The 131626-nt window shown below is 59.5% G+C and overlaps 2 protein-coding genes across 4 annotated transcripts; one reads left to right on the top strand and one right to left on the bottom strand.

Moving 5' to 3' along the window:
• The first annotated feature begins 13014 nt into the window (after positions 1-13014).
• PRKCZ (protein kinase C zeta) lies at positions 13015-112185 on the top strand. Its single transcript, XM_047085498.1, has 18 exons — positions 13015-13091; positions 15929-16050; positions 16840-16929; positions 18259-18309; positions 79474-79559; positions 84286-84417; positions 85383-85461; positions 87098-87150; positions 90042-90230; positions 92184-92281; positions 102213-102299; positions 104044-104179; positions 104381-104468; positions 106082-106201; positions 106871-106950; positions 107359-107448; positions 111272-111387; positions 111716-112185. Exons 1-18 carry the CDS (start codon positions 13021-13023, stop codon positions 111801-111803), a joined length of 1776 nt encoding a protein of 591 aa, XP_046941454.1. The 5' UTR covers positions 13015-13020; the 3' UTR covers positions 111804-112185.
• Positions 112186-113519: 1334 nt separating this feature from the next.
• On the bottom strand, positions 113520-120028 carry FAAP20 (FA core complex associated protein 20). 3 transcript variants are annotated; one of them, XR_006962913.1, is made up of 5 exons: positions 119951-120028; positions 119522-119651; positions 119135-119421; positions 115481-118685; positions 115162-115247 (listed from the first exon to the last, which is right to left on the bottom strand). XR_006962913.1 is itself a non-coding variant. In XM_047084924.1 (4 exons), exons 1-4 carry the CDS (start codon positions 120010-120012, stop codon positions 115175-115177), a joined length of 552 nt encoding a protein of 183 aa, XP_046940880.1. In that variant the 5' UTR covers positions 120013-120028; the 3' UTR covers positions 113520-115174. The 3 variants fall into 3 exon arrangements, 1 of the variants encoding a protein (XP_046940880.1); XR_006962914.1 differs by having other exon boundaries at positions 115165-115247; positions 116966-118685; XM_047084924.1 differs by lacking the exon at positions 115481-118685 and having other exon boundaries at positions 113520-115247.
• Positions 120029-131626: the final 11598 nt, after the last annotated feature.

Genomic DNA, 131626 nt, shown 5'->3' with positions numbered 1-131626 from the left:
CTCTTTCCGCTGCACTTACCCACAGGGAGCTATTTAAAGCCGGCCTTTGTGACTGCCTCGGGCACCCACGCGCGAGGCCCACCCGGGCAGGAGCCTGCGCCTGGTTCCGCAACCAGCAATCACTCCCTCCAGCCTGCAGGCTGCTATTTCTGCCCACATATTTACAGGGCCAGAAAAAAGGGACGGGAAGGGCTGGCGCTTTTGAAACGCCGAGTTCTATTCCGGTGGTGATGACACGGGCAGATTGAAGGCCCGGGCGGATCAAGGTTTGCAGCTGAGAGGGGCCAGCTTGGGAAAGGGGTGTCGGCAGTTCCCGTGACAGAGGCATCTGGGCCCGGTGTGGGGCGGGGAGGCTGCCTCCAGATGCGCCTCGTTGCAGCACCGACAGTTTTCGGGGGCCGGCGGCTTCCTGGTCTGTTGTCTCTGGCGGAGGCCGGAAAGTGTGTTGGCGACACAGACCCTGAGATGCTTCCCTGAGGGCCGGGACGGCTCTTTCCTGCGGGGCCCGAGGGGCAGGGGCAGGGGCAGGGCCCAGCTCCGCTCTCCCGCCTGTGGCGGGGGCAGGGCGAGCCTGACGATGCAAAAGCAGAGCCTGGGACAAGGACTTCGGTACAGGGCGTTTATTCTGGGGAGGTTACTTTCCCGGGGCCGCCGCAGACCGAGGGCTCGAAACAACAGAAATCTACCTTCTCACAGACTGGAGGCCAGACATCGGAGACCAAGGAGTCGGCAGGATTCGTCTCCTCCAGACGCTGTGGGGGGATGTGTCCCAGCCTCCTCCAGGCTCCTGGTGCTGCCGGAGGCCCTCGGCGTCTCTTATCTAAAGAGGCAGCACCCCAGTCTCTGCCTGACGACACCGGCGTTTTCTCTGTGTGTCCTCTTCTTATAAAGGCACCTGTCATGGGATTTAGGGACCCTCAATGCAGTATGACTTCATCCTACCTCATTATGGCTGCAAAGACCTTATTTCCAAATAAGGACTGGGGAGACATGAGGTGGGGCGGGGGGCACTGTTTAAGCCTGTGGGGGGGGGGGGTGATGTCCCAGAGGCCGGAAAGGAGGAAGCAGGAAAGCTGGCCAGGTGCTCCAGCCCGAAGCGCTCAGGTCCCTGCCCCACTGGGAGCCCCCGCCCAACATGCGCAATGTTCTGTGAATTGTCCTTCTGAAGCATGAGGGCCACCTCCTGCCCCAGGGCCGCAGGCCTGCAAGCCCAGGCCCGCCCTGCCCCCTCCCCCGGAAAGCGCTAGAAGGACTGCCGCTTGCGGTCGCTGCAGGGCAGGGGCTGACGCACAGCAGTGGGGACTCACGTCTGCTCAGGGCACCTCCGGCTCTTCAGGGTGGTGGCTGTCACAGCAGCAACAGCAGTGAGCGGCGACCCAGCTAAGCGGAAGGAGCCATCGTCCGCGCCCGTGGCTACAGGTGTTCCTGAGGCTGGAACTGAGGGTCATCCCCTCCCCTGCCGGGTCCCTGTAGTATTTCTGTCTTCTGGCAAGCAGGCGTCTCAGTAGGACACACACAGTCCTGGCCACTTCCTGGGCACCAGGTCCGACGAACAGAATATCCTCGGTAAGGTGGACCCCGGAGAAGGTGCTCAGATGTGCGCTGTTCGAGACCCCCGTGCACCATATTGTAACAGTGCGGGAGAGCTAGCGTAGCCGGAGAGCGGGACGGTGGCTGTGGACGGCTGCCCGGCCTGCGCAAGGGCCACAATGTTCGGTCCTCATCGGCGGAGGCGGAGAAGACCCTCGGCAGCTCAATCTGCGCACCAGCGGCGGGGGACGCGCTGGGCAGACACCGTCCCCAGCACCACGGCAGCTGAGCCGCTGCTGCCCTCCTCCTGGTCTGTTCAGAGCCGACACCGGTGAACTGAATGGGAGTACGGGGGGGGGGGGTGTCTTTGAGGTTGGCTTTGACAGCCGTACCTTCTACCTGGACGGGGTTTGTGAAGTCCTCCCCCCGGTACCTGTGAGTGTGATGCTATTTGGAAGTAGGGTCTCTGAAGATGTAACCAGGATGCAGGTAAAGAGGAGGTCAAACTGGGTTGGGGGGGTCCTAAATCCAACCACTGGTGTCCTTATATGGGAGACACAGAGACACGCAGAGAGGAGGGCTGTGTGAAGACAGGGGCAGAGGTTGGACTGACGTGTCTATAAGCCAAGGGTCACTGAGGCCTGACGGCCACACGGGAAGCTGGGGGAGGGGCAAGGCACAGCCCCCGCCCCCTCCCCCAGGAGCCTCCAGGAAGACCAGTCTACTGGCGCCTTGCTCTCAGGCTTCTGGCCTCCAGACTGCGAGACGGTGAAGTTCAAGCCCCACGGTCTATGGTCTCTTGTTAGAGCAGCGTCGGGGAACTAATGCAAGCATCACTTTGCCAGGTATCCCCCTGAGATGAGGTGTTCTCTGGGACCCCTCCAACAAGCGGGACGTGAGACAGGGACACAGGGTTCCCAGGTGGGTTCGCTCGTCACGACCGCAAACCCGCCTCAGGTCCTACGCCTTCCCATCAGGGCCCTGATCTTGGCATAGGAGATCGGCGAGGCCCCTTGTCATTCTTCTCTGGGGTCTGTCACCCTTATGATTGCATCTTGGGCCCAGTTTTCTGCACCATCTGCCCTCTGGCTGGAGGCAGCAGGGCTCCTTGAGATGCGTGGGCCTCCTGGCTTTCACGGCTCGCCGCAGTCGGCTCGGAACCCATAACGGTGAGGGCTCTGCGGCCGGTGATCACCACCCCACACCCCACCGGCGGGCGCCCTCTCGGTCACCACACTAGGGAGTGGCCCGGCCGCACGCCCGTGGCCAGTACCTGACGGCGGAGTCGGCTACAGGAGCTCCCGTGCACGTGGCCGCCCGACAGGGGATCCGGGAGGTGGCCGGGAGCCGGCGGGGAGAGGTGGAGAGGAGGAAAAAAGCGGGTGGGGTCCGTGTTCCTGAGCTGGCTGCTTACGGGGCAGCTCACGTGCAAGGGCGCGCGGTCCGCACCTCCCTGGAGACCCTCTGAGGAGCCACATGGAACCATCGTTCAAGGATCAGCCGATTCTCATGCCCCAGTGGTTGACAATTGCCCCCAAGGGCGGTAACTTCCCACCCTTTCGGGCTGACCGTGTCTGAGAAAGTCCTGGGGCAGCACAGTGGGTGGCAAGGAGAGCACTGGGGACAGGACCCTGCCGGTGTGCTTGAGGACCGTCTACCCCCGCTGCTCTGAAATTAGAGGTGAGCCCAGGGCACCAAAGGCACCTACGACCAAGGAGTTAGGGATTTTCAGGGTAACAGATGTAGCCTTTGCTGGGGGGAGGGCAGGTAAATGTGCATCTCTCTCTCTCCTGGCTTTCTGAGTACGACTTCCCCTTGGTCGAGAAGTCCTAGTTGTTAGGAGTGTGGGCTCGGGGCGACCTGATAGCACTTCCTGTCTGCGTAACCTTGGGCAAGTTATTTAACATCCCAGGGCCTCAACATCCTCATCTGTAAAATGGGATAATGACGGTACAGGACTGTCGTGAGGAGTAACTGGTATCATCATAAATAAAAAGCACTTAGGGCGCCCGGGTGGCTCAGTCTGTTAAACGTTGGGCTTCAGCTCAGGTCATGATCTCACAGCTCATGAGTTCGAGCCCCGCGTCAGGCTCTGTGCTGACGGCTCGGAGCCTGGAGCTGCTTCGGATTCTGTGTCTCCCTCTCTCTCTGCCCCTCCCCCACTGGCATTCTGTCTCTCTCTCTGTCTCAAAAATAAACATTAAAATAAAAAAAAACACATTATAAATAAACAAATAAATAAATACAAATAAAAAGCACTTAGAACACTGCCTGATACTTTGTACCATTTAGTAAATGCGATTATTTTTTATTGGTTGGTCCCAGGCACCCACCCTGCCTGGTTTTGGGGGGCGTGATTCGTTTTGCTAAAGGAGAAATGCAAAGAGAAGGGCAGAGTTAGTATTTGGGTTTCGATATTCAAAATAGGATTTGCAGCAAGAAAATAGCCTCGCAATCCAGCTGTGCCTCGGAAATTTCCCTCTTTAAGCTCCCATTTGGCACAGGAAGGGCAGTTCTAGGAGACTCAGATTTACTCCTCAGCGTGGCGTAGCACAGGCTCCAAGGTCCGCCGTCCTGGGTGTGTGTGTGTGTGTGTGTGCGGTGGGGGCGGGGGGGGGGGGGCGGTAAGGACTGATCCGGAGAAATGGGGAAAGCCTGGGGGGCTGTAGGAAGGAGGCATCCAGAGGCTGGAGGAGGAAGGGGGCTCCCACAGGCTCACAGAAGCTGACTGCACATCCAACTCCAAGTTCAGTGACTTCACGCCGTGGAATTTAGTAAACACTGTAATCAGGGCTCTGGTTTTCAGACAGCTGGTCTACCAGAATGGCACGTGATGTGTGGCGCGCAAGGGGAAGAGACATCCATCAAGGGCATGGCTGCTCCCTCTCTAAACTCAACACAGCTAAGAGGGGGGCATGGAGGGGTCAGACAGCTTGTCCAGCCTGCTCTCCTGAGCCTCTGCGGTACCCGTCCAGGCCGCACTGAGGTTGGGTGGCATGACCCCTGGGCCAGAGGCTCAGGGGCTCCGCCTGGGCCACCCGTGTTCTCCTGTGGGACAGGGGCACAAGCAGACCGATGCCAAGTCACTGACGCCCGTGCCACTCTCTGTGCCGTGAGTAATAAGGTCCTTTGTCTCTGAACCAGGACTCTCATGTCTTCTGACGGCCTCTGTGCCGCTGAGGGCTCACAGTCCAGAAGATCCCTCAACTGTGGTTGCAGACAGGATGCCCAGCGGGGAGCTGACTGCTCTCACTCTGCAGGCCCCGGGCCAGTCACTGCACAGCAGGCCCAGCCAGGGTCTCGGGGCCCTTCAGGCCACTGCCGTGAGCGAGCATCGGCCCTTCCCGCCACACGCAGACGCATCTCTGTGGGGGGAGGCGAGTGTGTAGAGAGGAGGGACACTGGGCAGGACTGCAGAGGCTGAACGCATCAACGGTTCCCATGAAAGCTTCAGGTGTTTTTTCCTGCTGCCGAGTGGACGGGGCTCTCGAGGAAGGCGGGACGGGGGTAAAAGTCCCGAGGCAACGTGCTCTTCCCCGCCAGGTTGTTGAACGCGCTCTGCGAAGTCTCCGGAAGGGGCTGGGAGCTGCACCAGGCCGCCAGAGCAGAGGGGGCGCCCCTGGGGCTGCCCGGGACCCCGCGGCACCAGCTGTGCCCCTTGGGCGCCGAGACGTCCTCGGGGGAACAGAACCACGGTGACGGCCTGCCGTTTCCCGAGAGCTGAGCCAGGAGCCAGTGCTGTGCCTTCCGTGCTCGTCCCCTCCCACCTACAGAGTCCCCGCGTCCCAGGAGAAGAACCCGAGGCCCAGCCAGGCAAGAAAGCGCTCCAGACCACGTGGTGGGAAGGATCCCAGCTGCTGGGGGCATCCGTGTCCCCGTGTCCTGAGAGTCTCCCAGGCCGGTGCCTCCTGCCCTCCCGAGCCAGGTCACCCGGCTCCACCCTAGAAGGGCCTCCCCCCTGCATGTACCACTCCATTTGGAAACACCTGATGGCCGGTCCTCCCAGGGCCCTCTCGGGTGGCCCCTCCCAGGGGGTCCCGGACGCACAAGCATCTGGATGGGGCGGCCGCGGGCTTCACGTCCTTAGCCTGGGATGCCCCACTTTTCCCCAGGTGCCAAGGACACCGACGCCCCCAGCACAGCCCTGGGGCAGCTTGAAGACCTAGCTGCAGACCCAGGAACCGTCAGGCACATGGGCTGGCTTCATCTGGGGGCTGGTGCCCTCAGTCAGCCTTGAAGACACGTCTCTCGGGGCTCCCCTGAGGCACTGGGACGAGGAGGTAGACAGATGTGCTCAGAGGCACCGGGGACCTTCTGCGGACGCCTGCCAGGTGCCGCAGCCCTCAAAGCCTTAGCCCTTCCCCAGGCGGCCGTTGCAGGAATTCAGTGGGGTCCTGTCCTGAGAGCAGTTTGTCAACTCTCCAGCTGTCCTGCCGGGGAGGGGTCGCTGGGGGGTGACGGGAATCGTCAGGGGTCAGCGAGGGCTGTGCGTTGCCTCTGGGGATGGCAGCCCCGGCCCGGCCCATGGGAAGCTGCTGACCCCGGGTGACAAGGTCCCAGGGAGTCTTTTCCCCGCACGGGGACGCTGGGGTGCTTTCCTATGAGGGTGGCACCTGCACACAGCCATCTGGGGCCACGGGCAGGGGTCCTGCCTCCTCCTGTCCTGGCAAAGCCACCCTGCCTGCGTGAGCGTGAGCCACACACAGGAGCGTGTGCAGCGTTAGATCTCAAAGGTCACGCGGGGCCTGCGGTGGGGCCTGTGGTGGACTTTGCCTCGGCTCCACAGCGGGCCACGTCACCTGTCACCCTCGACCCTGCAACCATCAGACTGTACCTGCAGTTCCCTCTTTACAGTGCATTTCCAGAAGCGGAGCGTTGACACCCAAAGACGCAGACACCTTTAAGGCCCCGGATGCATATCGTCACCTTGCCTTCTAGAAGGCGGTCCCAGCTGCACCTCCCTGGGTCGGGGTGCGTGAGGACCTCCTCCCAATCCCTTCCCAGGACGGGGTTACCGGATGCCTGACCGCGGAGCGGTCTGTAAACAATGTAGGCTTTGGGGCCCGCCTGGGGGGCCACCAGCTCAGGCTCTGAATAAAAGGCAAAGAAAGCCGGGGAGGGCGAGCTCAGCAAGGTGGAGGCACCAGGGCGCAGTGGGTCCCCTGACACCTGGCCGGACGCGGACAGGCCCCCGCCCGGGCGAGCTCAGCTCCCCACACAAAGACACGCAGGGGCTCAGCCAAGCAGCTGGGGACCTGTCTCACTCTGCCACTGTGTCTCCCTGTGATGCTTCTAGTTAACTATGGTTTTCTCGTGGCTGAAATAGCACCCGCTGGCAGCCCCCACGGAGTGGCATTGCCATGGTGACCGCGGGTTTTGCGTGCTGCCTCCTCAGATGCGTGTCAGGCTTGTTTTGGGTGTTAAATATAATCCCAGGCAGCTGAGGGGATCGAAAGCGGGACAGACTCCATCTCCCAGGCTGGGAAGTAGCTCTCCCTCGTGATGCCCTGGCCCCGCTTGTCTGGGGCGCCAAGGAGAGGGGCTCCACTCTGTGGACACATCCAGCTGGAAGACAGAGATGTGCAGGGCGTCCCCACCGGCCCCGGCAATCCCGGCCCTGCAACCCTGGACAAAGCGCCGGGCCACCCAGACCCTCGGTGTCCTCGTTCAGAAAACGGGCCTACGAAACCCACAGCCTAGGGGGCCTCCAGGGGGCAGGGTGCAGACCCTGCAGGTGCCGGTGCCTCACTGTCCTCGCTTGTACGATGGGACGACAACTGCAGGGCTCGTGACAGTTGCTGAATGCGGGAAGCCGCTGGCACAGCAGGATCCAACCCTCCCGGGCCGTCGGTGCCCCGGTGGCGGTTCGGCCCTGCAGCCCCCCACCCAGCAAGCCACCCTTCCTTGCTGTCCTGCCTCTGCCGGAGGTGGGCTCTTCCGGCACCCGCTCCAGGGCGTGCACGCAGGAACACCCGTGGCGCACAAAGGCGCACGTGCAGCACGCACAGGGACCCCACGCGGAACACACCGACACGCGCACGTGCACAGGCAGGCCGTATCCACCGGGGTCCGGTCGGTGGTTTCCAACAGAGACCAGTTAACATAACGGGCCATTAAGCTTGGCCAGTGACCGCAGGCAGGAGGCAGGACTGGTACCCGTGGGCTGAGGGGCCGCCTCTCCCCAGGCCGGCGTCGGGCCGCGTCCCCGGCGGGGGGCGGGGGGCCCAGGAGGCGCGCCGCCCACGCGGCCACCCACCCGGCCCGAGCGGCGCGCGCGCGCGCGCGGGGCCCCGCCTCCGGCCGCGTCCCTCCGGCGCCCTCTGCTGGGAGAGAGGGAGGACGGCGGCTCCCGGAGCCAGGCACCTGCCGCGCACAGGCTGGCCCCGCTGTGATGAACGACCCCGCCCAAATGTCAGCAGTGCCCAGGGCGACGGACCCTCACCCTTGTCCTGAAGGAATGGCATCTAGGCCCCCAAGTAGGGAAGGGGGAATTTGGAGCAGAGAGGCAACCAATTGGCCACCGGCACATAGATGCACACGGATGCCCACAGACACAGATGTACGGGAAGCATCTGTACGGACACGCACGCGATGCGGACGCCGAACGTGAATGGTCGCACAATACACACGGACACACACCCGGGCCGAGAAGCCCACGGAGACCAAGGCATCCCTCTCCCTCTCCCTCTGGGCAGGGCCTTGCCCAGTGAATGGAGCAGCCTTTTCTGGAAGCTCCCAGGGCCCTGTCGCTGGCTCCCCACCCTCCTTGATGTGGCCCTCGAGGCCCCTCAGGGTCTGCTCCAGCAGCTTCTGCAGCCGCGCCTCCACAGCGTCCGGCCCACCCTGCTCCCTGGGGCCACAGAGCCTTTGCACAGGCTGCCCGACCTGCCTCTCCTGCGATCCTTCTCCACCCCACACATGGTCATCCCGGTGACAGGCTTTCTTCCAGGGATCTGGTCAGACCTGCCTCTCTCCAACAGACTGCCACGTCTGTGTGACCAGTGACCGTGGCCGGTCTCCCCACCGGCATGCAGGTTCACGGGGAGCAGCCACGTCTGGCTGAATCCCCACCGTATCCAGGCACCCAGCGGGCCCTCGGCCAACATCCGTTGAACAAATTAATGAGCGAGTGGAGCGAATGTTGTCTCTTGAGCCAGTTTTTCCAAATCCCATGATCCATGACAAAGGAAGGAAACACCTGCTGTCCATTCCTCCCTCAGCCATGCGCCCAGCAAACGTCCTGTCCCTCCCGCAGCCCTGTGTGTGAGCAAACGTCCTGTCCCTCCCGCAGCCCTGTGTGTGAGCAAACGTCCTGTCCCTCCCGCAGCAGGAGTCTCACCGAGCACAAGCTCCACCTGCTTCCACCCTTCCCCTGAGGCATCCCCGAGGCGTTTGGGAGTCCTCATAGAGAGCTTGCATTGGAGATCTGAGGGCGCCCTCGGTGGGGCCTGGCTGGGAGGAGCCTTGACCCAAGGCCTCGCAGCCCTGCTCTGCCCTCCGCCGGGCCTGGTCACCCTGCTCGCCCACCAGCCCCACACTTACTCTGGGGGCCCGGGAGGCCAAGACAGGGACACCCTCCCAGCTGGGTCTGCTGGGGGAGGAGGGGGCAGGGGACCAGGGCTCGCCTCCCCTGACACCTTTCTGTGTTGTTGGGGTTGTGTGGCAAACCTCCATCACCTTTGTAATCCGCGTAAAAAGCCCGCACCTTTGTGCGTTTTCATTTTGGAAATAACGTGTTTGTCATCACGAAGGTACGTGAGGTGTTTGCCGGGAGACTTGGGAAACGCAGAAGCTGCTGATAGGCAGCCCCAGGGCCTGTGGCAAGTCTGTCCTTGGGCGTCCACGGCCACCGCCCTGCCCACCCTCCCAAGCTCCCTCGCTTGGCGGGCCAGAGAGGCGGGAACCCTGCCCGGTGACACTCGGAGCAGGACCTGAGGGGCTGGGAGGTCGGCCTGGTGCCGGTGGCTCTGAGGGGTCTGCACCTGTTCATTCATTCACTCGCTCACTCGTTCCCGGATGTGCCAGAGACACCGTGGGGGTGCGGCAGCGGCCTCTGCTGACCGGGTCCAACCCCCGCCACGTGTGGAGTGGGGACTGGTTGGGAAATCTGGGAACAAACACCTCGTGCCCGTTGCCAGGGCCCAGGGCCTGCGGCACCACCCGCCTGCTTGGTCAGGGCCACGCACTCTGTCCTTGAGGCCCTAACTGTCGGGCGGGGGGCGGGGGGCACCCTCTGGGGGCTGTCCACTGGCGGGGGGGCAGGTGGGGCCCAATGTTTTGAGAAGCTGTTTGCCGGGAAGGACGCCAAAGCCCCGCACGCTCGGGGGAGGCCCTCAGGGAGGTTTTCCGGGCCCTGCAGATGACCCGTGTGCCCTCACCCCGGCCTGGGGCAGGAGGTGGCGAGACCCAGGGGTGGAAACCTCCCCAGCCCTCCTCCTGGAGTAGGGCTCTCCTCCTCCCCCAGCCCTGCTGGAGACCAGAGACCCCACCTTCCAACACCCCCCGACCTGGCCCCCAAGCTCCGAAGCTTCAGGCCCTCCTCCGGACTTCCCTCCCCGAGATTGAGGCCCCGGGGGTGCTGCAGTGACCTGGGTGCCAGCCTCCAGGAGAGAGGTTCACATGTCAGCTGAGATCTGTAGGGAAGGGCAGGGCACACAGGGGCACCAGGACCCTCAAGGCTTCTACCCCAGCAAGGGCTTCCTGGTTACAAAGGGCTGTAGAGCCACACTTGGGCTGCTGGTGTGCACTGGGACGGACATCTGCTGGCCCGTCCTGCCCGCAGTGGGGGTGGGGATCAAGGCCTGGGTTCGCTGCCTCCTTCTCTGCCTTTGAGGGAGGCAATCAGAGCGCCAGGGAGGTGCGGCGGGGTCTCGGGGGACCCCCTCCGCCAGAGACGGCCCGTGCCCACCGAGATGCAACCTCGCTCTTCTCCACTGCCCGAGGTCATGTCCAGCTGGGCTCTGGACGGCTGCCCAGGGGCTGACCGAGGGGCCCGACTCAGGGACAGCTGCGTCCCACACACTCGTCTCCTGGGTGCTGCTCATGTGGCAGATTCCCGCTCGTCCCCATGAGCACCATGCTGCTCCCTGACATGACAAACCCTTGTACCCCATTCCCCTTCATGTGTGGCGGACCGCCACAGACCTCTGTGTGCCCGTGCTGGGGCCGTGGAGGAACCACCCCATCGGGCTGGGGCGGGGGGAGTAATACAGGCATCAGGGATATTAGGTGGAGACTCAAAGGAAGTGTGGGTCTGGGCGAAGGTGCTTCTGGGAGACGGAACAGCAGGTGCAAAGGCCCTGAGGCAAGAGGCAGTAAAGTGACCAGGTATTGGAGGGGATGAAGTTGGCGGGAGACGAAGACAGAAAAGAATGGGGTCCCAGATCCTGGAGGGCCTGGAGGGCCTATGGTCTTTTCCTGAGAACAGTGGGAATCCTGGGGGTTTTGAACACCAGCTAGGTGGACACGGACTGACTTATGTTTTAAGGAAACTGGAGGCTGCTGCAAAAATTCCTGCACAGAGGATGTGGCTTGGACCAGGTGGTAGCAGTGGAGGTGATGGGCTGTGGTAGGAATCTGCAACCACGTTGAAGGTCAGGCCTCCAGGGTTTGCAGATGGAGGGGTGCGGCTATAAGAGGGAAAGGAGGTTTTTGAGCTGAGCACCTGGAGAGATGGGGCCGACACTGACTGGACGAGGGAGGTTGGCTGGAAATGAGAAGCGGGCGGGGAGCCTTTAAGAGACCAGGAGGAAGCAGCAGGGGAGAAGGCAGAGGGCAGCATCCTAGGGTAAGAGCTTCTCAGAGGGGCCAGACCACGTATTTAAAACACAGGAGGTGGTAAGGACACTGGGGGGTTGGGGGGGGCGACCGGACGCTGAAGAGAAAGTGACAAGAGAGAAAGTGGAGCTGAGGGCTGCGGGCCTCCTGGAAGTTATGCTGTAAAGGGAAATGGGCAGGGGCAGGTGCCCCAACCTTTTGTTTTTCCAGAAGGGAGAGTTCACAGCAGCTTAGGTACGTGAGAGGTGAGCCTCCAACAGGTTTCTCTGAGTCCACGTCTAGGCAGAATATGGGGTCCATGACCATAAAGACTGTTCACCTGGTTCTCCAGGCTCACCCGCGAGCAGGGTACCAAGAACGTGTCAGCGCGTGTCTGAGGAATGAGCCCGAGCAAGAGAAGCCCTTACAATTGTCCGAGTGGGGAGTGAAGGCTTGGGGGTCAGGGGTTGCCAGCGGGGGTGGGGCTGGGGTGGGGGAGGAAGGCAACAGGGGGGTGGCTCAGAGAGGAGGGGGTTTGGCAGGGGTGAGGGGACAGCAGACCTGAGTCTGGGGTGCCCACCTGGTGCCCGGGTGAGTTTCTACAAACAGCAGATTTAGGCCCTGTGGATGCGACCGGTAAGGGATGGGGCCCGGGAGGCCGCCCCTGAGGGGCGTGGGCCGCGCCCAGCGCAGGCTCTCCAGACCAAACGCCACGGGGTTATTAAGACCCAGAGAGGTCGTGGATTCAGACAGGAAGGTCATGGGCGACGTGGCCAAATGCAGTGTCCCTGTCCTGGGCGGAGGCGTGAGCTGGAACCGAGGGAATCGCCAGCTAGTGTAGACGAGACTCCTGGCAATAGGGTCACGGACCCGCAAGGGGAGGAGGGCAGCCGGGGCCGGGAGAGCCAGCCGAGCCGGACCCTCCCCGTGACGCTGGCCGGGGCCTCTGCTCCCGCCCCTCAAGTCACCGGCGGCTCCTTCCCACCGTCCCCTGGCCCAGCGGCTCTCGGACTCGCGCTCGCCTCCGAATTACCCGGGGCTTGTCCGCACAGACTGCAGGAGTTTCGATTCTGCGAGTCTGGGCGGGGGCACCCAAGACAGCTTGCGTTTCCAACAGGTCCCCGGGGCGCTGCAGCGCAGGGGCCCCGCCTGGGCAGCGCGGCCCCTGGAGCCCACTTCGCGGAGGGGCCGGCGCTCGGGGCCCGCGGGGCGCCGCCTCCGGTTGCCGGGCAGAGCCGGGCCGCGCGCGCCTCCATTGGCCGCAGGTGGGCCGCGCCCCGCCCGACAGGTAGTCCGCCCCGCGCGGAGCCATTGGGTCGCGGCCGCCGGGACCCCCGGGGATTGGCCCAGGTGGCGGCCCCGCCTCGCCCTCATTGGCCGCAGGTGCCACCGCCCCCGCCCCGGGACCGCCCGTCCCGCCGATTGGCCGCCCGCCGGGCCTCGGGTCGGCCATGTTCCGACCCCCCCTCCTCCCCCCGCCCCGGGCCTGACGCCGGGACTCCGTGCGCACACCTCGCGCGCCCCCGCTGGCCGTGCCCCCGTCCCGCCCAGCCCGCCCCCCAAGTTCCGCGGAGTTGGCCGGACCCGCGCCCCGGGAACCCGGCGCCGCGCGCGCGCGCGCGCCCTTCCGCGTTCCACCGCGGGCCCCACCTGGCGCCCCGGCCGGCCGCTGGGTCCCCGCGCCATGGCCCGAGCGCCCGGGGCGCGGCGCTGACGGCGGCCGGGGAGCGCGCCATGCCCAGCAGGACCGGCCCCAAGATGGACGGGAGCGGCTGCCGAGTCCGCCTGAAGGCGCACTCCAGCGGGTGAGTGCGCGACGCCCGACGGCGGGGACCGGCCCGGACCGGGGGGCAGAGCCAGGCGCGGGGACAGGAGGGCAGAGCCAGGCGCGGGGACAGGGGGGCAGAGCCAGGCGCGGGGACAGGCCCGCACCGCGCCCGCCGTCGGGGGCCGTGTCGCTGCGGCGCGGGAGGGAAGGGACGGCGAGGGCCCTCGGGGCGCAGGGGCGCCGGGGAGGTCCTGACGCGCCCTCGGCGAGAGACAGCCGTGGACGGGGCGGGCGCTCCGGGCGCCCTTGGACGTCGCTCGCGGGAAAGGTCGCGGGGTCCTCTGGCGCCGAGGCTGGGGCGCTGCGGGCTCCGGCGGCCGCGCGCGTCCCTCCTTCGCTCGCACTCGCCCCGAGGACTTTGCGGCGCGGGAGGCGGCCCGGGCACCGCACTGACACATTCCCGCCTCGGCTGGTTGGACATCAAGGCCACAAACCTGTAAAGACTAAAGTTTTCGTCAAGTTGTGAAAACTCCTGGTTGAGTTGTAAGAATCAGGGTTTCCTAAACTTTCCCCAATTTAGCCGGCCGGAGTTCTAAGAAAAGTTTAATGACCCAGGTCCTGGGTGCAAGACGCAGGTTAGGGGCAGTGAGCAGCCCGTGGTTGCGCGAATTGGGGCGTGGTGGGGGTTCCCTTAAGTCTCCGGGAGCGGTTCTGTCGGGACCGGATCTTTCGGCCACCGATCAGCTCTGCGTCCGCGCGCGTCGCCCTGGGCTCCACCTGCTCGCTGTAAAACGGGGCGAACGGGCTCCTCACAGAGGTCAGAGGCCGGGAGCGCCCGGTACGGCCCGGGTAGCGCCCCACACCCAGCAGCCGCGGGGCAGGACTGCGTGGGGGGGGGGTGGCGGGGACGGTGCCCAGAGGCCAGATCCTGCCTCTGGCCCCGGGCGCGCGCTGTAGACGAGGCTGGCGGGAGAGCTTCCTTGCATCCGTGTTGGTCTCCAGGGGCCCTGAAATCGGACCCAGCGGCTGTCCGAGGGTCACCGGTACCGGCGCTGGGAGGGGAGCGCATCGCTCTCCTGGCGCGTGAATTTGGCCGTCTTGGCCATAGTGGCTTGCCACGGGGGCATCTCAAAGGTTAGGGTTAGAGTTAGGGTGCATCGTCCCAGCTGAGGAGGGGCTTGCGGCTCTTGAGCTCGTGAGGGCACCTTGTTTGGGGTGCGGGGTCAGACCTCTCCTGGCCTTTCTGCCATCCTCAGCTGGGTTGCCTGGGAGCAGGGTATGTGTGGGACAGTTGGTGACAAGGCTCCAGGGAGGAATGATTTCTGGGGAAGGATGGCCAGTCCGCCTGAAGAGGTCCAGGAATGCTGTTTCTGGCCTGGAAGGGTGGTCTGCCCATTAAAACTAGTTCTGAGGCTGCAACATCCTGGCTTGCTGGTTAGTAAACTGTGGAAGGCCTGTCACAACACAGACGCCCTCTTCCCAGCCAGGAATTGTGGGATTGGTCGACAGCCACTTTGTGAAAACTCAGAGTGGATCCGCAGGGAAAGGAAGTCCATACCCCAGCAGCCTGGGTGGGTGGGGCGCTGAGGGCAGGGATGGAGGCCCTCGAGGAGGGTCCTGGGCAAAGTTGACTGGAGCTCTTGGGGGTTCTGGACTGAGCCACCACTGCCCCCACCCTGCCCCTGACTTTGGCCCCTGGAGAGCGCTTTGGTTACCGCCAGTAATGTGACCTGTTGAGTCTTTCTCTGGGCTGATGTGGCCCTCTCGTTCCTCCCATTCCCTACCTCAGCTCCCTCCCCTCCCCCCCTCCCCTCCCCTCCCCTCCCCTCCCCTCCCTTCCTCCCCTCCCCTCCCCTCCTCCCCTCCTCCCCTCCCCTCCCCTCCTCCCCTCCCCTCCCCTCCTCCCCTCCCCTCCCCTCCCCTCTTCCTTTCCCTCCCCTCCTCCCCCACCTCTCCCCTCCCCGGCCTTCCCCACCCTCTTCCCCTCTTCCTCCCCCTCCCACACTCTTCCTTTCTCCCTCTGTGGTGCTCCAGGCTGTGCAGACAGTTCCTGCCTAGCCCAGCTCCTCACCCCCACCTGCGCCTGCCCCGTGTGTCTCCCAGGGCACTTGGGAGGCATAGTCCTCAGAATGCAGCGAGGATGCATTCTGGAAAGCACCCACCGAGGTCAGCGCTCACTTATCCAAACGGCAAGGGTCCAAGTGGAGCTCTGTCCCCAGTGGGACTGTGCTGCCACCTTGCTGGCAGATTGTTTGGGGCAGAGGTCAGCAGACACATCGAAGGCGCCATTCTTAAAAATAGGGGGCCCCCAGCTTGGCCTTGAAGTTGTGCTGTGACTGGGGTGTCAGCAGGGTCCGGCAGCACCTGTGTCATGAGGAGATTTCCAGGTGATGTGGACCCGAGTCGGACGCTATGCTGGGTGGCCTCTCAGCGCCCACTTTCCTGAGGTCACAGGAACAGCCTTGTGGGTCTTCCCTTTCTCCAGCTCAAGCCTGGGCTGCTGTCCCTGCCGTCAGCTTTGGGGGAAGGTCTGATGAAGCCCGTGGGCTTGAGCTGAACGCACTGGGCACACCCCCCACCCCCTCCTTTGATGGGCAAATAACCTGGTCCCTGAGCAGGTGCTTGCCTGGCTCTTCCCGACGCCCCTGCCTCGTTCTTTCCCCCCAGTTAGGCAGGTCCCGGTGCAGAATAGATCTTGGTGTGCAAAGGCATTCATGGTAGTAATTAAAAAATAAAACTGGACAGTGGTTCTGTTGGGGGTCCTGTAATATTTTGTTTGGGAAATTTTTCATTTAATCAACTCAGTTATTAATAAATCAATAGTATTTGATTTAAATGTGCTCCTTGGTGAAACGTGTGCATCCTCTGCCCCAGGGACATCCTGATCACCAGCCTAGACGCAGCGATGACCTTCGAGGAGCTCTGTGAGGAAGTGAGAGAGATGTGCAGTCTCCACCAGGGGCACCCGCTCACCCTCAAGTGGGTCGACAACGAAGGTAGCCCTTGGTCTGGCAACAGACCGTAAATCTCCACACGTGTGCTTGTGGGAAGTTAGGTCAGCCCTGCCTCGGGGAGGTTTAAAACTATGGAATTAAGCTGGTTAACAGCCAGCTTCCCTGGGGGGATGCTGGAAGTCATTTCCGGGAAGAGGCTGCCTTCAGGGAAGCTTGGTTTGGGGGCTGGGAAGGGAGGAGAGCCCCCAGGGCAGCGGGGAGAGGGCTGCAGGGGTCTCGCTGCCCCGCCTGGGCCAGCCCTTGCCCTCCTCCCTGTTCTTCCTCTCTCGTGTTCTGGGTTTTCCAGTAGGTGATTTGGAAAGGTGAGCTCTCTTCTGATTTTCCTTTTCTCGGGGAAAGCAGGAGGGTGAGTAGCTAGGGCCCCGCGGTGCACACATCCGAGAAAGCTGGGGGGTGGGGGGCAGCTCCCGGGGTGTGGGTTCTGTGCATCTCTGTGTTCCCACCCAGGATGGGGGGAGGGAGTCTCTGCTTTCGTCCAGGACTGAGCCAAGAAGAATGTCCTTTATCTTGCCCAACCGAGAGTTAGCACGGTTTTGCTCTCCAGGTGGCCTTCTCGGGGCTCAGGGTGAACTCACTTCCCTTTGGGGGAATCCACCGGTTCTGATGTGGGGCCCTGGTCGGAGCGGATTCCTGGTCTGGCTGGTTCTTGGACTTCTCAGCTTTCTGTGGGCGGCTGGTCCCGAGCAGAGAGACGTGGCCTTTCCAGACTCGAGTTGGACCCCTTTGCCGTAGGCCTGCGGTGACCTCAGCGATGTCTCTTGCCCCGCCTAGGTGACCCCTGCACTGTGTCCTCCCAGATGGAGCTGGAGGAGGCCTTCCGCCTGGCCTGTCAGCACAGGGATGAAGGGCTCACCATTCACGGTTAGTGGCAGCTGGAGGGGTGGGGTGGTTCCACTGTGGTCTGGGGAGATGGGAGCCCAGCGTCCCCCAGACAGCCTGGGGGACTAGAGGCCACGTGGAGGATCATGGTTTAAAATGTCGGGATTCCAGAGAGAATTTAAGGATGTCGGATACAGTGCAGCTTGGGTTTTTTTTTTTTTCTCTTATGTTTTATTAACCCAAATAAAAACTGCTGTGGCTGATAGAAAAGCTCCTTCTCACTGGACACAGGAGCCTGGGTTCTGGTTGCTGGTCCTCATCGTCCCCATTCCCTGGAGGCCAGCATCTCTGGGCACATCAGAGGCCTGGGCTCGCTCACTGGCCTCCATCTGTCCCCGTCCCCAGCGAGGAGGGCGGGGGGAGCCCGGACGGTGCACAGCACCACTGTCTGGGGACAAGAACTTCCCTGTGCCTCTCTCCTGGCTCCCAGCGCTCCTCAGCCCAGTAAGCTCAGAGCTGGGTTACACGTTGAGTCACGTAAATGTGAGCTGTTATCATTGCAGTATAGCCTCTGTAAATTGGGGGTGTCAGGCTGCCCCCCAGCACTTTCGGGGTTCTGTAGGGTGTCTGAGCGTGGTTCTGGCACCTGTGGCCGACCAGCCACGTCTGCATTCCCTTCTACGCGGGGCGAGCGGGCAGCGACCAGAGCTCAGGACCAGGGTTTCTGTGGGACCATCATTGTCCCCGCTATTGGGGTAGTGGGTGGGTACAGGATCGGTTGAGGCTCTTTATGCAAATGTGGTTTATAAACTGGAGGTCTCGCCCCGCCCACTTCCTGGCGGTAAACTCGCTTAAGTTGCTGCCGGGACGCCGTCGGCTAAGGTGCTTTAAAAAGCCACTTCTATTTTCTAGATTAAGGGAAGGGTTGTTGTTTCAGCTAGGGTTTAATACTTTGTAAGCTTCTGTTTTGATAATCTATTATGGAAGCCCAGGGTATATTTTAAGATACTTCATTTTGATTCCACTTGGGTACGAAGTGGAATCTAACGTGCTTTCCAAAGTCCCTCTGTGAAGGAGGTGTGTGTCCTCCCCTGTCCGTGCTGGCTTACTGCTGCGCACCGGCCGGCTTCCTTGGGCCGCTCTGTCTGAGTCCCCCGACGGCTTTTCGCCCCGAAGTTTTCAGTGGACTTTGAATTCCCGTGACAGGGGGTTTGACGTCGGTGTGGTTGGGCTTCCCCGGTTGCGCCCCGTGAGCATCTCCTCAGAGGGGGCTTGTCAGCCACGTGGCCTTTGTGCCGAGTGTGCCGACTCGGAGCAGGACCTTCCGCAAAGTGCGCCGAATGACAGACTGCTCTCTCTCCCTCTGTCCAGTGTTCCCCAGCATCCCCGAGCAGCCAGGCATGCCTTGTCCGGGAGAACACAGTGAGTACATTTTCCTGTGACTCGTGTTGCGTGTTCTGGCTCGAATTCGTGGCCCATCGTGTCGGGAATGTGGAGATGGGTGCCTTGTGTGGCCCGTGGCTGAGGAACACGTATCCTCCTGCAGCGACCGGGGGCAGAGCGCGTGGCTGATGCGGCCTCACGTGGTTGCCGTTGCCCTTGTGCGTGGCTAGCGAGTGCTGCCCTCCCGGCGCTGGCCTGTCCATCGGTGCCGTAAGGAAAAGTCCAGGAAAGCCCTGATCTCCCTGAGGAGGGAGGGGCCGGGCTGGGAGGGGATGGAGTCCCAGGAGCAGTGGGGCCGGAGGAGAGCTTCTGACCTCGGCCCCTGCAGGCAGAGCACTTCCGTCCCGCCCTGTCCTTGAAGACAGGGCACTCATGTGGGGCGTGAATCACCCACCAGCCACCCAGACCCTCCCCCGGCCCGGTGTCCTGCCCTCTGTGTTGTGAGCACTGACCTCCGGGCCGGCCTGGGTGCCTGCGCGTTGGGCTCCCCTCAGCCCCTTCCCAACAGGGGACCCAGGGGCGGGCTCTGGGTCAGCCTCTTGTCGGGTCCCTTGGTCTGTGCTGAGTTCCTGCGGCCCCCCGGACCCGGTGGAGGTATTGAGTGGGTTGTGTGCGTGAGCGTTGGGCTTAAAGCACTGGGGCTGAAGATGGACTCGGGGACCCTTCGTGTCGAGGAGAGAGTGGCTGGTGATTGGGGAGTGGCCTTGGGGTTCCAGAGAGAACTGGGGACCCTGGAAGAGCAGACAGCAAGGCTGTGGAATCCTGGCAGCAGTGGAGCAGGGTGGTCTGACGGGGCCAGAACTCGCGGGGCTGGCTGGGCGCGCTGCCCTGGTGGGTGGGCGGGTGCTGGACGTGGGGACGGTTTCGGGGAGAGCGGAAGAAGCTATAGGGGCACGTTCCTTCGTTCAGTCGTGCCTGTGCCTCGGCGCCCGGCGCTGCCAGGCTGGGTGCGGGCAGCAGGAGCCCCGGGACCTCCCAGCTGGGAGGCAGGCGACGGCCAGATAAACACCTAAACGCCCAGAGGGGGAGCAGGGGGCAGGGCGGGCCGGGTGAGCCTGCAGCTTGAGAGTTGGAGGCCAGGAAAGGCACTGAGGAGGGGGTGGGAGAGGGGCTGGCCCGGGAGCCGTGGAGGCCAGAGGGCCGACCTGCCAGCCGGGGGCGGGCCCTCCCGCAGGAGCGCCCCCCCCCCCCCCAGAGGGGCACCCAGCTGTCGATGGGAGTTGACCTGGCCTTGTGTGGGCTCAGCCTCTGGAGTGCAGGAGGGTGCGGGGTTTCTGTCCCCAGTGCGGTAGACGTGGGAGTGCCGGGCAGTGGCTGTGTCGCTGTGCAGGAATGCAGAGAATGTAGGGAGCTTCTAGAAAGCACTGTCCTTGAGATGCTTCGAGGGTGGCTCTGGAGCTTTGATGGCCACTCGGCCTTGCTGATCATACCGCCGGCACCTGGAGGCACCTGGAGGCAGCCGGTCCCAGGGAGGGGCTGAGGCCGGCTGACAGGTGCTGTCTCCCCCTGTGCACGGATCCCGGCCGCACACACCCACATCCCTGCACCGGGCACACAGGACCAGGGCTGCCTCACCTGCTGGCCAGGGGTGTGTGAGCAGAACGCCTTCCTCACGCGGGTCCCCTGGGCCCTGGGCTCTTTGAGTGTTGGACTTCTCCCCAATATTTTGCTCTTCTGGCTTGATTTTAATGCCAAGAAAAAATCCGTTCTGGTCACCGATGGCCATGGTGTGCGGTGAGATTTTGGTGCCTGTGTGGGCACTCACATCCAGTGTTATTGGTCAGCACGCCTGATGCCTGGGGAGCGAGAAGGGTCGGACGGGTGCCAGGTGAGTGGCGCCCCGGAGCCGTGTCGGGACCACGAGAGGAGGGCTGGACGGACTGATGGACGGACGGGCGGCAGAAGTGCAGTCCCGCGGTGGCACCTGGGCGCACGTCCAGCTGGAAGGGCCACCCTGCACCATCTGGCCTGTGTCCACTTTCAGCAAAACACCGTCCAGCACATTCTATTCGGGTTGTTAATCTGAACTTAGTCGTTCTTATAGAGGTTCACAAGATCGTGTAAAGTACACATGACATAAAATGCACCGTTTTGGCCACTGTGGAGCGAGTGACTCTGTGGCAGTTAGGACATCCAGTGTTGTGCCACCTCTCCCTCCCGCCCGTCGGCGGCCGCTCCCCATTCCCTGCTCCCCCCAGCCCCCCACGGCCACGGCTTGGCGCTCCGGCTCTGGATTTACCTGCTTTGGACATTTCCTGTAAATGGAGTCAAGGGAGGTGCACTTTGTCACTGACCTCTGCCCCTTAGCATGACATTTTCCACCTTCATCCCTGTTATGGTGCATGTCAAAACCACGTTGCTTCTTTTCCCGGTTTTTTACTGTGGTAAATTACATACAGCGTAAGACTTGCCGTCTTGACCATTTTTTTAAGGTTATTTATTTTGAGAGGGAGTGCATGGGTGTGAGCAGGGGAGGGACAAAGGGAGAGAGAGAATCCCAAGCAGACTCCACGCTGTCAGCACAGAGCCCGACGTGGGGCTCGATCCCATGAACCATGAGATCATGACCTGAACCCAAATCAGGAGTTGGATGCCCCCCAGGTGCCCCTTGACCATTTCTAAGTGGCTGGTTCGTTGATATTAATCACATTCACCCTGTTACGCAACAGTCAGCACCATCCATCTCCCGGGCTCTGGACTCTGGATCTCAGCTCAGGTAGTGATTTCGCGGTTCGTGAGTTCGAGCCCCACGTCTGGCTCTGCACTGACAGCAGGGAACCTGCTTGGGATTCTCTCTCTCTCCTTCTCTCTCTGCCCCTCCTCTGCTCGTGCTTATTCTCTCTGTCTTTCAAAATAAATACACAGGGGCGCCTGGGTGGCGCAGTCGGTTAAGCGTCCGACTTCAGCCAGGTCACAATCTCGCGGTCCGTGAGTTCGAGCCCCGCGTCGGGCTCTGGGCTGATGGCTCAGAGCCTGGAGCCTGTTTCCCATTCTGTGTCTCCCTCTCTCTCTCTGCCCCTCCCCCGTTCATGCTCTGTCTCTCTCTGTCACAAAAATAAATAAACGTTGAAAAAAAAAATAAAAAATAAAAAAATAAATACACAAACATTAAAAAAAAAAAAAATTGAAGCTCTGTTCCCACCGGCACCTCCCCCAGCCCCTGCCTCTCTCTGTTCTATGACTTTGACTAGTCGAAGTACCTCACGTAAGTGGAGTCAAACAGGATTTGTCTTTTTGTGACTGGTTTATTTTACGTAGCAGAACGTCCTCAGGGTTCATCCACGTAGCGTATGACCTGTAGCATCACAGGATTTCCTTGTGTTTCTAAGGCTGAATGATATTCCATCGTATCTATGGACCACATTTGGTTTATCAGCCACAGGGGGACACTGGGTCGCTTCCTTGCTGCAGCTCTTGTGAATCATGCTGCTGCGAACACAGATGTACAAATATCTCTTCGATCTTGCTTTCAATTTTGGGGGGGTGATATATACTCAGAAGTGGAGCTGCTGGGTCATGTGGTGTTTCTGTTGCCGCACTGGTTTCCACACTGTTCCCACCAGCTGTGCACAGGGTCCCAAACTCCCCACATCCTCACCAGCACTTACCAGTTTCCAATTCCCTTTTTATTTTATTTTTTTTTTTAATTTTAGTGAGTGAGCGAGTGGGGGAGAGGGGCAGAGGAAGAGAGAGAGAGAATCTTAAGCAGACTCCACACTCAGCACAGAGCCCCACACGGGGCTCCATCCCACGACCCTGGGATCGGAACCTGAGCCGAAATCAAGAGTCAGATGCTCACCCGACTGAGAAGCCCAGCTGCCCCTCCGTTTTCTGAAGCATCCCCATGGGTGTCAGGGGGCCTCTCGTAGTGCTGACCCGCATTTCCCTGAGGGTGAGTGACGCTGAGCATCATTTCCTGGGCTTCTTGGCCACGCGGTGTGTTCTTTGGAGAATGTCCGTTTGTGTCCTTGGTCCGTTTTTGAGTGCGGTTGTTAATGTTCCTGCTGCTGGGTTTGGGGAGTCCTTTTACATTCTGGGTTTTAATCCTTCATCAGCTGTATGGTTGCACATACTTTCTGCCACTCTGTGGGTCGTCTTTCCGCTCTGGGTCGTGTCTCTCGATGCACAAAACTGTTAACTTTTCATGAAGTCCAGTTTGTCCGTTTTTGTTGTTTTTGCCTCTGCTTTTGGTATCCCATCCAAGAAACTGTCGACTACAATGTGGTCAAGTTTTATCCTACGTTTTCTTCTAAGAGTTTTATTATTTCAGGCATTACATTGAGGTCTCTGATGCATTTGGGGTTAATTTTCGTATATGGCGTGAGGTGTAGGGGTCCAGCTTCATTCTTTGGCATGGGGACGTCCAGTGTTCCCAGTGCCTGTTTGTTGAAAAGACCAACCTCTCCCCATTGAACGGCCCTTCTCAAGAGTCACCTGACCGGCGTGGGAGGGTTGGCCTCTGGACTGTCTGTTCTCTTGGACGTCGAAAGTCTGTTTTTATGCCAACATCACGCCGTTTTGGTTACTGTAGTACGTCTTGAAATCGGGGAGTGTGAGGGCTCCGGCTTTGTTCCTTTGCAAGATGGTTTGGCTGTTCTGGGTCCCTGGAGATGATTTTTAGGATGAGGATTTCTGTTTCGGCAAAAACATGTCGTTGGGCTCTTGCTAGGGGTTGCATGGAATCTTTGGTTGGTTCGGGTGGTATTAACGTGACGAAGACGTGAACCCTTCCCGCCCGTACACGCGGGATGTTTACTTTTATTGTCTTTCAGCACGATGTTGTAGTTTTCAGTGTGCAAGTCTTTGACCTCCTTCGTGGGTTTAGTAAGTACTTTATTCTTCATGCTATTGTAAGATGGAAGCGCTTTCTGAATTTCTTTTTTTGGGTTGCTCGTTGCTTGTGTATAAAAATGCAGCTGATTCTGGTGTTGGCTTTGCATCCTGCTGTTTTGCTGAATTTGTGTATTAGTTCCGACGACTTTTTTGTGGAACCGTTAGTGTTTTCTGTATCATCTGTGAACAGAGATCATTTTACTCTTCCCTCTCCAATGGATGTGCTTTTATTTATTCCTTTTTCTTGCCTGACTGCTCCCGTTAGAACTTCTAGTGTGTGGAAGAGGGAGCAGGCATCCTTGCCTTGTTCCTGATCTTGGAGGAAATGCTTTCAGTCTTTGAGCACTCAGGGAGATGCTTGCGGGGATGTTCATATATGGCTTTTACCATGTCGAGGTGCGTAGTTTCCTTTGTGGCCATAATGAGACTTGTATATGGTCTTTGTCCCCAATTTCTGGCTGAGCTTCTAAGTCCCTGGGAATCTCCTGGGCAAGGCGAGTGTCTTTTGTCATTCTTTGTCATGGGAGTGTCATTCTTTAAGAGTACCTTTTGAACACATTAGAATTTATGATAATGAGGGGGTTTGGGGTGGGGCCTCTAGATAGCCTCAGGATGGGGCGGTGACCAGAAAGACCTAGTGACTAGAGCAGTTTATAGTCTTACCCCCCCCCCCCCACCTCTTGGGAGGAGAGAAGGGCTGGAGGTTGAATCCATCCTGCCTCCGTAAAACCCCGTGAGGAGGGTGGGTGGGGGCGACCCAGGGAGATGTGGGGACAGCGGCTTGTGTAGAGTGTGGAAGCCCCACGCCCTTCCCCCACACCTTGCCCTGTGGATCTCTTCCGTCCGTCTGTTGCCGAGTTAATCCAGTCACTCCAGCAAATTAATCCCACCTGGGAGGGGTTGAGGGAATGCGTCATCTGTAGCCATTCGGTCAACAGCACACAGTTGACAGCCTGGATTGGTGACTGGCCTCTGAAGTGGGGAGGCAGCGGTCTCGTAGACTGAACCCTTCACCTGTGGGATCTGGTGTGACTTCAGGTAGAGAGCATCAGAATTGAGTTCACTGCTTGGCGCTGGGGGGAGAAAACATGCGTGGTGCCTTCTGTTCCTTGTTTGCCGAGGATTTTGTTGTTGTTTTAAAGGTGAAGTCACTTGGGGGCCTGGGTGGCTCAGTAGGTTAAGCGGTTAAGCGTCTTGGTTTCAGCTCAGGTCATGATGTCACGGGTTCGTGAGTTCGTGCCCCGTGGGGCCTCTGTGCTGGCGGCATGGAGCCTGCTTGGGATTCTCTCTCTCCCTCTCTCTCTCTCTGCCCCTACCCAGCTCATGCTGTCTCTGTCTCTCTCAAAAATAGCTAAACTTAAAAAAATAAGTAAATAAAAGAAGTAATTTTTGTCAAGAGGATATGGAACTACGTTCCATGGAGTTGGGAACTCTAACATGCAGAAATTCAGCAGCTTCAGCCTGAGGTCTTCTAGCATCTCTAGGCCTAAATAAAAACTGCCTATTTAGATTGGAAACATTTATAGTGTCCATGTCTACAACGTGAATCTGTCTAAAACCAGACAACGCCAGACTTTCCAGGAGCTCCCATCCTAAGCCACCACCTCCAGTGACTAGAACTTTGCGTGAATCTAACAAAGACTGGAGAGATTTGGTGCTCGGCTGGAAATCAGGGTGTGTGAAGGGTCCGGATTGCTCTAGGAACTTCCTTACATGGTTCCTGAGACCTTCCCAGTCCCCAGTGTCCCCACACCCACCATCGACAGCCATCTCTCAGCCAGCAGCTCCCCTCTTCTCCTCCTCTCCGCCTCCCCATCTGCCATATTGTTCTCTCCCTTGTTTGTTGAGTATTTTTACCATGAAAGGATTTTTATCTTCATGAAATGCCCTTTCTTTGTCAGTGGAGCTGACCGTGTGGTTGTGTGGCTTTCCCCTCCATTCTGTTCATGTGTGTCGCACTGATTGGTCGTTCCCATGTGGAGCCATTGCTGCGTTCTGGGGCAAATCCCACTTGGTCACGCGCTATGGTGCTGAGTTCTGTTTCCTTTTGCATCAGTGATCATAAGAATACTGGTCTGTAGTTTTCTCTTCCTGTAGTGTCTCTACCTGGCTTGGTATCGGGTTACACCGGCCTCCTAGAATGAGTTCACGGATTTCCCTCCTCTTCGGCATTTTGGAAAAGTTTGAGAAGGATAGATGTTAGTTCTTTAAATGTTCTGTAGAATTCACCAGTGAAGCTGTCTGGGCCAGGGCCTTCTTTGTCGGGAGATCTTTGATTATTGATTCAATCTCTTTACTGATTGTAGGTCTGTTTATATTTCCTATTTCTTTTTTTTTTTTAATGTTTGTTTATTTTAAAGAGAAATCCTTTTTAAAATTTTATTTATTCATTTATTTATAGAAGCCATGTTTTATTTTATTTTTTAGTTTTAATGTTTATTCTTGAGAGAGAGGGAGAGAGAGAGAGAGAATGAGTGGGGGAGGGGCAGAGTGAGAGAGAGAGAGAGAGAGAGAGAGAGAGAGAGAGAGAGAGAGAGAATCTGAAGCAGGCTCCAGGCTCTGAGCTGTCAGCACAGAGTCTGATGCGGGGCTTGAACTCATGAGCCGTGAGATAGTGACCTGAGCCAAAGTTGGACGCTTAACCGACTGAGCCACCCAGGCGCCCCTTGAGAAATCCTTTTTTTTTTAATGTTTCTTATTTATTTTTGAGAGACAGAAGACAGAGTTTGAGTGGGGAGGGGCAGAGAGAGAGGGAGACACAGAATCCGAAGCAGGCTCCAGGCTCTGAGCTGTCAGCACAGAGCCTGACGCGGGGCTGGAACCCACGAACTGCGAGATTGTGACCTGAGCCAAAGTTGGACGCTCAACCGACTGAGCCACCCAGGAGCCCCAAAAGTTTGTCAATTCTGTTGATCTTTTCAAAGAACCAACTCTTGTTTTCATTGATTTTTTTTTTTTTTTCTATTTCTGTATTTTCCATTTTGTTGATCTCTGCTCTAATCCTTGTTATTTCCTCCTTCCTGCTAGCTTCGGGTTAGTTTCATCTTCTTCTTCCAGTCCGTAAGTCGAGAATTTAGCTGGCTGGCGGGCGACCGTCCTTGGTTTCCGGTGTTGGTGTTGGCTCCACAGAGGCAGGGCCCCCCGCTCCCCACGCCTCTGGTTTCATCCGTCTCTAAGTTTGTTTTATTTCCCTTGTGATTTCTCTTTTGATCCATCCGCTGTCTCATCGGTGGACAGGGCGACTTTTCCAGTTCTCCTTCTGTGATTTGCTTCTGACTCCGTCCTGCTGTGGTCGGAGAAGACACTTTGTGTGACCTTTGTCTTTTAAAATCCACTGAGACTCCCGGAGGCTGTCGCCTGAGAACGTGGGTGCGGCTGTTGAGCGGAGCGTTGTGCGGGTCTGTGAGGTCGCCTTGGGTTGTTGTGTGAAGACCTCTGTGTCCTTATTACCTTCTGTCTGGATCTCCCGCAGTGTGTTTATCCGTTCGCGTGCTGGTGGGCACTTGGCTGTTTCCCCAGCGGCTCTTTCTGGAGAGCCCTGCTGTGAACATTCTCCCGCCGGCTCCAGGCTTCAAAAGTCCCGAACGGGTAGCTTGGTTTTGGCCACACCGTACAGTTTGTACCTGCTGAGGCATCATCGGGGTGAACTGTCAGCAGGGTCCCCTGAGCGTCCCCCCTTTAGAGGCGGCCTGACTTCCGTCCAGCCCCGGGTCCCGTGCGAGCTGACCTCAGTTGCCTGTCGGGTGCAAGTGATGGGGTGAATGTGCTCTGGGGGTTCGGCTGCGAGGCCAGGCTCCCTGCCGTCAGCAACGAGGGCCCCGCAGGAGCCGAGTGACCCAGGAGGGTCCCTCCCACCAAGTGGCAGCACGTTTCCGGGGCTTTCTGGGACGAGGCCTGTGGCACAATAAGGAATTAAGAATCCTGGCAGTTCGGGCGGCCAGGGCTCTGTGGGAGAGGTGAGCAGGCCACCCGTGGCCCTGAGGGGACCCGCAGTGAGGCAGGCCTGGGGTGGCCCTAGCAGTTTGTTGAGGCCCGGAAACAGTGTGGGACGCCCACCTGCCATTCCAGGCCACCCGAGGCCGAGAGGAAGGTGGTGGCTGCACAGAGGGGCTCTGTGGCCTCGCGAGTGGCTGGGCCTCACTCCCTGTGCGCAGCTCCGTTCACAGCCACACCCGCCGGTTCTCATTCGGGCGGCTCTTCCCGGCACTGGTGTGCAAGGCAGACTGTCAAGCCGCTCCTCTGTCTCGTGCCTTTTTGTACCTCCGGTCACGCAGAAATGTTGTTGTTGTGAGTTTTGCGTGTTCAAATCTGTTAATATTTTCCTTTCTGGCTACCCCAAAGGGCAGACTTTTGTTTTTTGCGTTTAGGTCTTTGATCCGTCTGGAATGTGCATGCGTCTCGAGTGGCCCCAGCTCTTGGGCCCGAGATGCAGCACACCTGGCTCTGGTTTGTAGCTGGGGCTCAGGGAACCTGGGCTTTTTTACCCGCAAGATGCAGCAACTGTCTCACTTGGGAGTGGGGGGACGTTACTAACGCATCACACACGCCTGGGCCATGGCTCCCTGGAAGCAGACGGTCACTGTGACAGACAGCAGAACAGTGCTCTTAACTGGGGGTGTCACCAGGTGAAGGGGGTGGGGCCGGCCCGGTGAGGGTGAGGGCGAGACAGCCGAGGCTGCGTGGGCTTGATGGTGGGCGGGGTCCGAGGTCCCTTCCTGGGAGGGGCCGCCCCTCTCTGACTCCCCAGCCCCAGGGCTGCTGCAGCCAAGGGCCACCAGCGCAGCACAGCGTTGCCCTGCCTGGGTCTGAGGCCTGAAGTCTGAGCAGGGGGCTCCAAGAGGGCGCCTTCCGACTCGTGGCTCCTGGTGGTGGCCGCTGGTGGGCGCTGCCTCTTCCCTCCAGCTCCTCCCCCTGAGTGTCTGTGACTCCGCCTCTGTCTGTAAAACAACGCGAGTGATGGGATTGTATGTGCTCAGTAAGTGCTTATTCAGCATGTCCGTAGAGGACTGAGGCCCAGGTGGTGGACTTCAATGCCGTTAACAAGAGGGGCCCGTCCTGACAGTGAGAGAGGCTCCCAGGGCCTCTGTGATGTCCCAAGGGGGCTTCCTGGAGGAGGAGGAGTCTCGCCTGATTTAGAGCTGGACTGGGCCCTGTAGACACGCTCCCTTCTTGGGCAGGGGCAGCAGAAGTGGCTTCTGGGCCTGAGCCTGGCCCCCCGGGGCAAGGCCTCTGTGGTTGAAGGGAGGTTGTATCTGGGTCAGGACCCTGAGAGGTCAGACCCACCCCCCAGCGTGACCCTGTGGGTCTGGGGTTGGCCAGGACGATGATGTGAGCTTGCCTTTATCTGCCCTTTGTCTGCTGCCCTGTGGGCTGGGACAGGCTTCCTCACCTGTCGGGAGCCCCAGGCGTTCGGGAGCTTTTGAAGTCCTCCTCCTACCAGCTGCTGTGGGGCGGGTGGTAACAGGCCCGGCCCCAGGCCATTTCCACTTCCACTCCCGGGAAGGAAGGTTTCCACAGCCTGAGACTGAGATGTTAAAGGCGGGTGTCCTGACACAGGCTGACAAATGTTGCTGACCTGTGTGGGGGGACGCTGGGCTCACCTGGACACATCTGTCCAGAGGCTCAGAGGAGCAGTGGCCCCAAAAGAGGGGCTGGGTTGGGGCTGGTGGGGGAGAGCCGTGGTGACGGGAAGGGGGTGGCAGAGAACCTCCTGCTGGGCCGTGGCAGGACCCCCGGGCCAGGCCCAGCCTCACTCCCCTGGCCCTGCTCTCTGGCTCCTGCCTGCCCCGCCCATGGCCCAGGGCACAGTCTGGCTAGAAGCTTCCCTGAGGCTGGACGGCTGCCTGGAGGCAGGGTTACTCAGGGAGGGGGACTTGGCTGGGCGTGACCCACACGGCCACACTGGCTGGAAGCCGGGTGTACGGTCTGTGGTGTGAGAAGTGTGTTCCTGAGACCGGAGAAGGTGGTGGGTGTAACACGCGGGTGCTCACAGTGCTGCTGGTCCGACCCTCAGCTCCGAGGTGAGCCCGCTGTGTGGCTTCAGGCAGGTGGGCGTGCCTCCCTGGGCTTCCTTTCCCCGGAAAGGGGTCTGTACTAGTGGCCACCTCGCGGGGCTGCGTGGGGGCTCCAGGAACGAGCTGAGTCTGCGGTGAGCCCAGCTTGCCCCCACCCCCAGCCCGCCCAGCTGGTCAGGCGTATTAGGGCCCTGCGGGGTTGTCGGCAGTACTGGGAGGAGGGAAGAGCCCCGGGGGTGAGGGGCTCTAGGTTGGACCAGTTGGTGGAGCAGGGACTTGGGGGCTGAAGCCCTTGGGCGCATAGTCCTTCTGGAATATGCCCATTCCCTGCTATTTATAGGTGTGTCTATTGTTTTCATGAAAATGGTGTTTCATTCACCTTTGTCTCAAATTACTTGCAACAAACTCAAAGCTAGTCATCCAACTAGTACGGGCTTCGGGCTTCCGTTAGATAGAATTAGCAGTCGGCCAGTTGAGCCTGGGTTTTCTGAGATCTTCGAAACTGGATGTTCTGGTCCGGATTGAAGTGTACGCTTGGCTGGAACACAGGGGCTGTGCCCTAAAGCTCAAGGCTTTGCTTGCGGTGGACTTGGGCTACGTTGGGGTTTCCCGCTGAGCCCTGTGTAGACGTGGTGGTTCACTTACTTTACGACTTTGTAGTCTCAGCCAGGGGTCTGCACACTTTCTGGAAAGGCCAGGTAGTAATCAAGCGGTCTGTACCCCAGCGCCTCAGCTGCCTTAGACAGATGAGCCACAGGGGCTGAAATTTCTCAAATGCGTGTTTTGTGTAAATTCCACGTTCTTGAGAAATTACAAGCCATTCTTAACTTGATGCTTGGAGCCCCGAGCCTGTGTCCCCCAGCCCTCGCTCCCTGTGGTGGAGACTCGGGGGCCCTGGGCCTCGGGGGGAGCCTCAGTGTTACCTTCACGGCTCGCGGTGTGTGAAATGCCTTCCCGTGGCCACTCAGCGGCAGGGTGATTGGATCCCCCAAGTGACTTCAGGCCCCACTGTGAGTGACTGACAGGGCTGGAATTTGAACCCAGAGCTTTGGCCCTGAGTCTGTTCGTGTGCAGGAGCGAGCACAGATATGGGAGCCCCGGCGCCTGCTTGTAAGTGGTGGGTGGGGGTGTTCGAACCAGGCGTGTGCAGGTCCCGGGCAGGGTGTGTTTTGGTACTCGGTAGGGGAGAGGTGCCCCCTGAGCCCCCAGCCCCCAGCGTGAATCCCGGCCATGGAGGGTCATTGCAAGTCCAATGACTCCAGGCAGGCTGGACGAGCTCCCCGGCCTAGGCTGACAGTGTCTTTTTCCTGGGGTTTTTGGGAATTGGAGGGAATTGGGGGTGGGCTCCCCTGTAGCCACAATGGCCAGGACCATGGCTTCTGTCCCCCTTCCCTTCTGGGGCCACGGCACCCAGGCCTCGGGACGCGTTCTGAGTCTCTGGACCCGGTGGGGGGGGTCACTCGCACTCAAAAGGCCCCTGCTTTCCCGCACCCTGCCCAGGGGCCTGACCTGGGGGGGGGGGCACAGCCGCCTGGGCCCTGTCCCCACGGACACTGCACTCCAAAGGCTCTGAGGCCGAGCTGCCCTCCTTGTGGCCGCTGCCCCGCGTCCTCTTTCAGGACCGTCCTAATGCAGAGATGCTTGTTTTCATGTGACGTCAGCTCCTCGGTATCCAGGCCGTGTTTTAGTTGGTGCCTCAGCTGCCGGCCCCAGCTTCCCAGGGGAGCCGGGTACCACCCGGCCTGGAGACACGAGGAGGCAGGGATGTGAGAGGCGGGGGACGGGCCGGCCAGCCTGCCTTTAAATACCTGCTCCTGGCCGTTGAGCGCACCCTGCCCGCGGTGGGCCCGGAGGGGAGCGGAGGGCAGCGCCGGCGCAGGGAGGGTTAGGAAGATGCCTCCCTTCACGCCCACCGCTCCGTAGAGCATAAAGAACCCTGTGCCGAGCAGGGGGGGGAAGAAAGCCCGGTGAGTAATGCACATCGCTTGTGCCTTTCTGTCCGGGGCCGCAGGCCCCGCGCGAGGCGGCGATGCTGCCCGGCGGCTGGGTCCCGGCCGGCGGCCTGGCCCGCAGCCTCGGCGCCGCACAGATGTTCCAGCCACGGGCGCCGGGGGCCGGGATGCGGCGGCCGGGCGGCCGGAGGCTCCTGTTTCCGAGCTGACAGGCCCCGGAGGAGCTGCCGACGCGGGGGGTGCCGGAAGGAAACGTATCCCCGGGAAGCGACGCGCGGCCTGTCAGCGCGGCCGGGCGGCCCCGGGAGATGAACGGCCTCGCGGTCCTCGGGGGGCTCTGGCCGCGGGGAGCGTGGCTGCGGCGGGGGGGCTCGTCCGGGCGACTCCAGTCCGCCGTGACCGTGCGTGAGCGCCGCCGGCTGCTCCCTCCGCATCGCTGCGGGCGAGGGGTCCGCGGGGCCGCCGCCCCCGGCCGCGGCCAGCACCTGCCTCCCCGCACCGGGCCCCGCAGGGCTGCTCCCGCTGTGCGTGCCCCTGCCGGTCCCGGCCCCGTGTTCGCGTTGACGACAGCGTCGTGTCGGAGTCTGGGCGGCTCGGCCGGTGTTGACGTGCCCGGCTCGCTCCATTGGGGTCCTCGGGTGTCGGCGATGAGTGTGGGGCCAGCGTCCGGTTTTCCGTGCTGAGATGGTCGGAGGTAGACCCAGATGCGCCTAGGGGCCGCTCGGTTGCTGGTGGGGATGTGGGAACGGGGGTGATTTCTGACGTCCATTTTGCAAGGTGTTTTTGTAAAAATCAACAACAACAGCAACAAAAAAACCCAGAAAACAACCACAGCAGGCAACCCCCCCCTCCCTGGGGCTGGCGGGGAGCTGACGGCCTGGGGGGACGGGCTGCCGGGGCGGATGGGATGGCCCCTCGTGTGGACGGTGCCGGGGTGATGGGGAGGCCTCTGAGCAAGCCCACCCCTCCCCCAGGAGCAGGAGGGATCGTCTCTGTGCTGCCAGCCTGGGTCACAGGGGTAACTCGTTAGTTTTGGTCCTTGAATTAGGAAATTCAGGGTGTGCTGATGGGTGCGTGGGAGAGGAGAGGGAGCAGGGGTGTCGGCTCACGTGTGTGCTTGCCAATGAGGAGAAATTAGCTGTGTCATAGTTTCTTGGGATGTCTGGGACATCTTGGCCTCTTTCCTTCCGTGTGGTCACGTGCTGCTAGTGTGCGGCCGATGTGAACCCTCACGGTGCTGACCCATTGCGGGGGGACCCGGAGCTGGGCCTGAGCAGGTGGCTTCCGGGGCCTCAGCAGGGTTTGGTCAGAGCCAAAGAGCAGGGACAGGTTGGGGGAGCGAACCCCCCAAAAGACCCCAGTGTGTGTTGCTGCCGTCAGGGGGGTCTGGGCTGTGTTTCACCTGTGTCTGTCCTGGTCAAATCCGCATGGGGTCTCGTATCCCTCCTGTCTTTGCGCGTCAGCCGCCGACAAGGTGCCATCACAAAGTTCAGAGCCGCTGATAGTCACGAAAGGAGTTGTGTGTGCCGTTTGCCCAACTCTGCGGGGACTGTGGTCCTGCTGACCTTCCAGACATCGGCTCTGGGCCGCCTGGACACCAGTCGGTCACCCAGAGCAGCCGAGAGCCCTGGACGGTTCCCTCCGCCCGGTGGATGCCGCCCTCAGCCCCTCCTGTCAGGTGTCACCGTGGTGCGGACGTGGGCTTGTCCGTAGTTCCAGTGGGCACTCCCTGTCCCCGAAGCCGTCCATATTCCTGCCTTGTCCCCTCTGCTGTTTGTGTAGTGGCAAAGGCCACATCTCGTCTGACCACCCAGATGTTACATACTGAGCCCCTGTGGGTCGAGCCACCGGGTCGGACCTCAGGGCGGCGGGTGCCTGGGGTCAGGCTCCAGACTCCTGAGGGTCCAAAGAGCAGGCCAGAGGGGTTTCCTTTCCCAGGACTGGGAGCTGTTTCAGGGACACGCTTTTCTGGGGAGAGGGGGAGCCAGCCCAGTCCTACTGAGGATAAACCTCTATTCCAGGTTTGACGTGTCTTTGGTGTTTATATCCAACGAACAAAGGTTTGTTTGTTTTTTTTTTTAATTTTTTAAATGTTTATTCATTTATGAGAGATGGAGAGAGATAGAGTGCGAGTGGGGGAGGGGCAGAGAGAGAGGGAGACACAGCACCCGAAGCAGCTCCAGGCTCTGAGCTGTCAGCGCAGGACCTGACGTGCCGACGTGGGGCTCGAACCCATGAACCGTGAGATTGTGACCTGAGCCGAAGTCAGACCCTTAACTGACTGAGCCACCCAGGCATCCCGAGAAAGTTTACTTTTTGTGCCTCCCCCTTCCTTGCTCACGGCAAAGAGGAGTTTAGGGGCCAGGGTCTGGGTGGGTCTGGCTGGTTTTGCTTAATTAATCCCTGCTGCCACAGGGCCTTTGCTTGTGCCGTTTCCCTTGCTCTTGCAGAGTGAGTGACACTTAGGGCCACTGTCCCCACAACCACTGCCCCTAAGAGTTGGATGGGCCTTTTGTGTTCCTGTGGGGCCCCAGCTCTAGGCCCAGGGATCCCACTCTGTAAGTGTGTGTTGCTTTATGGGAGGGACAGAAAAGCAAAGTAAGCCTTCTGAACCAATTTCTCATCCAGCGTTGAGATTGTTTTTGGTAATAAAGTTACAGCACGGAAGACAGCGCCGCAAAACCCCCACAGGTGTATTTGGAGTGGCAGCTTATTTTTAGGATTATCCTAAATAGGTAGAGTAGGGCACTTCATCTACGACTGGTCTCTGTGTCTCCTTCTGTGTCTTTGAGGCCTCCAGGATGACCCGGCCGATTTGCCCCCACCCCAGGCAGCCGGACTGTGACCCAGCAGCTCTGCCACTTCCCCTGAGCGAGGTTCAGAACCAGGAGAGGCAGGAATGCCTAGCTGACAGCTAAGGAATCTTTCAAAGGCGCTCTGCGTGCAGTCGGACAGAGACGCCTGCTGACCCAGCCTCACGCTGCTGCCTGCGCGTTCGCTGGGTGAACGAGAGACAGTATCCACGATGTCGGTGGGTGGAGGGGACCCTGAGTTTATGTTTTATTGTTCAGTTTGGTGGTTTGAGTGCGTGTGTGTGTGTGTTTTCAGTTTGCTTTTTTGACTTCTGGGAAATTTAAAATGATTTGATTTGTAGCAATATGGAGCGTCGCCGGGGTGAAGGGCCCCAGGTGGAGAGCGGGTGGGTGGTCGGCGCCCACCAGGGCTGCCTGTTCGCTTGGCCCCTGATGGCGCCCTGGTGCCGTGCCTCTGTTTATCCATTTGTGAGCTGGGATTGTGGAAGGAACTGAACAAAGTCACGTCGGGCATAGGTTGGACGTGCCTTGTCTTGGTGAGGGAACCATGCCGTTACCGCTAAAGGCTTGTGTGTAAAGTTTGTATTGTATGTTATTCTCATATTTTGGATTTGATTTTCAGTTTGATATATTTCTGTCTTAAGGTGTTGAATAGTCCTTTGTGGTTTAAAAGGACAGAACAGGTATCTCTGCCCCTTCCATCTCCTGGAGGAGCTCACTTTCAATCTGAGCGGGTTCTTGGCATTTATTTCCAGATTTCTAAATAACATGTTTATGCTGCTGTTTCTAGACTGTTCTGTTTGGGACATTACCTGTTCCCCTCTGTCTCTGGAATAGGTCAGTTCTCCCTTCTTCTGCCCCCAAAATAGTGTTAGATCACCATTTATTGTTTAATCACCGAGTGTTCACATTATGACGGATTGCAAAGATAGTCATGAGCCACTAGAATTACATTTTTTTAGTACAGCTTTTAGTTTTTCTTGGAAATAATAATTGCCTTTTTTTCATGGAGTTTTCTAGAAGTCTTATCTCAAATTTGCATGTAATTTTTCCAGCAGGGTAGCCCCCACCCCTTTGATGTCTGCACCATATCCCTCCTGGTGCCTCCAGGGCCTTGGCACAGTCTGTCCTGGGGCCTCTTCTGCCATCATCCTGGGTAACCCCTTGCCCCTCTTCTCTGCCTGCTTCCTCCGTCCCTGACCCCACCATCCCCTCTCTTGGCTTAATCTCTGGTTCAGACATCCTTCACAGACTTTCTGAGAAAGGCAGCGTGGAAGTAGATGTTTTGAGATCTGGTTTACAAGTGCTTTTGCGCTAACCGTACTTTTCATGATAGTTGAGCTAGGTATAGAATCCCATATTGGAAACCGTTTTCCCCAAGCATTTTAATTTTTTTTTATCTATTTATTTTGAGTGAGAGCAAGAGCAAGCGGGGCTGGGACAGAGAGAGAGGGGGAGAGAGTATCCCAAGCAGGCCCCACACTCTCAGGGTGGAACCTGACAGGGGGGTCGATCTCACGAACCCTGAGATCATGACCTGAGCCAAAATTAAGAGTCAGACAACTTACTGACTGAGCCACCCAGGTGCCCCTTTCTCAGAGCTTTTTTAATGTTGATTCATTTTTGAGAGACAGACAGAGCGCAAGTGGGGGAGGGGCAGAGAGAGAGGGAGACCCAGAATCTGAAGCAGGCTCCAGGCTCCAAGCTGTCAGCACAGAGTCCGACGCGGGGCTCAAACTCAAGTACTGTGAGATCATGACCTGAGCTGAAGTCGGATGCTTAACCGACTGAGCCCCCAGGCACCCCTTCCAGAGCTTTGAAGGGCTTGCACCAGCATCTTCTAGCTTCCAGTCCAATTGAGAAGTCAAGAGCCATTTTGATGTGTGTGTGTGTGTGTGTGTGTGTGTGTGTGTGTTTTCTTTTCTCCTGAAAGTGTCTAGGACCTTTTCTTTGTCTTCAGTGTTTTCAGGTTTCATTATGATGTGTCTTGATGTGGCCTTTTTTGTCTCTTGTGCTGGGAAGTTCCCGTATGGAAACTGAAGACATTCAGGCATGGGAGGCTTTATTTATTTCGTTGATGATTTCCTCTCATGCTATCATCTTTTCCTGGAGCTACTGTGGGTCATTCATTGGCACTCTTAGACTGATCCTCTAATTTTCTTGTCTATTTTCCACTTCTAGGAGAAGTTTTATTTTCTAGGAGATATCTTCCATATTTCACGTCTTAACCATCTTTAAGTGTGTTGTCTTGTCCTTAGTTTTTAATTTCCAAGAGCTCTTTTTTGTGTCCTGAAAGTTTCTTTCTTTCTTTTTTTTTCTGTTGTTGTTATTTTTTTAATAACAGGCGCGGAGCCTGACATAGGGCTCAATACCTCAAGCTGAAATCAGGCGTCAGATGCTCAACTGAGTTACCCAGGTGCCCTCAAAAGTTCCTTTTTAAAATAGCAACCTTCTCTTGTTTCAGAGGTGGGAGATCACATCATTTGTTTGAGGTTATTAATTATGGCAAGGGCCCCCATGATGTAATTGTGCACGTTCTCGAGCACTGTGCTGGTTCAAGGCTCCCACGTATGAGCTGGAGTCACCCTCACGATGGCCCAGTGAAGGATACACTGTTGTCTCCATCCTGTGACAACGGCACCTGAGGCAGAGAGAGGTCAAGCGATTTTCCCAAATCACAGCCACACGGAACTGAGACTTGTGCCCCACGGCTGGGCCCGAGTTTATGCTCTTTGCTGCAGTGCAAGGGCCCACTCTGCCCCTTGCCAGCCACATGACTGAGGTCACAGCCCTGTCCACCCTGCGGTCCAGACCCTGGGCGTGACTCCCCATCACCGCGAAGACTGGGGGAGTCAGGGCAGCGCGGTGTGAGCTTGGAGTGGTGACAGACAGGAATGACAGTTGTGCAGTTGAGTGAGTGGTGAAGTCTCGTCCGGTGTTTCATTTGGCTCCCGACACGGCTCTGTTTCCGCCAAAGTTCTTTTCCTCCCTTCGTTTTGGCCTGGGAAGGTTTCCGCAGCCCCTGGGTGACCTTTTGTTGTCTGCCTGTGTTGACACGGGGGGCACTGCAGAGCTGGGGGAGGCCAGAGTATGGTGGCCAGGGGGGTACCCTTCCTGGGCAGGGGCCGGGGTGCCCCACCTGAGTGAGGGGACGCCGCCATCCCCCGGGCTGAGCCCACGGTCCGCCCGCTGCGCCGGGTGAGGACAGGGCCTCCCCTTTAGAGGTTGGGAGCCTGCGCCGTGGGCACCCCACTCCCTGGCACGTGGAGTTTTGGACTCCCGGGCTTTTTGGGGGCTTTTTGGCGTCCTGTTCCGCCCGGTCCCCTGCTGACTGCCGGGCCTTCTGCTTTCCAGGTCCCCACGTAGGGCTGCTCCTTCCTTTGCTGCTCTTTTTATCGGTGTTTTCCTCCCTCTGGCTTTGGTCTTGGGAGGGAATGTGAGTAAATAGTTGTGTCCCTGCTGCTGTGTTTACCTGGACACCATCTAGATTATACCTTCCTGAGGCTAAATTATGCAGGAGGACTGGGGTCAGAGACGTCTTCACGACGGACGTGGGCGTGCGTGGATGCTGTGCATCATCAGCACATCCCGAGGGCCCTGAATCACCACGGGACCAGGACGAGGCCAGGGCCTTCCAGCAGCGGCTGTGACTCATGTTCCTTTGTCGGCTGGTGGTGACTCTCACACCCCTGTCCCTGAGTGGATTTGAGAAGGTGCGGCTGGGTGGACATCCAGGTGTTTCGGCCACACGGGTGCGCGTGTGTGTGTGTGAATAGACTTTATTTTTTACAGCACTTGTGGATTTTCAGAGAACTCGGAAGATAGCACAGAGTACCATAGTTCTCCCATTACTGACGCCTGCGTTGGTGTGTATGTTGCAGGGAACTAACCGATTTCAATAGGTCACCGTTAGCTAAGGTCCACACTTCATCCAGATTTTCTTCATTTTCCTCCATATCCTCTTTCTGACCCCACATGACAGGCACTTAGTTCCCCCGTCTCCGTGGGCTCCTCTGAGCTGTGACAGTTTCTCAGACTTTGCTTTTTCTGGATGACCGCGGCGTTTTTGACGGTTGCTGGTCAGGTGTTTTGCTGGTCACAGCGTCTCTTGATTTGTGTCTCGCGGATGTTTTTCTCGTGGTTGGACCAGGGTGTGGGTTTTGGGGAGGAAACCCCAGAGGCGGAGCGTTCTCTCATCAAATCACCGGTCCCCACTCCCAACATGGCCTGTCACTGTGCTGTGGCCCCGATCACCCGGCTGGGCTGTGTCTGCCGCCGACCCCGCTCCCTCTTGGGAGGGATGTCACTGCACAGTCCACACCTGAGGGCAGGGAGGCACACCCCCTCTCTGAGGGACGTCTGTATGAATTACCTGGGTTCCGCACCGAGGGTTGACTCTTGGCTCTGTTTATTTCTACACCAACATCTGTCTCGGTCAGTGTGGGCTCATGGGTGCGGGTGTCACAGCTGGCACTGTTCTCGTTGCTGCGAGTTGGCCCCGGGGAGCGATGAGGGCCTGGGAGGGTGCTCCTGCGGCCCCCAGGGGGCAGGCAAGGAGGGGGATCTCTGCGCCCCCTTCCAGCCAGGACGGAGGAGGAGCCGGGCCCGGACCCACAGGCCCAGACACGCTGCCCAGTCGCCCGCCCCGGACACAGGCTCTCCCTCACGTCCCTTTACCTCTGGAGCTTCTCGGGGACACATGGCACTTTTTGCTTAGTCTCAGGAGACCAAGGCGGTGCCCTGATGAGCCTTCACGGTAGTTCAGTCCTGGACAGAGCAGCCAAGCTTCGATGGGGACGCTTCTGCTTTGTAAGCCTGCTCACTTCTCTTCCATCGCGTGATTCTGTTCCACGGTGACATGAAAACAGGCTTGATCAAGGTTGTCGTGGTTCCAACTGAAGTCCCCAGCTGGACACTGCGTCGTTGCACCGGGGAAGGTGCTCCCACCTGCCCCACCCGTCCTGGGCGCCTTGTCTCCACTCCGGCGCTGTGCCTGTCATGAGGCGGAAGCGTGCGCGGCGGGGGCTTGGGGGGCTCCCCGAGCGGCCATTCAGGGCAGACTTGGTAACGTGTATCTTTCAAGCATCCGTCTGACTGTCTGACCTGGCTTCGCTTACCTTCGCCAGGAAGGAACGTGAACTGGTATGGAGACCACAGCTGATCATTTTGTGGATCTGAGATTAGTTGACCCTGTGATAGAAGCAGTGGTGTGCTGGGAACGTTCAGCCGCCGCTCTCTGGGGAAAGGACAGGGCCGACCTGGTTTGTCTCTTTCCCTGTTGGTCGGGTGTAGACACTCCCACCTGGACGGATTCCAAGCTACCACCAGGACTTCGCTGAAGGCACGGTTGGCTCCTGAGAGCTGGGCACAGCTCTGCAGGTGTCCCTGGAGAGGGGCTTCCCCCGTCGAGAAGGAGGTCGGGGAGGTGACAGGTGACCAGGTCCTGGTGGGCTGGTCGCCGCAGCTCTGAAAAGGACACCTTTCCGGGGCGCCTGGGTGGCGCAGTCGGTTAAGCGTCCGACTTCAGCCAGGTCACGATCTCGCGGTCCGTGAGTTCGAGCCCCGCGTCAGGCTCTGGGCTGATGGCTCGGAGCCTGGAGCCTGTTTCCGATTCTGTGTCTCCCTCTCTCTCTGCCCCTCCCCGGTTCATGCTCTGTCTCTCTCTGTCCCAAAAATAAATAAAAACGTTGAAAAAAAATTTAAAAAAAAAAAAAAAAAAAGGACACCTTTCCGATTGGCCCTGGGCTGTCCCCCTTCAGCGCAGGGCCCATAACGTGTGATGGTGGGCCTGGTGACAACAGCCTCTGGGGCAGTGCACCCTGGAGGCGGCATTGGAGGGACAGCACGCTGCGCCTGCCGACTTCTCACATCCCCTCTGCTCTCCTCTTCTCTCATGTCTTTTTTTTTTTTAATTTTTTTTTTTAATGTTTATTTACCTTTGAGAGACAGAGAAAGAGTGTGAGTCGGGGAGGAGCAGAGACAGAGGGGGAGACAGAATCGGAAGCAGGCTCCAGGCTCCGAGCTGTCAGCACAGAGCCCAACGCGGGGCTCGAACCCACGAGCCGTGAGATCATGACCTGAGCTGAAGTCAGACGCTCAGCTGACTGAGCCCCCCAGGCGCCCCCTCCTTCTATCTTAATAAGGCTGCCGATGAAGTGACATGGAGATAGTGACACCAGTCCTACATGCTTCTGTCCCACCTCACTCTCTGGAAGCGTCTGGGTCTTGGACTGGACCCTGCCCTGGGACCCTGGAGGGACAGGACTTAGGGAGAACACGCTGTCTCGAGGGAGGGGCCGCGTGGACCCCTTCTTTCCAATTCCAGCCCCCGGCCCCGTTGGCCCACCTGCCGCCCTGGTCAGCAGCCGCAGCACCCTCCTCACACTCACGAAAACCTGAGGATCTGAGACCTTTGGATATGTGGTCTTCATCTAGCATTGACTGCATTTGAAACTTAAAAAGGGAAATAGTAATTCATTCAAGCGTTTTAAGCCTGTTACATGTTAACATAAGGAATGTTAATGACAAAATTTAAATTTAATTCTAATGACTCCTGTCCAAAATAACAAAACAAAACCTTGAGGGTGAGGGTGGCCACTCCATTGCCAACCTCGGTGATGTCGGGCGCCGTCGGGCGCGGGGCAGCCGGCCGGATACGCCCATCTGCTTCGAGGTCAGCCCTCGCTGAAACGCAGGGGGAAAGTTAGCATATCAAACAATTTGGAGGGTTTTTTTTTTTTTTTTGGAGGGTTTTAATAGCCTTTTCAGATAACACGTGCACAAAGTGGTTGTTTCTTACAGGTCAGTTGCCACGCGGACTCGGAAACTGAATCTTAGGTTAAAATCCTTCGGTCTGTCTTGATTTTAGGGTGTTCGTGACCCAAGCGTGCTTTGTGGCAACAGTCTCTGCTCGTCTGGTAACGTCCCTGAGCTGTGCGGCTCTCCCAGAGAGGCTCAGGGAACCCCTCCACCCCGTTGAGAGATTGAAGGAGGCAGAGACGGTCTAACTGTGGGGATAGCTTGTACCCAGGGCTCTCCAGCAGGGGCTCCCGGCACCCTGGGGTCTGTTCTCAGGCCTCACCGGGCTTAGCCAGCTACCCCTGCCCCCCCCACCCCCCCGCCATGGTGGGACACTTGTGGCTGGCTGGTCTGCAGCCCTGCTGTCTGTGCTGAGGACATTCGGGGTCTACTACCTCTGGGTGCCCCGCCACGCAGGCCACTCAGAGTTAGGCCTGTATGGCTGCACTGCGTCACCAAGTGGAGGTCAGACGTGGGGCCAGGCACTGGAGGCGGGGCCTTTCACAGGTGTGGGGCTTGCACCCCACGGTGACCGGCCTGAGCCTGCTGTGGGCTCTCCCCACCCTGCCCTGTGAGTCTAGGTGGGGCTGGGCCAGCGATGAGCGAGCCAGGTGAGTGCACAGAGGTGCCCCCAGGCTGTCTGAACCAGCTCAGGTGGGCACTGCAGCGTGGCAGGAGGGCGGAGTCGTGGGAGTGGCAGAAAGGTCCTGAGGGAGAGGCAGGTCCTGTTGGTCCTGCCAGCCGGCCCTTAAATTGTACTTCCTTGGATGGTGTTTTTCTAACGAAAACTTCATCGATGATATTTTTGATTTTTTTTTTTTCATATTTGAAGTGAAGATGAGGACGTGGAGTTGGCCTGTGTTCCCACGGCCCCTGGGGGTTCTTAGCCAACACCTGGGGCGCCTTTGCGGTGGCATTTTGCCAGATGTGTCCGCAGACCTTCAGAACCGGGCTCCGAGGGGCGGCCGTCCCTGTGGTCCTGCGGCCGGCCAGCGGCAGGGGCCGAAACCCCCAGTCTTCGCCAAACCAGGTTTTTGTTCATTGTACTTTTTTGAAAACACTTTAGTATCTGCAGATGCTCCCGGCCGATGCGCTGGTGGTTTCCATTCAAGCACGAGGGCCTCGCAGACGGTTTCGGCATCGACTGGTGGCTTTGCCAGACTCAGGTGCTGGGATGCCGGGGACCCTTCCCCCGCGCTGGCTGGCATCGTGCTGCGGGGAGAGCGCCTCCTCCCCAGCCTGGTTACAAAAACATGTGCAGGACCCACACGGACTGGAGGGTTTCCTAACCCTCGAGTGTATGAAACTCTACTTGGGTTGTGATTGATACTCAGGCTCAAAGCCTCCCACATCCGACCGCGGGGTCAGCGGGCTCCGCGGGCTCTGACGTTTCCGAGTTTTTGAGCATTTTGCTGCTTCCTGGCCCAGTTGCTTCCGGGACCCCCACTCATTCTGCAGGCCAGCCCGGGGCCGTGTTCCTCAGGAAGCCCCCGACCCCACGCAGCCCCCAGCCCCAGCCCTGCCCCCGCCCCCCCTGCCGTGCAGCCCGCATAGGCAGACACGAGGGGTCCAGATCTGGTGGCCAGAGCCAAGGCCTCCGCATGCGGGGTGGGGCTTGTGGGGCTTCTGTGCCTCTGTTCCCTGCACTTTGTGTGCCCGCCCGGGGCACACGTTTTCAGGGGTTGTCCCGGAGCTGGTGTCAGCCTGGCCGTCGCTTGGGTTTATGTTTTTCCTGGTCGTGCAGTTTTAGGGCATTTCTGGCATCCTCGTTTCTCATACGTGTGGGTTGTATAAACCATTAGCCTGATCCAGAAATAAAAACTGCATGAAAAGTTTACTCCGTCCCCTTTAGGCGGTTCCGTCGCTCCCGTGTGTCTCTTCGTGAACACGGGAGCGTGAGTGCGTGTTCTCCTACGAAGGGTCTCCGTGTGTGTATGCCCTTGTTAATGTCTGACCCTCGCCCACCTTTTTAGTAATAGGATCATGTTTGTGTCTTTAGAAGGAGAACAGAGATCAAAGTAAATGATGAATTAAATACCGACGATCGCCACAAGTACCCCCAAATCCAGAAAAAGAACGCAACTTACACCCTGCAGTAAACACCCGCTGGGCACGATTCTAGACTTCTTTCTCGTCAGTATTTTCGAAGGGTCAACACTCGGCCTTCTCACGGCAGCTTTCCGGCATTTTCTATAGAGAAGCCTCAGTGACCGTTACCTCCATGCCCCTGTCCTTTGGTTGACAGAATTTTACTTCTTGGCCACTTACAAAATCCTTTCTTTTTCCAGCCTCCTAATTATTACTGGTTATGCCGCATAACTGTTGAGGATTGTTTTGAAATTTGGGGAGAATCTCAGCCCATTGCTTGCGTCTGAGGTGGGTCGGGCTTCAGAGTGCTCTGGGTCCCCTTGCGGGGGACCAGTCTCACTGCTCTTTGGGGTGAGCTTGCCCCATTATGTTGTCGTCAGAGCCCTCGTTGGAGGCACCCATCGTGTGAATGTTACGTTCTCTGCACCCACGTCGTAAAGCCCTGCAGGTGTGTGAGGTGTCGGGCCCGATTTGGTGTCACCCTGCCGAGGACCGCCACCGTGGGCGGTGCCGCTCCCGCGTTCTAGGTCACGCGCTCGCCGTCATCATTCGCTGTCCTTTTTCTTCAGAATAACTGCTTGTGCTTTGAAACCGGGAGGCAGGTGGGTGGTGATCGTTGGCCATGCAGAGCGTCTTGGCAGACAGCGCCATGCCCTCATCCCGCCACCCTCCCCTCACGCGTCTTCCCTGGTAATTATGGTTTTAAAAACTCACCTGATATAAAACTTACCACTTAACCTTTTTTATTACTTACTTATTATTTATTTACTTGCTTGTTTGTTGTTCAGTAGGCCCCGTGCCCAGCATGGAGACCGAAGCGGAGCTTGAACTGAACAACCCTGAGGTCCAGACCCAAGCCAAGATCGAGTCAGTCGCTTAACCGGCTGGGCCACCCAGGCGCCCCTCACTCAATCTGTTTTAAATGATTCTTTTGATGAAGCTTTTACTGTTTTAGAGCTATTTCGGTTCGCAGAGCAACCATTCCCGTATGTCTCCAGCACCCACACACGCACAGCCTGCCCCACTGTCTGAGCTTCCGCGACCGTCCATGAGCCTGTAGGGACCTGTTACATCACCGTCCACGGTTAACGTTGGGGCTGCTCTCGGCGTCGTACGATGTGTGGGTTTACACAGTGTGAGGACATGTGTCCACCATCGTGGCATCTTACAGGGACTTTGCTGCCCTGTAAGTTCTCCACCTGCTCACCCCTCCCTCCCCCAATCCCTGGCCACCACTGATCTCTTTACCGTCTCCATGGTTTTGCCTTTTCCAGAACGTCACGTAGTTGGAATCCTACAGTGTGTAGCCTTCAGATTGGCTCCTTTCACTTAGTGACATGCATTCAAGGCTCCTCTGTGTTTTCATGGCTTGAGAGCTCATTTGTTGTTGGTGCTGAATAACACCCATTGTCTGAGTGTGCCGCAGTTAATTTATCCATCACCTGCTGAAAGATGTTGTGGTTGGTTCCAAGTTTGGGCAGTGATCAGTGAAGCTGCTCTAGGCCTCCGTGTGCCGGGTTCCATGTGGACGGAAGCGTTCAGTTCCTTTGGGTAAATCCTGAGGAGTGTGACTGCTGGATCGCATGGAAAGAGTATGTTCAGCTTTGTTGATGTTTCTGTATTTTTGAGAAAGAGAGCGAGCGGGCGCGAGCGAGCATGAGTGGGGGAGGGGCAGAGAGAGAGGGAGACACAGAATCTGAAACAGGCTCCAGGCTCTGAGCTGTCAGCACAGAGCCCGACGCGGGGCTCGAACTCACGGACCGTGAGATCATGACCTGAGCCCAAGTCGGACGCTTAACCGACTGAGCCCCCAGGCGCCCCTAGTTCATTTTTGTAAACAATTTTTTAATGTTTTATTTTTGAGAGAGAGAGAAAGAGAAAAAGAGAGAGTGGGGGAGGGGCAGAGAGCAAGAGAGACACAGAATCCGAACCAGGCTCCAGGCTCTGAGCTGTCAGCACAGAGCCCGACGCGGGGCTCGAACTCACAGACCGTGAGATCATGACCTGAGCCCAAGTCGGACGCTTAACCGACTGAGCCCCCAGGCGCCCCTAGTTCATTTTTGTAAACAATTTTTTAATGTTTTATTTTTGAGAGAGAGAGAAAGAGAAAAAGAGAGAGTGGGGGAGGGGCAGAGAGCAAGAGAGACACAGAATCCGAACCAGGCTCCAGGCTCTGAGCTGTCAGCACAGAGCCCGACGCGGGGCTCGAACTCACAGACCGTGAGATCATGACCTGAGCCCAAGTCGGACGCTTAACCGACTGAGCCCCCAGGCGCCCCTAGTTCATTTTTGTAAACAATTTTTTAATGTTTTATTTTTGAGAGAGAGAGAAAGAGAAAAAGAGAGAGTGGGGGAGGGGCAGAGAGCAAGAGAGACACAGAATCCGAAGCAGCACCAGGCTCTGAGCTGTCAGCACAGAGCCCGACGCGGGGCTCGAACTCACCGACCGTGAGATCATGACCTGAGCTGAAGTCGGACGCTTCACCGACTGAGCCACCCGGGCGCCCCACGTCCAACTTTCCATGAAACCGCCAAACCGGTCCCCAGAGTGGCTGCAGCGTGTCGCGTTCCCACTGGCAGTGACGCTTCTGCTCCTCATGGTCCCAGGTTTTGGTGTGAGAGCTCTGGAATTTGGTCATTCTCGCAGGCTCAGCTTAGCCATTTCGGTGTGTGGTTCAGAGGCGTTGGCTGTGTGTGCGACGGACCTAGAGCGCTTTCTCCTGGGCCCCAGCACGCAGGAGCCCTGGCGGCTGAAGCGGCTTTGTCCCCGTGCGCACAGCTGGGAAGAGGCCAGCCCCTCGGACAGACCCGGACCGCCGGCACCTGTGGACGGCGTCCCGAGCTGCCGGGTGGCCCTCACGGCCAAGGCGCCTCTGGGGAGGCCTCCGCTCGCGGGGGTGTCGATGGCGCCCTCGTTTCTACAGGACCTATTTGGGCCTTATCCACCGTGCGGAAGGTTTTGATGTTGTGTCTCCCCAGGAGTAAAACAAGATATCCGAGCGGTGTGTTATTATGTGGTCAGAGGGATGCACCGTGACCGGAAGAGGCTAGGAGGGGCTTTCTTCCGTCGTGTGAGGGGGGACAGGGCCCTACAGGTGGCCGGCCGGCTCAGCTCGGGCGCGGGGCGCGGAGCCCCGTCCCGCCTCGAGGTGGGGCCCAGGGACAGGCGTGAGGGGCAGGCTGCCTGGTGACTGGCACGTGTCGGCCGCCTGGACGCTTGGTGTGAGGGCGTCCTTTGTTCAGGCCGGAGCAGGGCTGGCTCTGAATAGCTGCTTTCTCTGCCCACCCCGGGAGGGGGTGGGGGGCGCTTCGCCGTAGATGCCATCCAGGTTCTGCCGCCTCGCCCTGGGTGACCTGGGAAGGTCACTCTCCTGTTTCCTCATCTACCTGGCCCAGGCTCTGCTTCCCTCCGCCTGGACAGCCGTCCTCAGGGTCTGTCTGCCTCCCCCAGTCCCTGTGCTGTCTCCCTGTGTGCTTCCACCCCTCCCCCTCTCCCCGTCCCCTCTCCTCCCTCCCATCCTTCTCTCCACCCCTCCCCATCCCCCACCCCCTCTCCTCTCCCCTCCCTCATCCTCTCCACCCCTCCCCCATCCTTGTCACCACCCCTCCCCATCCCCTCCCTCATCCTCTCTACCCCTCCCCCTTCCCCATTCCCCTCCAACCCTCCCCCTTCCCCCTCCCCCTTCCCTCTTCCCCTCTCTACCCGTCCCTCCCCCATCCCCTTCTCCCCATCCCCCTTCCACACCATCCTTCCCTCCCCAGTCTCTGCTCAAAGGCCTCCCCCTACACGAAAGCTCACCCCACCCTTATGGCCCCCATGGGCGTTTACGAAACAAATTTCAGTGAAGCTGTCCCTCAGTACAGCAATGGATCTCATGACTCAACTCCCCCTGCTCCCGTCAAGGGGGTTCCCAAAGGTCCCCATATCCCGGGACTGGTGGGGGGGGGGGGAGGCTGCGTCGTCGGCACTGCCTGCGGCCTGCGTGGAATGTCACCTCCCCTCTCTGGGTCAGGCTGCGGGAGCCCTGAGCAGCCTGGGGTCACGTGTACAGCTCAGCTGTCTGGGAGCCGTCACAGTATCTCCCCCCAGCAGGGACTGTCTCCGGAGGGACAGTGGTGACCGCGAGTGGGCGCGTTGGCAGAAAGGATGCGACCCACAGTGCATCTCGGGGCCATGGGGGGGGGGGCACTTCACATGGCGAAACGAAGCTCTGAGTGTTCATCGCATGCGCGTCCCTGTCCCCGTGTCTGTGGTTCTGTTCGTGGGACCTGGTGTGACCAGAGTGACGGCCTTTGCCTCCTAGCATCAGGGCAAGGGTCTGAGACAGAGCCCATCCATGAGGCCAGTGAGCTGGCTGTAGGAGGGGCTGTCATTTTCGCTTTTAACGTTGAGCTTGTTTTTGGACTTTTTTCCATGCAAATATTTTAACCATATTAATTTAACTTTCTGTACAATTTGCAGAACCTCATTTTTCTTGGTATGATGATCTGAGATATTATTGAATACACTTAGTGAACACCACTTTCAAAACCTGCCAAATGTACCACGATTTGGGTATTTTATTTTATTTTATTTTGTTAATTTTTTTAAATGTTTATTTATTTTTGAGACAGAGAGAGACAGAGCATGAACGGGGGAGGGGCAGAGAGAGAGGGAGACATAGAATCCGAAACAGGCTCCAAGCACAGAGCCCGACGCGGGGCTCGGACTCACGGACCGTGAGATCATGACCTGAGCCGAAGTCGGACGCTTAACCGACTGAGCCACCCAGGCGCCCCAATTTTATTTTGTTTTTAAAGTTTATTTATTTGAGAGGGAGAGAAAGTATGAGTCGGGGGCAGGGGGGGTAGAGAATCCCAAGCAGGCTCTGCACTGAGCCTGACATGAGCTCGAACCCACAAACTGTGAGATCATGCCTTGAGCCAAAACCAAGAGTCAGACGCTTAACTGACTGAGCCACCCAGGTGCCTTGATATGGATATATTTAAATAATGGTCAGACAGTTATGGCTCACCATTGTTTTTTGTGGTTTTTTTAATTGTAGCAAAATACACATAACATAAAACGTACCATTTTAACCATTTTTAAGTACATTCCCATTGTTGTGCACCCAACCCCACCATCCGTGTCTAGAACTTTCCATCTTCCCAAACTGAGACTCTGCCCCCATTAAACACTACCTCCCTCACCCCGCGTGCCCCCGCCCCCCGTCTCTTCTGGATTTGCCAACTCCGAAAGTAGAGTCACACAGTATTTGTCCTTTTGTGACTGGCGTTCCTCGCTCAGCGTTCTGTCCTCAAGACTCATTGATGTTGTAGCAGGTGCCAGAAGTCCCTTCCTTTTTCAGGCTGAATAATATTCCACATTATGTTTATGCCACATTTGGTTTATCCATTCATCCATTGGGACACCTGGGCTGCTGCCACCTGTTGGCTGCTGTGAACACAGGGGTGCAGATGTCCCCTTAAAACCCTGCTCTCTGTTCTTTGGGGCACATACCCAGAAGTGGAGTTGCTGGACCATAGGGTGATTCTGTTTTTGTTTTTATTATTATTTTTTATAAATGTTTATTTATTTTGAGAGAGAGAGGGGGAGACAATGAGCAGGAGGAGGGGCAGAGACAGAGGGAGAGAGAGAATCCCAAGCAGGCTGTGTGCTCGGCACAGAGCCAGATGTGGGGCTCGATCTCATGAACCATGAGATCACGACCTGAGTGGAAATCAAGAGTCAAACTCTCGACAGACTGAGCCACCCAGGTGCTTTTAAATTTTTAATTTATTTAAAGCTGAACTCTTTATGGGGCGCCTGGGTGGGTCAGTCGGTTGAGCGTCCGACTTCGGCTCAGGTCACGATCTCACGGTCTGTGAGTTCGAGCCCCGCGTCGGGCTCTGGGCTGACGGCTCAGAGCCTGGAGCCTGCTTCTGATTCTGTGTCTCCCTCTCTCTCTGCCCCTCCCCCGTTCATGCTCTGTCTCTCTCTGTCTCAAAAATAAATAAACGTTAAAAAAAATTTTTTTTTAATAAAAAAAAAAAAAAAGCTGAACTCTTTTCCACAGAGGCTACGCTATCTTGCACTCCCACTCACAGTGTTCAGAGTTCCGGGTTCTCCATATTTTCAGGAACACAGTTATTTGCTGTGTATTTATAGTAGCCACTGTAATGGGCGTGAGATGGTCCCTTGTGGTTTTGATTTGCATTTCCCTAATAATTAGTGACATTGAGCCTCTTACGTGTATTGGCCATGTGTCTTCATTGGAGAAATGTCTATTCAAGTCCTTTGCCCATTTTTGAATCGAGTGTTTCCTTTTTTATTGTTGAGTTTTCCTGGTTGGGTTTTGGTGACGGACCACACACCGTGTTGGTCTTTGCCTGGTCTGTTGGATCTCACTGCTCTTAACATGTGGAAGAAGCGGGAAACTTCTGAAGGCATTGTCTTCTGGGGCGGAGAACATGCGAGCGTCCGCGGTGTCGGCGCTGAGCGTGGGTGACTGTTTTCCTCCTCTTCTGCTTTCTTTTGATGTTGTTCAGACCTTCAATCGGATTATTTATATAGCAGAAAAACTCACTCCGAAGGAAAAAGGCTTGTGTAGAGCAGAGACCATTGTTTGAGAAGCGCCCTGAGGGAGGTAAGTGGATTGATCCCCTCCTCACCACCAGCAGTGCAGTGAGTTGTTGGCCTGCATTTCATTTCCCCCCCGGACACTTGTGGGGCTCCAGCCTAGCCTGTCACTGGGTCTGTGCCCAGCCCTCCCCAGCAAGCTCGGTTATTTCAGCCCCCTCCCCCCGCCCCCAGCACGTTTCCCTGCACCAAGTGAATCCCTATGAGAACCGGAAAAGTTCAAACAGCCCAGCCCAGCCGGGGTCTCTGGCCCCCTCTGTGTGAGGGCAACAGTGACAGTCCCCAGTGCTTCCTGGGATAATGCCACACACGGGGAGACCCGGTTCAGCACGAAGAGGGGGAGGCTGCCGCGGTCCTGCCTGGGGCAGGAGGCCCTGGACCCCCCTGCCGGAGCAAACACGTGGTCTGAATGGTTGGTCCTCTACCTGCCCTCCTCCCTCTGGCAGCAAGTGCTGGGCCCCTGTAAGCGTAAGTCACAGGTGAATGAAAACCAACTTCATTTTCCCAGCTTTTGGATTTTAAGGAAGCCGCGGGGTCAGGTGGACTGGAAGTCCTGCCAGTTTATTTAGGAAGGAAACCTTCTGGAACGCCACATCGATGTTCCCGCAAGCAAACAAAATAGACATAATTTATTCATGGGTTTTAGCTGGTCTGTTCTTGTACACAGGGAACTTTTAAATTTAATTATTTTTTAGCATTAAACGATGGCTCATCTGAGGAAGCCAAGGCCCTGATTTTCAAGATGCTCAGATTGTGAGGAGCTGGGGGCTGGCTGATGCGTGGGAGTCGTGGGGGTGGGGGGGACTGGATTTCAGCCCCAGCCAGGACATTAAACAGATCTGACATCTTAAACGAGGGGCCCCCAGACCCGTGCCCCTCACGCTCTTGCCTCTCTGGTGTGTGCGTGGGAAACGCAGCCACGCTCCCCTCCGAGTGGGGGAGCCCAGGCGCCGCCCTGCTGCTCCAGCGTCTGGAGACCCGGTTTGGCACAGAAATGCGTGATGGGTTATTTTAACCAAAGCACAAGAGAAAGTGCAGCGCCTGCCAGAGCGGGTGGGGGTGGGGGGATCCTGCTGTGAGAGAGGCTTGCAGCTGGAGACCAGGACTCCTGGCTTCCTCCTCGGTGCCGCCGGCATGGATGGGCACGGTGCTGTGTGGACAGGTGTGGACAGGTGTGGACAGGTGCAGAGGCCATGTGGATAAGGGTGGACAGGTGTGGGTGTGTATGGATGCGGTGTAGACAGGTATGGACACTGTAGACGGGTAGAGATGAGCCGACTCGCTGCTCCCTGGCCTCCCCGCGTGCTCCTTTGCTGCCTCAGCACCCGCTTGGAGCCCAGTACCTCCTGGACCCCCCGGGTCCCTGGGCGGGTCAGACTGTGTGGGTGTGGGACCCCGGCCTGCTCTGTGGGGGACTCCTGAGTGTAGGCCTGTGTCAGGGCACCAAGGGTGGACGGGGGGTGCCCCGGTCCCCATGTTTATCGCCACGTCTCTCTCTGGACACGCCTGTGCCCTCCACGTCCTGTGCAGCCTCCTCCCACGGAAGCCACGGGTCCTTGGAATGTTCTACCTGATGCGGTTTTGGGGTGCTTCCCTTTGCCATCGCGCCCCCCCCCCCATCTGGAGCAGCAGCCCCTGTTTGGACCCCATCTCTGGCGAGAGAGCCTGGCTGCGCTAGGCTGTGTGGCCCCAGGGACCCCCTCCTACGTGAAAGCATCATGCAGGTGCGTGCCCATGCCGGCCCCTTGGGGGACACGGCGGTGGCTGTGGCCGAGTCTCAGCGTGTCACCTCTTCCGAGCCTTCTGCTCTTCAGTGGTCCCCCAGCTCCCCTCGCTCTTCTCAGCCTCGACTTAACTCCTGCCGTCGCTCTCGCGCTTCTGAAAGCTCGACAGTGGTCGCCTTCACTCTCCTGCCCGTGGAAAGCTCTGTCCCCGTTCCCCTGCGCTCCCCACCCATTAGTGTGGTGTCCCCGTGCCCCGCCTGAGCCATGGTGCAGATAGGGTCATGTGCCCTGGCCTGCGGTGCCCAGTGGGTGGGAACTCTTCCCCTGGGGTCTTGGGGCTGCTGCTTTGTTGGTCACCAGGGGTCCGTGCACATCGCCCCCGGATTGCAGGCCCCTGGCCACACCGTCCCCGGAGGCGTGCCGTGTGCCCAGTGTTCCTGTTTCACACAGTCCGTGACATTCTCTGGCTTGCCTTGCAGAGCCCCTTTGGTTCTGTGATGGTCCAGCTCTGCGTCCTGACCGTCCGGGACTCGGGCTGTCCTGTTGGCCTGCTTCTGCTTTCCTGGTAGGAGCCCTTTCCTGGTGTGTGGTCAGCTCTCGAGGCATGGATGGTCCGCCTGTGGTTTGGTGGCCACAGTGGCAGGCCGGGCGTGCTCGGGGGGAGGACGTGCTGCTTGTGAACGGGGCATATTGGTGCAGGAGGCGGCGCCCACGGCGTGCTGGTCGGTACTTGGTTCCCACCACAGGGTTGCGGGAGCGAGGCCCCTCACGGAGGAACAAAAAGAAACAAAGAAAACGCTCCTCCCCAAAGCGGCTGGGTTTCCAAGTTGCTCAGGAGATTCTCAGGAGGAAAAGGGCAGTTCATGGTCTGGGCATTTCCTCTCGGGACGCGCCTTCCGGGGCCCCTGCCCGCTGTCGGTGCTCCAGGTGGCATCCAGTCCCCAGCGCGACGAGTCTTGTGCCCACATCTGAGCCTCCCCGCTCCAGCTTCTCTTCTCCCTGGCGCCCACGTGGTCAGCACTACCTGGTCAGCATGTGTCCCGGGGCCCCGGCGGTGTGAGTGGACACAGGGGCCAGCTCAGTCTTCCGGGCCATCCTGCCGGCCCAGGCCCTTCCTCCCAGGGAGGCGCTCGGCGGTCCGGCCAACGGAGGACCCTGGCTGGGCTCAGCGGCACGGCGCCTGTCCCGCCCGCATCTGCCTCCCTGGTGGGTGTTGGCGGTGGTCACGAAGATGCCCTCCCATTCTTTGTTCTGAGTGCTGTGATTGAGGCAGGTGGGTCCTGTGCGTGCCCCAGGGACTCCTGCCAGAGCCTTAGGTCACCGAGCATCAGGGCAGCACCGGAGGCTGCACTCAGCGCCCAGACGCCTGCCTGCCAGGAGGCTCCGAGCTTGGGTGGCAGCGTCCCCCAGACCCCGCGTCCTGCTCCGGCCTCTGCTCTCTGGGCCTCAGTTTCTGCAGGGGGCAGATGTGGACACAAAGAACTTCATCTCACAAGTTTGAGAGGATTGAATGCGGTGCCGCAGAGACGTGCCCCGTGCCGAGCTCCCCCTTGTAGGTGCTCGGAGGCGGTGGCCAGTACGGGACAGCACCGGCGTTGGTAACGTGTTTCCCTGGGGTGCGTGAGGGTTCTCCGGGAGGGGGGCGCGAGTGGTCCCGGGCTGGAGGTCGTGAGCCTGGGGAGGCGGAGCTGAGCATCTCCCGCGGACGGTCAGGCTCTCTCGCCAGACTCCTGAATCTTCGTCAACTCCTGGCTCTCATGTAGCAGAGACTGAGGGAGTGCTATGGGGGGGGGGGCCCACGTTGACCTCAGCCTGAGTGTCACTGGACAGACACACACACCTGGGAACACGGTGTTTGCCCACAGCACGCGGAGCCTTCAACGCTGGAAGCCATTACTTACGCTCGTGTCGGATTTTGCCGTGTTTCGGGGGAGAGAGCCGTCAGAAAGGTTGATCAGCTCGCGTGCGTGCAGAGCTGGTGTAAGTTCTCGTAACAAAGGTGGGTCCCGACGGCGTTTGTCACCCAGCACATCCTTCGACATCACTCGGCGGCACCCTGACAGACGAGGCGCCCACGCACAGGAGGCTGAGGACAGCAAGGCTGCGTGTCGGCTGGCATGGTGACAAAGGTGGCTTTAGGGCCAGGCCGAGGTCAGTTGGGACGCCACAGACCTACCAGGGGCTGTAGGCTCCACTGGTGCCCCCGCCGGTCTGCTTCCCCCCAGGGGACAAGGTGGTTTCTCTTCCTCCGTTTTGACAAAGACCCCGAGCTCTGCCCTGACATCAGTTACTCCTCCGGGGCCTAAGCCCTCTCTGACCCTCAGGCTCGATGCCCTGACGTCACAGGCCTGGGTCTGGGGGGGGACTTGGACCCATCCTGGCCCCCCCAGTGCTGAAGCTGCTGGGGGAGAGGTTGTCAGGTGGGCAGTGGGCACAGGTGGCAGGGCTGGCTGACACAGGCTGCGGGCCTGGCTCCCATTCACTTCTGGGAGGGCCGAGATTCCCGCTTCTCGGGATTGTGCAGACTCATGGGTCACCTGTGTGTCAACCCGTGTGTCAGGCACGTGGCTGCGGGGAGCACTGGTTGTCTTACGTTCTGGTGCGACCGAGGGTCCTGGCGTGACGTTCTCTGGCCTCTTTGGGGGACTTTGGAGAAGGCTGGGAAGAGCCGGGCTATTGGAGGATGTGGGAGGCACGACAGGTTCCCTGCTGTGCCCCCATGGCAGGGGCCCATGGGAGACGAGGTCCCACGAGTACGGAACACTTTACTGGCTGGTTTTGGGGACCCCGGGGTGTCCAGGGCGTGGCTTCTCACGGGGATGCAGCCCTGGGATGTGCAGGCTTCAGACCGTCCCCCTAGACGTAGCAGGTGCTTCAGTTAAAGCAGACACGTCTGGGAAAATGGGAACATGAGGTGTGCTGAATTTCAACATGGGCTGTGACCCTGCCTCTGAGTAGAGCGGGCCCTGGGACCTTCTCTGCATGGTGGGCTGTTTGCGCCCAGGGGGGTGTCGTGGCTCCTGGAGTCAGCGACCGCGACTTCGGAACCTCTCTGAGGACGGGTGGACTGCAGCTGGGAGGGGTCGGCGACCAGCGGGAAAACCAGCTCCCCACCACCGCCCTGGAAGCTTCTGGTGGGTCTGCTGCTGGCGGGGGGTTTTCGACCGTGCACCATCCGGGCAGAAGTGGAGTGGCCAGTGCTGAGGCTGGTGACGGAGAACCGCGGCCATGCGTCCTGGCCTCCACGGACTTACAGCCTCCGTGCTGCCACTCGCGGACGGGATAACGGGGCTTTTACTGCTTTTAAGCTGGTAACACAGCCACCTTCACGTGCGCTGTGATTTGGGGCTTTGTGGGAGAAATCTTTTCCTGGCGCCACACAGCTCTGTGTGAGCAGAAACCTCCTGGTCCCCCATTATGGCACAGGGAGGGACACCCCTTCCCCCGAACTGGTGGGATCGTAAATTAGGAGATCAGTGTTAAGTGCGGTGCGAGGTACCCAACGAATGGGCTCTTTTTTTACCCTTTCTAAGATGGCCCCTCGGCATGGCATTCTGGAAAGGCCCCCTCCCAGAGCCCTGTCATTCATTCATTCGCTCGCTCATTCAGTAGTTCATTCGTGTGTGCTATGCATGCACATTCGTGGCCGTCCCTGTGTGCCAGGGCTGGGGAGACGCTGGGAGAGCAGCGACCTGCAGGATGCACTGCTAATCCCCCCTTGTTAGTGAGCAAACATGCAGAAACAGGTAATTTAAAGTTCTAAGTTATAATTAGTGTAAGTGGCCGCCACGGCGGAGCCAACACGGAGACACTGGGTGGGGTCGGCCGGCCCACGCACCCAGGACGGCCCGCAGAAGCCTGGCCCCTGCGGTGACGCTCCGGGGAAGGAGTGGGGGGCGGCCTGCAGGTGTAGGGGCATAGCATGTGCAAAGGCCCTGTTGGCAGAGCAGCCGTGAGAGGCGACGCTGGGGGAGCTGCACAGGGTCCCTGGTGATTGTGATTTGCTGCCGCTGCATTTCTCGAGCCCGTAAGAAGTCAACGCGACAAACCTGGGCGTGACCTGCTTCCTCTTCCCATTAGGTTGGACATGCATTGTCCGTGTCTGGCTGAAACGGACTTGCAAGGAGCAGAAAAATCTTGATACATTTTCAAGGTGACAAAAGTAAGACGGGGATGCCTTATTGTGGGAGAAGGCGCCGCTCGGTGTGGAGCACCCCGTGCTGACGAGCCCTGTCCCGGGGTGACGGGGGCACCGGTGTTGAGCCAGCTCGTTGAACCGGACCCCATCCCTGTCGACCGTTAACTGTCCCCGTGTCTTCTCAACACGGCGCCGCTCAGTCTTTGCACCCCAGCCCAGAGGCGAAGCGGAGACCTTCCCCTCCCCTGGCCGACCCGCCCGCTCCTCCCTGTGACCCACAGTGCAGCCTCCCTCGGTTCGATTTCGTCTTGCAGTGGGAGAGGTTGTTTTGCTAAAGTTATTTCTAAATGTGCCACGTGGAAAACCGTGTGCGTCAGGGGAAACCATCTGCGGTCGCGAAGATTCCACAGAGGCAGCAACTTTTGTGCTGGCGCATGTCGTCTTGTCCCCTGTTCACCTGACGGTCACCAGCTGCCAGCCGGGACCTCTCCTCTCTGTCCCTGCCTCCGGTGGCCCCGACTGGCTGCCCCTTCCTTCTTGTCTCCGAGGTCTGGGTTTTGCCCCCAGGGTTCTGTCTCTGGATCTGAACGCCTCCCCCCTCCCTCTCTGAGGTCAGCCTCGCCCGGACACCAGTGATGGGGAGCCCACGGGCTCTTTGCGGGCTCTTGGACCTCCTCCCAGCTCAGGATCCCGGGCGGCCGTTTGGGGTGAATGTAGGGGGATGGGGGACGGGACGAAGGAGGAACAGGCACACCGGCGGTCCGCCCTTAGCACTGCCCTCTCCTCTGCTGCCCTGAGGACCGGCTGCCCAGTGTGTGTGTTGAGGGCACACCCCAGCTGACCTCTCGTGCCCCCCTGCCTCCACTCACCTCAAGGAAAACCAGGGCCGCACCCAGGAGGCAGGTGCCCTGGTCAGACTGCTCCCCGACAAGGAGGGGATCCCAGGCGGGGCCGGGGTGGGCAGCCTCTCTCCAGGCACCTCCCTCGTGTCTCGGTGGCCAGCGGGTGTCACGTGGCCTTTCCTTGCCTCAGTTTCCCACTCTGGTGTGACCTGCACGGGGTGAGACCTCCATCAGGTTGGATGAGCCAGTGCACAGACGGGCCAGCACCGCACTGCACACCGACGCGGCCACACAGGGTGGTGGCCGTCAGGGCCCGTCGAGGCCCGCCTCATTGAGGGGAGGCGGGGCGGGGGGTTCTGCAGAGGCCCCTGTGGCGGGGACACTTCTTCGGAGGGAGGTTTTGGTCTTGCTGGAATTTCCACGAGGTAAAGGATCACACTTTCACTTTGTCGTTTTGGTACGCAATCTCGCACTTCGGGTGGGCGGGGTGGGGGGTATGGGGCTCACTTCCTGGAGGCTGGGGGCTCCGGTGGGTTGCCTTGCTTCCTGACGGCTGCCTTTCTAAAGTAAGCAGGACTATGAGGAAACAGTTACTTTATTTTGTTAAAATGATGCTTGGGGCGCCCGGGTGGCTCAGTCGGTTGAGCGTCCGACTTCGGCTCAGGTCACGATCTCGCGGTCCGTGAGTTCGAGCCCCGCGTCGGGCTCTGTGCTGACGGCTCAGAGCCTGGAGCCTGTTTCAGATTCTGTCTCCCCCTCTCCCTCTGCCCGTCCCCTGCTCATGCTCTGTCTTTCTCTGTCAAAAATAAACATTAAAAAAAATTTTTTTTAAATAAAAAATAAATAAAATGATTTTTTGTGCAGGGGTCCTGAGGGGCTCCTCTGGGACTGGCCTGGCCCCTTGCAGGGTGGCGGGGGGGGTGCTACTTTCTGACCCTGGAGTCCCTCTGGCAATATCGAAATCCGCCTGTGTCCCCTTCTGGTTTTAGTTTCGACAACCCCGGGCTTTCCCACAGTAGATTCTTAAAACCTTTCAGAAGGCTTAATTTCTAGGAGAAACAGGCCCCTTTTGTGTGTTTAATTACTAAAGCTGTTTTGAATCTCAAACAGAATTTGAGAATCTAAAAAAATGCACTGGCTAAGTCCTCTAACTGGGGGGATGCTGGGGGGCACCCTCCACCCTCACTCTTCAATGTGGGACCCTGGATCCCCCGTGCAGTTGCTGACGCCCCCACCCCCTTTCTCTCCTTCGACCTTGTTATAAAAGCCCAGGGATGACCTTCAGTGGGGAGGCTCCGATGCTAATTTACTTGTTTTCTTTTTAGTTTGTGTTTGTTTCATTCGTTCGTTCGTTCATTCATTCAAGCTCAGCTGTTGTGACCATGAGCCAGGCAATTCAGGTGCACTTGGCCTCTTGGCCACTGGGTGTGGGACCCAGAGCAAAGACTTCAGGTTCCTCGTGCCTCAGTTTCTCCCTCTTGGTAGGACTGCCTGCCCGTTAGGCTGGCAGGTGGGGCTGGTGTGAGGGGCCACACCGTGCTCTGTGCTGGCAGCGGTCGGGATTCCTCTTGTCCCTCACCCACTAGAACAGGCCCCAGGAAGGGAGAGGTGTGCCCGCGGATGCACATCTGAGCCTCAGCCACCCCCCCCCCCCGCCCGGGTGTGTGTGTGTGTGTGTGTGCGCGCGCGTGCACGCGCATTCCTGCCTGCTGTGTTGCTCTCCTGTCTGTTGCTGCTACTTGGAGGTTAAGGACCGGGCAGACTTTAGAGACACAGAACTGACCTGAGTCCAGACAGCGCCACCCTCTGGCCGGCCCTGCGGTCCGGCCTGGAAAGCGGAGGAGGTCAGCACCTGCCACACAGAGCCCACCCTCAGCAGCCGCGTGGTAGATACACAGGAGACACCTGTTCCGTATGCGACAGGCGTAGGGCAGGTACGTAAGAGAAACAGATCAGAGGCACTCATACGGTGGTCACACAGTGGATGTGTCTCGAGAGCAGAGATGTGTGACACAGCAGAAACACACATGTGACAGATGCAAAGACGTGTAACGAGTACACAGTGGAGGCGTGCGTACCACGGACGCGGAGTAGGTACGCAGAGGACTCCTGAACAACATGGGTTTGAGCTTACACGTGCTTGTTGTCCATACGGTGCGTTGCTGTAAATGTTTTCCGTACGATTTTTGCAACATTTCCTCTTCTCTAGCTTCCTTTATTCTAAGAGTACAGTTCAGCCTACTGTAATACTATTGTGGTGCTGTGATACGGTCTTATTACGGCAACGCAAAAAATGTGTGTCAATCGACTATTGATGTTATCGATAAGGCCTCCTGGTCAATAGTAGGCTGTTACTGCTCTACGTGGATTTTTGTCTGTGTGGTGGGGTCGGCACCCCCGACCAGGGTGTGTTCAAGGGTCACCTGGGTGATGCCTCTGTAGCAGAACTGCATCTGTGACAGGGGCCTGGCAAATCCAGACCTTAAAACAGACGCGTGGTAGACGCATAACAGGCCCAGCACCCTGTCGGTGGGTCAGGAATGATTCCGGGGCCCTCTGCACCAGAAAGGGTTGCGGATAAGGGCTGGAAAAACAGTGCAATTTCCTTTCCGTCTTTTCACGTTACCAGACGTAGAACAGCCACTCTTCCTGTCCCGGCCGGTGAGGGAGCATAACTTCTGAGGGGGCCCTGATGCCAGGCGGGGTTTCAGGCCAGAGTGGGTGGGTGGTCTGGACCCAGTCCTTGCCGTGACCCCGACTCCAGCCCCACCCCGGACCCGTCCCTTAGCTCTGCCTGAAGTTTTGTTTTGTTTTAATTTGTATTTGTCCCCCAGAGTCTTCTGTGGGCTTTGCAAGTCCTGCTTGCAAGTTTTTTGTTCTGTGTTTGCTTGTGTGGGTCAACCATAGATCCCTAGAAACTTCGTCTTTTTTCTCTTTATTTCAACTTTGTAGTAGAGAAGTCTAAAAATACAGCCCCCCCACCTCACTGGGGGTCCAGAAGCAAATGTAATGGCCAACCGTGGGGGCAGATAACCCGTAAGTGGCCCCACCAGGGGATCATGGGACCCTCCCCTCTTTCTCTTGTGCTGTTCTCTTCTCTGGGCAGGCGCAAAGCTTCTCTTCAAGGAAGACAAGGTGTGAAGGAGGTGCCCGCAGCAACTTTTTCCTGACCCCCGGCCACCCCCACATGTGCCAGGGCGCTCTGCGAACGCTCCCAGCGCCCTATCTAACCGCCTCTTGAATTCACACCACATCAGTGTGACAAATAACTTTTCAATATCGCGACAATTCTAGGCCTTGCTCAGTGGATAGAGCTACAGCTGGCTTTCTCCGGTCCCTTTTAGAATGAGGCGAGGTGTAAGGAGTGGAAAGTCCGCAGCCATTTGTCTGTTTAATGCACACTTACTGAGGCCCATGGTGAGAATGGAAACGGGAATGGGATTCCTGTGCTCAGGAAACTTCCGGTTACAGGCGAGGGCCGGCACAGCGAAGTAAATGGTGGTCTCGCGGGACATGGTCAGCACCGCGGGCGCCAGCTGCTCCTGGCCATGTGTGCACCTGTGCTTCTGGGCCTCCTCATCGGCTTGCCCAGATGTGGGCAGGAGGGAGGAGAAGGTGGGGCTTACACATCCGCAGCTGAACATCAAAACTGGGGCCGGACTCTTAGGATCTCTAGCCCCGCAGAGGTCGGTGGCCCTGGGCGCGGGGCACTTGCCCTGGAGGGACAGGGAAGACCGTGGACTTGGTCACTGTGCACAGGCCCCATGGTGGCCGCCTCTGGTTCAGGGCCCGGGATGACGCCACATGTCCACACGGAGTTTGTGTCCTGGCAGGGAGAGAAAGATTGGACAGGCGAGCCCGCAGACCTCTGGGGAGAGAAGCTGGGACAGGTGAGCCCGCAGGCATGTGGAGCCACACGACGGCTGGAAGGGCTGCGGGGGGGGGGGGGGGGGGGCGGGGGCGGGGCGGCTGCCTCCATGCACAGAGGGAGCCAGCTTTGCCCAGGTGGGAGGAGGTGAGGCAGGAGCGCAGAGGAACAGGGGTGGCTGGGGGTGAGGGGAGGGGAGGTGCCACGGAGAGGTGGGAGCCACGGGATTGGACGTGATGGGACCTATGATATAGGAACCAAATGGGCCCACTGCTGCCCAGGAGAGGGTTAGGGAGAAGGGGCAGGAGTCCGGCACTGGGACAACATTGGCGGAACCTGGGAGGGCTGGGGGTGGTTCCCCTGTGAATGGGTGGGAGCGGGAAGTGAGCGTGGAGGGAGGAACGTGGACAGGTGGACGTGGGCAGGTCTCCGGGGGGAGGGGCACACAGGATTACAAGGTTTACCCTTCCCGCACAGCCCCTGTTGACCGTCCGGAGGCATCCAGCCATTGTTTTCAGCGACGGGGTCCACCCGCATCCGGGACGGCACCCCATTGGCCTCATCTGTGCTCCCCTGCGGCCCCACGGTACCTCCAGAGTGGTGGTGCTGTTCGAGCAGACGCTGGGACACTCTGTTCGTGGGGAAGGTCATTCCTTTTTGTCACAGCACCAGTGCCCTCTGCACCTGGAGTCTCCTGTCGGGGGGCTTCCAAGGCACATACGCTTGTGTCACGGCCACACTGACCCTGCCCACTGGCTCTGCACCGTGTCTGCGCTTGTCCTGTGTGGTCCTCCAAGCCCACAGATGGCCGGGGACACAGGGCATCGGCAGACGCGAGCCCCAAAGGGGCCGGAGGTGTGGGGAGGTGGTCGTGAGCGTGTGGGGGGCTCACTGCTGACAACAGGCTCGTTTCCCTCCGGCTGGTCTGAGAGTGAAGTGAGGGCAGCAAGCTGTTGTTCCAGTGTCCCATGAGGTCGTTTTAAATGTCCAGGTGAAGTGGGTTTGGGGTGAGGCAGTCACGTGGCTAAGAGCTTCGAAGAGGAGCCCGAGGGCCCCCCAGGGTCCTGTCTCGGTGCTGCTCTGGGGGCCATGATCAGACGACTTCGGGAGGATTTCTTTGAGATGTTTAGTAGTCGTGGGACAAGAGTCCTTCCTGCAGGGTGGACGGTGTGCTGGGACGAGCCCCGGGGGGTCCTCCGTGGGAGGGGAGCTGTTGCTCTGGCCCTCCGTGGCCTCATTTATACCTGACTTGTTCCAGAGGCTCGAGCCCCCTGCCCGTTCCAGAGGCTCGAGCCCCCTGCCCCCCAGCTGACTCAGTGGCCCTACCGACCTCTGATTCTCATGATCACAGAGCCTTCTTCCTCGAGAGCCGGCTTTGGAGAGACCAGAGCTCCGACTCAGAGTGGGTACCAGAGCCGAAAAATGGAAATGAGTTTCTTGTTTTTTTTTTTTTTTTTTTTTTTAATTTTTTTTTTCAACGTTTATTTATTTTTGGGACAGAGAGAGACAGAGCATGAACGGGGGAGGGGCAGAGAGAGAGGGAGACACAGAATCGGAAACAGGCTCCAGGCTCTGAGCCATCAGCCCAGAGCCTGACGCGGGGCTCGAACTCACGGACCGCGAGATCGTGACCTGGCTGAAGTCGGACGCTTAACCGACTGCGCCACCCAGGCGTCCCTCTTGTTTGTTTTTTTAAAGAAAATTGTCATGAGAAATTCCAAACATCTACAAAACTAGAATTGTGTACTGAAGACAGCTCCACCAGTGACCTCTGGCCAGCCAGGGCCCCGCCCTTTCCCAGCCCAAATCCCGGACTTCTAGCCTCCACATTCCAGCAGGAGTCTCTGAAAGACAAGCATCCCGTAATAGCGTTGTCTCACCAACACGGAAAGACATTTAATGTCACGTTTTAATATCGCCAAATTGGTAAATACTATTCCAATTCCCAAACTGCCTCGGTTTTTTAAAAGAGGGCTCGCTTTTGAATCAGAACTGTAATCAATAAGGCACGTACCTCGCAGTTTATCGCGCGTGTGGATGCGTGTGCGGTCCGTGTCGTTTATCGCGTGTGTTGAACGTTCCATCTGCACCAGGGTCCCCCCGGGGCTGTTCTTCTGGGCCCCCTGCCCTGCCCCACCATCCCTAACCCCTGCCAACCGCACACCTGTTCTTCATCTCCGTAATTCTGGTGTTTGGTGAGTATGTGCTCAGTGTGCGGTCCTTTGGGACTGGTGTCGGCACTCAGCACAGCGTCTGGGGACTCCCCCAGGGAGGCGTGTGTGTGTGTGTGTGTGTGTGTGTGTGTGTGTGTGTGTGTGTGTGGGCTCCTTTCTCCTGCCGCGTAGCGCTCCACGGTGTGGCCACACATGCCCTGGTCAGCTGCTCACCAGTGGGTGGTGGGTGTGAGTCCCGTGGCAGATGGCCTCGCCCTCCTGCGGTGAGTCCTGGAGACCCTGCCCAGACCAGCGGCCACTCCTCCCTGGAGCAGCACCGAACACCCACGTGGATGGGCGCCGTTCACCCGTGGGTCTTGGGGTTCGCCCGCAGCAGGGTCCTTACACAGACACCACACCCGCGTTGCTCCTTCAGGGGCTTCCCTGGGAGCGATTCCTGGCAGTGGGTCACGTGATGGGTGCCTGTGTGCTTATGCTTGGTGCTGCTGACTCCCGCCGTCGGGCCCTCCCGTGCCCGCTCGGAGCTGCCCTTCCGTGACGGCGGACCTGAGACAGCGGGAGAGCCGTACTTTAAGTAGCGCTTCAGAGAAAAAGGGATCAAGGTAGACCCCTCCCGTGAGTTCCTGCGGATTCCTTGCGGGGGCCGTGGTCCTCCTGGGCCTGGCGGAAGCCTGTGCCGAGCCCGCCCTTTGTCCGATCTTCTCTTCACCTCATCCTTAGAACTCAGTTCAAATGTTCCCTCCTCCGGGAAGCCTGCCTGGCCCCTCCTACCTCTGTGCTTTCCACGTACCTCAGGTTAGGGGGTCTCCCATCCCTGGGAGCAGGCACTGACCTTGGTGGCTCCTGGAGGCCAAGCCATGTTCTTACCGCCTCGGGGTCCCTGGAGGTGGGGCCACGTTGTCATCACCTCTGGGTTCCCGGTCTTGGCAGACCACTATTGTGTCCCCGGCATTCGTGACAGCTTGAACAGAGGAGGTGAGGGAATTGGCGGTGGCTTTGGTGACCGTGGTGAGATGGGATGTCCCCTGAGTTGAGGCCCCCCGAGCGTGACCCCATGCTGGGTCTCTGGAACAAATGTGATTGGTGCAGACAGGACGCCAGGGGCCGAGGCGAGTGAGGGGCACACCCCGCACGCTTCCATCATCTCTGACTCTCACCCCCCCACCCCTTCTTACAGGAACCTTTGATGACATTGGGCCGACCCATTGTCTCCATCTCAGGGCCCTTAACTTGATCACAGCAGCAAAGTCCCATTTGCCTTGTAAGGTGACGTCCAGTTTCCAGGGACTAGGATGGGGACGTCTCTGGGGGCCGTCGTTCAGCTGAACATGGGAGCTTCTAGGCCTGTAAGTGGGGATTTCTGTCCCCACTGGTGGGGTTCCTGCAGTGGGAGCCTGAGAGCCAGCTCTAGCTATCCCTAGGGGACCCTTGGCCTTGGGTGGCCTCCACTGGCTTCTGTGGAGTGGAGCCCATGATACCTACCCCTTCCTCCCCTCTGGCTTCTTCTGATCCAAGGTAGTAATGGATGGAAACACGCTAATCACAACGCCTGCACTGAGCAGCCCCAGGTGGCCGGCAGGTGCCAGCCGCACGGAGCCGTTCCCCTGGAAGTGAGTGGGAGGGAAGGGGAGGTGACAGCAGTGACCTTGATGGTTGATGTCGGCTCACACTCAGGCCGGCTTCGGGGATGTCCTGACACAGGCCTGCGGGCCAGGCGCGTCCCTGAGACTTGATCTTGCTGGTGCCGGCAGCCTGATGTCCGGCGGCCGACCAGGGCAGGCCGGAGGCGGTGGGGTGGGGGTGAGTCCAAAATGTCCAGAGGCAGGGTTGGTGGGCTCGGTCACCTGCTGGGGTGCAGGGGGAGTGTGGGTTTGCTGCCAGGGTGGCCCGGGAAGAGGCCAGGGACCTTCGGGACAGGGCGTTTTATTCAGGGCTCCCAGGAGTGACCAAGAACAGGAAGCAGATGGGCCCAGGCACAGAGATCGGCTTCTCTCCACAGCACCGGCTTCCTGGGAGGCGCTCCACCCCCAGTCAGGTGACTTCCTAGCCTCCCATCTGCTGGGTCACATCTTCGGGGAACAAACGAAGCCTCTGGCCTGACTCCGAGGTTCCACTGTCCCCTGGATGCCCTCGGTCCTTCACAAACCCTTCACTGGCCAAACCCCCCGCCCCCCCGCCCTACGGGGATGGGGAGGGCTGGGCCCGACGGGAACTGGGGGCAGACTGTGTAGGTGGGGAGTGGAGCCCCACAGGGCTGGGGGTACAAGCACCTGTTCGGACGTGGCCATGCGGGTCCTCTCCTCAGGGTGCCACACCTGTCATCGTCACACAAACCGGGAGAGCACATGCGCCCCCCCCCCCCCCCGACTCCCAAGGGCAGATTCTGGGCATATTCACACTGTACCTCGGGTTATGAGATGTGGACTGTTTTCATTCCGGCGCTCAGGTAGCAGTAAGTGTGCATAGGGTGGGTAAGAGAGAGGCCAGCGTGTTGGCAGGATTCTGGGGACACTCACGCTTCAGCCTTGGACTCCCTTAAGCCACTGTGTCAACCTCGGCTCTGCCTGGGACAAAGCCCACCCTTGCCAGACCCTCTCTGGGATCCTGTTCAAGGGGGTCCAGGTCCTTTCCCCAAAACCTTTCTTCCTTACGATTTGATCCTCAGACACAGAATTTACAAAAATTTGGCACCTATGTGCATCCGGCCACCATCCAGCCATCTGCCCCTCGAGGTTTGCAAATTTCCACCCAAGAGGGGAGGACCACCATTGGGTTTCTCACAGATGAGCTGGGGCAGACCCCTCCTTGTGCTCCCGCAGCTGGAGGGCAGGCCTCTTACTGCTGGCATCCCTGAGGCCCGGGCGCGTCTCGCAGGTCTGTGTGTCCCTTGGGGGCACGCACAATAGTGGTGTTTCCAGTTTTGGGCCTCTTAGATTAGACGTGGAATGTTGAGGGGTTGGGCTGGCATCTGGGGCAGGGGGAGGGCTGGGTGTGGGCGTGGGGCGCGGGCACAGAAGTACTTGTGGTCCAGTCCCCGGAGGTGATTCTGACGGATGGCAGGTCTATGGTGTGGCCGAGGAGGAGGCCGGTCAAGGTCATTGGTGTTGAGATGGAGAGAAGGTGACGCAGTGCCCAGATGTTTGAGGGTGGGGAGATGATGGTGTTGACGCGTGCAGAGGGGCAGGGAGTGGTCGCGGGGAGCCCGCCCGCCATCCCCGGCCCTGGGAGGTGGATGCCAGGTCGAGGGCCCCGTGGGGCTGGCTTTCGGGGAAGAGGGGGCTTGCAGGCGGTGTGAGAGAAACACATGACCCGGGGCTCTGCACGACTGTCACGTGTCTGCTGGGGAGTCAGAGACATGAGGCAGAGAACCTGCCTGCTCAGCCCCTCGCGGCAGGGACAGGAAGCGCAGGCTGACAGAGGTGCCTCGGGAACCCCGGGAGCGGGTTTTCTGTGCGCGTCCCGGGTGTCTGTGCTCATGGCAGTGCCATCGATGCACTGTGGTGAGCGAAGCTGCGTCTGGAACAAGAGAGACGCCCCCTTCGTTGCACTAAAAGAACACAGTAGACGTGAGCTCTTTCAGAGGTGCTTTTATGAGACTTACAAGGGTACTTACAAGGGTGACCAAATAACAGGTTGCGTTTTGAGTGTGGGCCCCAGAAGGTTCGTCTTAGAGAGAGGTGGGGGGGAAAGGCCAAAGACAAGGTTAAGAACGCAGTACGGGAGTCCCCTCTTGGGCCTGTTGGGAGTTTTAATTTTCTCCGTGGAAGAAAATGACCTGGTGCCTCCGTTCTCCATTTTCTTTCTGCTTTTTTACCAAAATAAAGCATTCCGGAAACTGTAAAGTCTGGAGTGTTCAACGGAATGAGTTTTTACAAGGTCCCTGTCAGCTTCCAGTGGAATAGGTGATACCCCCCACCCAGGCGCCTCCCCCCACCCCCACCGCCCCCCCCACCCCCACCCCTACCCCCGGCAGATAGTTTTGCTTTGCTTGTTTTCGAACTTTTTGTTGTGGAATCCTACAGGATCTCAGTCAGCATCCTGTCAGTGTGACTTCCCAGAGTGTTGGATGTGGTTCTGGCTCATCATTCCCTTTGCCCTGTCGGGCACCGCGTGAATTCACTGCGACTTTACCCGCTGCGCTCGCGAAGGTTCCAGTTTTTAGCTGCTGCACACGTCCGTGTAGGTGGATGTGCGCGGAGCCTCGGGGCCTGGGCCCGGCCAGCCGTGTTTCATCTGCCATCTTTCCTGAAGCGGCTGCACCAGTTTACGCCCCGCCCTGTTTCCGGACATCACTCGTGTGGATTTTTTCCAGACCAGCAACCGGTCGTGACACCAGTCGAGTGTCGTACGATTGAACTGCGTTCTGACACCGTCTGCCGGGGTTAGCGCAGGCCCCACAGGTTGCTTCCACAAGAAAGACTGCCCCGATTTCAGACACCTGTCAGGGTCCCACGATACTCCCAACCAAGCCACTATCAGCCAGGTGTCCCCAAGACCCCCTCGCAGGTTCAGGAATGTGCCAGAATGGCTCACAGAACTCAGGAGGACACCTCAGTTTGCTGGTGTATCGTAAAGGGTACAACTCGGGACCAGCCTGAGGGGGGAGCTGCAGAGGGTGAGGTGCGGGCCTTGGCTTGTGGACGCCCATGACCTCCCCGGGCGCACCAGCCTGCAGGCCCTTCAGACCTCGTCGGCTGGGGACGTTGCCTTACAGAGCTGTGATGATGAAATCCTCGGCCATTGGTGATTAACTCAGCCTGCAGCCCCTCTCCCCTCCCCAGAGGCTGGGTGTGGGGTCCCAGCCCTCCAGTCACGCCTCACTCTCTCTGAAGCTATGCGAGTCCTCTCCTTAGTGTGCAAAAGACCCTCCCTGTGTTACTCTGGAGACTGCAGGGGTTTAGGACGTGTGCACCAGCCCACCCCTGTGATGAGTGTGAATTCATCGCACCCCTTCAGGCTTTGGGGGGGTGTCCAGCACGTGGGGGTGTCACCAAGCTCTTCAGGTGTGCCAACGGAGCCGATGTAAAACGAAATGAAATTCTGGTCTCGATTTGCATTCCTCATCGCCTCTTCCCACATACTTCTGGACTTTCCTCAGGACCCGCTTTTGTGATGTGCCTGCCCACGTCTTCTGCGTACTTTCAAAATTGGGGTGTTTAAAAACAACCCAGTTGGGGTGTGCGTCCTTTTTATTGATCTGTAGGGTTACTGCATGTATTCTGGTTGTGAGGTCTTTGACCACCACAGATTTGCTCCGACGCCCAGCGGTTTGCGTCTTCATTCTTTTGATGAACAGAAAATGGACTCTTATGTCACAATTAGTGCTTTTGGTAGTGTGTTGAAGAAATGCCTCTTTGCCCCAAGGACCTGAACATGCTCTCTCATGCCGCGATCGCAAGCTTTCGTGACTCCTGTGACTCCTGTGAGTGAGCTTTGTGTGTGTGGTGTGAGGTAGGGGTCGGGGTCGTTTGCATCCTTGCTGGTAACCAGTTGAACCAGGACCGTTTCTTGAGAAGCCCGTCTGTCTCCCACCACATTTCAGTGTCATAAATCAGGTGACTGTGTGTGGGGACCTGTTTCTGGCCTTCTGTCCCGTTGATCTCTTATACCAACATCACCCTGGTTTAATTCAGCTTGATGATAACCATTCATATCGTGCGTTGTAAGTCCTCTGATTTTGTTTTCCTTCAAGATTTTCCTGGTTCCTCTTTGCCTTCTCGATTTCAATACAGATTTTACAATTGGCTTATAAATTCCCAAAACCCAGTGAGGCTGTTTGTTTGTTTGGTTGGTTGGTTGGTTGGTTTCAGTTTGGATTGCATTTGAATTTATAGATCAACACGGGAGAACTGTCGTCTCGACAATATTGAGGCTTCCAACCCCTGAGCATATGCTTGTGCGGTCTTCACGTTCTCTCGGTAACGTTTTATAGCCTCTTGTACAGCAGCCCTGCATGTTGTTTGTAGAGCACTTCACTGATATTTAATTTCATGTTAAGTGATGTTACTTTTGTAGTTCTCCATAAAACTTATTTGTTGATAGAAATGTATTGAGAAATGCAGTTAGTTGCTTCACGTTGACTTGTTGTCCAGCGACCTTGTGAATATGTTAAATTCACACATTAATGCTGCCACTTCATCTGCAGACACCTTTCGATTTCCTAGACAATCATTCAGTCAGTGAATAACTTTTATTTCCATCTCCCAACCCTGCACCTGTTGCCTTCTGGCACTGGCCGTGTTTACCTTCCCAAATGATGTGGAACAGAAGTGGTGACAACCAGCAGCCTCTTGCTCCTGATCTGGGGAAAGCTTGCAAAATTTCACCATTAAAGATGTTTGTGAAGGGATTTTTTTCCTTCTGAAAATCCCCACCATCAAATTAAAGCAGTTCTATCTTATTCCTAGTCGAGTTTTTGTCCCGAATTGTGTTGGATTTTATCAAATGCTTCCTTTGTCTCTTGACATATTTTTCTCTTTTTTTCTATTAATAAGGCAAAGTAACTGATTGACTTGAACGTCACCCACCCCTGCACTCCCTTTATGCGATCCGTTTGATTGTGATGCTTACCTTTTCTATAGTTTGCTGGATTCACTTTGCTAACATTTTGTTTGGTGTTTTTGCAACCTTATTTGTGACAGAGACTGGCCTATTATTCTCCTTTTTTGTAACGTTATTGTCAGAATTTAACACCGAGGTAGTTTGGCCTTATAAAATTAAATGTTTTTTTTTTTTTAATTCTTACGCACATTTTACGTAAAATGATATTAGTCCTAACTTAATTATTTGGAAGGATTCACCAGGAAAGCTCTATGAACCTGGAGTCTTCTTTGTGGGAAAGTCTTAAAAGCTGTTTAATTTTTAAAATAGAAATCAAGTATTGAAATTTTGTGTTTCTTCTCTCTTCATCTTTAGTCATGTTTTGAAGGACTTAGAAATGTCTAAAGATTTATTGAAAGTTCGTAGCTTTATTATGTTTTAAAATATCTTTAATATCTGTAGATATTATTAAATTATTGGGTTTGTCTTTCTCTTTTTAATTTTGTGAGTTTTTCATCATGTGTTTTGTGTCATATTGGGTGCATACAAATTTAGGATCATGATATCTGCTTTTCAGATTGATACTTTTACCATCTTTAAATTTTTAAGATGAAAAATACCGTTAGCCTGCGAGTTTCCTTTGTCCAGCATCAACATAACTATACTAGCACCTGTATATGCCAAGGGGGAGGAGAACATAGTGTTTACGTGGTGTCCTTTTACTTTCAACTCTTCTGTATCATTTTTTAAAACAGGTTGTACTAGAGAAGTTGCTTTTAGTGTAGGCTGACAGTCCGTGTCTTTTAATTGAAGCATTTAGTCCAATTACATTTAATGTGATACTGAAATGTTACAGTTTAAATCTGCCACCTTACTATTCATTTTACAACCTACCTATCTGTTTCTTTTTCACCTTCCTTTCTTGCCTGCCCTAGGTTCAGTCAAGTGTTAGTATTCCGAACTCTCCCCCCTTTATTAGCTTTGTTTAGAAATACTTCAAAAAATACATTTTTTAAATATTCTGGCTGCCTTAGAAATTACAAAACATGTTCTTGGAATGTACCTTAAATTAAATACTTGTACTATTTCCCAGGTAAGGCAAGAACCTTGGAACACTTCGGTTATATTTAACCCCTATCAATTTCTATGCTATTATTGTCATGCATGTGGATATCACATATATTTTAAACCCCAGAAATCATCATTAATAATTGTTTTAATTTTTTTTAACATTTATTCATTTTTGAGAGAGAGAGAGAGAGAGAGCGTGCGCGCGCGCGCGCGCAAGTGGGGGAGGGGCAGAGAGAGAGGGAAACACAGAATCCGAAGCAGGCTCCAGTCTCTGAGCTGTCAGCACAGGGCCCGATGCAGGGCTCGAACTCACAAACCGTGAGATCATGACCTGAGCCGAAGTTGGACGCTTCACCGACTGAGCCACCCAGGCGCCCCATTAATAATTGTTTTAAATGGTGCTCATTCAGATTTACCTGTTTCTATAACCTTCTGATGTGCTTGATTTCTTCCTGCCTGATCATGTTTATGTCTGAGACCATTTTTCTTCTGTTTGAAATATCCCCTTTAGTGTTTCTGTTAGCACAGATTTGCTGATAATTAGTTGGTTTTGTTTGTGCGAAAATGTGTTTTGCGTTCATTTTGGAGGGCTATTTCCCGCTGGGTGCACGAGTGTCGGCAGTCAGGGTTCTCCCAGCACTTTGAGTACGTTGTTTCTTTCGGGAGGTCACCTGTCAGTCTTGTTCCCTTGAAGGTGATGCTTCTCTCTCTCTTTCTCTCTCTTTTTCTTCCTGGCTGCTTTTAAAGTGGTCTTTGTTCTTCTATTTCAGCAGCCCTGTGAACGAGAGGGAAGTATTGAATTTATCCCAACTGAGGTTATAGAGCTTTTTGGATCTAGGGTATAATGTCTTTTGTCTTTTTGGAAAATGTCAGCCAGTATCTTTTCAACTGCTGCCCCATTCACTCCGCCTTCTTCCCTCAGGACTGCATACCCACATTTTTTCACTATATCCCATTTGTCTCTTATGCTCTTTTCTGTATTTTTTTTTTTTTCCATCCTGGTTTTCTTTACCTTCTGTGCTTCAATCTGGATATTCTCTACTGATGTGTCTTATTTGGTATAATCTGCTTTTAAATCTTTCTCCTGAATTATTAACATCAATTACTCTTTTTTGCTTTTAAATTTCTGAAATCCTAGGATTTTTTAGGGCTTCTTTTTCTCTGGGTCTCATTTGATGGTGAAATTCTCTCACCTAATCTTTTTAAATACATTTGAATGTCTGAATCACCTGAGTCTATTTCTGTAGACTATTCAGTATGCTTCTATTTCTTGGCCTGCCTGGTAATTTCTGGTTGAATATCAGATATTGTGTTTGAAAAACTAGGTAGGCACTCTGAATGATGTTATTTTCCTCATGAGATAATGTAATTTTATTTTGGCCGGCGGAGTTTGGGCAAATCACCTTGATTCAGCTCAGGCTGGCCCATTGCCCCTTTTCCACATATGTCTCTCAGTAATGTCAACCCAGAAGGTCCGGGGGTTAGCAGAACCCCAGTCTCCAGCTCTTGTCTCCCCAGTACCAAGAGCCGGCCAAAATGTCTACCTGGGCTGTCTTTTGGGTTTTGTTTTTTTCTTTTAGCAGCTGCTCTTTGCTTCACCTCTTGGCCTCTGGCCTTGAACTTGTGCAGCTCGGGAAACACTGGATGCCCCGAAGGTTGGCTGCAGGCTGGTTGCAGGCTCCCTTCTTTGCAGGGTCTCGAGGGAGCCTCGCAGGGCTGAGCCACGATGCCGCCCCGGTGGGCCTGAGGGCAGAGCGTCGGCCCAGAAGGGCTTGTTCTCCAGCCTTAAGATCTAATGGGACTTGCCTTGCTAAGTTGTGGGCGCGCTCGGGCCCCAGCACCTTTTCCTTCCTTCCTGTCTCTCCCTTTTGGAGCGGGAACGGCCATCCCAGCCCCGTCCCCACATTGTATTTTGGAAGCACACGTCTTGTTTTGGAGTCACAGGTCCCCAGCTGGATGGGAGTGTTGTCTCTGGGTGAATCGTACCTGGAGTCTCACCTGTGCCTCATGGAGACGAGACCGTGGACGGCAAGAAGTGATGCTGGGATGAGTTGAGGCCTGAGGTCGGTGGGGTGGCACGGGTGTACTTTGCATGTGAGAAGAACACAGACTTGGGGGGACTGGGGCAGAATGTCAGGGACCGAATGTGTCCCCGCAAACTATACGGAGGCCCTAACCCCTAATGCGATGGTGTTTGGAAATGAGGTCTCGGGGAGGTGATAGTTGAGGTCACAGGGCGGGGCGCTCATGATGGGATCATTGCCCTCCTGAGAGCCCAACAGCTGTCTCTGCTGTGAACACACAGCGAGAACGTCCTCGGGCCAGGAGGAGGCCTCCCGGGGACCGCCGCACCTGCGCCTTGATCCTGCTCAGACCTCCACCCTCCAGACCGAGAGTCACTGTTGGCTGCTCCCCACCCCCTCGTCTCTGGTGTTGTGTCACCAGGGGCGCTGGCTGCGCCCCTTCCTTAGGCTTGGGTTTTCCTGGGCATGCTGAGCCCCGGCTTCTGTCTCCTGATGGCTGCCCAGGAGCTGCAGGCCTTTCTGTTTGGCCTCCAAGGACTCACCAAGCAGCCCGACGGGGCGCCTGGGGGGCTCAGTCGGTTAAGCGTCTGACTGACTCTGGATTTCAGCTCAGGTCAGGATCTTACGGTTCGTGAGTTAGAGCTCCGCACTGACGGTGCGGAGCCTGCTTGGGATTCTCCCCGCCCTCCCCTCTGCCCCTCCACCCCCGTACTCTCTCTCAAAATAAATAAATAAACACTAGAAAAAAAAAACCTGAGGACACAAGGTGGCCCCGGTGACACAGCGCTCCTCCTGGCATCGTTTCATCTGCTCATGTGTCTGACTGTGAGGCCCTGGCACTTTCCACGGTGGTTTTCCTGCTGTCGCGGTTTGCTCTTGGAGGCAGGATTGGACGCGGGTGCCCGTCCGCGGTGCCCGTTCCCCTGGCTGGAGCTGCCACTTCCCTGGTGAGCCTGGCTCTGGCTCCCGTGTCGTGGGAGGTGTCGTGGGAGGGGCGGCTGGTCCTGCTGCAGCCATGGGGGCGCCGGGCAGCTGTGAGCAGCTTGTAAAAGTGAATCCGCAGAGGAAAACCCCCACACAGGGAAGAGTTGCATTCCGCATGAGTGTATTTGCAGTAGGTTACTTGCAAGTTGGTATACATCTTTCCATAGACTCTTTCAGAAATTTCGCTCAGCCATTTCTTTTTTTTTTTTTTTTTTAATGTTTATTAATTTTTGAGAGAGAGAGAGCACGAGCAGGGGCGGGGCAGAGAGAGGGGGAGACACAGAATCTGAAGCAGCAGGCTCCGGGCTCTGAGCTGTCAGCGCAGAGCCCGACGCGGGGCTCGAACTCAACGGACTATGAGATCATGACCTGAGCCGAAGTCGGACGCTTAACTGAATGAACCACCCAGGGACCCCTCGGTCAGCTGTTTCATTAAACGCTGATTTGTACCACCAAACATTAAGATATTTGTGATAAAATTATTCGAAAGTTGAACTGTTACAACTCCTCTCGCTCAAAACACCTCTTAGGATTGGTCTTCTTCACGGATGTGGATGGTGTTCGGTGAGGAAGGGTGGCTGTGAGGACCCCTCGGTGGCCCACAACCCTGTCCTCCCAGTGGTAAAGGGGTTGCGCGCCCATGGGTGCTCCATCACCGTGGTTGACGCGTGCACCTCTCTGGGTCCTTAGAGCCAATCAGAGATCGGTTCTGAAGCGGGCGTCCTGCGTGTCCCCGTCGCTTGCGTCTGTCCGCGGCGCCTTTCCCTCTGGAGGAGGAGCGCTTTGCGTCCCCTGCCCCGGCCACTGACACGGCAGCGCCTCCCCGTCCCCTCCTCGGTGACCCGGCTTTCTCTGCCCTGCTGTCCTGGCCGTGGGGGGAGGGGGCTGGCTGGGATGTCATGCTGGCAGGTGCTCGTGGCCCAGCCCGAGTGCGTCCCCACTCCCCCTGCTGGAGAGGCTCTGCTGTGCGGCCCTCACGCAATTTAAGCTTTAAAACCAGGGTCTGCCAGCGGGTGTGGCCGCGGGTTAGCCTAGAACCGGGGGGCAGTGCCCGGGGGGGGGGGGGTGCCCGCGTGGGCCCGGTAGAACCCGGCTCACTCCTGCCTCCTGTGGCCTCCTGGCGTGTGGATGCTGTCCCCGTCATGTCCACCCAGCCAGTGGTGACCCGGCCTGGTGCTCCTGCCCCGGGGAGGGGAGTCCCTCTCGGCAGCCTGGTCGGGCCATTTCGGTCATGTGACTGCCTGGGACCCAGGACATCACTGGGGGTCGCCCTGCTCTGTTTTCGTCAGCGCCCTTCCCCACCCGCACAATGACAAGGTTTGGGGTGGCCCCGTTCCTGCGTGCTCCCAGCAAGGGCACCCAGGACTTACGATGACGACAAGTGCCTCGCACACACCATGGGCCAGGAAGCCTTGCCCCGGGGCACGTCCGGGTGCCCGTCCTGAGGGCTGACCCCATGATTACTGGGCCGCTCCCCATGGCGTGTCACTGCCCAGCTGTCCCCTCCGCATCCCCTCGTCCCCTAGTTTAAATATTCATGGTGTTTATCGTCATTTGCCGTCAGCTCCAGGACAGTCTTCTGTCCGCTTTGTGTGTGTCCCTAGTGCCCCCCGAGGGTGCTGACTGCTTGCAGGGATGAGGAGATGCGGGCAGCGGCTTCACTCCCGTGCGGACCAGTCAAGCACCTGTGTTTTCCGTGTACTTACCTAGACCTTTCGTGGTGTTGTTGTCACAAGGCCGTGTCCTGTGCTGCATCCTTGTGGGGAGGAGGTGGCCCCTGCCGTGCAGGTAGAAGCCAGGCAGGTGCGACACTTCCCGCGGGGACAAGGACTGCGGCTCACGTGACCTGAGAAGGCCACCCACCTCCCTCATCACGTGGTTCCCGGCTGTGTGGTCCCAAGACCTTTCCCGTGGCCACCTGTGTCCCTGTGGTTCCTCGCCCACCTTACACGGCTCAGCACCCTCTGACCCACACCTCCAGCTGGAAGGAGATGCTGAGAGGCAGCCTTGTGATCGGGGACACCCCTCAGGTGCACGAGGTCTGTGTCCTGTGCCTGTCCCACCCCGCGGCCCCAGCCCCTGGCACGGTGACCGTGTGTTCGTCCCTCAGAACCTGCCAGACTGTGCAGCGGCCCCACAGTTTCCCCACAGCCGGGCTGACATCCCACCCGAACCCCCAAGCTGCTCTTTGCACAAGGTCACGTGAAGGACGCAGTAGGAGCCTTTCAGTGGGATGTGACCTGGGGGGAGTGTCCTGTGAGCCCAGATGCCGGCGGGGCGATGTGGCGCAGAGAACGGCCCGGCAGGGCCACCGGCCCCCCGCCTCTGTCCCCTCACACCAGCTCTGCACACAGTCCTGGATGACCGAGTGACCAGGGCATCTCAGACGTCTTAGCCCAAAACATGCTCTTTGTCATTGCTGTCCTGTGTCACAGACCAAGCCCGGCGGTCCCCGCCCTCGGGGGCACAGAGCCGGGGCGCGGGGGAGGTAGCTCTCCCTGACGGAGCAGCGCCCCTTCTGCCCCGAGACCCCGGTGTCGACCTCACGCCACCTCCCACCCCACGGCCCGAAGCCACCTCGGCCTCGCTTGGGGCCTCGTCACCAACGTGGGACCCCCTCCCCGGGGCATCCGGCCATCCAGTCACTGTGCCCTGACATGTGCCACGTGGTGCGGCCACTCGCACCCGGTTCCGAGGCGCCGCGCGGGGCCGCGGTCCGCTGCCCGGGGACGAGCGGGGGCCGGGACGTTCGGCACGCCCCACGCCATGCCCTGGGTCTGCAGGCGCAGGGCGTATCTCAAGGCTCCTCGGCCCTTCTCGTCGGCGCCCTCCAGACGCTCGATTGCCATAGAAACCGAGCTCGTTAAAATTCCCCACAGCCTCCTAATTATAGAATTTCAAAGGCGAGCAGCCCTTCCTCCGAGGGCGGTGGGGGGTGGGGGCAGCCCACGCGGGCCCAGCGCCGCCCGGAGCTGGCCCAGCTTTGCCGCGATGCCACGTCTGCGGCGCCCAGGACGGGCCCCGGAGGGCACACCCCGAGCCCGGAGCTCGGCCCTGACCGCACAGCCGAGACGGGACCCTGGGAGCCACCAGGACTGTGGGCGAGCTCCACGTGCCTCACGCGGGCCCCCCACGCGTCTGTGGGCGGGCTCCGCGGGCACTGGGATCAGGGGGACGAGGTGGTCGAGCAGTGGGGGCGCGGGGCCCGTGTTCTCCCCAGAGCAGCCGCGTCTCTGCACGCACGTGCTCTCCGAGGACACGTGCTCTTTTCTTCCTTTGTGAACCGTGCCTGTCACTTCGGATCGGGAATAAGGGCCGTGACTTTCCGGGCAGGAACCCAGGATCTGCGAACGCGACCGTTGCCTGAGCCGGTGGCCCGTGAGGTCGGTGGCCGTGGCCTACGAGGGGAGGGGACCGTTGGGCCCCCACAACCTCCATCATCACCTCTGAGATCAGGGGCTCAGGAGGGCAGAGTGGGTTCCATCCAGCGGCGTCCGGCCCTGCACTTGGGGAACATTCCAGTAAAGACTCAGCTTCGAAAGCGTTGGGCGTTTTGGTGTTTGCCACTGAGGGAATTTGGGTTTTTCAGGAAAGGCTCTCAGTTTGGTTCAGAAGTTAAGGAAGTGCTAATCCCAGTCCAGTCGTGAGAGAAGCCCCAGGCTAAACCCCCAGGCGGGCACCCGAGTCTGACCGTGCTCCTCAAGGCCAGCAAGGTCGTCAAAACCGGGGCCGGCTGAGAAACCGCCACCACCAGCGGGTCCGCGGAAGGACAACATGCCGTGTGGGATTGAGGGTGTTGTCTGGGCCAGAACCAGCACGTCAGGGAAAAGTTAGTGGGGCAGAGCGTGTGTCTTAGTTGACACGTCAGCTCGTTGGCGGTAACGAAGGCTCCACACACTCGTCCGATGTCAACCAGAGGGGCACCGGGCCTGCCTGCGGTCTGCACCGTTCCTCCCAAGTCTGAAATTGTAAATTGCTGTGCCCATAGCCTCCAGCCAGGATAGAGCTTAACCCGTACCCACCCCCATGACCTGTCTCCCGGAGACCACACTGTCCTGAACTTGGCATTGGTCTTTCACTTACTAGAACAATTTCATCTCGTGATTATGGATCCTAAAACAATTTGTTGTTGATTTTGTCTATTTTGTGGTTGTGTAAGAGTGGCACCGTTTCCTAAAGCCCATTTTATATGTATCAATATATCATTTTCTATTGACTTTTTAGGTAGTTTGATTTTCGAAGATGTATCTGTCATGCTGCGGGTGGCTCAAGTCAGGTGTTACCGCCGGTCGGGTCTCTGTGGTGCAGCCGCACGCTCACCGCGTCCATTTACCATCCTCTTGTCTGTGACCCTGGGCATCTTCAGACGTGCTTGAATGTCCCCCAGCTCGTGTGCGACAGTTTCTCTTGGGCTTTGATCAAGGAGTAATGCAATCGCTAGGTCATGGAGGAAGCAAATGTTCCTCCCCACAAATATCGGTGCTATGTTAGCCCCCCCTCTCGGAGAATAAGCAGCTTCCAGGTTGCTGTACGTCGGGGTTGTGGGAGATTAACCTGGGCCCACCGCTCAGGCATCAAGGATACCGAGGTGCCTTTGGGTTTCCCTGATTACTCACGAGGTGGGGCTTCTGGTCATTTTCATTCACTGTCTTCTGTGGAATGCCTGTTCTTGTCTTTTGTTCACCTTTTTCCTTTGTTAACTTATGGAACTTGTGTGTGCATCCTGAGTCACGAAGCCTCACCACGTGTGTGTGCCGATACTGTAGGCCGATTCTCTTTGGCTTCCCTGGTGGCCTCTGGATGAACATGCGTGCTTGTTTTGATGCACTCAGGTGCACTCGCTCCTTATTCTACTGCCTTTTGTGTTTTCAGAGTTTTTCTCGCGTTCATATTAGTAAGATCTTCTCCTACGTTTCCTTATAGAATTTGTTGTCGTTTTGCTCCTCATGTGTAAGTTCTAGTCTTTTGAGGGGACAGAGCTGTGTGTGGAGTGAGGCCTATGCGGGCCACGTGCAGCCCTTGGTCTTGTCCCCTCGGTGAGTGTGCCTGCCTGCTGTGCATTCCCTAATGCCCCTTGGCCTCTGCTAGGACATCTTTGTGTGTCTTGTTTTGGCCGACTTTAACCAAATTTGAAGGATATCCGGTTGGGCATATTTTTAGACATATTTTAGGGCATATTTTCCGTGTGGAAGTCGGCCGGAATCAAGAAAGCCAGAGTGTTGGTGCTGGTGTGTCCCAATCAGGCCAGCTCAGTTCCCTCTGTATCTCTGTGTCCCCTGGTCTGTGTCTGTCACTCAGTGCCTTCTCTCTTCAGGACACCTGGGGGTTGTGAATGCCACATCCAGGGAGGGGCAGCGGATGTGATCACCATGCGTGGGGACAGCCAGTCCTGTGGACGTCAGCACAGACCCACCGCCAGCCAGGCATCCCTCAAACCAAGCCAGGTGGCCTGGAAGGCCTGGGTGTGGCTGGACACACCTTGTCACCTGGGCAAAGGCCCTGGAGGTCACGGGGACTCCTTAGGGGCAAGGGACACATAGACTGAGGGTGGTACTGCCTCCTGTGGACTCCAGGCCTGAAGCCCAGGTGTGAACTCGCAGGGGGAGAGCAGGAAGGTGGGGGTTGGTGCCACCTCCCTCCAGGCCCTGCTCTTGTCCGGGAATTGCTGAGAGCCTGTGGCGGGAAACCTTTGAGGGGTCCTTGGGCAGCGCGTGGGCCTCTGCCAAAGCCCCAGCTGCCCGCCGGCTGTGGGGCTCCTGCCGCAGAGGAATCCGACTTCTTGTTTCTTGGTCTCCCGCTTAAAGGGAGGGAAGCAGGCTCCGAGTGGCCGTCCAGCCAGAGCTGCTAATTTGCTTGTTTTAAAAACATTCCGTTACAGTTTCCACATTGGTGTATATTCGTGGCACTTCCACGGCTCATGAAAGTGGCTTTCACTGCGGAACTTTATAAAAGCACAAAGCTTCCCGTTGTATCCTGAGTGTTTTGTTTGTCAGCGTTTGCCTCAGAGTGTTTGGAAGGAGCGAGTTATGAGCATTTTTAGGGAAGAATCAAGCCAGCGGCTCTAGTTCCCCAACTGGCTCTGGCATTTTTGATCAGCAGTGTCCTCTGACAAGTTGAGATGGGTGAACGTGTGTTTTGAAAGCGACGTGTTGGGTAACGCTCGACTCAGCACGAGTGCCCGGCCTGTCTGCCCCACCTCTGCCCCGAGATGTGTCAGGCCGGTGACACCGGGAGGGGGTCTTGTGTGTCCGGGCGGGCAGGTCGCCCGGCCGAATGCTGTGTTTCTGGCTGACCGTGGACTCCACGTGGCAGCCGCAGCCCCTCTGTGGATGGTGAGACGTGAGCTCATGGCCCCTCTGAACCACATCCCAGTGTGGAACAGGGGGGCCTGGTTTCCGCGCCCGGAGGAAGGAGGGTGGAAAGGAAAACAAGGAGGAGGGCTTGGAAGTGGGCTGGCCTCCAGTGACGTTCTGGCCGGACCCTCTCGGGGGCCGCCCAGCTGCTGTCCTCCCTGCCGGGGTGGCCGCCGGGCACACCGTCGCGCCAGCCCCTGGACGGAGCGGCCGTCACCGCGGGCTGACGGCCACCGGGCTCCTGTCCTCGTGTGGGGGGGCGCTGGTGGCCGCGGGGCTGTCCTTTACCCGTCTTCTATCCTCCCTAGAGTCCGTCTACCGCCGCGGAGCCAGAAGATGGAGAAAGCTGCACCGCGCCAACGGCCACCTCTTCCAGGCCAAGCGCTTTAACAGGGTGAGTGCCACCGACGCGGGGCCCGGCCTGAGCAGGACCCTTCCGCGGAGAGTGGGCGGGGCCGCGGAGGCCGTGCCAGCGGGTTCCAGAAATGAGCCGCGGTGAGACTCTGGTCAGGCCTTTCCCGCACGTGGTGGCTGTTTGACTTATGCAGTCCGTGCATCTCGGTGTTGCTCTGCCGGGATGACACCAGCCGCAGCGTTTGCTCTTGGCCGCGAGGACCTCCTGTGTGCCCCGGGGCCCCCTCACCACCCGTGTCTGCCACCCAGGTGGGCCCGCTGCCCAGCCCTTCGTTTCCGTTGTTCCTCTTCAGGACGCTGTCACATTCTCCAGGAATGATGTGGTTTGTGTGGCTTTGTGGTTGGTCCGCTTCACAGCGGGGGAGGGGGGAGGGGGTGCCTGCAGGTGCCTCACTGGCCAAGGCCCCTCACGTCCCGGGGCCGCCGCATCCACACGCCACAGACGGGGCTTAAAGCCGCAAGTCCTTCTCTCCCAGTTGCGGAGCCACAGGCCCCAGGCCGAGGCGTGGGCAGGGCTCTGCTCCCTCTGATGGCTCTAGGAGAGCATCCTTCCAGCCTTTTCCAGCTCCCCGGGGGCTGTGGCGGTCCTGGGTTTGTGGCTGCTGCAGTCCGATGTCTGCTCTGTCCTCACACGGCCTCTCTTCTCTCATAAGGACGTCCGTCGGGATTAGCCCCCACCTGATCAACATTTCAACTAAGTACCTCTACAGAAATTCTTTTTCAAAACGAGGCCTCATTTGGAGGTTCTAAGGGGACGTGAATTCGGGGACACCGTTCAACCCGCTCCAGCAGCCACACGCGTGCTCGCCTGAGGGCCTTTGCACGTGCTGAGTGCCGTGCCTGGTGTGCCCGTCCCCATGCTCTCGGAGCACATGCTCTGTCTTACTTTCTGTCTCTTGGCTTGGACGACTATGCAGGCCCTCCTCTGTGCCCCCGTCACATATGCACCTGCTGCCCCCCCCGGGCGCAGTGCTCTGGCCACTGGGACTCTGAACGTGGGTTCCTCGATGATTGGAGCCAGGGGAGACCCAGGGCACTGTGTAGGGACCAAGAAGAGTGGGGCACGTCTGTGAGGAATGAGAAAGACCCCGGGAACCGAGGTGGGTGGTGGGAGAGCACGGGCTCCAAGGAATGTCGGGTGTCTTGGGGGAGGTTAGGCATCACCAGCAAGCCGGTGCCTGAGGACAGACTGACTGGGTGTGGACGGGAACTTTTTAATTTTTTTTTTTTTCAACGTTTATTTATTTTGGGGACAGAGAGAGACAGAGCATGAACGGGGGAGGGGCAGAGAGAGAGGGAGACACAGAATCGGAAACAGGCTCCAGGCTCTGAGCCATCAGCCCAGAGCCCGACGCGGGGCTCGAACTCCCGGACCGTGAGATCGTGACCTGGCTGAAGTCGGACGCCTAACCGACTGCGCCACCCAGGCGCCCCTGGACGGGAACTTTTGTGATGAAAGGAGGCTGCCCACAACGGGAAGAAATGGAAACATCCCAACTCCCAGGATGCGAAGCATCTGCCGCCCCCTCCCCGTGTTTACCAGCCAGCTTTGCGGCCAGGAGGCTTCTCTTTCTGCACATCTGGGCACCAGCTTGGTTCTGGACAGAGAGGGGTCTCGGCCAGATGGGACCAGCCACCTTTCGGGATATCACAGAAGGTTCTAGGCGTCCTGCTCCCCCGTGTTGACTGCTGGTGAAACACCGTTTCTTCGTCACAGCTGACTCACTGGTCCGAGACGAAGCCCACCCACCCAGCAAGACAGACCGGGGCCCGGCTTGTCCCCCCCTGCAGATTGTAGGAGAAAACCCCATTTCTTTGATTACAGGGTGCAGACCCTGACTCTGCTTTCCCCTGCCTGCCCCTCCTGCCCCTCCCCGTTCCCACCCTGTTATACATGTTCAGCTGTCCCCAGAGCCCCAGAGTGGGTTTTCCCACACACGGGGAGGGAGAAGGGAGCCTGTCCAAAGACCCTCGACTCAGATCGTTTGGTCGTTCACAGATGAGGAGGCAGATGTGTGCGCAATTTGTTGCCAGTTTTGGTTTCCCGCCTGACTGTCCTTGGCTCGACGTCCCGTTGCCCGAGCCCTGGAGGCTGGCTCCGTGCCGTTCGCTGTGTTAATCACAGGGCTGTGCACTTCAACTCCACCTGTCACTTGAAAGGATGTTTGCAGAGCCCCGCGCTTTGTTCTACAGGAATCGGCAAGACCTACAGGCGAAAAGCCCACAAGAGCTCATTTCTTCCGTCCTCCTCGGCAACTCAAGGGCGGAAAGTGAGTGAACTCAGTCACCCCGCCGGCCATCTTCCCGAGGCACCTGCCTGGATCGTTATTTGCCGTCGACGTGACGTTTCTTCTAGAACAATGAGACAAGGTTCCATCGGTGAATCAAAGGGAGAGGTCCAGCGAGTTTCTGGAGAAGAAATGAAAGCCTCCGTCCCGGAGCAGGAGACACGGGCGGCATGGATGGGGGGCACGAGGGCGAGGCCCCCTCTGCAGGTTGCGGCTGATGGTCAGAGTCCCGCCCTGGGAAGCCCCGGGGCGTGGGCATCTCTGGCAAATGCCCGTCGAGGATTTCTCCTGAGCTTCTTGGTCCCAGCGACTAGAACAGGGGCTAGCAAGCAATTCCTGTTAAATCCATGGTAAGGGCGGAGAGTAGATACCTCAGACTTGCTGGGCCACAAGGCCTCTGTTGCAGCCACCGCCCCGTCATAGTGTACACAGGCAGTGGGTCGGCAAACGAGTGAGGGCCTGTTCCGGTAAAACTTTATTTGGAAAACACAGGTGGTGGTCCTCATTGGCCTGCCCCTGGACCAGGGATTGGAGTTACCACTGGCTGAACCATCAGGCCGCGAGAGGAGCAGGTCTGGGGCCTGGCGGGAGCCGCCTTTCCCACCCCCCAAGAAGCAGCAGAAACCCAGACCAAAGGCTCCGACCTCAGATGAGAGCTCAATATGGCCAAAAACTAGAACGGATGATGCGAAATCCGAGCAAGGGACAGATTCAGTGGTGTGTAAGGAGACTTAAAATGTTTTTACCCCATTAACTTATTAATTCATGTGAATTTCAGAGACTCGTGGCTCGGGGGTTAGGTTTTGTTTTATTTCTTCGTGATGTCTCCTGAAGTGTTAACAAGTCAAACACAGGTCTGAGATCGAGAGCCCTTGCCAACGTGTGATAGCCTCTCCGGACAAGCGAGGGCACGCTGCTGCTGGTCAGCGGCTGGCCCGGCCCGGCCCCTGCTCATCTCTGGGAAGGAATGTGTTACCTCGCAAAGGCACCGATCGGCTGTGAGTTTGCCCCTATCCGCGAGCCAAGCGTTGCAGGTTAGGTTGTTCAGGGGTGACGATGGGAAGGCTGCGCGTGTTGGTGGGTTACGTAAGAAGGTGCTTTTGTTTCACGGCTTCATAAATGGTGTTTGACAGACACACACGCAGAAGAGAGTGAAACCCATCTTCATACCTGAAGCTCCTCCTTTGAATGCGAAGCTGGGCATTTACCCGGCATGAGACCGTGGCCCCCGCGGCCGTCCACTGCGCCCCGTCCAGGCCATTCCCCGCCGGGCCCACCCTCTGTGCCTGCCAGCTCGTGGGACACACGCTTTAGGCAACAGGGAGGACTCGGAGTAAATTCTTCTCTTTCCTGTTTCCGGAGTTGAAAGTGACGTGGGGTGTGTGTGTGTGTTTGCTTAACCTTAGCAAACGTGGTTGGGGCACCCGTGTGCCAGGACCAGCCCCCTCAGGCCCTGGTTTCCGAGCTCGGTGCTTCGCTGGCGAGGAGTCGGCTTCTTGGTGCCCGTGGCCCGGAGCACAGGCCCACGGCCTGTCCGTGTCACCCCGATCCGCGCCCCCCCCCCCGGCCCCCGCCCGAGTCCACCCATCAGAGGATTCCATCAGCCGTCGTGAATGAACTACAGTGCAGTGTGGTCCTTCACGGTTGTCTCCAGGAGCAGAGACTCTCTCAAAAGAAGGGAATTTGTGAAAAACGGCAAAAGAGGCTAAGGCCTGCCAGGGAGATCAAGCCAGGAAAGATGGTCGCGGAAACCCGGCAGACGTGCGGCCACGCGTGTGACCGGCTTTCCGAACACAGTCATCTTCGTGCCCTTTCAACAGCCCACCGTGAGGAAAACATCACCAAACCAGCTGACGATTGCCATTAATTTCAGCTACTTAGAGCTTGAAGAACGAAGATTGACCGCGGAAAAATCTTTACGACTCCCAAAAACCCAAGCAATCGCAGGCTGCCCCTAGCGGCCAACACGCGACACGTAATGCCAGGCAGAGTTAGTCTCTCTGTGGCCGTCCGGGGGAGGTGTGTGGATGCCCCCCGCGCCCCCCTCAGCCTGGGTCACTGCACCAGACGGGGCGCCACCCTGTTCGGCACACGACCCGGCAAGGGCTGGAATCCCCTCCGGTCCCTGCAAGCAAGGGGGGGGGCCTTGCCCGTGGAGGGGTCTTGTCACCCCTGCCAGAGCGGGACCCCATGGTTCCCGCAGCCTGGGAACGGACCCAAGCAGGGGGCCCGGAGCTTGGGCAGAGCCTGGTGCCCGACGTGACCCACTGGTTGGGCCACCTCCTGTCTAGCGCCCCATCATCTTTCGGGACATCAGGGAAGGTGCAACGTGCCCCGGTGCTGAGCCGGGTCCCCTGCAGTGAGGCGCGGGCTCCAGGGGCGCCCAGGCCCTCGGCGTGACGGCCGCTGTCCTTGCAGAGAGCGTACTGTGGCCGGTGCAGCGAGAGGATATGGGGCCTCGCGGGGCAGGGCTACAGATGCATCAACTGCAAGCTGCTGGTCCATAAACGCTGCCACGTGCTCGTCCCGCTGACCTGCAAAAGGCATATGGTGAGTGTGGGCCAGATTGGGCCCCGGGGCCCGCGGGTGGGGGCAGCCTCGAGCCCACTGCCCACGCTGACCCTGGCGGCCCTCAGTCCCCCTCTGTCCAGACAGGGTCCTGCCGCCAGCGAGGCAAGAGGAGGGGCTGGGACGGGGCCCCTCTTCCAAGCCCTGTGAGCCCCTAGCACTCGTGGGGGGGGGCCTCAGGTGCCCGCTGCCACTCTGGCACGAAGGTGCGGGGCCAGGGAAGGCTTGTGTGGACCCCAGGCACGAAGCAGCTCTCGAGCAGAGCAGAGGGGAAAGCGCCATGACGGTCCGCACGCCAGGACCTGCTCCGTGTGACCCTCACCACCCGCCCGCGATCCTGGAGTCGGAGCTCCCAGCCCTTTGAGATGCTGTTCGTTTCCTTACTGAGCGTCCAGGCTCGCTTGTGCTCCCGGGCCTCTGGCCGTCACCCCTGATGGGACTAGAACAGAGTCCAGACCTTGTCGCACCCCGATGTTGCTGAGCCCTGGGATGTGGGGTCCCGTAGGTCCGCGTCGGCCTAAGAAACGAGGCCAGCCCCACAGATGTAGTCAGTTGGGGGCCGAACGATGCCAGTGCCTGGAGCCTGGTGTCCGCCAGTAGGGGGCTGTGGCAGGGGTGACCTCAGCCTCCTGGGACTCTGAGCAGCCGTGGGGGCAAGGGAGACTACCAAGCATTATGAACAGATGCCCTGCTTTTTAAAGCACCTGCTGGAAAGGTCACAGTGTGAGGTGCTGAGTGATCACCCTGCCTGTGGACTCAGGAAATTTCTATGTGGGTCTTTCCACCTCCAGGGCAACAATGTTACCAGGTACACTTGTGTAACATGTATTGTCACACACGCTACAATGTGTATACCAGAAGAGGTGATTCTAGAAAGTCACAGGGTATCTCCAGAAGCTACACTGTGACACCTGACTGGTCACTTTGTAATGCTCATGTCTTGGCAGGATTCTGTCATGCCTTCCCAAGAACCTGCAGTAGACGACAAGGACAACGTGGACCTTCCTTCTGAGAACACCGATGGAAGTAGGGGCTTTCTTCCCACTCGTGGAGCCCGGGCTCTCCGCCCCGGAATCCCTGCTTGCCCGCCATTCTGACCACACTTCACTGCGGGGCTGGGGATGTCCCCAGGGCCTTCCCTCATCCTGGGCAGAGATGGCAGGGTGGGGTGGCCTTCTGTGGGCACGCACATCTCTGTGAGTGGCTGTCATAGGAGTCGGGGTGGGCGTTTTCCCTCGGCACCGACCGTGGGAGTTCTAGAAGTTGTTTACGGTGGCACCCACCCTGGGCAGGCTGCTGCGTCGAGCTGGTCTCCATCCGTGGAAAGGCCTGCTGTCAAGGTGGTTCTTGAGTTTCTGTGGGACTTCGTGGGGGTTTGGGTGGGGGAGAGACTTTTGTTTAATGGTATGAAGCATTCGGAGAATGATTTTGAATACTAGTTGGACTGATAGCTTAGCTCTGAGCTCCCAAAGTCTGTGGAGTATTATGAGAGCTTGGAAGAGTCCTTGCCCTCGAGTGGTGAATGTGAGCTCTGCACCCTGAGAGTCCTTGAAGGATGAAATGAGACCACAGAAGATAAAGCATTTAGCACAACAGCTCACACAAAGCAGACAACAACCCACACACTCACCCACCCACCCACCTACCCATCCAACCATCCATCCACTCATCTGCCCATCTACCCATCCACCCACCTATTCATCTGTCTACTTGTCCACTCATCTATCCACTCACCATCCATCCATCCAACCCCCCACCTATCCATCCACTTATCCATCCGTCCATCCATCCTTCCGTCCATCCTTCCGTCCATCCATCCATCCATCCATCCATCCACCCCCCTACCCATCCATCCCCTTATACATCCATCCACCCATCCATCTACTCATCTGTCCACCCACCCACCCACCCATCCATCCACCCATCCTTCCATCCATCCAACTATGCATCAGTCCATCAGTCCACCCACCTATCTATCCTTCCTTCCTTCCTTCCTTCCTTCCTTCCTTCCTTCCTTCCTTCTGTCCATCCATCCATCCATCCATCCATCCACCCCCCTACCCATCCATCCCCTTATACATCCATCCACCCATCCATCTACTCATCTGTCCACCCACCCACCCATCCTTCCATCCATCCAACTATGCATCAGTCCATCAGTCCACCCACCTATCTATCCTTCCTTCCTTCCTTCCTTCCTTCCTTCCTTCCTTCTGTCCGTCCGTCCGTCCATCCACCCATCCATCCACCCATCCATCCATCCATCCATCCCTCCACCATCCACCCACCCACCATCCCCTCTTCTGGCCGCCTGCCCTCCTATCCATCTGCACACTCTGAGAACAGTGTCTGGAAAGCTAAATACCAGTCTTCTTGACGTTACTTCCACGTGAATCGCTGAGAACATGCGTCACAAATGCAGGTTTCCAGGCTCCACCCACAGAGGTGTAGAGTCAGCACGTCTGGGTGGGACGAGGAAGCTGCATTTTCTTACAACTGTGCGCTCAGCTGTGGCCACTCCGTGATTCGCCCCGAATGCTGCAGACGCGGCCTGGGCCACCGGTGTCTCCAGAGGATCGGGGGGCCCTGGGTTCCCCTGTGTGTCAGGCTCCGTTCCTGACAATGCCTAGAATGCCCTGTTTTTTCTTTCTCTCTTCACTAGTTGCTTATATTTCTTCAAGCCGGAAACATGACAACATTAAAGATGATTCTGAGGTGAGTAAACAAGATGGCTCGTTGGTGTTTCCAATTTTTTTTTTTACAAGTTCATTAGCTCGTTTCTGGGGGCAGTTATAGAAATTTAAATAGGAACCAGACAGGCTTGGGAATGCTAACCTGTCTAACCTCACCGTAAGCGAGGGAGTGGTCTGCGGACATCTAGGGCGACGACGTTCACTCAGGGCTTCAGGATGGAGTCCCACGGAGGTTCTAGCGTTTCGCGCAGAAGGGATCTCCAGAGCATTAGGTGGACAGAGAGCGAGCGTGTGCGGCTGACAGGAGCCACTGCTCAGTCATAGACGTGAGGGTGCAGCGTTCACTGCATGGTTCTCTCAGCGACGGGGAACTGGGGGATGAGGTGTCATTGGCCAGGTCTGTGTGAGCCCAGGCCGCAGGCTGGTGTGAGCCTGGGTCAGGGGACCTCTCTGACCTCAGAATCCTCTTCTGTCCAGTTGGGATAATGATCACTCCTGGCACACACGGGAAGCTTTCCACGACACCAATCAGTGGTGGGGCTCTTTCCGCATCGGTCCAGGGTGGCACAGGCCATCCCCACCCCCACAAGGGAGCCCCCATGCTCTTCGGCTTTGAGAAAAGGAGGGAGAGCTGGTCCCTGGCGGGTGGGGTCGCCAGCTTTTTATTGTCTCCCGGGGTCCACGTGGAGGAATCACCCTGGATTGTTCTTGCCCTTTGTCCTGTTTCGGGCGTGTTTATGGCTGGGCGGTCCAGGGTCAGAGGTAGATTGATAGATTCTTGCCGAATTTGCTAGTGACTTGTTCTCCCCTCACTCCTAAGGTTCAAACGTTGCGTTTTCTCCTGTCTCCTGTCACAGGACAGGCGTTCCCGTCACTGGGAAATTGGCACCTCAGGAAGCGGCAGGATGTTGGCACTGCCCGCGTGGGGCACGGGGCCTCTGGCTTTGGGGGACGGGGTGTGCAGTATGGCGAAGTTAGTCTGTTGGGGGGCAGTGAGGAGTGGGTGGGCGCCGGCCCAGAACCTGCCTGTAGAAAACAGGCTGCTGGCCTGTCATGGCTCAGTCTTGCTGGGGCACGTCCTTTATGAATCCCCCAGAGGCTCTTTGGGGCGCAGATGTGGCAACACCTGCTGCGGGCTCAGTCTCCCCAGTGCCCCCTCTCTGTCCAGACAGCGGAGTGGGCCCAGGGCTTACGGGTCTTGAGCTGCAACCTTTGTCCGATTTTATTTGCATCAGACCCTCCCTTGATTTGTCTGTTGTACTGTTTCTTTTTTTTTTTTAACGTTTATTTATTTTTGAGACAGAGAGACAGAGCATGAATGGGGGAGGGGCAGAGAGAGAGAGGGAGACACAGAATCTGAAACAGGCTCCAGGCTCTGAGCTGTCAGCCCAGAGCCCGACGCGGGGCTCAAACTCACGGACCGCGAGATCGTGACCCGGGCTGAAGTCGGATGCTTAACCGACTGAGCCACCCAGGTGCCCCTCTGTTGTACTGTTTCCACACCACCGAGCAGTTCTCCAAGTCTTGGGGGACCCTGACCAGGTGTCCTACAGTTCGCTGCATTCTGACCCCCCCCTCTGCCTGGAGCTAGTGTCAGGCCCCAAAGGGAAGGGCTCAGATACCATTCACGCATCTAGGTGGCCGGCCACCTGCGTGTGCTTCTGACCAACCAGCTGTAAATCGGGGGTTCCCACGACCCTTTCCTTGGGTTCAGTTAATTTGCTAAAGCAGCTCACAGGCCTCAGGGAAGTATTTTGCTTCCTGGCATCCTGGTTTGTGATAAAAGGAGATCACTCAGGAACAGCCGGATGGAGGAGGTGCACGGGGCCAGGGCTGGGGGGAGGGGGCAGCCCCGTGTCACCAACCAGAAGCTCTCCAGACGTGGTCCTTTTGGGTTTGTGTGGAGACTTCGTAACAGGGGCGTGACTGATGAGGCCTTGGCCATTGGAGAATGGGCCCAACCCCGGCCCCTCTCCCCTCCCCGGAGGTCAGGGGGTGAGGCTGAGTTCTGACGCCCTATAATAAGCAGGGGTTGGTAATCACCTCCATCCTTAGGTGGCCTGGGCTTCTCAAAAGTTGTCTCATTAACATAAAAAAAAAATGCCTTTTCTGTGAGGTAGGGAGCTCCAGGGGTGTTGGGAACTCCGTGCCAGGAATGGGGCTGAGACCAACATATTTGTCAGTATAAATCCCAGGGTCACGATTTACTCCTTCTGTCCCGGGAAACCTGCTGCTGCCCTTTTGTGTTCCACCCCGGCTTTGGACTGAGATTTTCGGCTCGGCCCTGTGTGTGGCCGGCTCTGGGCGGTCGGTGGGGCATCAGACGATTCCAGTGAGTGAGGAGAAGTCACACAGACTCCAGTGTGCAGCCTCCGTCCACAAAACCTCAGGACAGCTCTGCCTTGCTGGGACCACAGCTTTCCCAGAGTACCTGATAAATGGCGCCCAGACTTCCTGACTTTCCTTCCTGGTCATTCCCCGTCTGGGATGAGTCAGGAGCACTTAGTTACCCCCTGCTTCCCCTACAGATACGCTTGCCAGAGACAGTTCTTAGGAGGGAGGCTTCTGTTCTTAATCGGATCACCTTTCTGTTTCATTATGTATTTCCAGGAGTCCGACCTCGGGGCTTTGCAGATCTCAGCTAGTTCTTCTCTGTAGCCCCCGGGGGAGCCTGTCCTGGGGAGGCCGGCCCCCGTCACCCACGTGCCCACAGAGGGCCGCCTGTGGCTGGCGACTGGGCCACGGTCTGCAGAAATGACGGGCTTTCAGAGTGGCGGGACTGGGGTGGTCTTCGGGACACAGAGTCGGGGCCCGTGAGCAGAATCGTGCCCTGAGCTCCAGGCCACGCGCAGAGACTCGTCACCCTCCGCGGGGAGGGGTCCCGCCCTTTCCCACGTTCTGTCTCGCCCTCAGGACCTCAAGCCGGTTATCGACGGGATGGATGGAATCAAAATATCTCAGGGGCTCGGGCTGCAGGACTTTGACCTGATTCGGGTCATTGGGCGCGGGAGCTACGCCAAGGTCCTCCTGGTGCGGCTGAAGAAGAACGACCAGATGTACGCCATGAAGGTGGTAAAGAAGGAGCTGGTCCATGACGACGAGGTGAGGGCTGGCGCGGGCTCGCGCCTCCTTCGTGAGGACCTTCAGGCTCCCGTGTTTGTCCCGTCAAGGGGAGCAAGACACCCGTCACAGAATTCACCGCTGCGGCCATGTCCAAGTACACGTTTGTGTATACGCGGTGCCTCGTCCCCGCCGTCTCGTTCCGGGCCGTTGGCACCCCCGCAAGGAAGCCCCGGGCGGCCGTTGCGCCCGCCCCCCGCACCACCCATCGGCCTCCCGTCTCTGGCCCTTGCGTGTAGTCAGAACTACACTGCCTTTTAAGCCTGAGCAAGACTCCATTTGGGGAGCAGACCACACGTGGTCTATGCGCTCACCTGTCGGTAGGGATCGGGATTGCTTCCACCTTTTGGCCACTGTGACTCGTGCCGCCGCGAGTGTTCACGTACGGGCATCTGCTCCAGGCCCTGCGTCCGGGTCTTTGGGGGTCTTCCCGGGAGTGGGGGCGCCGGGGCGCCAGGGCTCCTGGGGCTTAGCTATTCGAGGAGTCAGCAAGCGGTCCCACAGCAGACGCAGCATTTCCCGTTCCCACCAGCCACGCGTGAGGCTCCCGCTTTCTGCGCACCCTTTCCAGGAACTGCTGTCTCCTGTTTTTCGATTACCGCTGTCCTGGCAGGTGTGAGATGGCTGTGTGATGTGCATTCCCGTGGCGACTCGTAACGTCGCGCATCCCTCCGTGGGCCTCTTGGCTTCGTGGACGTTGGGTCTTTTTCTCTCGCACTTGAGCGCGGCTTCTACGTCTTTGGCTCACAGGTAGCAGTGGTCCTGTGACTCCTGGCCCTGTAGCGCATGAGGCAGCTCGGTGTGTGTGGGGCCAGAGCACCCCAGGAAGGCTGCCCTGCCCTGGGCCCGACTCGTGGTTTGGAGGGAGAAGGCGGGGCTGAACTGGAGCTTTTACTTGCTCTGCTAGCAGGGTGCATTCGTGCAGTGCACGGACTGCCCAACTGGCCCTTGAGTGCTAAGGGGAGGGGGGAGGGAAGGGGGAGGGGGGAGGGGAGGGGAGTCTCGGCCACTCACAAGGGTTTTCACCTGAGCACCTGGGGACCCAAGCCCCTTTGGAGCACGGATGGCGCAGGCTGGTCAGGCGCTGCGGGAGGCCTCCTCTGCAGTGCGAGATGCCCACTGCGGCTACCCAGCACCCATCGCCCGAGCGAGTCTGGAGCTCAGGGAGAGGTGGGCTGGGAGCGCCCTGCACAGACATCAGGTCTGCAGCCGGTGTGCACGGGGGGTCTTCTGGGGGAGAGAGGGGGCTCCAGACTGAGCCCAAGGAGGACGAATCCGACACGGTCGTTGGTCCGCTGAAGAGCGCACTCTTTTGTTTGCAAAAAGCTTCAGGGACAGGCGGCGCCGCTCTGGACACATTCCTTTCCCTCTCGCTTTCTCAACCCCTAGGAGGAGAGGTTTAACCTGGAAGTTTGGGAACCTCCTCTACCTCTGCTTTTGGGGGTTGGAATGGAATCAAAGCTGTGGAATCACTGTGGCTCTAGAGTAACTTGACTTTGCAGCTTTGCCCCCAAGTCCAGCGTGGACTGGGAGGGAGATAGCCTGTGGCAGGAACTGGTGCGAGGCATGGGATGGGATACTGGGGAATCTGCTAAAGCGTCCATCCTGTTTCCTCGCGTCTTAAGTGCAGACGATAAAACCCAGCTGCCAAGGCTGCCGCGGGGAGCGCTTGAGGCAGTGCATGGAGAGCCTGCAACCCAGAGGCCAGCACAGAGCTGGCGGTGGAGGTGGCGATGTGGTCACGGAGGTGCTGATGGTGATGATGGTGGTGATGGCGGGGACGGTGATGGTGATATATTTCTTAGTGGGCATTTTCCTTTCCTGGGTGCACTGTCTTCTTACAAGCAGAGGTGAGAGACATGTCTCTCTTGCCCCCCTTCTCCAGGATGAAGGGTGTTTGGGAGCCTCATTAACACACGCTGGTTTCTATTTCAGGATATTGACTGGGTACAGACAGAGAAGCATGTGTTTGAGCAGGCATCCAGCAACCCTTTCCTGGTCGGCTTACATTCCTGCTTCCAGACAACAAGTCGGTAAGAAAAAGAGCGTGTTTCTAAGAGTGCTGCTTTCTGAATTGAACTACATGGGAACTGAGTTGGCATAAGGTTTTCACTATCGTATGTGAGGTCCTCTGAATTGCAAGCATGGGGCTTTTTCTTTGGCTCATCAGACTAGCTTTGTTATTCTCATTAGCTGGTGTCATATTAAGTAAATGTCATGCATCTGAACCTACATTATTTCACTGCATTTATAAAATATTTAATGAAAACATCCCACTGAGTTGAGTCTAGGCGTGTAGGCATTGGGTCAGGTGTTGGGATGCCACTGTGGGCAGGAGGTGGGTTTCTGTGCTTATAGGTCTTACCGACAAGCAGAATAAATAAATAAATAAATAAATAAATAAATAAATAAATAAATAAATAAATAAATACCAACGGCTTCGCTCATAAACTTAGATATATAGGAATCCTGCTGTTTTAAAAGGCCTGGGTGGCTCAGTTGGTTGAGCATCCAACTCTTGATTTCAGCTCAGGTCATGATCTCACAGTCATGAGATCAAGCCCTGCATTGGGCTCCACAACACGGAGCCTGCTTAAGATTCTCCCTCTCCCTCTGCCCCAACCCCACTCGTGCTCGCTCACTCTCTCTCTAAAAAAAAAAAAAAAAAAAAAAAAAGTTAAACTAAAATAAAAGGCTTGAAAACTACTGGTCTGGGATAGTCAATATATATTTAGAATTCTTTTCAGCCAGTTGACTTGAACTCACCCAGTTTGTTTATTTGAAAAATTATTGACCACATTCTGTATCGGGGTCTTCAAGACCACCCCCAGGTTCAGTGATTTCGTAGGAGAACTCATGGGACCGGCACGTAGTAGGACTCAAGGTGAAGATTTCTTGCTGTGAAAGGGTATAAAGCAAAACTGGCAAAGGAAAGAGATGCCTGGGGCCAAGTCAGGAGAAAAGCAGGCGGGAGATTCTAAGGGCAGAGTCACACAGGATGCCCGTGCTCGTCCAGCAAGGAACTGTGACAGCTTGGGGTGGCTACTGGGGGCCGACAAAGGGGCGCCCTCCACCTGGCACAGAGCAGAACTCTGGGCTGCCGGGAGGCGAGCAGGTGTTGAGCAGAAAGCATACTGTTGGTGCCCAGCGGGGCCGCCCTCCCTGATCGGTGGCAGGAGCTACTACCCGGGCAAGTCAGCCGAGGGCCAGCCTTGCAAGCAGGCCTTTCTGAGGACGACAGCGTCTGTCCCGCTCGTGGTAACTCAGCTCAGCTGTAAGTCAGGCCGGCAACTCCCTCCTGACCTTCAGTCCCCTGGCCCACCTGTACTGGCTGCCCCCTGTGTGTCCAAAGCACCTGGGATAAATGACCTGGTCCTGGTTCCCTCCCTGGGTCTCACTGATCGCACCTCCTCAGGGTGTCTCAGATTCCTCTGTTCTCTCCAGCCTGAGCCCCGGCCTCTTTGGGGCCTCGGGTCTCTGTTCCCCCACGTTGCGCCCAAGCCATGTTTGGAAAACACAGGTCCAGAGTGTCTTTCTCCCGCCTCGAAGCTTCTCTGGCTACTTTCCCAGTCGCTTCTGCGATACGATCCGGGCTCCCCGGCATGTGGATGAGGTTGCTGTGACCGGGCTCCACCCTGGCTCCCCCCGCCCCGGCCCTTTGCCACTTTGCCAGGTGGTCTCAGCCCCTCCCGACTCCCCTCCTGCCCGAGAGCTTCTGGAAACGCCCGGCAGTCACAGATTCCCTTTGTTGTGTTTCGGTACATTCTCTCCATGCGTCCTTTTAAGCGCTGGCCGCAGCCTCTGGGAATCATGGAACACGCCCAGGGGAAGACAGCCCATCCCAACCGTATCCTTCCCGAATGGCGAGATTCCAAAAGACTTGTGTTTTGGTTAATTTCTCTGTACGAACCGCGGGGATGTGGATGTGGGAGGCCAGACTTCCAACTTCACTCCCATTTTTGTTGCCTGGAGCACAGCCCTCTCTGCCCCCGGAGATGTCCTGGGGTGTCATGTGTCCAGGTGGACTGCTTGTCCGTTCCGTGTCTCTCTGTGACCCCTGTGACACAACCTCATGCCCCACTGCTTTTCAAACGGACATTTAGAAGATCTGTTTACAGTGTTTGGGGGCGGGGGGCAATAATTAATGGGCACGACAGGTTTGTCTCCCATTTTCACAGGATCTGTCAGTCTGTCTGGAAGCACCAAACGCTTGGCTGCTTGGGCTGGGGCATCTGTCCTGAGCTGTGTTCACCTACCTGCCTCCCCGACTGGCTCTGGTTCCGGGGCAGCAGTGGTGCTGGGCGGTTTTGTGTCCTGAGCACTTGGTTAACACCTGGCCCCTCGGAGGCAGGCGTGGAGTTTAAAGCACGTTTTGTGAACGTACAGTCAAGTCCCTGGTATAGGGATAAGAGAACGCGACTCACACATCAGCGGGGGTCACAGGTGTCACACCGGCTTGGAGGAGAGCTCCAGGTCCCGCGCGCACCTGAGCCATCCACGGCAGAGATGCGGACTCACGAGGGGAGAACCGCCTGGTTCCGGGCCCGGGGGCCCGGGGGTCCTTCTGGCAGACGGGCTGCCTCGCAAGTCGGCCTTGGCAAAGCCGCTTACACGGTTGGGAGGTCACCCCGATTCGCCGAGAGACCCCCTAGAGCAGAGAGCTGGGAGGACTCGTGCACGCAGCCCCCGGTTTTCTGCCTGGAGGCCCGGCCCCGCTGTCGGCGGTGCGACCTCGCACGGGGTCGCCTCTCTGTGCCCCAGTGTCCTCTGGGAACGGGGCTGCAGGGCTGCTGCCTCGTGGGGCTCCTGTGGGATTAGTAGGACACGGAGCCGTCGCCACGGGCCCAGCTTGTGGCCACCTGTGCGTGGACGTGGGCCCCTGTGAGGGCCTCTCTCCACGTGGGTGCTGTGCCTTTGAACGGAGGCACCGCCAGCGGGGTGTCGGGACCCCGAGGGACAAGCAGCCTCCCTGTTGCGGTCGGGTGTCTGTGAGCACTGTGCCCACAAACCCTCCCGCCAGCAGGACCCCCCCCAGGGACTGAAGTCAGGAGCCGTGCGGAGGCCCCAGCGTGCGGGGTGGGGGCGGCCGCGGGGACAGGACCCTTGGGGGCAGCAGCGCCCGCCGACACCGCGGGATGGTCAGCCACCGGAGCTGTGGCTGCCTCTCGGGGCGGCCGCGTCCGCGCTCGTGGCTACGCGGAAACCCCAAGTTTTACGGCTCGGCAGTAACATCGCCGCGAACACACGAAACAAGTGCAGTCATGTTGTGATACAAAGCGAACACCTGCGTCGCGGAGGGACCACGTCAGCGCTGCACCGACCGCCCGTCTTCCAGCGAGCGGCCAAAATCAACTGCAAAGTGGCCTCAACAGGAATTGCTTCTGTTTGAGCCGTTCCAGGAAAAATGGGCTAACGTGGCTATTTTTAGCAACCCCCCCATGAAGCAGTAGTCTGGGGACACTTTTCTCACTTCGCGGGATCTCAGATCTCGGATGAGCACGCTGCCGTTACACCGTTCGCAGTTAACTGGCTGTTCCGTGTGCCTCGGTTTATCGTAGTACCCTCACTCCGCGTGGGGGGCGTGCTCGCTTGGAAACAGAAGGAGCCTGTTACACCCTTGTTTGTTTGTGGAAGAGCCTCGTGCGCTCTCCACCGACTTAGACACTCGAGTGAATTGCTCTTGGTTCAAAGTGGTGTCTAGGTATTAAATGCCACTTAGCCAGTGTTATTCTGTGTGCTCTTTATAAACTGCACTCGAATACTTGCCTGGAGCTCTGGAGAGATGTCAGCCGGGACTCAGTAATGGCCCTGGCTCGAGGAGGGACCGCAGTGCGTGAGCGACGGCCCGGGAAGGCCCTGAGAGCAGGGGTGAGGAGGGGGCTGGAGCTCGGCCCTAGCACCTCTCCGCGGGGCAGGTGGCAGGGATGTGTCCCAGGCGAGCTGGTGTGTGTCAGGAAGGAGCAGGAGACGGCTTGTAGATGTAAGGGGCCATACCGAAGCTGTGCACAACCATTTAGGCTCCGGGGAAACCGAGGCGACGGCAATTCCCAGCGAGGTGGTGTTGTGCTGGGGAAGCCCGAAGCCCAGTCCCCGGGAGGGTTGGCAGCGTGGGGTCAGGGCATGAGCAGAGGCCCTGTGGGCACACGGAGGCCTGAAGGGAAAGCTCAGAGCGGAGCTGGGGATGGAGTGTGTTGCCCGATGCCAGGCAGGATCCCCAAGCAGCCCCGAGAGTGCGGGAGAGCTCGCGTGCAGCACGTGGTTGTGCACACGGTGGAGGCCGGGGGATGGTTGGGAGGCGAGAGGCGGCTGAGCAGAGGCAAACCGTGTCCCTGGGGGCTGGGGGAAAACCAGGCTGCCTCGGGGCCGTGGGATCAGAGGGAGGCCGTGAGCGGGGCAGGAGCATGGGCGCCTCCCCTGTGAGCGCGTGAGCCACCGCGCATTCAAATTACAATACGCTTGTCAGAGTCATGATTTAATGTGAGCCTGGAATTAAAGAAGCAGGTGTCACGTGGTGGGGGGGGGGGTGGGGCAGAGCCATCGATGCATTTGCTCCTTTTGTACCTGGCCCGTCCGAAAGGGTTAAGATTTGGCCCCGACCCGGTTCCCACAGTGGGACTGCCTGGGCCCTGGACCCCCCAGCAGGGAGGGCGCAGTGGGGGGAGGGTCGTTCAGTCCCACCTTCAGGAGGTTTTGGGGGGCTCTCCGCTTTACCTTCACAAGCCCAGGTAGACGGCACTGCTTTTGGAAACATCGAGGGCAGTGTTGATGGACCGTCTCGAAGCCCCGAACGGTGAGGGGCCCTGAGGGACCAGCGTCCGTCCCCAGGGCCTCAGCGCCGAGCCCTCCTGCCACCGGGGACCATACACTGCTCTTGTGTGCAAGCGGGTGGTTGTGTCTTCCTCATCCAGAGGCGACCGGCCGCTTTGGGGCCAGGACAAGTTGGGGGCAGGCGCGTTATCGCCGTGTGCTTGAGGACAGAGGAGCCTGGGCGCAGGCCATGCTCTGCGGCATGGGACTGCCCCCTCAGCACCTGGGGACCTGACTTGGATGAGGCCATGAGGCCAAGTCATCCTGGCCCAGGACAGTTCTCACTCGGGCTCAGACGAACCCAGGGCTCCTCGTGTCCAGGAAGTTGTCAGGACAGACTGCGACCTCAGAGGCCACAGAAAAGTGTAGCCTCTTTTAAAAACTTGATGCAATTTTATTTTTCTATTTATTTAGTTATTTAAAGCCACCTCCATGTGGGGCTCGAACTCACGACCCCGAGATCAAGAGCCACACTGTCTCCCGACTGAGCCCTCCAGGTGCCCCTGTGCAGTCTTAAAATGCAGAGAAACGCCGGGGGGGGAGACAACTCAGTGGACCCCCAGCGCCCTGGATTTTCACTGTCACGCTTTTCGTCTTATTTTTTCCTTTCTGCTGTTTGCTTTTTGACGTGGGTACAGTTTTCTCCGTGCGGAGTCTCCACTCCCTGGTGTCGTTCCGGCCCGAGTTCTTTCCTCCCCGCAGAGCGGCCGGCTAAGCTTTGCTCCCTCCTGGCTTTTCAGACGTGTGCTTAGAACGCTGGTAGACAGGAGGCCACCCCTCGCTTCCCGTCCATGCGTCTGTTCACCTCTTTCTCTGATGACGCGGCCCGTGCTGCCTCACGTGGGCGGCGGGTGGCAGTGGGCGAGCCTGGCCTCTTCCCGACCTCGTGGGAGTGTTCTGATGTTTGCATCGTGAGCGCATCGGCAGCTGCTGTGGGAAAAGTGGCACCAAGCCACCTGACGAGCGTCACACAGACACCTGCTCCCGCAAGAGGCTGGGGAGGTGGGGGACAGCAGAGGCCGGTGTCCCCACCTGCGGCCATCACACCGGGCTCTGCATCTGCAGAAGGGGTGCCTCACCTGCCGGAGCCGTCCCCTCCTGACGCTTGGACGACTGTCACCTGGTCTCCTCCGGGGCCTCCCCCGGGAACCTGGGCTACAGTTTGCAGGCTCCCAGCCCCAGGAGTTGCATGAAGGTTCCGGACAGGCTGAGAGCGGACAGGCCAGTAACCAGCAGGGATAGTGGCCTTGTTTCTAGTTTACCGTCCAGAAAGAACGTGGCCGTGGGTGCCCGGGTGGCTCAGTCGGTTGAAAAGCAACCTGAGTCAGTTCAGCTGAGGTCGTGACCTCCTGTTTTGTGAGTTTGAGCCCCGCGTCGGGCTCTGTGCTGACCTGGGAGCCTTCTTGGGAGTCTCTCTCTGCCCCTCCCCACCCCACACATAATAAATAAACATTTTAAAAATAAAGAATAAAAGTAGAAGGGAGAAAGGACGTGTCAGTGTCCCCACCATGTCGGGACGCAGCCGTTACTAAGCCCCTGAGCTGTGCCGTCACGAGGTACACGTGGGGTTGACGTTTGCTTGGCTCCCTGGGGGACAAGGCCACGTCCGTGCATTATTGTTAATGTGCTTTTAGATTTGGTTTGCAGGTGGTTCTTCTAGGAGTTTTCACCAATATCCGTTCTGTACGCTTCTTGCGCCATCCTCGCTGGATTTTTGAGTTTTGTATTCTCTAGAACATTCTCAATTGCGCTGGCATCTCTTGGCAGGACCTCACGAGATGCCTGGGGCTGGGGCTTTGGAAGGAGCTGCCTCCCCCTCTGCCTGCCAGCTTTTGTACACATGACTTTTACGTTTTCCTGGCGGGAACGCGCTCCCGCCGGCGTCCTGCGGCCACTTCGCGGCAGTGGCCTCTCCTGCTTTGCTTTGCTCCGTTCCGTGCCCAGGTGGCCTCCTGAGCCGTTGTGTGTCCCTCTCCCGGGTGAGGATGCCTGCCCCAGCTCGGCCCCTGCGTCCCTGGGCCGAGCCTCCAGGCCCCAGCCACGGGTGGGTGTGTTCTGCAGTGTCTCCCGCTCCGGAAGCTTCCGCCTTTTGCCGGCACCTCTCTGCCATCATCGACCAGCCCGGTCCTGGGGGGCTCACCGGCCTTGCCTCCCGCCTCCCCTCCTTGCCGTTCACCACGAGTTCTTCTTTTCCTCTGTCTCCCGAGCAGCTTCTCCTTCCTCCCGGGACCGTTCCCTCGGGGCGGGGCGGGGGCGACGGCCCCCGTGGTGTGGGAAGGGCACCTGCAAGCGGGGCTTCTGAGCCTGGGGTCTCGGTGCCCCGGCCTCGTGTGACGTCAGGTCTCGTCAACAGCGACCGTGACCCCGAGGGAGTCCTTTAGCCTTGCAGGGCCCCGGCCATCCGCGTGTGAAGTAGGGGAGGGGTAGAGCTTTGCCTCTCGGTCACCGGGCGGACCGTTAAGGCGCGGATGTGCTGAGGTCACTGCCCGAGCTTCGGTGAGGCCGCACGAGCCGTCCTTATTTCTCCTACCAGGGGCCTGCACCTTCTCTCAGAGGGTCAGACAGTAAGGATTTTCACCTCTGAGGGCCGCTCGGTTCGTGTCGGAAGTGTTTGCCGTGGTGCAGGCAGCCCTACCCAGCACGGAGACACCGACACTCGCCAGTGTCCCGATAAAGCTTTATTTACAAACAGGTCGCGCCGGCCCCTACCTAGTTCATAGTATCACCTGCTGACCCAAGCTCGCTCTATCCTGTGGCATCGATGTTTCCGTCTGACTGGTTTGGGGGGCTGGGGGCTTTATTCCCCAGGGGTGGGGAGACGTGGGGGAGGGGGTGCTAGGTCCTCGGCTCTGAGGAGTGAGTGCACGCTGGGCTCTCGCTCTGAGGCTCTGTGGGGGTCCGTGGGAGTCCCATGCCCGGGTTTACTGCAGCCAGCGGGGCACAGCCCCTCGGTCCCCCTCTTGGGGGGGGTCAGGGCAGGGTTAGGCGTGGACCTGGGCTCCTCAGTCCTGCTTCCTTCCCTTCCCGGTGTCGGACACGCAGGCTGGGGGGAGTTGGGCAGAGGTTGGCCATCCGATGCTGAAGGGCCGCCCCAGGCCTCCTCCACCTGTCGCCGGCCCCCCTCTGGGTTGGGAGGGGCTGTGGGTGAAGGGACTCGCACTACACGGGATCTGCCCCGCGCGCCAGGGGCACTAGCGGGAGGTGAGCCCTGTGACTCTGGTGCAGTGTTGCTCTGAGGAAACGCCGAAAGCAGTCTTAGGTTTATCTGTAGACCAAAAACGGAGGAAAACATAGGTCTGCCACCGCCTTGGCAAAGAAAGCAGAGCTCCTCCTCCACTGGGATTGGGGCTTGATCAGCTTTGCAAAGTGAACAAATCCCTTGACCTGGGAATTAGCCCAGGACCACAGACCAGCCCAGCCTGGCTCCGCGTGCCCTCGGATTCCCACGGCTTTTCTCTGGGTGGAAAAAGGAAACTACCTTTGCTTCCACTGCTCCGTTTTTAAACGTCCCCTCCATTTTTCGGCTCCTTAAAGCTCCCGATGCCCTCCCCAGAGTTAGCGTACCGTTATTGTCTCTGGCCACGGCGTGGGGTTGCATCATCACCTGATGTCACCGCAGGCGGGCCGGGCCCCAGCAGCGTTTCCCGGGGAGCACAGCGTTGGGGTGAACGTTGCTGCTGGGGGTGCAGGTTGTCAAGGGAGCCGTATCGCCTGGGGACGTGATTCCTGGTCCTTGTGGAAAATCTCTGCCCTGCATCTGAAGTCACCCTCGGGGTTAGAGGTCCGGGGGTCTCTTCCCAGGGGTCCGATGACCTTTGCCACACTTCCGTCCTGGTGGCCGCCTGTGCAAACTGTCAGAGCCAGATGGTGGCGTGAACCCTCTTACCTCTGCTGCAGCGTGAATGCCAACACACAACACACACGTGAGCGGGCGAGGCTTTGTGCGGGGGGAGCGTCACAGACACAGCCGAATCTGTGGGGAGGTCCAGGTTTCTGCACCAGATGTGCCCTTTGGAGCAGGGGAGCAGAGTGAGGGTTGACTCGCCCCCCGCCACGGGCCGGGTGGCCGGGGCTGCTCGGGCCTGTTCCCATCTGTGGATTCACAGATTTTGGGCCGTTGCTCTTGTAAGTGTGTAAGAACCTTGGTAGGGGGACGGAGCCCGTCTTCTCCGGTCGTGTGGGCGCCTGTGACCCTCCCACTCCCCGCCCGGAGGAACCATGATCTGCCCTCAACGGGGTGTTTCTGGAAGATTGTGCGTGAGTTTAACTTTGAAAACGTTGAAAACGGCATCTTACCGAACGAGAAAGAGGTCATGCAGTAGGAACCACGCGGTAGATGGCCTGGAGACTGGGACAGCGTGTGGTCTTAGTTCCTTAGTCGCGGGGTCACACAGGGTCACTCGGGCCGCCCTGCCCAGCTGCCCCCAGGCCTCTCACCATGAAGTCACCCCTGTGCCGGGGCTGTCCGTCCGGTGTCCAGCCCCCCGCAACCTCGCCCGCCGTCCCTGGAGCCTGCTCACCGCCCCGCCCCCATCCAAACCTCCTGGGCTCCCGCCCGGCAACAGGGCACCTCCTTGTGCCTCCCTGGGGTCCACCCGGACTCGGCGGCCAGAGCGGTCACTCGCCGGACGTCGTCACCCCTCACCTGGCCTGTGCACCCGCACACCGCTCTCCTGTCCCCTCTGTCTCCGGGGTGGCCCTGCAGCTCCATGACCTGCGTCTGCCCTCTTGGGGCACCTTCCCCAGCCACCTGTGCACGTGGTGCCCTCCCTTCCCGCAGTGGCCTCCGGCCCCCGCCCCTGCCATACTTCACCTCCTTTACCCTAAGGCCGGCTCCGTGGGGGGAGTGCTTGCTCCTGTGCTGAGGGACACGAGCGGCTGAACGGGATTGTCCCGGTGTTCTCTTTTGGAACTGAGAGCACGCCCCCCAGGATGTTGCCACAGTGACCCAACTCTTCGGGCTGGGCCGCATGCCTCACCCTGCGAGAGGGGTCAGGTGACCCAGGGGCCTCCCTCCTCATGGGAGGAGAGCTGACGCGCCCGCAGCCTGGCCCAGTGTTCCTGGTGCCGGGGCTTCCCCACGTTGAACCCCCGCTGGTGAGGTCCGCACGGGCCGCCCTGGGGTCCCAGCCCCAACCACCCTCTGTCTCCCTCCAGGCTGTTCCTGGTCATAGAGTATGTCAACGGCGGGGACCTCATGTTCCACATGCAGAGACAGAGGAAGCTTCCAGAGGACCATGCCAGGTGGGTGTGGGCAGGCGGGCGCAGGCCGGCAAGGAGCTGGGAGGGCCCCGGGGGGGCACAGCAAAGAGGACGTTGCTGTCCCCTGCCGAGTGTCAGACTCCAGAGCCAGCTGGCGCGTCGCCCGGAGAAGCGGGTGCTTCCTAGGCGAGTATGTGCGCACGGGGACACCGCCGAGCTGTTTTGCCTCTTTCCTGTTGCCAAAATGGGGGGGAGGGGCACACTCCTGCTGGGAACTCACCTGAGTGGGCATCATGGCCGCCGCCTCTGGTTCTGGTTCACGGAGGCAGGGCGATGGCTCTCGGAGGAGAATAACCCATCTCTATTGAAGTGACAGTGACTCTCGGGGCCACCCACCCCGCCCGCCCTCCCTCCGCAGCCTCGGCCCTAAGTGTGAATCTCCTCTCTACCTCCTTCCTGTTTTCCATCCTGCTCCTCATCACCTCCCTTAAATCAACTCCACGCAGGGGTGCCTGGGTGGCTCGGTCGGTTGAGCGTCCGACTTCAGCTCTGGACATGATCTCGCAGTTTGTGAGTCCGAGCCCCGCATCGGGCTCTGTGCTGACGGCTCAGAGCCCGGAGCCTGCTTCAGATTCTGTGTCTCCCTCTCTCTCTGCCCCTCCCCCGCTCATGTTCTGTCTCTCTCTTTCTCAGAAATAAATAAACATTTAAAAAAAAAAAAAATCAATCCCATACAGTGATTTTGGTCACCTTACATCCTTTCCGGGGAAAGGCAGGTACTAACCTGCTTAGGGAATGGCTCGCTCCCCACACAGTGGCGTTTTCTTTTTTATTTATTTATTATTTTCTTAAAGTTTATCCATTTTGAGAGAGATCGAGAGGGCACACGTGGGGGAGGGGCAGAGAGAGAGGGAGAGAGAGAGAATCCCAAGCAGGCTTCGCGCTGTCAGTGCAGACATGGGGCTTGATCTCACAAACCGTGAGATCAGGACCTGAGCCGAAATCAAGAATCAGATGCTTAACCGACTGAGCCCCCTGGGCGCCTCACGTTTTCTTTTTCTTTGATTGTGGTAGAACAGACGTAACCCAAAATACACCATTCTCGCCATTGTAAACGCACAGCTCAGGGACATGAGGCACATCCACACGGTCATGAGCCCATCCCCACCGCCCGCCTCCAGAACTTTCCATCTTCCCCAACTGATGCTCTGCCCCTGTGAAACGCTGGCCCCCAGCCCCTCCCCAGTCCCCCCAAGAGACCTCGAGAGTGGAATCCTAGGCATGTGTCCTCTGAGGACTGGCCGACGTCCTCAGGCTTCATTGTTGCAGCAGGCTCAGGAATGTTCCCTTGTATGGAGGGACCCCGTTTTGCTTACCCGCCCGTCTGACACTGCTCCCGCCTTTGGCTACGGTGACCGGGGGTGTGCAGACAGCCCTTCGGGACGCTGCGTCGCGCGGCATTCCCGTGTTAGCTTACTGAGGACCCTCCGTGCCGTTCTCCACGGGAGCGCCCACCGGTCGTGCTCTCACAGTCCACTCCACGTCCTCGCCAGGATGGCTTACTTTCCGCCCGTCTCTGAGAGTGGCCATCCTAGCGGGTGTGTGGTGGTCCCGATCTGCGCTCCCCTAACGTCTGGGACACTGAGCGCCTCTGGCGGTGTGGTTGGCCCCACGTGCTGGGTGAGCATGAGGACCCCGGGGCGTCGGGCGTCCCCCCAGCTCCCGCTCTGTCTGGACCCGGGCCTCTCGTCCAGGCGCCTCATTGACTCCGCTCTGCCGCCCCCAGATTCTACGCCGCTGAGATCTGCGTCGCGCTCAACTTCTTACACGAGAGAGGGATCATCTACCGGGACCTGAAGCTGGACAACGTCCTCCTCGACGCGGATGGCCACATCAAGTTAACGGACTACGGCATGTGCAAGGCGAGCACCCGGCCCCAGGGCCACCCCGCCTGCCCCCGGAATCCACGGTCAGCATAGCACCGTGGCCGTCTCAGCCGCTCAGGGTCGGAGGTGCTGACCGCCCGGTCACCGCAGCCCGAAGGGGCCCGGGCGAGGCGCCTCCTGCTCTAACCGACCTCAGACACTTTTCTTCCTTCCTGGTAACTGACTGTGTCCCCGCAGGAAGGCCTGGGCCCTGGCGACACCACCAGCACGTTCTGCGGGACCCCGAATTACATCGCCCCGGAGATCCTGCGGGGAGAGGAGTACGGTGAGCGGGGCTGCGGGACGGGGCTGCTCGCAGGCACACAGCAGGCGGGTGTGGACGAGCACAGCCCCCCACCCCTGTAAGGGACCCCTGACCCCTCGGGGATGCGGGCGCGATGCAGAGGGTCAGGTTGGTTGACCTGCTGGGGCTGACGCTGCCGGGGGACCTAACCACGGACCCCACAGCCGGGAGAGCGGTTTTATTGACCAAATTACACCTAAAACACACAGCCCTCACTTTGTTCCCTCCTGTCACCCGCTGGCCTCCGCCCTATGTGAACCTGTGTGGCTCCCACGTGTCCCGGGTGTCCATTCAAGCGTCCCCTGGTGGAGGACACTGCGTGGGGTTCCTTTTGTCGAGGAGCCCTAAGGGGTTGGGAAGGAGGAAAACCCACACGAAGCCACGAGCCCCCAGGCCTGGAGCCCCAGTTGGTGTCCTGCCCCCAGTCAGTGGGAGAGACACGGCTGTAAACCGAGCCAGCAGCTGTAGGTTACCCAGAATGCCCTGCAGACTGTGAAGAGCGTGTCTGCACCTGTCCGTTCTCCGGGTTTGAAATGAAAACGAGATTACAGTGTGTGCCCGTGCCTGTGTTCGCGTGTGTGCCCCGGATACGTGTGTGTGTGCTCACATGTGTGATGCATCTTTGTACATGTGTGCACACCCCACACCCTTGTGTCCTAGTGTTTGCAGTGGAGCACATCACAAACATGTCATCAAGTATTTTTAAACGTTTCTTTGCCGTGAAAATGGGGGCTGGCTGGCTGGGCGGGTAGGTCACTTGTCCTCTGGGGCAGGAGGCGCCCAGGAGGCTGCTATAACCAAAGTCGCTGAGTAGCCAGACAGGGAAGGACAGCCAGTAGATGGGCAGGCCAAGTTGGAGAGTCTAGAAGCTGGCCCGGGACGGGATGGGGGCGACTGTCCCAAACAGTCTAGGGGCTGCGGGCACGACTGAAGCCAGGCTCTCCCACTCCCGCTGCCCTGTGCAATAAAATTGTTAACCCTGTCAGATTAACTGAAACAGTGAATATAGAAAGATGTGAAAAACGGGGTTTTTTTTTTCAAGTTTATTATTTTTTTAAGAGAGAGGGAGAGAGAGAGAATCCCAAGCAGGTTCCCCACGGTCAGCACAGAGGCCCATGCAGGGCTTGAACTCACGAACCGTGAGATCAGGACCTGAGCTGAACTCAAGAGTTGGACGTTTAACCGACTGAGCCACCCAGGTGCCCCTGAGTTTTTGCAGGCTTAGAGAAGGGATTTTTTTCAAGCTCAGGTGAACCGAAGGAAAACGAAAAGGATGGCTGCCCAACAGGTGTGCTCAGTTTTATGCGTCTGTGTGGTCGAAGGGGCCACAAGCAGGTTTAAAGGCCAAACGACAATCTGAAAAACCAGCAAAGTGCCAGGTATAGAGTTAATGGCCCTGATGTGAAAACAGCTTTGCAACTAGTTAAGAAAGAAAAAGACAAGGGCCCCACGATGGTGGGCAGAGGGGTCACAGCGCCGGTCAGAGACGTGCACACCGCCCCACTCGGCTGCCTCCCGCAGCGGTTGGAGCACACCCATCCTGCAGCCGTGCCCCTGCCGACCGCCCGTGTGCCGGGCCTCTGCCATCCCTCCAGGGTTCAGCGTGGATTGGTGGGCACTGGGCGTCCTGATGTTTGAGATGATGGCCGGGCGCTCCCCCTTTGACATCATCACCGACAACCCCGACATGAACACAGAGGACTACCTTTTTCAAGGTGCGCGGGCCACCGGGCGTCTCCCAAGGGTTCAGGTGCCGCCCCCAGACTGTGCGCGCGGGTCTGTCCCCACCTCACGGAGCAGGTGTTTCCTCTTTTGGGGGGCTATGGATGGAAGGGTCCCGGGCTGGCCCCTGCAGTGCTACAGAAGCCACGTCCTCATAGACTGGCTCTCAGGAAGGCAAAGGCTGGGGTGGGAAGTGAGAGCCCCACCAGGAAAGACAGCCTGCCCTCCTGTAGCCCAGACTCCTCCCTGCCCCTGCCAGGTGTGCGCCCTGGAGGCCTGGGTGGGCGGGGCCACCGTTAGGGTCCAGGCCAAGGCCATCCAGAAGTGCAGAACACCTGCCTGCAGGATGCTGATGCCCAGGAACACCGGGTCCCCACGGCGCCCTCTGGCGGTCGTGTGTGGAGGCGCCCACGTTTGTGAGGATGCTCTTGGCTCCTGTGTGGTCCTGGGCACCTGTGACTATGCGCACATGGGGGGTGTGGGGGACCTTCTGTGGGTGAGAGGCCCTGCTGCATGGAGGGAAGAGGGGCCAGGGCCCTAAGAGCGCCCTGGACACTCTTGCTCAGAAAGGGTTTGGAGCTCCCGGGTAGCTGGGCAGAGCAAACACAGTAGGGAGCGTCGGGAGGGACACAGACTCCTCACCAGGGCCCCGATCGTTGCAGTAATCCTGGAGAAACCCATCCGGATCCCCCGATTCCTCTCCGTGAAAGCCTCCCACGTCTTGAAAGGATTTTTAAACAAGGTACACTGTGGCCGCCCTGACGTCCCGTCCCGTCTGTGGCTGCCTGGGCTGACCGGGGCCCCGCGGGCACTTGTTTCCAGGGTCAGCTGTGGGACGCCTCGGGGTGGGTGTGAATCTCTGCCTCCCTGTTTGACCTCTGTCCCGTGAATCATCAGTTTTTAGTCACACTTGACGAAACATGAAATGCGAAATTATGCCAAAGAGAAATTTAACGAAGCCTCCGGTGTTAGGGGTAGAATTTTTAGTGAAGGGAATGTCTGCTCATCACCGGGCTGGTTAAGACTGGCTGGAGATGATTCGAGGAAGCCCTTTCTATCCTGGAGGGAAGGAAAGCTGGTTTTCTCTTGCCGTGACTTGGGGCTTCTTTGCTCAATGCTGACATGTCCTTATTTGATCTCTGACCCCTAGGACCCCAAAGAGAGGCTCGGTTGCCGGCCACAGACTGGATTTTCCGATATCAAGTCTCATGCATTTTTTCGCAGCATCGACTGGGACCTGGTAAAGCACAAAAGACCCAGTTCCTACCCCACCTCGCCCCCGAGGCAGGGATGGGGGTGAAGGGCATGGTTCCTGCCTTCGTGAGGGTCTGGGCCCCGGAAGCGATTTGGAAACTCACCTGTTCACCTATAATTGACAGGGACCCTGTGGGGCTATGATAAGCCCCTGGGACAGTGGTCCCAGGTGGTCCTAGGAGAAGTCCTGCCTGGGAGTCCCCTAGCACACGCTATACCGCCTTGGGTCCCCTTGGGAATGTCCTTGATCTGTGACCACACCGCCTGGTCAGAAATCCAGTGGTGGGAGCCAGCCCAGCGAGGGGTGTCTTCTCTGGTTTCATAGTTGGTTTTCCAGAGCTGCCTTTCTTGTTCCCGTCCCGGGCTGCTGCTAACAGCAAAGTGTGCAAGCCCTTCCGACCTTCATGCCGTGGTTTCTGGTGCTAAAGGGAAATTGAACCAATTTTGTTTTGAAATACATAGATGGTTGCAAGTTACTGAAATATAACCTTGAAAATATGCTCCTCTGAGGAAAAGGAGATTAGCTCACTAAGTACATGTTGAACTTGAGCTTGAACTACATCACGTGAAAGCCCCTCTCTGGGGCAGTGTCGTGCCCCCCTCCTGGCTGCTGTACTGGCCCCACGGCCAGCGCCGAGGACGACCCCCAGCCCTGTGGACGGAGAAGCTCTTGTCTGCTCCACCTGGTCACTGTCACTGTCACTTTCCAGAGGACAGCCATCTGTGCCTTTGTCGGGAGAAGGGCCAACCCCATTCTCAAGACCCTGGTCGCCCGCCCTGCCACACGCTGCCCTGTCCAGGCCCCGGCTGAGCTGTTTTCAAGACAGAATCCAGCCTCCTCTTCCTTGGGGTTATTAGACAAATACTTGGAACAATATTCAGAGCACATGCACTTTTTAACTAAGAAGCTGACTTTGAGGGGCGCCTGGCCAGCTCAGTCAGTGGAGCATGCGACTCTTGATCTCAGGGTTGTGAGTTCAAGCCCCACGTTGGGCATAGAGCCTACTTAAAAAAAGGAAAGCTGAAGAAGGAAAAAAGGAACTGCTTCTGATGACTCCAGCAGCAGTGGGGAGGAGATCTAGATTTTGGCTGGTCTCTATTATCCATACAGCTCGGGACACGCTGGAGGAACGAACTGCCCCCAGGCTAGGGTTAGTGATGGCCCCTTTCTGCTTTCAGGCCTGTCCCCCCACCCAGGCACCCACAGAACCCCTGGAGGGACCGCCCATGGCCCACGTGCCAACTGGCTAAGCTATGGCAGTGCCCAGTGCCCTCGCGCCCTGCAGACTGAGGTTCCACGACGTGCAGCCCCAGAAACAGGAAAGGCCTCTGTGGAAACCTCGCCCACTGCCCTGGGGCTCCGGCCAGATGTCCGGCCTCGGCGAGAGCCCTTTGCTGCCGCATCCCCTGAAGGTGGCATCTGCTCATTCTGACCAGTGCGTCCTTGCCAAAAGCCCCCTTCCTATCTCAGTTGGCCTGGGTCTCATCTCTAGACCTTAACGGTTTTCCCAAGATCAGAAGGGAAAGGGTCGGGGGCGTGGACATGAAGTGAGGAGGTTAGTCTTTTATGATCAGAGTCCATGTTTATAAGCCACATTCAGACCCCAGTGGGCCGAGGCAGGTGCTTGCGGGCCCGCCCTTGGCTCTACCGAGTGAGGGACAGCCTGGCTGGCAGCCGCCGTTGCTACAGGTGCACATCTGCCTGAGCAGAAGCACGTGCTTTGCATGAAGAGGGACACGGGGTCCAGGGCCCGGAGCCCCCGCAGGGCTTGAGGGGGTGCCGTTTTCGCCGAGAGGACTATGAGATAGTGGAGGGAAGGAGCATTTCGAGGCAGTGGGTGCTAGGGTCCCTCTGCCTCATGGCCCCCAGGCCAGTCCCTGCTCCACACACGTGCTGTTGGGGGGTCACAGCCCAGAGCTGGGGAAACAGGGAGCAGTGGAGACCAGAGAAGCCCCGCTCAGAGATGCCGGAGCCCCGTCTCGCCACGGCGTGCAGCATCAGCCTCCCGCCGGGCTGGGGCTGGAGCCCTGCGGTCAGCTGGACCCTGCCCTGCCCCTCCTTTCTGCCCAGTCCTCGGGGACTCGGCCTCCGGGGCCTGTGCCTCTCCCCGCCCCCACTGCTGCCCTCCCAGCGGTCCCCTGCCCGGCCTCGCCAGAGGCAGCCTCCTCTCAGGCGGCACTGAGCCCCTCGATGCCCCTGGCACACTCTGCAGGGCCGTCCACCTCCTTCGGCCCATCGGAACAGACCCACCCGGCCGCCATGGCGAGCCCCTTCCAGCACCTTCCTTCTGCTCTCACCCGGTGCGGCCAATCAGCAGCCGCCCCGGGAGGCACTCCAGGTGCACCGTTCTTGCTCCTGCTTTTGACTGAGGAAAGGGGGTCCGAGGGAGGCTGGGGGGGGGGGCACAGAGAGGATCCCAGGTGAGCACCCAGGTGCGCTCGCTTCTTGATCTGTCGTGACTTGCTGTTTAAATCTTATAGCAGCCAAGACCTAAGGTAGGGAGCTAGTTTAAGAAACGCCCCCCTTCCCACTTTTTGTGGGAAAAGACTTCGTCCTGACCAAAGAATTTGGGTAACTGCACAAAGGTGAGAAACTGCAAAATCCCCCCAGGCACAGCCCCATGGCAGCCCGTGCGTTTGGACACGGCTGACCCGCTCTGGCTGCAGGGACAGCCGTTCTCTCTGCCACGCACCCCTCCTGGCATCCTCTGGGTGACAGAAGACGCATGTCTCTGCCCTGTGACTGGCTGCCGTGCTGGCCACGTCCCTGTGCGTGTTGGTCAGCCGCCGGAAACGACTCACTCACGTCTGAGACACCCTCATGTCCTTCACTGGCTGAAGCGGGGCCCATGCTTGTCACATTCCGTGCCCGGAACAACTCCCCGTGGTCACGTTGGTCTTGGACAGTCCCACGGCTTGCTCGGGGACATGTGGCGGCCCCCGCAGGAGGACCCGGGCTCAGCCCTTCCAAGGGCCCTCCAGGCCCCGGGAGCTGAGGGGTGGGGGCTGCACGGGGCTGGCTCCACGTGTGGCTACATGGGAGGGAGGAGACCCAACGCGATAGATCCGTGGAGCGGGGACCCTCGTCCCTCACTTATGCATAGCTCAGTGTTCTGGGGAACGTGCCTGGCCCAGCACTGGTAGGTGCACAGCACACACCTGGTGAGGGGGGAGGGAACTGGGCGTGCAACTGAGGGACCGAGCCGGCAGGCCCTCCCCACCCTCGCCCATGTGACATGCTGCTGAATGGCACCTGTCCTGAACACTCGTCTCTGCCCTGTGGCACAAGTGTGTCCAGCCCCATAAATGGTGAGTTGGAAGTCAGAGTCTGGGATCCTGAGGAGTCCCGTTTCCTACCTGGTGAGCATTGCGGTTAGAAAGTCAGAAGGTCAACGGTGGCTTTATGGCGAGGAAGGGCCTGGCGGGATGGGCACTCACCGGGCACCGGCGTGGGCAGTGGTGTCCCTGCCAAGTCCCCGCTCCTTTATGACCAGGATTCCAAGATGTAAGAAACAAAAAAACTCCCCGGAGCAGCCTCCTTCGGGTTCAGTGGCAGGACCACTGGGCCCAGCGTGGCTCTGTCCCAGGTACCGCCAGCATTTTTTTAACTCGGGTCAGGACGTTTCTGGCTTCAGATACGTTTTCCCAGATCTTGTGTTTAAGGGAGTGGAAAACTGGCATTCAGATACAGGACGTGTTTAAACCCCGTCTTCCTATTCCATTCTGTGACTTAAGTCCCTTCCAAAACCCAAATCCGGTGGAGACGACGCACAGTACACGGCTCTGACCTCTCGCGTTGTCCTTCCCAGTTGGAGAAGAAGCAGGCCCTCCCGCCGTTCCAGCCCCAGATAACCGACGAGTACGGTCTGGACAACTTTGACACCCAGTTCACCAGCGAGCCCGTGCAACTGACCCCTGACGACGAGTAAGGCCTCGGGAGGGTGGCGTGGCGAGGCAGGGGGAAGGCTAGGGCGGGGCCTGTTGGGCGCTAGGAGGCTCTCCGCTGGGGGCGGGGCCTGAGGAGGTGAGGCCGCGGCGGGGCGGGGCCTTCTGGGGGCGGGGTGCCGCAGGCTGTGGGCGGGGCTGCGAGGGGCTAGGAGGCTACGGGCAGGGGCGGGGCTTGCTGGGGGCGGGGCCGTAGGGGCCTCATTGGGGTCGGGGCGGAGGCTGCTGGGGTGTCTTGCCGTCGGCCGGGGGCGGGGCCTGCCGCGGGGGCGGGGCTGACCCAAGCCCGCGCTGTTCTGTGCACCCAGGGACGTCATAAAGAGGATCGACCAGTCGGAGTTTGAAGGTTTTGAGTACATCAACCCGTTACTGCTGTCCACCGAGGAGTCCGTGTGAGGCCGTCTTCTGTGTCATGGACACGTCTGTGAATGACCCCTTCACTCTATCCTTAACCACAGCGCATGCATGCCAGGCTGGGCGCGGGGCTCCGGGCGCGGCCAGGGAGGGACGCTTGCCGCTGAGACCGCGGACGGGGGCGTCCCGCCGGCGCTTCTCGGGGCGGACCGGTCTCGCGTCTGGGCCCGCGCGGCCGGCTTCGTGCTGGAGGAACCTGCTTCTTGTGCCTGCGCCGCGGAGGAGCCGCGGTGACCGTGTCCGAGGGACAAACTGCCCCACGATTTCGAAGGTGCACACTTTCCACAGAAACAGAACTGACCTGCTCCGCCAGGAGAGTTAGCCTGTAACGTCCTGAGGAATAAAATGTGCCCATGATGTCGAAGCCTGCCTTCGGTGCCTTTTTTCCTGCCAGGGGCGCCTGCCCGGCCTGGCAGGTGACATCGCACGGGCGGGCGGCAGCGGGCGGGGCCGTGCACCTGCAGGAGGCTAGATTCGGTAAGTTCCTGTCGCTGAGATTTAACACATATTTTGTTTGACTTTTGTTTTTAATGTTTGTTTTTGAGAGACAGCGAGTGGGGGAGGGGCAGAGAGAGGGGGACACAGAATCCGAAGCGGGTTCCATGCTGGCAGCACAGAGCCCGACACGGGGCTTGAACTCAGGAACAGCTAGATCGTGACCTGAGCCGAAGTCGGACCCTTCACCGGCTGAGCCCCCCATGTGCCCCTTAACACGTAGGTGCTTGAACAGCGGTGCAGGCTGATGCAGAGGGCACGCCTCACCCAGAGGGGGCATTGGATGGCAAGGGGCCGGGATCCTAGATTCTAACGCTGCTCCCCGAAGCTCCCGAAGACCACAGAAAAGGGAGAAAATCGAACTAAACTCGCACAAAATACTTCTGAAAACACTAAGCAGCGCCTACGTGATGTCTTACGTGTTAAATTTTTTAAAACTATTTGTATCAGTAATAATGATGCTCAGAATTGGGAAGTTTGAACAGATCTGTGTGGGTGGCCGTCCGCTTACGGAGTAAGTCTGGAACACCCACACGCACGCTCCTGACACAGCCCACCTCCTGCCCCCATAACCTGCCCAGGTGGCATGTGCCCATCACCCTCCTCCTCGGATGAATGCCAAACTGAAGGTTTTCTAAAAGGGGGTGAGCCGCCTCTAACACGCTCCTTGTGGCTCGAGCCCCGGGCAGGGCGTGGGAGGGCTCCTCTTCCACCCGCCGGACACACCAAGTGTCCCTCTGCCCACTTGTGCTCCGTCACCACACGCACCGCATCCCCCGCGCACCAGGGCTCGCCTCTGCACCCCGCGGCTGGGGGTTTGGGGCGGGAGATGGTGGTAGGAAAAGTGGAAACGAGGGGGCGCCTGCGTGGCAGTGCCCCCGTCCTGCCCTGACTCCGGCAGATGAGCCGACTCGCGTGCTCAGGGCGAGGCACCACCGACCCACAGCCCCCGGCCGCCCGTGGCCTCTGGACCCTCCCACCCCGGTTGCAGAGCAGCCTTTACACAACACGGACACTTGCCCCAACCAGCATCTCAACCGCAACCCGGAAGTGTTGCCTCCGAAGACCGAAATTCAGGACCGCAGAGCAGATGCGGGAGCCAACTTCGGGGTCTCAGTGTCACAGCCGCTGGTGATGCCCAGTAGCACGGCTCCTGTCGGAGGGCCACGCGGTCACTCGTGACTGGTGAGCAGCGCCCGGGGACGAGCGGATGTCACCTGGGGAGGGTGAGACCCCCAGCGTGCCCAGGAAAGGGATAACGTCCCCTGAGAGCCCCCTCCGTCCTGATGGGGGCCATTTGCCACAGCGGGTACAAGGACAACGTCTGCAGGGGCCCCGGATTTGTCCCCATTTGCAGCACGTATTTCCCTGCCGCGGTGCCACGAGCTTCCCAGTTACCAGCGTGGCCGCTCACGTGCGAACGTGTGCAGCGTGCCGCTTGTGGCCAAAGTGTAGATTAAGGTGCAGGACAGATTGAAGGAGGGGTCGGAGACGGCCATCCCGACATTTGCCAACGGCTCTGGGCCCCGTACGGCGCGCGTCCTTCTGCTGGCCCGAGGAAACCGGAGCCGCCGCGCTGTCCCGTGTGGTCTGTGCGGTTACGAGCCGTGCGGCTGGCCGCCTGCCTCCTGCAGACGATGCTGCCGCCCTCGGGCCCAGGCCGTCCGGACTCTGCCCCTCTAGCACAGGCTGTAGTGAACACACTTGCACTTATTTTCGTCAACGGTGGATGTTTCTAGGAAGCAGTTTTTTAAAAAACAGGCTTTATTTAGAGCAGTTTCAGGTTCACGTGAAAATGGCGGGGCAGCTGCAGAGCCCCCCGCGCACCCCCCACCCTCGTGGTCCCCCTCCCCCTCCGAGAGGCTGCAGGGACGCGGCAGCGTCTCCAGGGTGCCACGTGTACGTCTCGGAGCTGGGCAGCACGCGGGTTTGCACAGAACGTTTCAGGACACGTATCTGCCACTTCAGCTCATGCAAAGTAGCTTCGGGCCCCGAGAGCCCCCCGGGCTCCCGATTCGTGCCCCTCCCCCATCCTCTGGCCACCAGTGGTCTTCTTCCCGTCTCCGTGGTGTTGCCTTTCCCAGAAGCTCCCCCAGTTGGAGTCCTGTCCCAGGTAGTCTTTTCAGAGCGGCGTCTGTCACCCGGTCCCGCTGTGGTCTTTCCACGGCTCGTGTGACCCGCTTCCCGCTGCCGGCGCTCTACAGCCACGTGGTTGTGGTGGGGACGAAGAGGTCACCGGAGCCCGTGGGCCACCAGCACCGGGAGGGAAACTACCTATACAGTCTCGCGCCCCATTTTCCACTTGCCCTGGAAGCCCGAACACGGGGCTGGTGCAGAATGTTCCGGCAGACCGGCCTGCCCACTGCCGGTGGCGCCTGGCCCGTTCCCTGCCCTGAAGTTCCCCACCGGAGGAGACGCTGCCCGTCGGCGAGGTCCGGGGTGCCTCACGGTGATTCTCTTCACCCCGTAGCAGTCTGCGCCGTGCAAGGAACAAGTTCATCCGGGGAATTAAAACACGGTGCGAGCGGAGTCCGTGGAGGTGGGAGAATGCACTGCCCCCCGCCCATCCGCCTGTCTGTTGACACGGCCGACTTTGGGACAGATGCCTAGTTTGCTCGCGAGAGTCTCCGCTCATCCGCGCGGGCCTGGGTCCGCCCGCCGAGGGGCTCTGCCCATTTCCGACTACAGGAAAGCACCCCGCTTCCCGAAAGCCAGGAAGGATCCTGTGTTTCAGCCTCAAGACGAACTACCTACAACGCCAGCAGTCCACACGGACACGTTTTTTAACAGGCAGCTTCCAAAACGGCTCTGGCAGGTGGAGTCAGGGCCTCCGTGCCCACGGGGCTCCCGCAGGTCAGTCACCACACCACGTCCTCTGCACTCTCCTCCAGGCACTGAGCGAGGTGGTTGTCGATGTCCAGCTGGGCCAGCCTGCGACAGGGAGATGGTCACTCACACAGAGGGAAGGGCGCCCGGCACACACGTTCCCGCCCTTCCCTCTGCTGACAAGCACAGCGAAGGTCAGCCAGAGAGAAACCCGGTCTCCGCAGCTGCTCAGAACCCAGGGGAAGGTCCGGGGGGGGGAGGGGCGCACCAACCAGAAAAGGCCCTTCCCCAATCCTGTCCCTTGGGGAGGTTTCTCTGGGCCCAGGCGCTCAGTGCACCTGCCACGTGTCCGTCAGACACGTTCTGGAGGCTCACGCAGACTCCTGCCTCTGAGGCTGGGGGGGCGGGGGCACCCTGTGTCTGAACGAACTCCCCAGGGGATTCTGGCCCCGACTCGGCTTGAGAACCTCACGGCTCCCAGCCAACTGCTGGCGCTGGAGCCTAAAAGGCCGTCCCCAGGAAAGGGGATCGGCAGAGACCATCAGCGGTGCAAGAACGGGTCAGCAGCTCCTCCGTCAGGCCTCACGGGCACGTGACGTGAAGCCTGTGGGCACGAGGACGTGAGGTCTTCCTTCCTCGTGCCCACACCCCCAGAGGGCTGAGCCCCCCGACTGCAAGCAGCATAGCTCCCGTGTCCACTGCAGCGTGGGGTCTACCTTACCCGGTGGCTGGCCGGCCCGCAGCCCCTGGGCCCCCTGCTATCGGCCACCCCCGGACCAGGCCCCCCTCGTCCAGCCCTGCTCATGCTCCGGACGGGCCCAGCCTCCTCCGTCTCCCTGGGTTCGGCAGCCTGGATGACGACCCCTTTCACGTTGGGACTCGGATGTCACCCACAACCTCTGCCCCAGCCCAGGCATGTGTCACGGCGGCCGAGGCCCCACCTGCACCTTACAGAGTAGAAGACACGGGTCTTGCCCCAACAGCGCTCCCCACCGGGGCTCCCCAGGTCTCCACCAGTGGCTGACAGAACGGCCGCCTCATGCGTCCTGAGTCCCGTCGGGACCTCTGGAGACGCCTGAGGGACATGGCCTCCGAGGGGATTTGCCCAGATGGCTTCTCTACTCTGAGACCTCCCAAGATGGGACCTTTCCCCTGCCCACATCTAGGGCCATCCTGGTCAGCTGGCCAAGTTCACCGGCCAGAGGGGAAAGGCCCTTCCCCGGGGCATCACCGCGAGGCCCTGAGGGCCACAGCACCGCCCTCACCCTGTGGCTCGGGGAGCCCATGCCCGTTCTGGTGGCCGGCGGCCGCCCTCTCAGACCCTGTAGGCGGCTCGGTGTGCTCTGAAGTCCCTGGGGCTCCTGCGGGCTCTCTCCGAGGCTGCCAGAATATTCTAAGGTCTGCTCCAGGCCACCTTGTCTGGGGTGTCCGGGAGGTACCCTCGGGCCCCTTCGGACCTCCCCCGGTAAAAGAGCTTTGTCTCGGCCAGACCCGCTCTACAGACTCCCTGCAGCAGCTTGTCCCAAGACAGGCCTGCCTCGCTGTCACGCGGGAACCCAGTGTGTGGACAGCTGGCCCGGCCACACGAGAGGAGACTCAGCCCAAGATCCTCCGCCGGCTTCCGACTCAAACAGAGCGGGCTCTGTGTCTGGCAGCTCGAGGGGCCTCGGAGCCGCAAGACGCCAACAAGCCAGGCTCTCGTGGAGCACAGGGGACACCGCTCAGCTTCCGGTTTCCACGTCTTCATGTCAGCTGGCCCATGGGAGCCTGTTTTCCCAACCGTGTTGTGTGTGTGTGTGTGTGTGTGTGTGTGTGAGACTCACGGGCATCAGCAAGTACATGGGGCACCGGGCGTGCCAACAGGCACATCTTCAGGGCACGGGGCTCACACCCGGTCTGGCGAGCCCAGTACGTGGTCGTCTGTCACACTGAAGAATAAAGCAGTGCCCCGAGTGACCTGGAAAACGCTAAGGCTTTGAGAAGATCGGCGAGTTTGTCCTCAGGCGCCGTCTCCCCGAGGCACATACTCCGCCAGAATCGCTACGGGCGTCTGTCCCCCCCCCCCCCCGGGGGACGAACACGGAGAGCAATGCGTGACTTTGGTTTCCGGGAGAGAAGTTCCCAAGTGGGGCGCCTGGCTGGTTGGGCCAAAAGAGTGTGTGACTCTTGGCGTCGGGGATCATGAGTTCGAGCCCCACGTTGGGTGTAGCGTTTACTTTTAAAAAATTAACATTTAAAAAATTCCCAAGAATTACTAAAAGCCCACGCTTTTCTAGAAACGTCAGAAGACAATTTGACAGTTCGATTACCGTGTCCACCTGCTAACCTGGGCCCTCCCAAGGCCCAGTCTGTCTCCTTGCCCCGAACATCCCACAAAGGACGTGAGCCTTCGCTTCCAGTGACCCGGGATGTCTGTTGTCCCCAGTCACAGCCACAACCTGAGGGGTGTGCCCTGGCCCACGGACCCTCTCCCTCGTCAAGCGGAAGAACGTGCCACAGCGTTTCCGATGCGCGGAGACGTGAGCCCAAACGCGCCGACACCTACTTTGGGAAAAATGAGGCGCGCTCCCAAGTCTTCCTTCGACTGCTTACAAAACCCGAAACTGGAACTTTTCTGTAACGTCTCCGTCGCTGGAAGTCTGTTTTTTAGACTGTGCAGAAATGCCAGCACGCCAAGGACGAAAAGGACCCCCTAGAACGGGAGGACAGTTGGGGCACCCCGACCGCATCAGCTCTCCAGAAAACCATTTCCCTCCGGGGCTCCCGATGGTACCTCCGGCCCCTGGGTTTCTGTGGATGGGGATGAGTCAGGAAATCAGGAGCACCCCCGGTTTAAAGGTGCTCACTGCTTTGTCAGAACGGGCAAGCCAGCCCCAAACACCGGTTCTGGCAAGAGGCAGGCAGGACGGCGAAAGGCTGGGTCTGCAGACACTTTGCAGACCTGGCGCTCACACGACAGCCAGGGAACCTCCCGTGGGCCACCGGGCTCCCTTCTCCATGCCCGGCAGGTGGCTTCCCCTGCCGGGGCCTCACCCACTGCCCCGACCTGTGGGCTCCGCGAGGCGATGAGCACAGGGGTGCCGGGCCCACCCCCAACACCAGGCTCTCAAAGCCTTGTTGTGATACAAAGCGCAGCCTGGAGAAGCCCAGACAGCTGAGCACAGACGGGACGTCGTCTCTCTGATTAGAAGGTCGGGTCTAAAGGCCTTCCCGTGCGGGCTCCGCGCTGCCTATTCTGACAAGGTTTGCTGGTGTTTGCTCTGTCGTCAGCGGCTCCATTGTCTTCACCATCCTGGGCTGTTTTTGCTTCCGGGGACCAGGGACGTGACCCGCGACTTAAGGACACCGTTCTCCCAGCCACGCGAGGTCCGGCGCTGGTCCGCTTACTGAACCTGCTGTCCATTCACTTCACTTGACCGGGATCCTTTTGATAATCCTGACCCCTGTGACCCCCACGTCTGTGTCCTGAGCTGTGTGACACACGGCCCACGAGCTGGGCGTCTGGAGATTAATATCTTAACAAAATTGGAGCCACTCCCCTTACTTAAAAAAAAAGATAAAAGATATACATCGAGTTTTTAAAGAACAAAACACCTCTACACACAAAAAGTCATTTTTACAACCTCCAACCTACCACTGGGAAGGTACCGGTGAACTACGTACACAGGAAACTGCTTGGTGACCCCACAGTCTGACAGTCACCACAGGGACCCTGTGTCAGGGTGGACCGGCTTAGAGGCGGGGGAAGAGGTTCGGTGCCCCCCCGGGCCGTGGCATCCTCTCCAGGGAGGAGAGGGCCGGCGGACCCCCAGACCTACCCGTCTCCCGAGGCGTGCAGTCCCTGCGCGCCGCGCACTCCGCCCGCACGAACTACTGTTTGAAGGGCCCACAACTGAGCTCGGGCACCCTGAACCCCCTAAAGCCCGCTGTGGTTTCCAAACAGGGCTGGGGTCCGCAGAGGCGGAGGGAGGCCGAGGGCGGGGCGCACTCACCCGGGGGCGAAGTCGGTCTGGCACATGGGGCAGGTCCGCAGGGTCGGCGCCGCCTCCCACCGTCGCTCCCGGGCGCCGGGGGTCCCGCGGGGCTCAGGCCCCAGACATCGCTGCGGGGACCGGGCGGGGGACCCCGGGCGCCCCCCGGCCCCAAGGAGCAGCTTGTAGCAACGGCCTGAGCCCCCGCCTCCGCTCGGGGCCGGCGGAAAGGGCGTCCAGGAAAAGGTGTGGGGTCCCACGGTGAACACCTCGGGGGACGCGGCACGCTCGGGACCGCGTCCAGATTCCTGCCAAATGGGGTCGACGGGCCGCGTCATTGGTGCCTGGGCGCCTCCGGGGCCAGGGACACACACACACCCGGCCACTCCGGGGGTCCCCCCGACGCACCGGGTCGGGGAAGGCGGGCAGCGGCGGCAGCTCTCCGTCGGGGTTCAGATCCGCTCTCGCAGCGCGCAGCAGCTCCGCCCACGGCCGCGCGCACTCGCCTCCGTCCTCCGGGAGGGGCCCCGCGCGGCCACTGAGCGAGCAGAGAGACCTCAGTGGGGGGCGCTCCGCAGGGGGCCCGTGGGGAGGGGGCTCGGGGAGGGCGGGTGGCAGCGGGAGGACCTCGGCGGGGGGTGGGGGCTGGAGCGGGGAGACCTAGTGAGCGTGCGTCCCGCGGGGGAGGGGGCTGGCGTGGGCGGGGAGGGCTGGGGGGGGCGCGGGGGAGGGTGACAACCCCGAGGGGGCGGAGCGAGCCGGGTTCCGGGAAGCACACACGGGCCTGCCCCCAGCGCCCCGCGCCCCCTTCCCCCGTCCCGCGGCCCCCGGCCTCACCCGCCCCCCGAGGACGGCCTCCGGCGGCGCAGCCCCAACCGCGGCCTCCGCGCCGCCTCCATTCGTCTCGAGCCGCGCGTCCGGCGGAAGTGGGCGGCCCGCCGCGGACCCCGCCCCCGAGACAGGCCCCGCCCCGGCCCCGGCCCCCGCAGGGCTCCCCCGCCGGCTCCCCGCCCCCTCCCTGCGGGGACAGGGCCCGGGCCAACGGTCCCGCGCGCCAATCTCCCGCCTGGGCGCCGTGGACCCGGGCCCCCTCCTCGACCTGACCCCGCCCCGCCCTTGTGCGCGCTGGGAGCCGCGCTTTGCACCCGCCCCAGCGCCCCCCACAGCCTGCTCTCGCGGCCCCGAGGCGGCCTCGCCTTTGGGACACCGTCAGGGAGGAAGGGGTTCTGACCTCAACATTTGGGGAGGCTGAGGCCAGGGGTCCCTCCCCTAACCAGAGGTGGGACTGAGGGAACTGATTTCCAGCTGCAGAGGGACGTGGGGGGACCCATCTCGCGCCGCCCCCCGGTAGGTTTGGGGTCTGCAGAGGTTTGGGAGGAGAAACTGTACATAAAGTCGGGCCAGGGGGCCCTCCGCATCCGCCCCCGGCAGCCACCCTCAGTTAAAGCCCACCTGCCCCATCGCCTGGGCCAGCCCTGGCTCTCCCACCTCCCACCGCAGGAGTCGGCTGGGACCCTCAGCTTCCCTCTCAGTCCAGGCGGAGAAAGGGACTAGCCTCCTCAGGACCATCGAGTTTTCCTAATAAAGGGAGGAACCTGGTTTTGTTTTTTTTTTTTAATTAAGGGGGGGAAAAAGTGAGGCAACAAGGTCCAGGTGGCCAGCCAAGGCGGGGAGGGGGCCTCTAGGGGAGGGCCTGTGGGGGCTCCCGGAGACTCTGGCGCGCGCGCGCGGGGGGCGGGGGGGGGGGGGGGCTCTCGCCGGCGAGCCCCCAGCCCACCACTTGGTGGCAGCAAACGTCCAGGCACCCTCCGCTGCTGCTGCTCCTGCGGAGCCCTGTGCCCCGTGGGCCCCAAGACGGGGCTGGAGTGCACAGGGAGCCGGGGGGCCGGAAGCTCCCCTCCGTGGACACGTGGATGTCACTTGAGGCGCTGGGACCCCAGCGGCTTTGGGGCTCTGCTCTTGCACCCCCTTCCTCAGGGCTCCCACGGCCCAGTTCCAACCCTCCTCACCCTGGCCCCTCTGCGCGTCACGGTCCTGCTCTCCGCCAAGCCCACGTCTTGGGCACCCCCCCCTCACTGCACACTCCAGTCCCAAGGCCCCCCATCCCGAGGTCAAAGTCACCCTTCATCCAGATGCCAGGACAGACCTTCACCGGTGGGGGACGGGCCTGTTCGCCAATGCTCCCTGAATGTCTACCTGTGTCGGGGACTGTCGTAGATACTAACGCCCCCCGGGGGAACGAGGCAGGGTCCTCACCCCCAGAGCCTGCCCACCGATGGAAAACAGACCCCACGCGCATAAGCCCGCAGAGCTGCAAGCAGGGGGTCCCGGGAGTCCCTAGAGGAGGCGACCTACGCGGGGCCTGCTCCCAGGGTAGGGAAGCCCAGACGGACCCCGGGCATGCAGGCCGCAGGAGCCCGGCAGCCCCGGGACTGCCCAGCGGCTCATGTCAGGGGTTCCCACGCGCCCGGCTTCAGCCTCCACAGCCTCGAAGCCTTGGATGGAAACACCAGCACTTCTGCGGTCCGGGCCACGGGGACATGCGGGAGGGCCGGCGCCACGCCTGAGGCAGAGGAAGGCGCTGACTTCTCTCCGGGAGCTGAGCGCCGCGGTTCAGTGTCCCAACTCTTCCTGCCCCTTCCAGTGCCTTCCTCTGTAGACCTCACACGGCCTGGGCTCCTGACCGGGAAAGGCAGAGCAAGGCATTGGCAGGGAGACTACTGCCCTGGCCTGAAGGTAGGTGACCCCCCCGGTGAGGGCAGGTGCCCCCCGGTGAGGACAGGTGACCCCCTGGTTAGGGCAGGTGACCTCTGATGAGGGCAGGTGACACCCTGGTAAGGACTGGTGCCCCCGGTGAGGGCAGGTGACCCAGTGACCGCGAGCCAAGGGAAAGAGTCAGGGCCTGACAGAGCCTGGCTGTGGCCTAGGGCCCAGAAGGGCGGGGGGCACCCGTTCTCCAGCCCAGGGGGCCTTGCTTGCCCTTGGCTGCCAAGGGAGAAGCCCGGGTCCCCAGGCCAGGCCGGCGCCGCCTGGGGAGCAGAGGCCCTCCGGGAGCCAGAGCGCCATGTACAACTCGTCCTCCTGGGGTCTCCTCCTCCCTGGTTTCATCCGGCTCCCGGGGATCAACTCCCCCCATCCCCCCCGGCGCCTACAGCCTGGGACGCTTCCACGGACAACGGAGCTGGGGTGACCCGCGGGGGGGGGGGGGGGCAGGTGCTGGCGCCTGTCAGGAAGCCCTGCCCCTCCCCCTCTCTGCCACCGCCTGCCCGACAGACAGCTGCCCGCTGCCCCTGCCCGCACAGGGACCTTTTGCACGGGGAGTGGAAGCGCCAGGTCCCCCGACGCAGCGGCGGTGTGGGACAGGAGCAGGTGGGACGTTGAACTCGATTGAAGGGCTCACGTTTTCTGGGCCGCCCGCCGCGGGCGAGCGGAGCTTCACTGGAAGATCATTTCTGATTGTGACGGATGCCCGCCCTGCGGGGACAAGTTCCGTACGAGCCAAATTCGTGTCTACGAAGACCGTCTCCGCGAGAAGAGGCCCCCTCGGGCAAAGCAGCAAGTGCAGGGCAGGGGTGCGGGAGCCCGCAGCCGGCAGCGCACTCCGAGCTCTCCCCGGCTCCGTCCGCAGGGCAGTGCTGGCATGTGCGTGATGGGCCGGTGCCACCCCCCTCCCGGGTGCCGGGTCCAGCGTGGGACATGTGCGGCCGGGCGGTCAGGGGCCCCTCGCTCCCGCCACCTTCCACCACCAGGGAGCACAGGTCTCGGCTCCTGGTGCTCTCAGAGCCGGGTGGGTGCGGGTTCCTCGCTCCCTCTGGGGGAGCGAGACCGACCTCCCACAGGTGCCGATGTCCCCGGGAGCCCGGCCGAGGTTCCCAATCAGACCCTGCTCCGAGGCAGGGCTTGAGCCCCGCGAGGCCTCTAGCCACATCCTGGCCCGGAACAAGCTGGGGCGGTCTAAGCCCCCCGCCCCCTCCTTGGATTTGGGGGGGCCGGTTCTGCCCGCGGGCCACCGTGCAAATGGGGTCAGGACGGCACACATGGGCGGAACAGGGGCCGAAGCTGGCGGGCACGACCTGGAGAGCCCTGGAGAGCGGAGCGGCCTCGTAGGTGACGCTGGCCGTGGGCGGCGCGTGTTCACGGCGGGGCCGCCGCCTCCCTTGCCGCGTGACGGGACAGCAGGGCTCCCGCTCGGGGCGCCCCGGCCGCGTCTGCTCTCCAGGTGAGGACGGCCCGGAATGCCGGGCCGCCTCCTCCCCAGAGTTCGGCCCTCTGACGAAGCCAGGCGCCGGGCTCCGCTGGACCACACCTGCCGGCCGGCGTGTGCCAGGCTGGCAAGCCTGCCCGCAGCCAGGCAGAGGCATCCGTGGGCGTGCGGAGTGCCTGGTAGACGGGCCAGATTGAAGCAGTTGCCTGGGAAACATCGCAGGATCTGTCGGGCGGCGGTGGGTGTGTGGGGCCCGCTCACCGGTTCTGGAACAAGGGCGTGCGCGGCCTCCTCCAGGGGTCCCCTCCCGGCCGCAGAGGGATGGGCGTGGACGGCCGGGACCCGGCGGCGGGCAGCGGGCTGCAGCCCCCGCTCTACGAGCCCAAAAGCCAAGAAACAGCTGGGCGTTGGCACGGAGAGACGGCGGCCCCGTTTCCAAGCCCCCACCTCTCTCCGGGACCAGTTTCCGAGCCCCGCTTCCAAGCCTCCCCACCCCGTCCCAGCGTCCCGTAGAACCTTGTCACTGCCGTGAGGTCCCGCGTCCCGCGCCCCCTGCCCCGTCCTGCGCCCGTGCCCTCTGCACAGCCACACCGGCCCTGCCTGTGTCCCCGTGTCTCCGGCTCAGGCTTCTGCCCCCCACGGGGTCCCCCTGCCGACCCTCGGGCTCTGCTCCGGTGCCCCCCGTGCAAAGAAGCCTTCCTGAGCCACCTGAAGCTCCTCCACAGGCCCTCCGTCCACCGGGTGGCCGCTGCTGGCTTTTCCCACCGCACAAGTGGGGGCGGGAGGCCGGGGGTGCCGCTACCTTCCCGGAGGGCCAGCCTGCCGTCTGCCCCCCACCGTGTCCCCAGAGCCTCCGGCGGTGCCGGCCCAAAGGGGGCCCAGACGGGACTCTTCGGCCGACCCTGAGCGTGAGCCGGGGGTGGGCGGCGCCGTGGGCCCTCCTCCTGTGGGGAGCAGGGGTCACGTCAGGGGGTCGAGCCACGTTGCACCAAACTGCGTCCGCTGGGAACCCGCGAATGGGACCTGATCTGGAGGCCAGGTCTCCGCGGACGGAATCAAGTTAAGAAGAGGCCGCGTTGGGTCAGGGTGGGCCCGCCGTCCACCCCGACTGGTGTCCTTGTGGGAAGAGGGAAGCTTGCCAGAGCGACACGGCCCGGGGGCAGGAAAGGTCCTCCCCGGGGCCTTTGAGGGACGGCGGCCCTGCCCACCGTGAGTGGGGACTTGGCCCCCAGACTGTGCGAGCACGGACTAGTTCTGTGGTTCTGAGCACCCAGTCGTTTGTGCGGCAGCGTCGGGACACCGTCTGCTTCAGCACCCGGTGCGGTGCGGTCAGTCGGGGGCGACGGGGCATCCCCGACCCGCCTGTCTCACCCCCTGCCCGCTGACCACCCCCCAGAGCGGAGGAGGCCGCTGCCGCCTGAGAGCATGGCCCGCAGCAGGCCCAGCTCAGCCTCAAGCTCACGAATGTCCCAGGGGGCGCCCAGGACGGGGTGACAGGGGTCAGACCCACTCCCAGCGAGTGTGGGCCGCCCCCCCGGGGCCTCCCCCCCCCCCCCCGCCTCCCCAGAGTGGGCGTGGCTTCTCCGCAGGGACCGCTCGTCCCACCTGCTGCCTCCTTAGGACAACCCTGCCGGGGCCTTGACTTCCTGAGATGCCGGCAGGTCCCTGTGCCTTCCAGGCCCCCGGCCTCGGCCACCATGAGCCATGGCTGCACGGCCACCACGAGCCCCCGTTTCTGTGAGGCCAATTTCCAGCCTGGCGCTGTGAGAGAGCTCTGACCTGGAAAGCTGTCATCTGCTTCCCTGGAGGTGTCCTTGAGTTGGCTCCTGGGGCACCTGCTGGGGGGTTCTCTGTCAGAGGAGCTGCTGGGCCTCAGCCTGGGCCTTCACTCCTCCCCTTCTCCCCTTCCTCCCTCTCCCTCTTCCTCCCCTTACCCTATCACCTCCTCCTCCTCCTCCCTCTCCCTGCTCCCCCTCCTCTCTCTCCCCTCTCCCCCTCCCCTCCTCTGCCTCCTCCCCTCCGCTTCTCCCCTCCTCCCTCTCCTCCCCTCCCCTCCTCCCCCTCCTCCCTCTCCGTGCTCCTCTCCTTTCCCTCCTCCCCTTCCCTGCCCTCCTCCCCTTCTCCCTCTCTCCTCCCCTCCCTCCTCCCTCACCCCTCCTCCCCTCCCCTTTCCTTTATGCACCTCCTCCCACTTGACTTCTTTTCCTTTCCGTCCTTTTCTCCTTCTTCCCCTCCTCCTTTTTTGCCCCAACCCTGACCCTTCTTCTCTGGTCCCCTCCTCCATTCGAGGGCAGAGAGGCTGGCTCAGGGGTCAGTGGATGCTTATTTGACCTCCCCGGCAATGACAGGTAGAGGTCTTTGGGGGCAGGGCTGCTGGGCACGGGCAGGGGGAGCCCCCTCTCTCCTCTACCCCTACCCCCAGGGGCCAGGCACCTGGAGTTATTTATCAGCCTTTGAGTCTTACTGGGACCCTTTGACCAACCAGAGGGCCAGGCTGCCACCAGGGGTCACAGGGTTATCAGCTCGCGGCACAGTGAGGGACACTAGTCCCCAGCAGAGGGTCTGTGTCTCCGCTTGCCAGGTTTGGAGCAGGAAGCTGGTAGGGTTTTTCCTGGCCCGGCGAGGGGGCCGGCAGGAGGGGCCAGGCTGGCTCTCTGACCCGAGACCCCTCAGCTTCACCCTCGGGGAAGCCGGAGCTGCAGGAGCCCCAGCCTCGCCCGCCGCCGCTGCCCCGGGGCCTGGGCCTCAGGTAGGCGCTGAGCTTCTCCGACTCTGCTGCCTGGACCTTCCAGGGCCTGGCGACACCCCCTCGCCCCTGCACGGGCCAGAGGGGAGCCCTGGTTCCCGAGGGTCCCTTTTGAGGCCAGCAGGGGCCGTCCGGCCGGTGGGAGCCCTGGTACACTGGCCTGCAGAATCCCTTGTCTGAACTGGCCGCACACCTACCCAGGGCCAAGCGGTGGGGGAGGGGGGGGCACCCACGTAGGCAGCCGCCCCAAGTCCCCTTGGGCCACTGAAACGGGCCTGTCCTTCCTTCCCGCTGCCTGGGTCACGCTGTCTCCCCCGGGGCCTCACCTCTCCAGCCCTCAGTCTACAGCCTGTCACTCTCCAGCCCTCAGTCCAGGATGCGGAGGGAGGGGTCCTGGCTGGAGCGGCAGCCCTGGGAGACAGCCGGTCCCCCAGTCCCTGAGGCACCTTCAGGCCCAGCTGGCCGCTCAGAAGCCTGGGGAGGGGGTGCGTGATGGTTGAAAACACCCAGAGAGGAGGGAGGGGGCTGGGGAGGGAGAAGGGCACTGGGATCTGGAACACAGGACTCCTTTTGGGTTGTTGTTGGGGACGCGGGGAGGCGCAGGTGGTCCTGTCCCCCCCCCCCCCCCGCAGGTGGAGCTGGGAGGGCAGAACCAGCTGGCCACCGCGGAGGCCCCACCAGGCAGCCCCTCTCCTCCCACGCCGCCTCCCTCCGTTCCCACGGGGAGTGTGGGGGCTTCCGTGTGGCCCGCACTCTGCTAACGCATCGCTGGGCAAGTCTCTGCTGCTGGCCACCCCGCCCCCGCCAGACGCCAGGCGGCCCAGCGGCCTCGGCGCACATGGGTCATACGTGCCTGGCCCCTTCGGTCATTCTCTCTCCGTCCACCCCTTCGCGGAGGGCAGGGCGGGCAGCTGGGGCCTGAGCAGCGACCCCCCCGGTCTCCCAGCTGTGGGGATGGTACCCCCCGAGGCCCTGCCTGCGGTGGAGGCAGGGACAGGTCCCTGATTTCTCAGAGCTGTGCTGGTGGCAGAGGTGAGACTGTGTCAATGTCTGCTTCTCCCACACCCTGCCCTGCGAGCAGCCCCACTGAGGGGCCAGGGGCCTCAGGCCCAGCTCTCGCTTCGGGGGCACCAGCCTGCTCGCCCGTGTCCAGCCCCGCGGGGGAGGTGCCGTCATTCGGCCCCAATTACAGACGGGCCTACTGAGGCCAGGAGCCATCCGTCCCTTAGTCCTAGACCACGGGACAGCGAGCACAGAGCTGGGGCTTGAACGCAGCGCCCCCTCGCTGCTGTCTGGGCTCCTGGTCTCGCTGCCTCAGCGGCAGCCCGGGGCCTGGCATAGGAGTGGTTGGGGCCACAGCGCGAGGGGCGGAGCTGGGTGCCCAAGGCCGGGCAGAGCGTGAGGCCCACTCCTCCCTTTCGGGGGCTCCTAAGCTTTGGAGGGGCCTCTGCTGCACCCGCCTCCCCCAAGACCCTTGGGGAGCTGACTGTCCCCCCTGCTCTGCACCCATGCCCAGCCCCTCCCACCGCCTCCTAGGATGCCCAACCCCCCCCACCTGCTAGGATGGCCAGCCACCCACCGCCTCCTAGGATGGCCAGACCCCCCCCCCCACAGCTGCCAACAAGCAGCACCTCCTCCCCACGGAACGAGAGCATCTGGCTTTGGGGGGCGGGCAGTACAAAGAAAAAGCCACCAAGCCATGTGGACAGGGAGGGAAGGTCTGCCAGGACTTCAGGCCACAGGGGCCCCCTGGGGACAAAGAGAGGCCGCCCCAGATGCCTGCCACTGGTGGGCAGCCTTCCCTGAGGGCCACAGCCCCAGGCCCCCCGACCACCCAGAGTGGCCTGGAGTTGGTGGGCACGTGGCAGAGGGACAGCTGGGGTGGGTTCCAGCTGCCCTTGTCCCCACAGGCCGGGGCTTCCGGGGATAGCTGGTGAGGGACCTGTACTCAAGTGGTGGTGATGCCCCGCAGCACGGAGTCCTGTGAAACAGACCTGGGCCTCACCACCTCCACCGGCGTCCCCTGCTGTCACCTGCAGGCACTGTCCTCTCTCTGCTGGTCAGTTGTCCCTGATGCGCCCATCCTCAGACCTGCCCTTGCCATCGCGGCCTTTGTCCCCCTGTCGGCCCCTCCTCCCAGGTCACTGTAAATGACAGTAGCCCCCGTGGAAGTGTGAAAGAAAGTAGGCGAGATTAACTGTAATAACGTGTTTCATTTGAGCCCAACATCCCTAAAACATCACATTTCAACGAGGAACCCGCACGTACGTGATGAGCGTGTTGTCACACGTTCTCTGGTCACGCTAGATGTCTGGAACCAAGTGCGGGGCCCGTTGGCCACAGAGTGAGTGCTCGGGGGCCACGTGTGGTGGGCAGCACCGTGGACTGGGGGGGCAGGGCCCTGAGGAGCCCGTGGTCTCCACTCTGGGCATTTCCTGCCGCATTGAGGCTGCAGGCTCCATCGAGGGGCTCCTGACTGTCCCCCAATCCCCTGTCAACGTGCTTGGACACACTGCTAAGGGTGGGAGAAACCCCGGAGATTCGTCACCCCACCCGGGCCTTCTGTAGCCCAGCTGGGGGCGGGCCTGGGCCCTGAGAACGCCCTCCTCCGGGGAAAGCGAGGGTCCCTCTGGATTCAGCCTCTCCATTCCTCCCCAGCCTGGCCTGAGAGCCAGCGCGCCCCGGCAGGGGTGCTGACGCCCGCTGTCTCAGCCCGTCTGGGCTGCTCACAGATTACCGCAGACCGGGGGCTGCAAGGCTGAGATCCGGGTGCCGGCGGGGTCGGGGTCTGCTGAGGACCCTCTTCTGGGTCACAGATGACCGACTTCTTGCTGTGTCCTCACCCGGAAGAAGGGGCGAGGGAGCTCTCCGAGGTCCCCTCTCGAGGGCACTGATCCCATCATGGGGCTTCCCCCTTGTAAGCTACTCGCCTCCCAAAGTCCTCACTTCTCTAGTGGGGGCTTAGGTTTCAAGGTGAAACCTTGAATTTTAGGGGATGCAAATACACCGACCGCAGAGCGCCAGCTGGGTTCCAGGTGCCCTGCCAGCTACCACTCGGGCGGGGGGCGTCCCGAGACCCAGGCTCCACCACTTGGGGGGAGGGCGCCCCGAGACCCGGGCTCTGACGTGCAATCACACGCACACCGGGTGGGGGGGGGGATATCCTTACTCTGTCCAGGCCCTTTGCCAAGCTCACAAGACAGGTCACGAATTCAGAATTCTCAAGGAGGAAGTTCAAAGTGAAACAGTTTATCTTTAGAGAAACAACAGCGGCTGGCCGGCGGGCTGGCCAAGGCAGGAAAGGGACTCCCTTCCAGCATCTTCCATCAACTGCTGTTACTCCGTGAGGGTGAGACCCCTGCTCCACCTGGTGCCGGGGGGCCCAACCAGCCAGGGTAGGCCCTTCCCCAAGAGCAGGTGTTTGGGCCCCCCAGGGGTAAAGCCGGTCAGGAAAAACTACCCGAGGTTGGAGAGGGGTGCATTTTCCTTGAAGAGCCATCTTCGTGAAAAGGCATCCGTTGTCTTACAGATGCTGAAGGGGGGGTGGGGGGCGCTCTGCCTGGTGTGAGGGAGCTCCAGCCCGGGCAGGGTCCTGGTGGGGGAGGCGGGCAGACCCCGCCTAGCATGGCGGCCCGGGGTGGCCCGTGCCCGACACAGGGTGGAACAGAAGGCCTCTCCCCTTGGTCGCTTGGAGTGGAGTCCTCCCCAGCGCCCCTCGGCCTTCTCAGGTGTGGCCGATGGACACCGGAGCCGGAGGGGGCAGGACAGGAGCTCGGTGTTCCTGCTGCCCGGCACCCCCACCCCGGCCAGGCTTCATCCTTGCTCCCTGGGTCCCTCGCGGCGAAGCCTTGGCTCCGCAGGGGGCCCTTCCGCCCACAGCCCGTGTTCCTGAGCGTGTGTCGGTGCGTGCGCACGGGCCTGTGTGTGTGTGTGTGTGTGTGTGTGTTTGTGCACTCCTCGTGCTCTCTCTCCCCCGGAGCTTTGACCGCGGGGTTCCCGTGGGGGAGACCGAGCCCAGAGGGGCTCAGCCCGCTGCCCAGGGTGTGTCTTCAGCCTCAAAGCCCCCCTCCCCGGGGAGGAGCCGCTGGCAGGGCCCGGCTCGCAGGGGGGAGATCCCAGGGAGGGGCCCTTCAAGCCCTGCCCCCCCCCCCGTGAGAGCCGGCCCACAGCCCCGCCTCCTGCCCCCCTTCCTCCCTCTCAACTTTGCCCTCTCCCCCTCCCCTCTCCCTCTCCCCCTCCTGCAGGCAGATCCCAATCCAAACTTGTTAACCTCTCCCCGGCAGCCCTTCCAAGTTAAACATTACTCACGGAGATGAGAGCCTCTGGGCAGCGCTCGGCCTGGAGGTGGGGCGGTCTGTGGAAGGTGCTGGGCAGAGGCCAATGCCAGGCCCGTGGCCGCAGGACCTTCCCTGCCGTGTCCGTGGGGCTGTGGGAGGTGGCTCTGGGGGGTGGCGGGCCAGGCAGCCTGCACCCCGTACCCAGGCCCTCCGGCCCCATGGCCAACTCCTAAAGTCACGGGCAGGGCAGCAGGCAGGGGGTCCCTGAGCAGGGTGGGGAGGGGCTGCCCAGGGACCGCGGAGGGGCCTGGCCAGGGCCAGGCGAGGGACTTCCTCTTGGCTGTCACTCCAGCCTGGGGACACAGCATTCAGAAAAGTAGCCTCGGCCACTCGGAATCTATTGTCCGTATCCAGTCCTCAGTGTTTCCAGCAGCAAAGTGGAGGCAGGGGGTGCTGTCTGCTGAACTTCCCTTCCTTCGCCCCACCCGGAAGCTGTTCTGCCCCAGCCTGTCAGTGACAGAGGCGGGGGGGGCTCTCAGGCTCGACACACTACCCCCTAGGGTACCCCCTAGTACCCCCCCGTCCCTGGGGGAGCAATGCTGGGGGTGAACAGCAGGCTCAGTGTCATCTGCCCACCCTCCCACACCTCTTCCTCCTCCTTACTTCACTGCCCTCCACCCTCCACGTGGACCCTGACCAGAGCTGCTGCCTCAGGGCCTTTGCACCTGCTGTTCTCCACCCAGAATGCTCATTCCTTACCCATTTTAGGGCTTTGTTGAAATGGACTTCATAAGGAGCCCCCTCAGCATCCCATCTACCTCACTCTGGTCTACTCTTTGTAGGACTGTGTGTCCCCATCTCGTAGAAAACACATGGAAATTTAATTTTGCATTGTCTCTCATGAAACTGTAAGCCCTTGAGAACAAGAACTTCTTCCTGCTCATCTCTCAGTAAAACCAGGTCCTTGGTAAACTTGGTGGAAGAAATCCATTCCACACTCATGCCTGGCATGGGGTCTCCCCCGTGGACACCACCGCCCCTCAGGGCCAGAGCCCCCTGACCTCCTCCTGGATCTCAGCCCGGGCAGGACACGTCTGGCTGACCGGAGCTCAGACCAGGGGCCTCGCGTGGGGCCTGGCAGGAGCCCAGACGGTCAAGTCGGGAGGAAAGGGTAGGGGCAGCGGCGGTCCCAGGAGCCTGCGTTGTTACATAAAGAGCGAGAGGCAGAAGGGCAGACGGACAGGACTGCCCGCGGGTGCCGGGGGTGCCCAGACTCCGCTTGCTCC

This window comes from Lynx rufus, unplaced genomic scaffold (genome assembly GCF_022079265.1).
Source record: "Lynx rufus isolate CCGP_SWC_20201006 ecotype Redwood Valley unplaced genomic scaffold, mLynRuf1.p SCAF_2, whole genome shotgun sequence".
NCBI lineage: Eukaryota > Metazoa > Chordata > Mammalia > Carnivora > Felidae > Lynx > Lynx rufus.
The sequence above is the reverse complement of the archived record's forward strand: the minus strand, read 5'-3'. Positions and strand labels throughout refer to the sequence as shown.

What these genes read in the sequence shown, in the direction of transcription:
- FAAP20 (XM_047084924.1), bottom strand. Translation starts at nt 120,012, where the DNA reads ATGGAGGCGGCGCGGAGGCCGCGGTTGGGGCTGCGCCGCCGGAGGCCG. An exon ending in TGCCCGCCTTCCCCGACCCG is followed by an intron (nt 119,422 to 119,521) that starts GTGCGTCGGGGG and finishes CCCATTTGGCAG; the next exon opens with GAATCTGGACGCGGTCCCGA. An exon ending in CAGACCGACTTCGCCCCCGG is followed by an intron (nt 115,248 to 119,134) that starts GTGAGTGCGCCC and finishes TCCCTGTCGCAG; the next exon opens with GCTGGCCCAGCTGGACATCG.
- PRKCZ (XM_047085498.1), top strand. Translation starts at nt 13,021, where the DNA reads ATGCCCAGCAGGACCGGCCCCAAGATGGACGGGAGCGGCTGCCGAGTC. An exon ending in CAAGTGGGTCGACAACGAAG is followed by an intron (nt 16,051 to 16,839) that starts GTAGCCCTTGGT and finishes TGCCCCGCCTAG; the next exon opens with GTGACCCCTGCACTGTGTCC. An exon ending in GCAGCATCGACTGGGACCTG is followed by an intron (nt 107,449 to 111,271) that starts GTAAAGCACAAA and finishes TGTCCTTCCCAG; the next exon opens with TTGGAGAAGAAGCAGGCCCT.